Source organism: Hyla sarda, chromosome 8 (assembly GCF_029499605.1).
Source record: "Hyla sarda isolate aHylSar1 chromosome 8, aHylSar1.hap1, whole genome shotgun sequence".
NCBI lineage: Eukaryota > Metazoa > Chordata > Amphibia > Anura > Hylidae > Hyla > Hyla sarda.
In genome coordinates, this window is record NC_079196.1 from 214,570,119 (window position 1) to 214,714,297 (window position 144,179).

The 144,179-nt window shown below is 43.8% G+C and overlaps 1 protein-coding gene across 1 annotated transcript; it reads right to left on the minus strand.

Moving 5' to 3' along the window:
* Nucleotides 1-2,548: 2,548 nt before the first annotated feature.
* TEKT4 (tektin 4) lies at nucleotides 2,549-76,432 on the minus strand. The gene is made up of 6 exons (XM_056536842.1): nucleotides 75,781-76,432; nucleotides 73,931-74,001; nucleotides 56,694-56,837; nucleotides 39,521-39,743; nucleotides 31,189-31,343; nucleotides 2,549-2,822 (listed from the first exon to the last, which is right to left on the minus strand). Exons 1-6 carry the CDS (start codon nucleotides 76,309-76,311, stop codon nucleotides 2,606-2,608), a joined length of 1,341 nt encoding a protein of 446 aa, XP_056392817.1. The 5' UTR covers nucleotides 76,312-76,432; the 3' UTR covers nucleotides 2,549-2,605.
* Nucleotides 76,433-144,179: the final 67,747 nt, after the last annotated feature.

The window sequence follows — 144,179 nt, forward strand, 5'->3', positions numbered from 1 at the left end:
CAAGTGTTATTATCCTGTACCCCAAGTGTTATCATCCTGTACCCCAAGTGTCATCATCCTGTACCCCAAGTGTTATTATCCTGTACCCCAAGTGTCATCATCCTGTACCCCAAGTGTCATCATCCTGTACCCCAAGTGTTATCATCCTGTACCCCAAGTGTTATTATCCTGTACCCCAAGTGTTATCATCCTGTACCCCAAGTGTTATCATCCTGTACCCCAAGTGTCAGTGTCCTGTACCCCAAGTGTTATCATCCTGTACCCCAAGTGTCATTATCCTGTACCCCAAGTGTTATCATCCTGTACCCCAAGTGTTATCATCCTGTAGCCCAAGTGTTATTATCCTGTACCCCAAGTGTTATCCTGTACCCCAAGTGTTATCATCCTGTACCCCAAGTGTTATTATCCTGTACCCCAAGTGTTATCATCCTGTACCCCAAGTGTCATTATCCTGTACCCCAAGTGTTATCATCCTGTACCCCAAGTGTTATCATCCTGTACCCCAAGTGTTATCATCCTCGACCCCAAGTGTTATTATCCTGTACCCCAAGTATTATCATCCTGTACCCCAAGTGTTATCATCCTGTACCCCAAGTGTTATCATCATGTACCCCAAGTGTCATTATCCTGTACCCCAAGTGTTATCATCCTGTACCCCAAGTGTTATTATCCTGTACCCCAAGTGTTATCATCCTGTACCCCAAGTGTCATTATCCTGTACCCCAAGTGTTATCATCCTGTACCCCAAGTGTTATCATTCTGTACCCCAAGTGTTATCAACCTCGACCCCAAGTGTTATTATCCTGTACCCCAAGTGTCATTATCCTGTACCCCAAGTGTTATCATCCTGTACCCTGAGTGTTATCATCCTGTACCCGAGTGTTATTATCCTGTACCCCAAGTGTTATCCTGTACCCCAAGTGTTATTATCCTGTACCCCGAGTGTTATCATCCTCGACCCCAAATGTTATCATCCTGTACCCCAAGTGTTATCATCCTGTACCCCAAGTGTCATCATCCTGTACCCCAAGTGTTATTATCCTGTACCCCAAGTGTTATTATCCTGTACCAAGTGTTATCATCCTGTACCCCAAGTGTTATCATCCTGTACCCCAAGTGTCATCATCCTGTACCCCAAGTGTCATCATCCTTTACCCCAAGTGTCATCATCCTGTACCCCAAGTGTCATCATCCTTTACCCCAAGTGTTATCATCCTGTACCCCAAGTGTCATCATCCTGTACCCCAAGTGTTATCATCCTGTACCCCAAGTGTCATTATCCTGTACCCCAAGTGTCATTATCCTGTACCCCAAGTGTTATCATCCTGTACCCCAAGTGTCATCATCCTTTACCCCAAGTGTTATCATCCTGTACCCCAAGTGTCATCATCCTGTACCCCAAGTGTCATCATCCTGTACCCCAAGTGTTATCATCCTGTACCCCAAGTGTTATCATCCTGTACCCCTAATTTCATTGTGTAACCTACCCGGCCCAATAAAAGTGGAATGTCCTGCCCCCTACTGACTATAAGACAGATCAATATTCTACAATGTATTAGTAAGGTACAAACCGCAGCATGCATCCTAATATCACTAACGCTACAATTTCCTTTATTACCGACAATAAACATTTATAACTTCTCTAATCACACAGGACGGTACATTTTTAATTGGAGACTACATTGCTTTTCCTCCAGCCACAGAGAGTGACCTTCACTACGTTGTGGGGACCACGAGCCGGATACATTTTCACAAAGCTTCATCTATGGACCATTAATACCCTTAAGGATCAGACGCTGTCTCCCTTTTTGTCCATATTAATTTGGCTGCCATTCTCTGTTCTGTATACAGTAGTATTTCCTTACCAAGGTGCCTCCAGCTGTTGCAAAACTAAAACTCATCATGCCCGGACAGCCCTAGTGGTGACTGGTTGCTATGGGCAGCACTATCTCATAGTTTTCTTTTCCAACTGTTGCAAAACTACAACTCCCAGCATGCCCGGACAGCCACAGGCTGTCCGGGCATGCTGGGAGTTGTAGTTTTGCAACAGCTGGAGGCACACTGGTTGGGAAACACTGCCTTAAAGCGTACCTGTCATCTCACAGAAAACTATAATGCTTCTATATGTTACTTACCCGGTCATGCAGATGCCTGAGTCTAGTCTAGTTTCTGTATTTGGCTCACAAATCCCTCTATTCTGCTGCTCACTCATTCTGACATCCACTGCTCAGGAAGGGGCGTGTCCGAGGCAAGCACTGAGCCCGCCCTCACTCATCATGCATTCACTTCCTCCCTGAGTCTGCTGTGCTGGGTGTCTTCATCCAATCACTGCAGGCTGCTCTGTAACCCCCTCCTCTCTGTTTCCGTGCTGCAGTCTGATAGGACAGGAGTGAGCACAGAGGAGTTCTAGTCCCGCCCCCTCACTTCCTGGACTTTGTCCCTGCCTGTGCTTCAGCTTGGGACAAAGATAATGTTGCAGCCGGACAGGATTAAGTTCTGGATGGTATGGGGACCCCTAGTGGTCTTGATTAAGAGAACACCAACAGCATTACCGATTCCTCTTTATTCACGCAGATAACGCTGAGAAAATAATGATAAATTGACTTTACTGAAATCCAGTCAGCTTCAAGACCTCGGGGTACCGGGTGCGGTGGGTCATGCACTTTTCCCGGTCGATGAAGAGAGTGTTGGCCTTGTTGGCTATGTCTTTCTCCAGGGACATCCTGGTGTCCTCCAGGTTCCTGAGGGACTGCTCCGCCTCCTCCAGCTTCTGCTTCAGGAACTCCACCGATTCCGTCAGCTCTCCGACCTCGCTGATAAGCCTAAAGGGACAGAAGCGGTCAACGACATGAAGGGGAGGGGGCATACTGTTAATGGGGTTATCCAGGAAAAAAACAACATATATATATATATATATATATATATATATATATATATATAATCCACTGGCTCCAGAAAGTTAAAGAGATTTGTAAATTACTTCTATAAAAAAAAAAATAATAATAATCTTAATCCTTTCAGTACTTATAAGCTGCTGAAGTTGAGTTGTTCTTTTCCGTCTAAGTGCTCTCTGATGACACCTGTCTTGGGAACTGTCCAGAGTAGAAGCAAATCCCCATAGCAAACCTCTCCTACTCTGTGCAGTTCCCGAGATAAGCAGAGGTGTCAGCAGAGAGCACTGTTGCCAGACAGAAAAGAACAACTCAACTTCAGCAGCTGATAATTATTGGAAGGATTAAGATTTTTTAATAGAAGTCATTTACAAATCTGTTTGACTTTCTGGAGCCAGTTGATATATATATATATATATATATATATATATATATATATATATATATAAAAGTTTTTTCCTGGAATACCCCTTTAAATATTATAAGTAGGTGTACAATAACATGGAACATCCTACCCTGCTCTGGTGGTAGTAGACAACATGGCGCATTCCTCCCATTCGACGGATGAAGGTTTGCTGCTGTTGAGGAGCTCCTGCAGTGCATCAAATGGGAGTGTCCCCCCCAATCCCATAGTAGATGGGACCCCCATTCCCTAAAGGCCCTGCAGAAACAGTACGACCCGCCTCTATATAGTACACTGCTATACAGAAGCACCATACACTATCTACCAGGATAAATGGATCATCAGATCTAAAAGAGCTTTAAACAGTTGGTGTTTCCCAACCAGGTGCCTCCAGCCGTTGCAAAACTACAACCCCCAGCATGCCCGGACAGCCTTCGGCTGTCCGGGCATGCTGGGAGTTGTAGTTTTGCAATGGCTGGAGTAACCCCAGATGGGAAACACTGGTCTACACAAACCATCAGAAGGTGCTTGCAGGCCAGCTACAGGTCCCACTGACCTCAGACCACCAGGGCTATCATGGTGCAGAGCAATATGGCAACGGAGGTACATCCTCTTTGGCGAGTCCAACTATAATAGCTAAAGATGGGTCTGGAGACCACGTGGGCAATGCCACGAAGATGCCTTAATTAAAGGGGTACTTTTTTTTTTTTTTAAATCAACTGGTGCCAGAAAGTTAAACAGATTTGTAAATGACTTCTATTAAAAAAAAAATCTTAATCCTTCCAGTACTTATTAGCTGCTGAATACTAGAGAGGAAATTCTTTTCTTTTTGGCCCACAGAGCTCTCTGCTGACATCACGACCACAGTGCTCTCTGCTGACATCTCTGTCCATTTTAGAAACTGTCCAGAGTAGGAGAAAATCCCCATAGCAAACATACGCTGCTCTGGACAGTTCCTAAAATGGACAGAGATGTCAGCAGAGAGCACTGTGCTTGTGATGTCAGCAGAGAGCTCTGTGTTCCAAAAAGAAAATCATTTCCTCTGTAGTATTCAGCGGCTAATAAGTACTGGAAGGATTAAGATTTTTTTTTTAATAGAAGTGATTTACAAATCTGTTTAACTTTCTGGCACCAGTTGATTAAAGAAAGGAAAAATAAAAAATAAAACACAGAGTACCCCTTTAATGATGGAACGTCACACAGTTCCTACTCCCCGGTGTGGGGTGGTATAATGTACAGTAGTCTTCATTCCAGGTACACTAACAACTTGGCATTACACAGATTTGGTGGTGGATCCAGTGGTATGGCCATTTCTCCGACGTGTTTCGGAAGATGTTTTTACACCACCTCAATACCAGGCCACGTGTTGTTCGTATCACTGTGGGCAGCCAGCGTGGCCTAAAGGTACGACCGTGGCCTGCAGCATCTCCTATTCAGCACATGATTGGTCGGTAAGTGCCCAGGGAGCAGCCAGTAGTGGATCTTGATGATGTGTGTGTCCCAGTGCATTCAGCGTGGCAGAACATTCCTCAGACAACCATTAACCCCTTAACAACGCAGGACATAAATGTACGTCCTGGTGAGCTGGTACTTAACGCACCTGGACGTACATTTACGCCCTATGCATAACCGTAGGCATTGGAAGGGTGCTCACGTCATGCGCGGCAGGTCCCGGCTGCTGATAGCAGCCCGGGACCCGCCCGTAATGGCGGACATCCGCGATCGCGCGGATGTCCGCCATTAACCCCTCAGATGCCGTGATCAATACAGATGACGGCATCTGCAGCATTGCGGACACTAATATGTTTGATCGGATCGCCCACAGCGCTGCCGCGGCGATCCGATCTTCCAGAACGGCAGACGGAGGTCCCCTCACCTGCCTCCGCTGCCTTCCATGGGTCTTCTGCTCTGGTCTGCGATCGAGCAGACCAGAGCAGATGATGACCGATAACACTGATCAGTGCTATGTCCTATACATAACACTGAACAGTATTAGCAATCAAATGACTATTAAAGTGTAAAAATAAAAGTAAAAAAAAGTTTAAAAAAAAGTAAAAAAAAATGTGAAAAAAAAACCTCCACCAATAAAAATGTAAATTGTCCCATTTTCCCTATTTCACCCCCAAAAAGTGTAAAGAAAAATGTTTTATATACATATTAGGTATCACCGCGTGCGTAAAAATCCAAACTATAACTCCAAAATAGCTGCTTTTTTTTATAACATTTTATTCCCCCCAATTTTTTTTTAAAGTATTAAAAGTTTTGTATAAGCAAATATATTATCAATAAAAAGTACAGATCATGGCGCAAAAAATGAGCCCTCATACTAATACTCAAATTAAGGGGATTTTAAACGTACTAATTTGGTTAAACAGTTTGCGATTTTTTTTTAAGCACAACAGTAATAGAAAAGTAGGTTATCATTAGTATCATTTTAATCGTATTGACCCAAAGAATAAAGAACACACGTCATTTTTACCGTAAATTGTACGGCGTGAAAACGAAACCTTCCGAAATTAGCAAAATTGCGGTTTTCTTTTTAATTTTCCCACACAATTAGTATTTTTTGGGTTGCGCCATACATTTTATGGTAAAGTGAGTGATGGCATTACAACGGACAACTGGTCGCACAAAAAATAAGCCCTCATAGTAGTCTGTGGATGAAAATAGAAGAGAGTTATGATTTTTTGTAGGCGAAGAGGAAAAAACGAAAACGTAAAAATAAAATTGTCTGCGTCCTTAAGGCCCAAATGGGCTGCGTCCTTAAGGGGTTAATATCCTCACTGATAGCATGCCGAGGGGTGCAGGTGCGTATATTTCTGCGTGTGGTGCTCATACTCCATACTGAATTAATTAAGATATTTTTAATATTTTGTTCCTGTTTTTTATCATTTGCATATCATTAACATATCTATTAATACAGTGATTTCTAGAATACCGTGACTTATCTTGGTTCTTGGTGCTGTAATTTTAATGAGGAGGAGAGTATACAGAAGTATTATACACTGTCTGGGTGTTATTATATAGAGGTATCATACACTGTCTGGGTGTTGTTATATAGAGGTATTATACACTGTCTGGATGTTATTATATAGAGGTATCATACACTGTCTGGATGTTATTATATAGAGGTATTATACACTGTCTGGATGTTATATAGAGGTATTATACACTGTCTGAATGTTATTATATAGAGGTATTATACACTGCCTGGATGTTATTATATAGAGGTATTATACACTGCCTGGATGTTATTATATAGAGGTATTATACACTGCCTGGATGTTATTATATAGAGGTATCATACACTGTCTGGATGTTATTATATAGAGGTATTATACACTGCCTGGATGTTATTATATAGAGGTATTATACACTGTCTGGATGTTATTATATAGAGGTATCATACACTGTCTGGATGTTATTATATAGAGGTATCATACACTGTCTGGGTGTTGTTATATAGAGGTATTATACACTGTCTGGATGTTATTATATAGAGGTATTATACACTGTCTGGATGTTATTATATATAGGTATTATACACTGTCTGGATGTTATTATATAGAGGTATCATACACTGTCTGGATGTTATTATATAGAGGTATCATACACTGCCTGGGTGTTATTATATAGAGGTATCATACACTGTCTGGATGTTGTTATATAGAGGTATCATACACTGTCTGGATGTTATTATATAGAGGTATTATACACTGTCTGGATGTTATTATATAGAGGTATTATACACTGTCTGGATGTTATTATATAGAGGTATCATACACTGTCTGGATGTTATTATATAGAGGTATCATACACTGTCTGGGTGTTGTTATATAGAGGTATTATACACTGTCTGGATGTTATTATATAGAGGTATTATACACTGTCTGGATGTTATTATATATAGGTATTATACACTGGATGTTATTATATAGAGGTATCATACACTGTCTGGATGTTATTATATAGAGGTATCATACACTGTCTGGGTGTTGTTATATAGAGGTATTATACACTGTCTGGATGTTATTATATAGAGGTATCATACACTGTCTGGATGTTATTATATAGAGGTATTATACACTGTCTGGATGTTATATAGAGGTATTATACACTGTCTGAATGTTATTATATAGAGGTATTATACACTGTCTGGATGTTATTATATAGAGGTATCATACACTGTCTGGATGTTATTATATAGAGGTATTATACACTGCCTGGGTGTTATTATATAGAGGTATCATACACTGTCTGGATGTTGTTATATAGAGGTATCATACACTGTCTGGATGTTATTATATAGAGGTATTATACACTGTCTGGATGTTATTATATAGAGGTATTATACACTGTATGGATGTTATATAGAGGTATTATACACTGTATGGATGTTATATAGAGGTATTATACACTGTCTGGATGTTATTATATAGAGGTATTATACACTGTCTGGATGTTATTATATAGAGGTATTATACACTGTCTGGATGTTATTATATAGAGGTATTATACACTGTCTGGATATTATTATATAGAGGTATTATACACTGTCTGGATGTTATTATATAGAGGTATTATACACTGTCTGGATGTTATTATATAGAGGTATTATACACTGTCTGGATGTTATTATATAGAGGTATTATACACTGTCTGGATGTTATTATATAGAGGTATTATACACTGTCTGGATGTTATTATATAGAGGTATTATACACTGTCTGGATGTTATTATATAGAGGTATTATACACTGTCTGGATGTTATTATATAGAGGTATTATACACTGTCTGGATGTTATTATATAGAGGTATCATACACTGTCTGGATGTTATTATATAGAGGTATCATACACTGTCTGGATGTTATTATATAGAGGTATTATACACTGCCTGGATGTTATTATATAGAGGTATTATACACTGCCTGGATGTTATTATATAGAGGTATTATACACTGTCTGGGTGTTATTATATAGAGGTATTATACACTGTCTGGATGTTATTATATAGAGGTATCATACACTGTCTGGATGTTATTATATAGAGGTATTATACACTGTCTGGATGTTATTATATAGAGGTATTATACACTGCCTGGATGTTATTATATAGAGGTATTATACACTGTCTGGATGTTATTATATAGAGGTATTATACACTGTCTGGATGTTATTATATAGAGGTATTATACACTGCCTGGATGTTATTATATAGAGGTATTATACACTGTCTGGATGTTATTATATAGAAGTATTATACACTGGATGTTATTATATAGAGGTATCATACACTGTCTGGATGTTATTATATAGAGGTATTATACACTGTCTGGATGTTATTATATAGAGGTATTATACACTGTCTGGATGTTATTATATAGAGGTATTATACACTGTCTGGGTGTTATTATATAGAGGTATTATACACTGTCTGGATGTTATTATATAGAGGTATTATACACTGCCTGGATGTTAATATATAGAGGTATCATACACTGTCTGGATGTTATTATATAGAGGTATTATACACTGCCTGGATGTTATTATATAGAGGTATTATACACTGTCTGGGTGTTATTATATAGAGGTATTATACACTGTCTGGATGTTATTATATAGAAGTATTATACACTGGATGTTATTATATAGAGATATTATACACTGTCTGGATGTTATTATATAGAGGTATGAACTATTTTTCGATAGACATCACAGACAATGGGGGTGCAGGGTGATTCGGTTCCTGCTCCACCACAAATAACATCACCCTCCTATCTCTTCCCTTTAGACCTTTCTATACACCAGGACGATTCTTTGTAAAATCCTCAACAATGGAATCTATTCCTGAGAAATGAGGATTCTCCGCGCTCCTCACAGGAAAGATAAGATTACTATGGGATTTCTGAGGGGCTCACAAAGCCTGCGCTGTCTGCGCTAATGTGCCGCACTGTCTGCCCTAATGTGCCGCACTGTCTGCCCGAATGTGCCGCACTGTCTGCCCTAATGTGCCGCACTGTCTGCCCTAATGTGCCGCACTGTCTGCCCTAATGTGCCGCACTGTCTGCCCTAATGTGCCGCGCTGTCTGCCCTAATGTGCCACACTGTCTGCCCTAATGTGCCACACTGTCTGCCCTAATGTGCCGCACTGTCTGCCCTAATGTGCCGCACTGTCTGCCCTAATGTGCCGCACTGTCTGCCCTAATGTGCCGCACTGTCTACCCCAATGTGCCGCACTGTCTGCCCTAATGTGCCGCACTGTCTGCCCTAATGTGCCGCGCTGTCTGCCCTAATGTGCCGCGCTGTCTGCCCTAATGTGCCACCAATTCTGCCCTAATGTGCCGCGCTGTCTGCCCTAATGTGCCGCGCTGTCTGCCCTAATGTGTGGGCCCTGTCTGCCCTAATGTGCCGCGCTGTCTGCCCTAATGTGCCGCACTGTCTGCCCTAATGTGCCGCCCTGTCTGCCCTAATGTGCCGCCCTTTCTGCCACAGAGTCGCGTCATTCTTCTTTATAATTCATTGAGTTTTTCTGACCTTAAAGGGGTACTCCGCTGCTCAGCGAACAAACTGCTCCGAACGCTGGAGCCGGGAGCTTGTGACGTTATATCTCCGCTCCCTCGTGACATCACACCCCGCCCCCTCAATGCAAGTCTATGGGAGGGGGCGTGACGGATGTCACGCCCCCTCCCATAGACTTGCATTGAGGGGGCGGGGCGTGACATCATGAGGGGGCGGGGCTATGAGGTCCTGCGCTGCCGGTGGCGGCTCCAGTGTTCGTAACAGTTTGTTCCGTATGCTGAGCAGTGGAGTACCCCTTTAAGACTCTTGAATGTTAGATTATCCCCCTACTCCCCCATAGAGACCCCTATCCTATGCTCAGTCCTCTCAGTTATCTGTCCTGAACGCACACATAGACGAGCACTAGGGAAGGGAGTTATCTACTGGACTCCATGTATTAGTTCCCCCCTCAGCACCTCACATTATTAGGAAAGCTGGCATCAAGCCCTTCACTACCCTAGATCACCAGGGAAGCTGGTATAAAACCACTACTACCCAAGACCACCAGGGATGCTGGTATAAAACCACTACTACCCAAGACCACCAGGGATGCTGGTATAAAACCACTACTACCCAAGACCACCAGGGATGCTGGTATAAAACCACTACTACCCAAGACCACCAGGGATGCTGGTATAAAACCACTACTACCCAAGACCACCAGGGATGCTGGTATAAAACCACTACTACCCAAGACCACCAGGGATGCTGGTATAAAACCACTACTACCCAAGACCACCAGGGATGCTGGTATAAAACCACTACTACCCAAGACCACCAGGGATGCTGGTATAAAACCACTACTACCCAAGACCACCAGGGATGCTGGTATAAAACCACTACTACCCAAGACCACCAGGGATGCTGGTATAAAACCACTACTACCCAAGACCACCAGGGAAGCTGGTATAAAACCACTACTACCCAAGACCACCAGGGAAGCTGGTATAAAACCACTACTACCCAAGACCACCAAAGATGCTGGTATAAAAAAACTACTACCCAAGACCACCAGGGATTAAACCATCACTAACCTAGACCAAGAGAAATGCAGGCATTAAACCATTACTAACTTAGACCACCAGGGATGCTGGCATTAAACCATCACTACCCAAGACCAACAGAAATGCAGGCATTAAACCATCACTACCCAAGACCACCAGGGATGCTGGCATTAAACCATTACTAACTTAGACCAACAGGGATGTTGGTATTAAACCTTTCCCTACCCTAGACCACCAGGGATGCTGATATTAAACAATCACTACCTAAGGCTACCAGGGTTACTGGCATTAAATATTTCACTACCCTAGACCACCAGGGATGGTGGCATAAACCTTTCACCACCCTAGACCACCAGGAATGTTGGCAATAAACCTTTTAGTAACAGACTGACAGGCATGCTAACATAAGCCCTTTACTACCATAAGTCACCAGGGTTACTGGCATTAAATATTTCACTACCCTAGACCACCAGGGATGGTGGCATAAACCTTTCACCACCCTAGACCACCAGGAATGTTGGCAATAAACCTTTTAGTAACAGACTGACAGGCATGCTAACATAAGCCCTATACTACCATAAGTCACCAGGGTTGCTGGCATTAAATCTTTTAGTACCCTAGACCACCAGGGTTGCTGGCATTAAACCTTTTAGTAACCTAGACCACCAGATTTGGTGGCATTAAACCTTTTAGTACCCTAGACCACCAGGGATGGTGGCATTAAACCTTTTAGTACCCTAGACCAGCAGGGTTGCTGGCATTAAATCTTTTAGTACCCTAGACCACCCGGGATGGTGGCATAAACCTTTCACTACCCTAGACCACCAGGAATGTTGGCAATAAAACTTTTAGTAACAGACTGACTGGGATGCTAACATAAGCCCTTTACTACCCTAAGTCACCAGGGTTGCTGGCATTAAATCTTTTAGTACCCTAGACCACCAGGGATGGTGGCATTAAACCTTTTAGTACCCTAGACCACCAGGGATGCTGACATTAAACAATCACTACCTAAGGCTACCAGGGTTACTGGCAATAAATATTTCACTACCCTAGACCACCAGGAATGGTGGAATAAACCTTTCACTACCCTAGACCACAAGGAATGTTGGCAATAAACCTTTTAGTAACAGACTGACAGGGATGCTAACATAAGCCCTTTACTACCATAAGTCACCAGGGTTGCTGGCATTAAACCTTTTAGTACCCTAGACCACCAGGGATGCTGTAATAAACCACTTTTCTTTGCCCTTCAATGTATTGGACCACAAAAGAAACTGTCAATACACTAGATCAGTGATCTTCAACTTGCGGACCTCCAGATGTTGCAAAACTACAACTCCCAGCATGCCCGGACAGCCAGCGGCTGTCCGGGCATGCTGGGAGTTGTGGTTTTGCAACATCTGGAGGTCCGCAGGTTAAAGGGGTATTCCTGGAAAAAAACTTTTTTTTAAATATCAACTGGCTCCAGAAAGTTAATCAGATTTGTAAATTACTTCTATTAAACAATCTTAATCCTTCCAATAATCATCAGCTGCTGAAGTTGCGTTGTTCTTTTCTGTCTGACAACAGTGCTCTCTGCTGACACCTCTGCTTGTCTTGGGAACTGCACAGAGTAGAAGAGGTTTCCTATGGGGATTTGCTTCTACTCTGGACTCTGGACAGTTCCCGAGACAGGTGTCATCAGAGAGCACTTAGACAGAAAAGAACAACTCAACTTCAGCAGCTTATAAGTACTGAAAGGATTAAGATTTTTTAATAGAAGTAATTTACAAATCTGTTTAACTTTCTGGAGCCAGTTGATATATATATATATATATATATATATATATATATATATATATATATATATATATATATAAGTTTTTTCCTGGATAACCCCTTCATGACCCAGACCATTTTCACCTTCAGGACCTGGGCATTTTTTGAAAATCTGACCACTGTCACTTTAAACATTAATAACTTTGGAATGCTTTTACTTATCATTCTGATTCTGAGAATGTTTTTTCGTGACATATTCTACTTTATGTTATTGGTAAAATTTCACTGATATTTGTATCCTTTCTTGGTAAAAAATCTAAAAATTTCATGAAAATTTTGAAAATTTAGCATTTTTCTAACTTTGAAAGTCTCTGCTTGAAAGGAAAATGGATATTCCAAATAAATTACATATTGATTCACATATACAATATGTCTACTTTGTGTTTGCATAAAAAAATTGACAAGTTTTTACTTTTGGAAGACACCAGAGGGCTTCAAAGTTCCGCAGCAATTTTCCAATTTTTCTTAAGATTTTCAAAATCGTAATTTTTCAGGGCCCAGTTCAGGTTGGAAGTGGATTTTAAGGGTCTTCATATTAGAAATACCCCATAAATGACCCCATTATAAAAACTGCACCCCCCAAAGTATTCAAAATGATATTCAGTAAGTGTTTTTAACCCTTTAGGTGTTTCACAGGAATAGCAGCAAAGTGAAGGAGAAAATTCTAAATCTTCATTTTTTACACTCGCATGTTCTTGTAGACCCAATTTTTGAATTTTTACAAGGGGTAAAAGGAGAGAAATCACCCTAAAATTTGTAACCCAATTTCTCTCGAGTAAGCAAATAGCTCATATGCGTATGTGTATGTAAAGTGTTCGGCGGGCGCAGTAGAGGGCTCAGAAGGGAAGGAGCGACAATGGGATTTTGGAGAGTGAGTTTTTCTGAAAGGGTTTTTGGGGGGCATGTCCCATTTAGGAAGCCCCTATGGTGCCAGAACAGTGGACCCCCCCACATGTGACCCCATTTTGGAAACTACACCCCTCATGGAATTTAATAAGGGGTGCAGTGAGCATTTACACCCCACTGGTGTATGACAGATATTTGAAACAGTGGACTGTGCAAATCAAAAATTTTATTTTTCATTTTCACAGACCACTGTTCCAAAAATCTGTCATACACCAGTGGGGTGTAACTTCTCACTGCACCCCTTATTACATTCCGTGAGGGGTGTAGTTTCCAAAATGGGGTCACATATGGATATTTATTGTTTTGCGTTTGTCAGAACTGCTGTAACAATCAGCCACCCCTGTGCAAATCGCCTCAAATGTACATGGTGCATTCTCCCTTCTGGGCCTTGTTGTGCGCCCCCAGAGCACTTTGCGCCCACATATGGGGTATCTCCGTACTCGGGAGAAATTGCGTTACAAATTTAGAGGGTCTTTTTTCCCTTTTACCTCTTGTGAAAATGTAAAGTATAGGGCAACACCAGCATGTCAGTGTAAAAATTTTTTATTTTTACACTAACATGCTGGTGTAGACCCCAACTTCACCTTTTCATAAGGGGTTAAAGAAGAAAAAGCCCCCCAAAATTTGTAAGGCAATTTCTCCCGAGTACGGCGATACCCCATATGTGTCCCAAAACTGTTGCCTTGAAATACGACAGGGCTCCAAAGTGAGAGAGCGCCATGCGCATTTGAGGCCTGAATTAGGGATTTGCATAGGGGTGGACATAGGGGTATTCTACACCAATGATTCCCAAACAGGGTGCCTCCAGCTGTTGCAAAACTCCCAGCATGCCTGGACAGTCAATGGCTGTCCAGCAATACTGGGAGTTGTTATTTTGCAACAGCTGGAGGCTCCGTTTTGGAAACAGTAGCGTACCAGACGTTTTTCATTTTTTGGGGGGGAGGGGGGCTGTGTAGGGGTATGTGTATATGTAGTGTTTATTACTTTTTATTTTAGGTTAGTGTTAGTGTAGTGTAGTGTTTTTAGGGTACAGTCACATGGGCAGAGGTTCACAGCAAGTTTGCCGCTGGGAGTTTGAGCAGCAGCGCAAAATTTGCGCCATCTCAAACTTGCAGCACTCACTGTAAACCTCCGCCCATGTGAGTGTACCCTGTACATTCACATTGGGGGGAGGGGGCAAACATCCAGCTGTTGCAAACTCCGAGCATGCCCTTTGGCTGTCCGTGCATGCTGGGAGTTGTAGTTTTGCAACAGCTGGAGGAACACTGGTTTGGAAACACTAAGTTAAGTAATAAACTTTCAAGTGTTTTGCAACCAAACTTAGTGTTTCCAAACCAGTGTGCCTCCAGCTGTTGCAAAACTACAACTCCCAGCATGCATGGTCTGTCAGTGCATGCTGGGAGTTATAGTTTTGCAACAATTGCAACAGCTGGAGGCACTGAGGTAGGAAACGGACAATGTTTCCCAACTAGTGTGCCTCCAGTTGTTGCAAAACTACAACTCCCAGCATGCCCAGACTGCCCAGGCATGCTGGAAGTTGTAGTTCAGCAATATCTGAAGGATCAGATGTTGCCGAACTACAACTTCCAGCATGCTTGGGCAGTCTGGGCATACTGGGAGTTGTAGTTTTGCAACATCTGGAGGTCCACAGTTTGGAGACCACTGTATAATGGTCTCCAATCTGTGCTCTTCCAGATGTTAGAGAACTACAACTCCCAGCATGCCTGGACAGACTGGGCATGCTGGGAGTTGTAGTTTTGCAACATCTGGAAGAGCACAGATTGGAGACCATTATACAGTGGTCTCCAAACTGTGGACCTCCAGATGTTGCAAAACTACAACTCCCAGCATGCCCAGAAAGCCAAAGGCTGTCTGGGCATGCTGGGAGTTGCAGTTTTGAAACTCCCAGAGGCCGCAGTGAGATCGCTTTACGGCGATCTCACTGCTGCCAATGAAGATGCCGCACTGCTGTCGGAAACTCACCTCCGGGACGCAGCGCCGCCGGGACCGCCTGGAGGACGCCGCTCGCCGCCGGGACCACTCGGGACACCGCATGGCTGGGTAAGTGACGCCGGGGGACGGGTCAGGGACACTTAGCAGAGCGGTGTGTGTCCCGATCCCCGTGATCCGGACTCACACACCGTGCTGCTAAGTATTCTCATAGTGAAACGCTGCTATCAGCTAGTCAGATTTGACCAGCTGATAGCAGCGATCGCTGGGGGGGGTGGGGGATGAAACCCCCCGTGGTCGCATGGTAAGATGGCTGGCTATCAGTGATAGCCACCATCTTACCGGGCGCTGCGGGATGCCGCGAGTAGCGGCAAAAATGTTCATGACGTACCTGTATGTCATGGGTCGGGAAGGGGTTAAAGACCACTGCACTAGATCATAAAGAACACTGGGATTAAAGGAGAACTACGGGATTGAAAAATGTATCCCCTATCTTAAGGATAGGGGATAAGTTTCAGATCGCCGGGGTCCGACCGCTGGGGCTCCCCACGATCTCCCGTACGGGGCCCCGGCTCTCTGCCTAGAGAGCGCGTGTCGACCACCGTACAAAGCAGCGGCCGACACGCCCCCTCCATACACTGCTATGGGAGAGCCGAAAATTACCGAAGGCAGCGCTTCGGCTCTCCCATAGCAGTAAATGGAGGGGGCGTGTCAGCCGCTGCTTTGTACGGTGGTCGACACGCGCTCTCTATGCAGAGAGCCGGGGCCCCGTACGGGAGATCGTGGGGAGCCCCAGCGGTCGGACCCCGGCGATCTGAAACTTATCCCCTATCCTTAGGATAGGGGATAAAATGTTCAATCCTGTAGTTCTCCTTTAACCCCTTCAGTACTTCGATATACAGACCGTGAAGTATATTGGCATTAACCCTTTCAGTTCTCTAGATCACAAGGAATGCTGGTATTACCCCTATCAATCTGTTATTTGCTATTTTCATTATTCTGACTTTCTTATCCATTAAAGTCCAAATTTCTGTGCTTTTCTATGATATATTTCTGCTGTAGAACAATGGTTGCCTGAAGCCGCCACTGGGTGATGTTTACCTCCTACAGATTTATACAGCTCCATAAAAAAATCTCTTTTCAGAAAACTTCACCTCGGGGTCTGATGGATAAAATGGACTTATCGAAAGTAGACAATTCCTTTAAAGTTCTAAGATGGAAACCTATGCAGTCCGTATACATTAGTGATTAAAGGGGTTATCCAGGAAAAAAACTTATATATATATATCTCAATTGGCTTCAGAAAGTTAAACAGATTTGTAAATTACTTCTATTAAAAAATCTTAATCCTTCCAGTACTTATGAGCTTCTGAAGTTAAGGTTGTTCTTTTCTGTCTAAGTGCTCTCTGATGACACGTGTCTCGCGAACCGCCCAGTTTAGAAGCAAATCCCCATAGCAAACCTCTTCTAAACTGGGCGTTTCCCGAGACAGGTGTCATCAGAGAGCACTTAGACAGAAAAGAACAACCTAAACTTCAGAAGCTCATAATCCTTTCAGATTTTTTAATAGAAGTAATTTGCAAATCTGTTTAACTTTCTGGAGCCAGTTGATATATAAAAAAAAAAAGTTTTTTCCTGGATAACCCCTTTAAAGGGGTATGTTTTTAAACCAACTGGTGCCAGAAAGTTCTACAGATTTGTAAATTACTTCTATATAAAAATCTTATAGGGGTACCTATAAACTTTTTTATTTTTATTTTTTTTAAATCAATTGGTGCCAGAAAGTTAAACAGATTTGTAAATTACTTTTATTTAAAAATCTTTATCCTTCCAGTACTTATCAGCTGCTGTATACTACCCATGAAGTTCTTTTCTTTTCGAGTTTCCTGACATGGCCAGAAGTGTCAGCAGAGAGCACTGCTCTCAGACAGAAAAGAAATTCAAATAGAAAAGAACTACCTCCGTAGCATACAGCAGCTGATAAATACTGGAAGGATTACGATTGTTAAATAGAAGTAAATTACAAATCTGTTTAACTTTCTGGCACCAGTTGATTTAAAAATAAAAAATAAAATATTGTTTTTCACTGTAGTACCCCTTTAATCCTTCCAGTACTTATCAGCTGCTGTATGCTCCAGAGGAAGTTGTGTAGTTCTTTCCAGTCTGACCACAGTGCTCTCTGCTGACACCTCTGACCATGTCAGGAACTGAACAGAGCAGGAGAGGTTTGCTAGGAGGATTTGCTTCTACTCTGGACAGTTCCTGACATGGACAGAGATGGCAGCAGAGAGCACTGTGGTCAGACTGGAAAGGACTACACCTACTCCTGTGGAGCACACAGCAGCTGATAAGTACTGGAAGGATTAAAATCTTTATATAGAAGTAATTTACAAATCTGTAGAACTTTCTGGCACCACTTCACTTAAAAAATATTGTTTTCCTCCGGAGTACTCCTTTAAAGACATAATCTTTCCTCCTGATCGCTTGAATGTCACATAAAATCATTTTTCTTAAAGTGGTACTCCTCTGCTCAGCGTTTGGAAAATACTGTTCCGAATGCTGGAGCCATCGCCGTGAGCTCGTGATGTCATAGCCCTCCCCCCTCATGACGTCACGCCCCGCCCCCTCAATGCAAGTCTGTGGGAGGGGGCGTGACGTCATGAGGGGGTGGGGCTATGACATCACAAGTTGCAGGCTCCAGCGTTCGGAATGGTTGGTTCCAAACGCTGAGCAGCGGAGTACCCCTTTAAGCGTTATTTACAGGGTAAGACCATTTTCCCGGCTAATATCTTCCTCCCGTGTAGCATTACCCTCGTCCTACAGGTTCCCCCCCCCAGGTGAGTCATTTTACTTGTTGCTAAAATGGGAAAGGACTGACGATAATTCCCCTCTATGTTCGGTCTTTCAGGCTCCTTTCATGTCTACAGTCTCTTCATTAGGGTCACTCCGCACGCCGGATTATTCTGCATTCTGCCGGCACGCTGACACATTCTCAGCCCGATCTCATCACAATGGCGAGACATCATTTTTTTGCTCTGCATCCCTCTCCGTGATCAAAGAGAACGGGTTCATGAAGAGATCTCGGTGGACAATGCGCAGCGGCTGATACGTGACTCATTGCTTCTCGGATGCCTCAGAAGTGGAGTCTGATCTGAATAGACTGAGACGTATTATTAAGAGCGACCTCATCAATCTTTAAAGACTTTGGTAAAGAAAAATGAAATGGTCGAATATTACCCAGGGATCGAAGTCTTTCAATACAATGCGGAAAACCTGGAGCCTGCCTCCGGAACACAGAGTACCATAAGCAATGTAACAGTCAGATGGGTCACGTCTTCTCTGCGCCGGACCGCTTTAGCGTTATTGCTGTTGGTACCAGCGGGTGACAACCTCAATCTCCGGATTTACATACATTTATACGCAAGCTTACTCTTGGTGTGCCAAATAGGTCATCCATTCCGAGTGACATATCTATTGTGTCCCCTGTGGGGGATATGGTAGGTGTACCTACGTCCTTAGGTGGTGCACCTGCTGTGTCCCTTACTTTAGATTCTATAAACCCTGAGTCTATAACACTTGTCCCTGTTGAGGTTAATCCGGTTTCTTCATTTTATCCCCTACAACATAGGGGCTCACATGTTGAAACTTTTTACTCCTTAGTTTCAAAAGAATTACCGTATTTTTCGCCGTATAAGACGCCCTTTTTCTTCCCCAAAACTGGGGGGGGAAAAGTCGGTGTGTCTTATACGGCGAATACACCCCTATCGCGGCGGTCCCTGCGGCCATCAACGGCCGGGACCCGCGGCTAATACAGGACATCACCGATCGCGGTGATGCCCTGTATTAACCCTTCAGACGCGGCGATCAAAGCTGACCGCCGCGTCTGAAGGGAAAGTGACACTAACCCGGCTGTTCAGTCGGGCTGTTCGGGACCGCCGCGATTTCACTGCGATTTCACTGAATAGCCGGGTTAGTGCTTACAGGACACCGGGAGGGACCTTACCTGCCTCCACGGTGTCTTCTCCATTCAGGGATCCCCTGTATGGCCGGCGCTCTCCTTCCTCGTCGTCGCATACGTGCGTCGGTGTGCGTAACGACGTGATGGCGGTGACGGAGAGCGAGGATACCCGGCCGGCAGCAGAGACGTTCCGGAGCGACAGGGACACGGCGACAGCGATGGAGCGACATCCAGGGCAGCGGTGACGGGTCCGGAGCGGCGGGGACACGTGAGTATTACCTCCTATGCAGTGGTCTTCAATCTGTGGACCTCCAGATGTTGCAAAACTACAACTCCCAGCATGCCCGGACAGCCAACGGCTGGGAGTTGTAGTTTTGCAACATCTGGAGGTCCGCAGGTTGAAGACCACTATTGGGTTCAAAATCTTTATTTTTTTAGATTTTGCACCTATAAATTGGGTGCGTCTTATACGCCGGTGCGTCCTATAGGGCGAAAAATACGGTATAAAGCACTTTACATGAAACTGTCAGATTTACTGGATATCATGATAAACTTAGTAAGGAGGAACGTAGAGCTATTGAATCTTTACAAAATAATTCATCTATTGTAATCCGCCCTGCTGATAAGGTGGGGGGGGGGGGATGATAGCCATTCTGAATAAAGTTGATTATGTTCACTACGCTTTATCTATACTGTCGGATATAAATTATTATGAAATCCTGGAACAGGATCCCTCATCTAAATATGAGCTACAATATAATATATTAATTTAAAAAAGCCATTGATATGTCTCTTCTGAATAAAAAGGAAAAAGAATTTCTTTCTGTTAAACACTTTTCTTTACCTATTTTTTATTATCTTCCCACATTACACAAGTCCCTCACTCACCCCCCTGGTCGTCCTATTATTTCGGGTATTGGGTCTCTTACGAGTAATTTATCGCACTTCATTGATTTATTTCTACAACCATTTGTGTTACAGTTACCATCGTACCTAAAGGACTCTACCCAACTTATTAGAGAAATTCACAATTTACCGTATTTATCGGAATATAACACGCACTTTTTAGGCGAAAATTTTTAGCCTAAAGTCTACCTGCATGTTATACGCCGATAAGCCGCTGCAGTTCAATGATTTAAAGCGGGTGCTTTAAATCAATGAACTGCAGCGGCTTTGCAGGTGCAGAGACCGCCAGCGCTGCCGGCTTCTCTCCCCCTGCCTGTCCTGGGGTCTAGAGCCCTGCTGCCGCCGCTTCTCTCCCCCTGCTATCGGTGCCGCTGCCCGTTCTCTCCCCCTGGCTATCGGCGCCGCTGCCCCGTTGCCTCCCCCATACCAGGTTGTATAATTACCTGTTGCCGGGGTCGGGTCACTCGTCATTGCGCCGCGCCGTGCAGTGCATAGCAACGACGCAGGGGATGCACACCGGAGGCCTGAAGCAGCGCGGACCTGACCCCGGCAACAGGCAATTATACATCCGGGGATGGGGGAGGCAACGGGGCAGCGGCAGCGGCACCCATTGCCGGCGCCGCTGCCCCGTTGCCCCTTCTCTCCCCCTGGCTATCGGTGCCTCTGCCCGTTCTCTCGCCCTGACTATCGGTGCCGGCGCCCTATTGTCACGGCGTCACTCGTCGTTGCGTCGCGCCGTGCAGAGCAACGACGCAGGGGACGCACACCGGAGGCCTGAAGCAGCACGGACCCGACCTCGGCAACAGGTAATTATACAACCGGGGATGGGGGAGGCAACGGGGCAGCGGCGCCGGCAATGGGTGCCGCTGCCCCTTCTCTTCCCCTGGCTATCGGCGCCGGCAATGGGGCGCCGGCACCGATAGTCAGGGGGAGAGAACGGGCAGCGGCGCAGATAGCCAGCGGGAGAGAAGGGCCGACAGCAGGGCTCTAGACCCCAGGAAAGGCAGGGGGAGAGAAGCGGGCAGTGACGGCCTCTCTCCCCCTGCCTTTCCTGGGGGTGTATTGGGGTATACGCATGCACACACACGCACCCTCATTTTACCAAGGATATTTGGGTAAAAAACTTTTTTTACCCAAATATCCTTGGTAAAATGAGGGTGCGTGTTATAGGCCGGTGCGTGGTATACCCCGATAAATAAGGTAATTCTACCTTGACATTTTTTATTCATAAGACTTGATGTTTGTTCATTATATTCGAATATTTCCACATCAGTTGGGTTGAAAGCTGTTTTTGACACTTTATCTAGTGATTCCACTTTGGATCCTTTTTACAGATTTCTTTTTTTAATTGAAGCCATGCACTTTATTTTGGATCATAACGCATTTCAGTTCAATGATATTATTTACAGACAGACACGGGGCTGTGCTATGGGGACTCGTTTCGCCCCAAGTTATGCTAATTTGGTCATGGGGCGATTCGAGTCCCTGTACATCAAGCAGCCCACACATTTCAGTTCTCACATTATTTTTTTACAGACGCTTTATAGATGATTTGTTCTTTATTTGGTCAGGTTCTATTATTTTGGCTGAACAATTTGTTTCCCATTTAAATTCCAATGATTGGGGTTTTTCCTTTACATTCTAGTAAGGAAATAGAATTTCTAGATCTGTTAATCAGAAGAGACATCAATAATAAGATTATAACAGAAACCTTTTTTAAAAAGGTGGACGTCAATAGTCTTTTGGAATACAGTAGTTCACATTATCCCAAGTGGATAAAAAATGTGCCCTATGGGCAGTATTTGCGCATCCGCAAAAACTGTACCAACAAAAAATTTTTTTTTTAAACAATCGGGTATCCTCCGTGAGCGTTTCTTATCAAAGGGCTATCCCCCCTCCATTCTAACTGATGCATTTAATAGGGTGAAGGAGATATCACAAGAAACACTGGTTATGAAAAAAGATTTTGTCCAGACAGCATCTAAGGAATCTTTTAAATACAATTTTATTACAGATTTTAACTGTGGAGCAGGCAATATCCGCCGAATATTAAAGGGGTTATCCAGGAAAAAAATATTTTTTATATAACTGGCTCCAGAAAGTTAAACAGATTTGTAAATTACTTCTATTATAAAATCTTAATCCTTTCAGTACTTATGAGCTTCTGAAGTTAAGGTTGTTCTTTTCTGTCTAAGTGCTCTCTGATGACACCTGTCTCGGGAACCGCCCAGTTTAGAAGCAAATCCCCAAAGCAAACCTCTTCTAAACTGGGCGGTTCCCGAGACACGTGTCATCATAGAGCACTTAGACAGAAAAGAACAACCTTAACTTCAGAAGCTCATAGGTACTGAAAGGATTAAGATTTTTTAATAGAAGTAATTTACAAATCTGTTTAACTTTCTTGAGCCAGTTGATATATAAAAAAAAAGTTTTTTTCCTGGAATACCCCTTTAACCCCTTAACCCCTTAAGGACCGGAGGTTTTTCCGTTTTTGCATTTTCGTTTTTTGCTCCTTGCCTTTAAAAAATCATAACTCTTTCAAATTTACACCTAAAAATCCATATGATGGCTTATTTTTTGCGACACCAATTCTACTTTGTAATGACGTCAGTCATTTTGCCCAAAAATCTATGGTGAAGCGGGAAAAAAAATCATTGTGCGACAAAATTGAAAAAAAAACGCTGTTTTGTAACTTTTGGGGGCTTCCGTTTCTACGTAGTACATTTTTCGGTAAAAATGACATCTGATATGTATTCTGTAGGTCCATACGATTAAAATGATACCCTACTTATATAGGTTTGATTTTGTCGGACTTCTGGAAAAAATCACAACTACATGCAGGAAAATTAATACGTTTAAAATTGTCATCTTCTGACCCCTATAACTTTTTTATTTTTCTGTGTATGGGGCGGTATGAGAGCTCATTTTTTGCGCCGTGATCTGAAGTTTTTAACGGTACCATTTTTGCATTGATAGGACTTATTGATCACTTTTTATTCATTTTTAAATGATATAAAAAGTGACCAAAAATGCACTATTTTGGACTTTGGAATTTTTTTGCGCGCACGCCATTGACCGAGCGGTTTAATTAATGATATATTTTTATAATTCGGACATTTCCGCACGCGCTGATACCACATATGTTTATTTTTATTTTTATTTACACTGTGTTTTTTTTTTTATTGGAAAAGGGGGGTGATTCAAACTTTTAATAGGGGAGAAGTTAAATGACCTTTATTCACTTTTTTTTTCCACTTTTTTTTTGCAGTGTTATAGGTCCCATAGGGACCTATAACACTGCACACACTGATCTTCTATGTTGATCACTGGTTTCTCATAAGAAACCAGTGATCAACGATTCTGCCGGATGACTGCTCATGCCTGGATCTCAGGCACTGAGCAGTCATTCGGCGATCGGACAGCGAGGAGGCAGGAAGGGGCCCTCCCGCTGTCCTGTCAGCTGTTCGGGATGCCGCGATTAGCCGCGGCTATCCCGAACAGCCCGACTGAGCTAGCCGGGAACTTTCACTTTCACTTTTAGCCGCGCGGCTCAGCTTTGAGCGCGCGGCTAAAGGGTTAATAGCGCGCGGCGCCGCGATCGGCGCTGCGCGCTATTAGAGGCGGGTCCCGGCTTCACTATGACGCCGGGCCCGCCGTGATATGACGCGGGGTTACTGTGTAACCCCGCGTTATATCAGAAGAGCAGGACCAATGACGTACCGGTACGTCATTGGTCCTTAAGGGGTTAAGGACTCAGCCCATTTTGGCCTTAAGGACTCAGACAATTTAATTTTTACGTTTTCATTTTTTCCTCCTTCTAAAAATCATAACTCTTTTATATTTTCATCCACAGACTAGTATGAGGGCTTGTTTTTTGCGCGACCACTCATGACATCACTCATTATATCATAAAATGTATGGCGCAACCAAAAAACACTATTTTTGTGGGGAAATTAAAACGAAAAAAGCAATTTTGCTAATTTTGAGAGATTTCGTTTTCACGCCGTACAATTTATGGTAAAAATGACGTCTGTTCTTTATTCTGAGGGTCAATACGATTAAAATGATACCCATTATTACATACTTTTCTATTATTGTTGCGCTTAAAAAAAAATCACAAACTTTTTAACCAAATTAGTACGTTTATAATCCCTTTATTTTGATGACCTCTAACTTTTTTATTTTTCCGTAAAAAGCAGCGGTATGGGGGCTCATTTTTTGCGCCATGATCTGTACTTTTTTTTGATACCACATTTGCATATAAAAAACTTTTAATACATTTTTTATCATTTTTTTTTAAATAAAATGTATTAAAAAAGTAGCAATTTTGTACTTTTTTTTTTTTCGTTCACGCCGTTCACTGTACGGGATCATTAACATTTTATTTTAATAGTTCGGACATTTCCGCACGCGGCGATACCAAATATGTCTATAAAATAAATTTTTTACGCTTTTTGGGGGTAAAATAGGAAAAAAAAACGGACGTTTTACTTTTTTATTGGGGGAGGGGATTTTTCACTTTTTTTTTACTTTTTCTTTTACATTTTTTTACTTTTTTTTTTACACTTGAATAGTCCCCATAGGGGACTATTCATAGCAATACCATGATTGCTAATACTGATCTGTTCTATGTATAGGACATAGAACAGATCAGTGTTTTCGGTCATCTCCTGCTCTGGTCTGCTCGATCTCAGACCAGAGCAGGAGACGTCGGGAGCCGGACGGAGGAAGGAGAGGGGACCTCTGTGTGGCGTTCTGAATGATCGGATCCCCGCAGCAGCGCTGCAGGCGATCCGATCATTCATTCACATCGCGCACTGCCGCAGATGCCGGGATCTGTATTGATCCCGGCACCTGAGGGGTAAATGGCGGACGCCCGCGAGATCGCGGGCGTCGGCCATTGCCGGCGGGTCCCTGGCTGCGATCAGCAGCCGGGATCAGCCGCGCATGACACGGGCATCGCTCCGATGCCCGCGGTTATGCACAGGACGTAAATGTACGTCCTGGTGCGTTAAGTACCACCGCACCAGGACGTACATTTACGTCCTGCGTCCTTAAGGGGTTAAGTAGAAATTGGTCCATCCTATTGGATGACTCTATTTTAAAAAATTTGTTACCACCCCAACCAGGTATTACGTTTTGTCGATCCCCTAACCTGAGAAATATGGTGGCCCCAAGTAGGTTAAAATCTGAATCCCTCTTACAAAACCATTCCGTTGGTGCTAATGTCCCGGGCACTTTTCCATGTGGGCGACCTAGGTGTCTGTGTTGTGCTATGATAGGCACCCCCTCGGTTTCATTCAAATCTACAGTAAAAATTAAAGTTTTCAAATAAAAAACCACTATTCTCGTGATAGTTCGTTATCTATTTACTTACCTGTTCATGTGGGCTTCAATACATTGGCCGCTCCGTACAGACGGTGCGGTCACGTATGAATAAACACAGATCCAATATTAAAAATGGTTTTGCCCTGCATAGTGTCTCACGCCACCTACTTCTTAAGCATGATAGATGCACTGATGTTTTAAAACTGACCATACTGGAAACTGTCCCAGTTTTCTGTCATAATCGCATACAGCGATTAAATAATAGGGAATCTTTTGGGATTTTCTCTCTAGTCACTTTATTTCCAGATGGTCTTAATGAGACATTGGAAAATGCTCGCTAAAAAAATATTCTAAAGAGTATTGTGAGATATATATATATTTTTTATAAATATTTTTTATAATATAATTATTGTTCTTAATTTTGGTGTATTTGTTTTATTGGATATTATTTTTGTGATATTATTATGTTTTTTTTATATTGTTGTAAGGGGTTAAAAGAGCTTGACCCCTCAAGGGGTTAACTAAAATGTTTCCTCCTTGAAGGGGTTAAAGGGCTATTCCAGGCCAAAACTTTTTTTTATATATCAACTGGCTCTGGAAAGTTAAACAGATTTGTAAATTACTTTGATTAAAAAATCTTAATCCTTCCAATAGTTATTAGCTTCTGAAGTTGAGTTGTTGTTTTCTGTCTAACTGCTCTCAGATGACTAACATCCCGGGAGCTGTGCAGTTCCTATGGGGATATTTTCCCATCATGCACAGCTCCCAGGACGTGACTTCATCAATGAGCAGTTAGACAGAAAACTTCAGAAGCTAATAACTATTGGAAGGATTAAGATTTTTAAATATAAGTAATTTACAAATCTGTTTAACTTTCCGGAGTTTTTGCCTGGAATACCCCTTTAACCTCTTTTCCCTATATATACCTTGTAATATGCTGAACCCAATATGCCTGAGGAAGCGGGTAACCATGAAACGCGTTGCATGATGGGAAATAAACCATTTAAACTTCTACCTTGTCTCAGCGCTCCTATCCATCCCGCCTTGCTGTCTGGAGATTGTTTGCTTTTATCAATCTCCGGACGTCACAGGTGCAAACGTCCCAACTCGAAGAAATTGGAAATAGTGGGAACTATGTGTTCAACAATCTGCAGAGCCTAAGGGTAGGTTCACACTACGGAATTCCGTGAACTTAACATTAGTGTGAATGGGTCTCTGCGAGACCTGTTCACACTGCGGAATTTCAGCAGCGGACAATTCCGCAGTGTCCGCGAGCACTACATAGCCGTCAATGGTGACGCCGCATAGCCGCGAGCACTACATAGCCGTCAATGGTGAGGGCGCAGTGCCGCGCAGTATTCCGCCGCCGCCGGCTGCCAGAATTCAGCGAGCGGAGATTCCGTTCACACTCTGTAGTGTAAACATACCCTAAGGCTGGGTTCACACCACGTTTATGCAATACAGTTCCCGTATCAGGTTTTTGATGAAAAACTGATTCCTCCAAACCGGACTAAACTGTATCAAAACGGGTGTACAAATTTCAACCCGTAAACTGTTTCAAATTTGATGTCAGGTCACATCCTTTTGTTAAGTTAAAAAAAACATATATGTTTTTAACTTTTCACTTCATTATGAATAAAGTTTTACTTGTTTGATTGAAATTCCAAGAAAAAACTTTCGGTATCAAAAACCGTATGGTGCAAACCGGATGGAACCGTACGCACATACGGTTCTCTACGGTTCCCATTGACTCACATGTCAAAAAAAAAAAAAAACAACGTATACAGTTTCCATAGGTTTTTCACCAAAAACCGTGGTAGGCTACGGTTTTGAGTATTGGGAAAAAACTGACAGCGATGTTTCTTCCGTGCACCGGATGTCTGGGGTGTCGCAGCCGAGATGGCGGAGGTCCCCAGCGGTGGGACCCCCGCGATCAGACATCTTATCCCCTATCCCTTGGATAGGGGATAAGATGTCTAAGGGCGGAGTATCCCTTTAAAGGAGTAGTCCGGCGTGGACTTATCTTATTTTATCCGGTCCGGGCTGCAAAAAAAAAAAGAAAACGCACTTTCTCTTACCTGCCAACGAGCCCCCGGAGCTCCGGTACACTCCGGTACAGGTGTTCGGTCCCCGGGCTGTATTCTTCTTACTTCCTGTTAGCCCGGCACGTCACACGGAGCTTTAGCCTATCACCGGCCACAGCGATGTCCCGCCTCCTAGGCTTAAGCTCCGTGTGACGTGCCGGGCTACCAGGAAGTAAGAAGAATACAGCCCGGGGACCGAACACCTGTACCGGAGTGTACCGGAGCTCCGGGGGCTCGTTGGCAGGTAAGAGAAAGTGCGTTTTCTTTTTTTTTTTGCAGCCCGGACCGGATAAAACAAGAATTTAATGTCATGCCTGTGTTGGTGTATTGTGAAACTTCACTTACCTTAACCATGGTGAAGGTGTACAAAGCCTACATTAACCTATGAATCTTTCATAAAGTCCACTGCTGGGTCTGAGGCTTCTTGAGCCATAAGGAATTGCATTAGCGGTGAACTATGCCATGGGCGGTTTGACCAAGGAAGACAGAACTAAGCTATGAAGCCAGACTCAGCCTCCATTCACATCTCGTTTTTGCAATACGGTTCCTGTATCAGGTTTTTTGTAAAAAAAAAACGTATGTTTCAAAACTGGACCGAACCATATACAACCGTGTACATCCGTATATACCTCTGTACAGTTTTAAACCGTATACGGTTTGAAAAAGTATGTCCGGTTGCATACTGTTTAATACGTACGGGAGAAAAAAACGGATACGGTTTTAGGTTTGTCCTTAAAGGGGTATTCCAGGCAAAAACGTTTTTTATATATATCAACTGGCTCCGGAAAGTTAAACAGATTTGTAAATTACTTCTATTAAAAAATCTTAATCCTTCCAATAGTTATTAGCTTCTGAAGTTTTCTGTCTAACTGCTCAATGATGATGTCACGTCCCGGGAGCTGTGCATGATGGGAGAATATCCCCATAGGAGCTGGACAGCTCCCGGGACGTGAGTCATCAGAGAGCAGTTAGACAGAAAACAACAACTCAACTTCAGAAGCTAATAACTATTGGAAGGATTAATATTTTCTAATAGAAGTAATTTACAAATCTGTTTAACTTTCGCCAGTTGATATATAAAAAAAAGTTTTGGCCTGGAATACCCTTTTAAAGTGGTTATCCAGGAAACAACTTTTTTAAATTTTTTTATATCAACTGGCTCCGGAAAGTTAAACAGATTTGTAAATTCTTCTTCTTTCAGTACTTATGAGCTTCTGAAGTTGAGTTGTTCTTTTCTGTCTAAGTGTTCTCTGATGTCTCAGGAACCGCCCAGTTTAGAAGCAAATCCCCATAGCAAACCTCTTCTACTCTGTGCAGTTCCCGAGACAAGCAGAGATGTCAGCAGAGAGCACTGTTGCCAGACAGAAAACAACAAATCAACTTCAGCAGCTGATAATTATTGAAAGGATTAAGATTTTTTAATAGAAGTAATTTACAAATGTGTTTAACTTTCTGGAGCCAGTTGATATAAAGAAAAAAGTTTTTTCTTGGAATACCCCATTAATTAAATAAAGTTCTTCTTGTTCAATTTGTGGGAAGAACTTTCGGTGTGCACTGCGCATGTGAAAAAACTGCAAAACCGTATTGTGCAAACCAGATGGAACCGTACGCACATACGGTTCAGTACGGTTCCCATAGACCACCATTTTTTTTTTTTAAACGTCTATGGATTGAATCCGGTTTTTCACCCGGACATAAAACGGCAGTAGACTACGGTTTTGTGTACGAGGAAAAAAAACTGATAAAACCGTAAATGATGCAAAACGTACACAGCCGGATGCTACGGTTTGCATACGGTTTTCTATGAAATGTCTATACATACGGTTTACAATACGGTTCCATACGTTTTTTTCACTGAAACTGGATATGGAACGGTATTGCAAAAACGAGATCTGAATGCAGCCTAAGACCCGCTGTTCTGCTCAACTGTATAGCACAGTGTTTCCCAACCAGGGAGCCTCCAGCTGTTGCAAAACTACAACTCCCAGCATGCCCGGACAGCCGTTGGCTGTCCGGGCATGCTGGGATTTGTAGTTTTGCAACAGCTGGAGGCACCCTGGTTGGGAAACACTGGTATAGCAGCTGTTTCGGAAATTCTCAGAACCAGAACAGTAGAAGACGACTTAGGCTATGTTCACACAGCCCAAAATGTGCGGAATGTCCTCCCGAAAACCACGGGCAGCTATTCGGCACATTTCTTTGCTTTGGCAGCACTAGAACTGCTCGGAAATGCGCCATCTCTACAGACGTCAATGCAATTTTGAGCGGCATCCGCCGAAACATTGAATCAGTTCAATCTTTCTGCAGACACTGGAATCAGGATTCCCACAGCAGAAACATTAAAAGGGTACTCCGGTGGAAAACCTTTTTTTTTTTTTTTTTTTTAAATCAACTGGTGCCAGAAAGTTAAACAGATTTGTAAATTACTTGTATTAAAAAATCTTAATCCTTCCTGTACTTATTAGCTGCTGAATATTACAGTGGAAATTCTTTTCCGTTTGAAACACAGAGCTCTCTGCTGACATCATGAGCACAGTGCTCTCTGCTGACATGTCTGTCCATTTTAGGAACTGTTCAGAGCAGCATATGTTTGCTATGGGGATTTCCTTTTACCCTGGACAGTTCCTGCTGAATTCTGCTGTGTGAACATGGCCTTAGGGATTTCCCTTCCTACATTACTAGATTGGTCTTCTCCATTGACCAGCTTCACCACAGTAAATGATTAAAGGGGTACTCCGGTGGAAAACAAATTTTTTTTATTTTTTTATTATTCAAGTTAAACAGATTTGTAAATTACTTCTATTTCAAAATCTTAATCCTTCCAGTACTTATCAGGTGCTGTATACCACAGAGGAAGTTCTTTTCTTTTTGAATTTCTTTTCTGTCACGACCACAGTGCTCTCTGCTGACACCTCTGTCCATGTCAGGAACTGTCCAGAGCAGGAGAAGTTTGATGTGAGGATTTGTTCCCATTCTGGACAGTTCCTAAAATGGACAGAGGTGTCAGCAGAGAGCACCGTGGATAGACAGAAAATAAATTAAAAAAGGAAAGTACTTTCTCTGTATTATACAGCAGCTGATAAGTACAGGAAGGATTAAGATTTTTTAATAGAAGTAATTTACAAATCTGTTTAACATTCTGGCACCAGTTGATTAAAAAAAAATAATAATAAATAAAGTTTCCCTCGGAGTAGCCCTTTAAAACTAAAATTTTTAGTTCCCACCCAGCTAGGTACCATGATGGTCTTCATGATGGTCTCCAACATGGTGGTGAAGGCAGCTCCGCCTTTGGCAACTTGATCAATCCCAGAACATTTAGTCAGGATTGATCCAGAAAATAGAGGTTGGAGAAGTGATCCCGGTTGCCAGCACTTACCGGAACTGCACCGGATCCCTGCAGAGCTCAACATTGGGCCTGTACGATCTCTGATACAGCCGACTCTGAGCCACTTTCATGGGGGCCTCCTTATCTTTTATGGCCTGCTTGAGAGCCGCAATGTTATTCTCCTGATCTCCGATCTCCCTCAGGGTCTATGTAAAGAGAAAAAATATATATATGTATATAAAAGTATACAGCCACTACACTTTTCATGCAGAAAATGTTTTTATTTCATCAAATTAATCAATAATGGAGCTCGGGAGGCTTTGTGGTGCTCAAATATTTGCAAGGATATTAGGATGAGCTGGGTGAGCGGTGGATATGTGTATTTACACAGGGTGCATCTCAGTAGTCTCAGTCGGCTGCAAACACAGCAAAGCAAAATATCAACTCCTACAGTCCCACTATATAAAATGTTGTGTAAAAGGGAAGAATTTAAAGGGAAAGTTCACTTTGTAATCTGTAGAAGGATCCAGAGGAAGAGTAACATTTTCCTGCAGCACTCCCACAGGAGAGATGATGTATTACACAGTTGTCATATAAATCAATGGGCTGCCTGTGTAATGTATAGAGCAGTGTTTTCCAACCAGTGTGCCTCCAGCTGTTGCAAAACTACAACTCCGAGCTAAAGAGCCTGCGGCTGTGATGGCATGCTAAGAACTGTAGCTTTGCAACTGCTAAATAAGTGTTCCCAACCAGGGTGCCTCCAGCTGTTGCAAAACTACAACTCCCAGCATGCCCGGACAGCCAAAGGCTGTCCGGGCAGGCTGGGAGTTGTAGTTTTGCAACAGCTGGAGGCACCCTGGTTGGGAAACACTGTACTAAATAGTCATCAGGTGTCTGGGCATGCTGTGAGTTGTAGTGCTGCCACAGCTGGTGAGCATGCGGCTGTTAGAAAAGATATGAGATAGATAGATATGAGATAGATAGATATGAGATAGATAATAGATATGAGATAGATAGATATGAGATAGATAGATATGAGATAGATAGATAGATATGAGATAGATAGATAGATAAATAGATAGATATGAGATAGATAGATATGAGATAGATAGATATTAGATAGATATCAGATAGATCGATATATATGAGATAGATCGATAGATAGATATGAGATAGATCGATAAATAGAAAGATATGAGATAGATAGATAGATATGAGATAGATATGAGACAGATAGATAGATATTAGATAGATATCAGATAGATCGATATATATGAGATAGATAGATATGAGATCGATAGATATGAGATAGATCGATAAATAGATAGATATGAGATAGATAGATAGATATGAGATAGATAAATAGATAGATATAGAAAGATAGATAGATAGATAGATTTGAGATAGATATGAGATAGATATGAGACAGATAGATAGATAGATATTAGATAGATAGATATGAGATAGATCGATAGATAGATATGAGATAGATCGATAGATAGATATGAGATAGATAGATATTAGATAGATAGATAGATAGATATTAGATATATAGATAGATATGAGATAGATCGATATGAGATAGATAGATATGAGATAGATATGAGATAGATATGAGATAGATAGATATGAGATAGATGTGAGATAGATAGATATGAGATAGATAGATAGATAGATAGATAGATATGAGATAGATAGATAGATAGATAGATATGAGATAGATAGATAGATATGAGATAGATAGATATGAGATAGATAGAAAGATATTCTAGGAGTTGTAGCTTTGCAACAGCTATGGAGCCTTTAGTTGCAGATCAATGCATCAGGTTTTGTGCAAGCAGATTTCTGAATGCAGCTCTGGAAGTAACTGGAGTAAAAGACTTCATATACCTTAGGGGCAGCACAAGGTCAGTATAAAAGTTTTTGCTGAGTGACTTGACTCTGTATGAGCTACTTTGCAGACTGCATAGTGAGTCCCTAATATGGCCGCGCTGTAGTTGTTTGCTCTCGGCTCCTTGAGTTTATTCCTTGGCAGGACCTATAGAGAAGACTCCCATTAGTGGATAGCCCAGGCTGCCCTCCTATCCCCAGCCATCAGACAGGAGCTCCTCTCCTGGGCCCCTCCATGCATGGAATGATCGGATGAGGATGTAAATATTAGGGAGACACAATGCGAGGGCCACTTCACCGCTGTCTGCGCGGCACATTACATGGCCGGGTCCCTCTAATGAACAAGTGTCTGCGGCCGGATGAGCCGAGCCATCACAGTGCGCAAAACAAACAAGTCAGACAAACAGCCTAATGATCTGTCAGACGACCGAGGACGGCAGAGGTTGTTATGGAAACCAAAGGGAGACGCGGCGCGGGGCACAGAGGCCACACAAAATACCCCAGTACATTAATTGTGCCGACAATTGCTACATAACACGTACACAGATGGCGGAGAGATCGGATATAGAATACAGGGATGTGCTCCAGGAAATATTCATCAAAGAGATAGATAGATATGAGATAGATAGATATGAGATAGATAGATAGATAGATAGATAGATATGAGATAGATAGATATGAGATAGATAGATATGAGATAGATAGATATGAGATATATAGATAGATAGATATGAGATAGATAGATATGAGATAGATAGATATGAGATAGATAGATAGATAGATAGATATGAGATAGATAGATATGAGATAGATAGATAGATAGATAGATATGAGATAGATAGATAGATAGATATGAGATAGATAGATAGATATGAGATAGATAGATAGATAGATATGAGATAGATATGAGATAGATATGAGATAGATAGATATGAGATAAGTAAAGATGATGCAGCACTCCACAATTATGCATAAGGTGGTGTTTATTCCAGCATGTGCAAAGACAACGTTTCACCAGTCTCTCACTGGCTTTCTCAAGTAACTGATAGTGACATAGGTGGGTATAAATAGACCTCCCATTTGGTCATGTGACATAATTAACAAAACAATTTACATAGGTAAATCAGGTGCATACATAATTAAAAGTGAATAACTTGAACATTTCATAACGTATAGAACATCATAGTATATATGCATGTAATACATGTTATACCCACCTATGTCACTATCAGTTACTTGAGAAAGCCAGTGAGAGACTGGTGAAACGTTGTCTTTGCACATGCTAGAATAAATAACCACCTTATGCATAATTGTGGAGTGCTGCATCATCTTTACTTTTCTGGGTTGAGGAACCAGTGGACCCAGGTTCCAGGAATGCGGGCACCCCATCTTCTTTTTCATTTTCTTCTCCTACTCTGGACGACTGAGGTGCTGCCTTTATCTTTTTGCTAGATATGAGATAGATATGAGATAGATAGATAGATAGATAGATAGATAGATATGAGATAGATAGATAGATATGAGATAGATAGATATGAGATAGATAGATATGAGATAGATATGAGATAGATACTGTAGATAGATAGGTAGATAGATATGAGATAGATATGAGATAGATAGATAGATAGATATGAGATAGATAGATAGATATGAGATAGATAGATAGATATGAGATAGATAGATAGATATGAGATAGATAGATAGATAGATATGAGAGAGATAGATAGATAGATAGATAGATATGAGATAGATATGAGATAGATAGATAGATAGATATGAGATAGATAGATAGATAGATAGATATGAGATAGATAGATAGATAGATAGATATGAGATAGATAGATAGATAGATATGAGATAGATAGATAGATAGAAATGAGATAGATAGATAGATAGATAGATAGATAGATATGAGATAGATAGATAGATATGAGATAGATAGATAGATATGAGATAGATAGATAGATATGAGATAGATAGATGGATAGATAGATATGAGATAGATAGATATGAGATAGATAGATAGATATGAGATAGATAGATAGATATGAGATAGATAGATAGATATGAGATAGATAGATAGATAGATAGATATGAGATAGATAGATAGATAGATAGATATGAGATAGATAGATATGAGATAGATAGATAGATATGAGATAGATAGATAGATAGATAGATATGAGATAGATAGATGGATAGATAGATATGAGATAGATAGATGGATAGATAGATATGAGATAGATAGATATGAGATAGATAGATAGATATGAGATAGATAGATAGATATGAGATAGATAGATAGATAGATAGATGAGATATAGAGGAGACATCTCCAGCACATATACCAATCCCATATGATAATATAAATCCTCCTGTCGGGATCCTCTTCCCCTGTGGCCCCTGCCCTGACTGTTCTGTGTCTCCTCCTTATATGAATATATAGAATATGATTTTAGCAGAACCTGTTTGTGAAGTCTTTTTCCTAAATCCCCATCTCCCCTGTGATGTTCCCAGCAGCTGTTTCTGGTGTTTAGATAAGGAGGTGAGGAAGACGCTATAAGATCAGATAGAGCGGGATAGCAGCGCCCTCTGCTGTTCACACATCGTGGGCTCGCCTCTCTCAGCTCCCGTTTACACTGGGTATCGATTCCCCTGGTGACCGATGTTGTCACTAAATGGCAGATTTATCACTATAAGAGGAGAATGATGGACTCATTATAACACCATTCTATCTATACAATGTGCCCAGCTTTATTTACTGCTTCCTATCTGTGGACATCAACACTTCATAGGTCAAACCACTGGATTAAAGAGAAACACAACTAGACTGCCCCCATGAGGCAGGGCAAGGGTACTGCATGCAATTAAAGTGCCCAGTTTGGGGTTGTCCCATATATATCAGTAGTGTTATGCAGCTACACTTCTGCTTGTGTGTCAGTCTTTACTGCAATTCTGACATTCTATTTGTGCCTATTATATATATTTTTTGTATTTTATATCTTATATTTTTTAATGTATTTAATATTTTTATATTGTATATTATTACCTAGAATATATTTTTTTTATATCTTATATTTTTATATTTCATTTCATATTTTATTTTATGACCTGTAATATATTTTATATCTTATATTTTTATATTTCATTTAATATTTTATTTTATGACCTGTAATATATTTTATATTTTTATATTTTATTAAATTTTTTATATTTTATATTATTACCTATAATATATATTTTTATATTTTATATCTTATATTTTTAGATTTGATATTACCTATAATATATATTTTGTACTTATTTAATATTTTTATATTGTATATTATTATATCTTATATTTTTATATTTCATTTAATATTTTATTTTATGACCTGTAATATATTTTATATCTTATATTTTTATATTTTATAAAAAATGTTATATTATTACCTATAATATATATTTTTATATCTTATATTTTTATATTACCTATAATATATATTTTATATTTATTTAATATTTTTATATTGTATATTATTATATCTTATATCTTTATATTTCATTTAATATTGTTACATTTTATATTATGACCTATATATTTTATATGTTATATTTTAGTTAATATTTTTAGATTTTATATTACCAATAATATTTTTTTTGTATTTTATATCTTATATATTTATTTAATATTTTTATATTGTATATTATTATGTTACATTTTTATATTTCATTTAATATTGCTATATTTTATATTATGACCTATAATTCAACAATATTAAATGAAATAAAAATATAAGATATAATATACAATATAAAAATATTAAATATATAAGATATAAAAATATTATAGGCAATATAAAATATAAAAATATGAAATAAAATATAAAAATATACTACCTAGCGTATATACTCGAGTATAAGCCGAGTTTTTCAGCACGATTTTTCTTGCTGAAAACGTCCCCCTTGGCTTATACTCGAATGAAGAAAAAAAAAATTGCAGGCATACTGGTGGGGGTGGCGAGGGGGATGGGCCAGGCCATCCATCTCACCCAACTACGTTGCAGGGACTGTCCGAATTCCAGTGGGGAGGTCGAGCCAGCCATCTTGACCGGGAGCCTCTCTTCTCCGCTCCAGGCCATCCCCGGACTAGTAATGCTGCATTGACGCAGCCGCACAGGGACGTCCCTCCGCAGCGTCATCAATGCAGCATCACTAGTACGGGGCAGGCCCGGAGCGGAGAAGAGAACCTCCCGGTCAAGATGGACAGCCCAGACCGGCTCAACTGTCCCCTTGGAATTCGGACGGTCCCCGCAGCATAGATGTGTGACGATGGATGGCTGCTAGGGAAGGACCAACAGAGCTACAACTGGGGAAGTGAGTAGAGAACAAGAGAGGGGGATGACGAAGTATGACGATGTATGATGGATGACGAAGGTCTAGATGATGACAGGGGGGATGAGGGGGTCTGGATGATGACAGGGGGGATAATGGGGGTCTGGATGATAACAGGGGGTCGGGATAATGACAGAGGGGGTCGGGATGGTGACGGTGGGGGGGTGATATGATGGATGACAGGGGGGAGGGGGAGATGATGTATTTTCCACCCTAGGCTTATACTTGAGTCAATAAGTTTTTCCCAGGTTTTTGGTGTGAAATTTCAGGTCGGCTTATACTCGGGTCGGCTTATACTCGAGTATATATGGTATTTGATATCTTATATTTTATATTTATTTACTGTTTTTATATTTTATATTATTACCTATATTTTTGATATTTGATATCTTATTTTATGTTACCTATAATATATATTTTTTATTTTACATGTTATATTTCATTTTTCATTTTTATATTGTATATTATTACCTATAATATATTTTTACATTTTATATTATTCCTTATAATTTTTTGAAAATATTTTTCATTTTTTTTTTTTGCTGGGGGTTGTAGTTTTGCAACAGGTGAAGAGCAACATGTTAAAGAACCCTGGTCTAGTAAGTGATAGGACATGATCGGATGTTGTAGTTTTGCAACAGGTGAAGAGCCACATGTTGGAGAAATTAGTCTAGTCAGGTATAGTCATGTCTATGGCATAATGGGTGGTGTAGTCTTACGACAGCTGAAAAACCACATGTTGAAGAACACTAGTCAGATAGGGCACGATGGGAGTTGTAGTGTTGCAACGGGTGAGGAGAAACATCTTTGAGAACAATGGATAGCCAGATCTAGTCAGGTCTAATGCATGAAAGGAGCTGTAGTTTAGCAACAGCTGAACAGTCACATGTTAGAGAGCACTGGTCTAGTCAGGTCTAGTCATGTCTATGGCATAATGGGAGTTGTAGTTTTGTAACAGCTGAACAGTCACTTGTTAGAGAGCACTTGTCTAGTCAGGTCTAGTCATGTCTATGGCATAATGGGAGTTGTAGTCTTGCAACAGCTGAAGAACCACATGTTGGAGAACACTGGTCTAGTCAGAGTTAGGGCATGATGGGAGTTGTAGTTTTGCAACAGGTGGAGAGACACATTTTGGAGAACACTGGTCTAGTCAGATCAAGTCAGGTCTAATACATGATAGGAGTTTTAGTTTTGCAACAGCGGAACTACTACATGTTAGGCAACACTGGTCTAGTCAGAGTCAGGGCATGACAGGGGTTGTAGTCTTGCAACAGCTTGACCGCTTCAGGTTGGGGAACATTAGTCTAGTCAGGTCTAAGCCATGATAGGTGTTGTATCAATTGTTATGCAACAGCTAAACAATGTTAGAGAACACCGGTTTAGTCAGAGTTAGGGCATGATGGGAGTTGTAGTTTTGCAACAGGTGGAGAGACACATTTTGGAGAACACTGGTCTAGTCAGATCTAGTCAGGTCTAATGCATTATAGGAGTTTTAGCTTTGCAATAGACGAACCACTACATGTTAGAGAACACTGGTCTTATCAGGTCTATACTAGGATGGGTGCTGTAGTTTTGCAACAGCTGAAGAACCAGATGTTGAAAAACACAAGTCTAGTTTAATGCATGATGGGAGTTGTACTTCTGCAACAACCCAACAGCCACATGTTGGAGAACCCTGGTCTAGTCAGAGATAAGGCATGACGGGAGTTGTAGTTTTGCAACAGGAGAAGAGCCAAATTTTGCAGAACACTGGTCTAGTCATGTCTATGGCATAATGGGTGTTGTAGTCTTGCAATAGTTGAACAACCACATGTTAAAGAACACTAGTCAGAGATAGGGCATGATGGGAGATGTAGGTTGGGGAACCCTGGTCTAGTCAGGACTAGGGCATAATGGGTATTGTAGTTTTGCAACAAATGAAGAACAACATGTTGGAAATCACCGGCCTAGTCAGTTAGGGCATGATGGGGGTTGTACTTTTGCAACAGTTCTACAGCCACAGGTTGGGGAACACTGGACTAATCAGATCCCATCAGTTGTAGGGTATGATGGGAGTTGCAGTATTGGAAAAGCTGTAGAGCCAAAGGCTGCAGGAGAAGAACCGCTATCTTGGCCTTACCTTCTTCAGGTGGTCCTCCAGCTTACTTTTGACGTCCTCCACCTCCTCGCACCGACTGGCGAGGGCGCTGTTAACCGTGTCGCACTGGGATCGCAGGTCTTCCGATGTGTCCTGCAGGATGTTGTCGATCAGGGAGCGAAGATTGATGGAGGCCATGCGCTCTCTCTCAGCCTTGTATATGTTTTCGTGACTGTGCTGAGCCCACGTCTCCGGGGTAGATGTACTGAAAGCACAAAACACTAAATTACAGGGGCTGTTACTTCCTTTGCCAATGGACTTCCCCACTCTGCTGAAGTCCATAAAGTGGACACATCAACAGCTGTTCGCTTAAGGCAGTGTTTCCCAACCAGGGTGCCTCCAGCTGTTGCAAAACTACAACTCCCAGCATGTCCAGACAGCCAAAGCCATAGGCCAATATGTCAGCAGATCCATTATATCATTTAGTGCAGTGTTTCCCAACCAGGGTGCTTCCAGCTGTTGCAAAACTACAACTCCCATCATGCCCGGACAGCCAAAGGCTGTCCGGGCATGCCGGGAGTTGTAGTTCTGCAACAGCTGGAGGCACACTGGTTACGAAGTACTAAGTTTTCTGAGAATACTTCTCATTCTCTACATTGAGACCAGAGCTGAGCTGTTTGCCAGTAGCACACACATAGTTACTTCCTCCCTTAGTTGCCTGTCCACAGCACATGCACCACTCTGCTATGGCACTGGTGAAAGTATATTGCACAAGCTAGCACTCAGGGCTGATTCATACAGTACACTACTATAGATGGCATGTGGAGGGAGAAGGGGTTACAGGTGCACTGGGTTTGAAAAGGGGTATTCCACTATAACACTGTGTGTTATATATATATATATATATATATATATATATATATATATATATATATATATATATATATAAATAAACCTCTTCTTACCTCCAGCGATCCTGTGGTGCCTCTGGTGTTCTGCTACGGTCCCCAAATGTGATCGTTTTGCTGAGCTGCAGCGCCACGTGACAGGCCCGGGAAGCACCCAGGCCCAAAGGGTCATACTACAGCACAGTGAATTGCTGGCCACAGCGATGTGGTCAAGTAACATTTTTCATACAACACACTATGGGCATAGATGGGGGAAACAAATCTTTAACAGCAACATCACAGCAAGATGGGGTTACAATAAGCACTGAACTGCTGTACACTAAAGGGAGGGGCAGATCTAGGAGGCAGCACAGATACATACAACAGTGGACAAGCAAGCATCAAACACTAATACTGCTGTGATAAGTGGGAAGCCTTGATTTACCTTTGAGGGACAGGGCAGATCCTCTGTAGAAAGGACATAGCCTTTCTCTATGTCTCTGCTGCACATAGCACACAATAAGCCCCGCCCAAACTGTTTTTAGCTTTCTGTGTCATTTATTGGAGACAGAATTCCCCTAACAATTGGCAGCAAATTGCAGGAAAGGGAGAAACCTAGTGGCTAAGACCTAAAGGGGTACTCCGCGCCTAGACATCTTATCTCCTATCCAAAGGATAGGGGATAAGATGTCTGATCGCGGGGGCTCCCTCGATCTCAGCTGCAGCACCCCAGACATGTGATGCACGGAGCAAACTTCGCTCCATGTCGGATGACTGGCGATGCGGGGCAGGGGCTCTTGACATCACGGACACGCTTGCTTGTGGCGTCACGGCCACGCCCCCTCAATGCAAGTCTATGGGACTTGCATTGAGGGGGCGTGGCCGTGACATCACGAGCAGAGCGCAGCTGTGACATCACGAGCCTCCGGCGCTGAACTCGACGCTGTAAACGAACGCCGGGTGCAGCAGGGAGATCACGGGGGTCCCTTTGAATAGGGGATAAGATGTCTAGAGGCGGAGTACCCCTTTAAGAGCTATTTATTCTGTGGTAAGGGGTCATTTTTGATAAATGAAGTGATTTACAAATATGTTAGGAATCATACAGACTGTCAATCTGGTATCATAAATACTAATAATTATATGTAGAAGATTGAGGCTACTCCTGTATCCTTATCACCAGTGACCATCTAAAGGTGTGGCCATTTTGTTTTGTTTTTTCAAACAACAGTCCCACTCTTACCCACTCTTACCCAGCCCCACTCTTACCCACAGGCTTTCTCCCATATTGCAGCATACACATAAACAAGAGGGCCGCTGTGTGAAAGTTCTAAAGTAATAGACACAATGTAAGGCAGTGTTTCCCAAACTGTGCCTCCAGCTGTTGCAAAACTAGAACTCCCATCATAATAGGGACTGTAGTTTTGTAACAGCTTTAGGACCTCAGGTTGGGGGGCAACGATGTGAAGCTTCACGTTCCTGGTAATTCCCTAATAATTATGTGTCAGGCCGATGCGGGAGAAGTTTCTCATTCATCCAGCTTTGCAGATTAGGAAAATATGTTAAATAAGCCGATCAAAAATCAATTAGAATTAGAGACAGAGAAAAGCGGCGGAAATTATTCTCAGATTTAGAAATAAATTAAAAAAGAGGAGCTGCCGAGCTGGGAGATTGAACGCCTGGAAAATATCGTTTTTATGTCTTGTATGAGCGGAATTCAGGACTGTGATGAGAATGACGCATGGGGGGGGGGGGTGAAAAGCAATAGCATAACTGCGGTACGTGCCATCCGGTGTCTTATAGTCTGGAATGGATTACCAAAAAGTTTACCTGACCATTGGGCACCTCAGGTGTTTTATTATGGGTCTATGGGGCATCTTAACCAGCAGGGCCAACACCTCACCTTCAGATCATCTGCCTTAAAGGGGTACTCCGGTGGAAATTATTATTTTTTTTTAAATCAACTGGTGCCAGAAAGTTAAACAGATTTGTAAATTACTTAAATTTAAAAATCTTTAACCTTCCAGTACTTTTAAGCAGCTGTATGCTACAGAGGAAATTCTTTTCTTTTTGGATTTCTTTTTTTGTCTTGTCCACAGTGCTCTCTGCTGACACCTGATGCCCGTATCAGGAACTGTCCAGAGCAGGAGAAAATCCTCATAGCAAACCTATGCTGCTCTGGACAGTTCCTAACATGGACAGAGGTGTCAGCAGAGAGCACTGTGGACAAGACAAAAAAGAAATTCAAAAAGAAAAGAATTTCCTCTGTAGCATACAGCTGCTTAAAAGTACTGGAAGGGTAAAGACTTTTTTAATAGAAGTCATTTACAAATCTGTTTAACTTTCTGGCATCAGTTGATTTAAAACAAATATATGTTTTCCACCGGAGTACCCCTTTAAAGTTCAAACCATGACGTCTCACCCCTTAAAGACAGAGTTCTGAATATGTAAAAGAGTTGGGGGTCATGGTGGAGGTGGATTCTGCCAAGGGATTATTCAGAAATAGAAAAACAGAGCTATTTTTGTTTCCAAAAACAGCACTGAAATAGATCCCGGTTGTACCCAGTTAAGATCCTGCCCCCTTCCTTATTAGTTTTATCAGAAGCGGTGCACGGCGCCAGAAAGACCAAACCCTGACAAGCTGGCAGTTCGATAATACTTTCTTTTATTAAAGGGGTAGTCCAGTGGTGAAAAACTTATCCCTTATCCTAAGGATAGGGGATAAGTTTGAGATTGCGGGGGGGGTCCGACTGCTGGGGCCTCCTGCGATCTCTCTGTACGAGGGCCAAGCTTTCCGGCCAGATAGCGGGTGTCGACCACAGCACGAAGCGGCGGCCGACACGCCCCCTCAATACATCGCTATGGCAGAGCTAGAGATTGCCGAAGGGGTCCCGTACAGGAGATCCCGGGGGGCCCCAGCGGTCAGACTCCCCGCGATCTGCAACTTATCCCCTATCCTTAGGATAGGGGATAAGTTGTTCACCACTGGACTACCCCTTTAACCAGAAAAAAAACTGTACAAGGTTTATATAGATGATAGTGAAGTCTGCAAAAGGGGTTGTGTGAATTGGGTGTTAAGAGCACTTTATTGGTTAAATCTCCTTCTGTGTAATTTTCTAGAAAGTAGCATTTCTTATCTCTGCTACATTCCAGCGCCATCTTTGATGCTCGATGGGAGGGGGAAGGAGCAGTTTAGTTCAGTGAGGATCTCTATATGCAGTTTATGAAAAAATAGACATTTTAGTATAAGTATTTATATTAGTACATACCATTTTACTACAGCACCACCCCCTGTCCTCAGGAAGTGTGTGAAATTACAACTTAGCTCTATTCACTTTAACAGAACTGAGCTGCAATACCGCACACAACCTGAGGACAGGGGTGATGCTGTTTTTTGAATTTTGTATAAACCTTTTAAAGGAGTTATCCCAAGATTAAAAGTAATCACCTATCCACGTTACAGACGGTACGTTACAGATGGTACCTACAAATTGTTTAGGGTAGGAGATCAGACTGAAGGGACTCACTCCAAAAGGTCAAATGTCATATGAGTGAACGGAGCAACATTCATGGCCTCTGCACCATTCATTCCATTTTTGCCAGTTCTATAGAGTGAATGGAGGGGAAGCCAGTCATGCACGGCACGCTGCTGCACAATTTTCTCATGTTCTTAAAATCAGTTGGAGACCCTTTGGTCAGAACCTCTCCAATTAGCTAGTTATCCCAAATCCCATGAATAGGTGATAACGTTTGATTTTGGGATAGTGTTTCCCAAACAGGATTGCAAACCCAGTGCATCAGTAACCCCTTCTCCCTCCACATGCCAGCTATAGTAGTGTACTGTGTAAATCAGCCCACAGTGCCAGCTTGTTCAGTGCACTTTCACAAGAACTATGTTATGGCACAGCAGAGTGGTGTATGTCCTGTAATTGAACAGACAACTAAGGGAGGAAGTAACTGTGTGTGTACTACTGGCAAACAGCCCAGCTCCGGTCCTGCCCCATGAAATGTAGATAATAAGAAATACTCTCAGGAACTCAGTGTTTCCCTATCAGTGTGCCTCCAATTGTTGCAAAATTACAACTCCCAGCATGCCCGGACAGCCGATGGCTGTCCGGGCATGCTGGGATTTCTAATTTTGCAACAGCTGGAGGCACACTGATTGGGAAAAACTGAACTAGAATTCATTGGTGGAGGTCTGAATGATCCTGAAGACTGAAGGGAATGCAGAGTTTATTTCCCTATAAGCCAAGACTGGCTACACAGCCAACATGACAGGGGCATCGCTCTGCCGTGAGTGACTGTGAAAGGTCCACAACGCTGAATCTGTCACCTGTATGGCCTAGTTTTCCTCTTACAATATGCAGGAGACACTTCTTGCTACTCATCCTAAGCTTCCTGGTTCAGGAACAGAATGCCAAAATGACAATGATCACTGACACCTTCAAAAGCAGAGAAGGGTGAGTGATAAAGGAGTAGGACAAGAAAACAATATGAATTGTAATCGTATTGTAATGGCGGCCACTAGTGGTCAAATATATATTGCATTCTTTATTAATCTAATTTTCCTTATCTTTCCCATTCGATGTTCATTACTTTTATTAAATTACTATGTTGGGTATTTAAATTTATGGATGGGAAAGCATAATGAATTGACTGATTAAAACTAGGAGCGCGGGCATCGGTACGGCTCCAGGTGATGAATGAGCAGCTAATAAATCCCCCAAGATCTAAAGATTTTTCTTTCCTATTTCAACAACTTATGCTGCGCTCATCTACATGAGCCCAGGGTAGGTTGGGCCTCTGCTTATCATTTAATAGAGGTGAATGCGGCGTATTCATGTACCATAAAGAGACACGTTACTCACAATACATTAGCGCCAAACTACAAGAGTCGGCTCATTAATTCGTCAATGCCGTCGGCTAACAGACCGGTGATGGAAGGAGTCGTACGGAGACCATTGTAATTCCCACTAGCATCATATTTGGTTCTAAAAACACCCAATGAGTTAATTTTACGCTATGGTCGGTGAGGATATACCATGTCGAGCAGGATGATCTGTGTCCCAGAAGATCTCATTTAGTTCTTACTTAATGCGCGCTGCCCCGAATCCTAAATTACAATGAATTTTCGTATATCCCTAAGCAACATGCCAGCCCAAAACGATACAGTGGGTAAACAGTCCCCTTGTTTTTAAGAAAGGACTCTGCTGCCATCTAGTGGTCACTTTGCAGAAGACATATTTGCATAGAAGGACATGTACGACTGTACACAGGTTGGCTATAGAAATTTCAATGCAAATGTGTAAAAAGTAGAATAATACTGCTCCCATGTAAAAGAATATAACTACTATAATACTGCCTCCTATGGAAAATAATATAACTACTATAATACTGCCTCCTATATACAAGAATATAACTACTATAATACTGCTCCTATATACAAGAATATAACTACTATAATACTGCCTCCTATATACAAGAATATTACTACTATAATACTGCTCCTATATACAAGAATATAACTACTATAATACTGCCTCCTATATACAAGAATTTAACTACTATAATACTGCCTCCTATATACAAGAATATAACTACTATAATACTGCTCCTATATACAAGAATATAACTACTATAATACTGCTCCTATATACAAGAATATAACTACTATAATACTGCTGCTATATACAAGAATATAACTACTATAATACTGCTCCTATATACAAGAATATAACTACTATAATACTGCTCCTATATACAAGAATATAACTACTATAATACTGCTTCTATATACAAGAATATAACTACTATAATACTGCTCCTATGTACAAGAATATAACTACTATAATACTGCTCCTATATACAAGAATATAACTACTATAATACTGTTCCTATATACAAGAATATAACTACTATAATACTGCCTCCTATATACAAGAATATAACTATTATAATATGCTCCTATATACAAGAATATAACTACTATAATACTGCTCCTATATACAAGAATATAACTACTATAATACTGCCTCCTATATACAAGAATATATCTACTATAATACTGCTCCTATATACAAGAATATAACTACTATAATATGCTCCTATATACAAGAATATAACTACTATAATACTGCCCCCTATATACAAGAATATAACTACTATAATACTGCCCCTATATACAAGAATATAACTACTATAATACTGCCTCCTATATACAAGAATATATCTACTATAATACTGCTCCTATATACAAGAATATATCTACTATAATACTGCCTCCTATATACAAGAATATAACTACTATAATACTGCCTCCTATATACAAGAATATAACTACTATAATACTGCTCCTATATACAAGAATATAACTACTATAATACTGCTCCTATATACAAGACTATAACTACTATAATACTGCTCCTATATACAAGCATATAACTACTATAATACTGATCCTATATACAAGAATATTACTACTATAATACTGCTCCTATATACAAGAATATTACTACTATAATACTGCTCCTATATACAAGAATATAACTACTATAATACAATGGCAAGTAGAAATGAAGATAGACGGACGACTCACCCAGGTAGCAAAATTTTCTTCTTTATTCAAGGCTTGCAGCTTAAAATAACAGCAGGTTCAGGGGGGTCTGTCAGCAGGAACGCAGGGCTGTGGAGTGCAACGACCGTATCGCTTCGGACTGAAGCTTCTTCCGGCCTCCAACAGGTGTTCTACGTCCTGCTGTGATTTAAAACCAGGTATGTGCGGAAGGGGGGAGGGGCCTTCACCTAGACAAAAAATCACCTACGTGCTGACATAATGTTAAAAACATTCTTAGCGAATTTACAAAAATGGGCTGAATTCTGCCCTATCATTAAGTCCCGCTGGTCCGAGGGCTCCGGTTCTAAGTATCCAGCGAGTTTCCATTTGTATAAGAACATTTTCTCTATCTCCTCCTTCTTTCGCGGGAGGGATGCGCTGGATACCGAAGAACTTAAGAGCCCTGGGATCATTATCATGCTCTTCTTTCATATGTTTCATTAATTTTGGGACTCCTTTCCCTGATTTTAGAGAGTAAATGTGTTCTCTGTATCTGGTAGACAATTGCCTTTTCGTTTTTCCGATGTAGAATCGGGCACAGGGACACATTAACCCATACACTACATGTGTGCTTTTACATGTTATGACTTCTCTGACAGTGATGTCTCTTCCTCCTAGGTTTACAAAATTCACTTTCATATTCTGAGAACAGTGTGAACATTGACCACAGGCGTAATTGCCTGGGGGAAGGGAACTGGTCAACCAATCTTTTCTATCTTTCTGTGCGGTTTCCTTGCGTTTTTTTATTTTTTTAATATTATCACTAATCGTGCTGTTTTTTCTAAATGTTATTAAAGGTTTATTTTTGACTGTTTTCAGATCTTCATCTTGTTCTAATATTTTCCAATTGTTGTGTATAGCTTTGGTAATTATATTATTTATGGGTGTATTAACATCAGAGACAGTAGATGTTACCACTATAAGAGCTCTATCCAAGGGCCTTAATTTTGGCATCTTGGAAAATTTCCGAGAGGAAGATTTTGAAATTGATATACAGAAGGGCATCAGAAAAATTAATCTGCATAAGTTTTTCAGCAACAAACCTAATAAAAATGTCATAGAAGCACTAGAGGGAGAAAAGCAGTGTTATATAGGTCCTTTGGGATTTATTCCCAACCCACAATTCACTACACAAGACCTAACAAACATACAGATCTTGAGTAGTTTAGAATGTGAACAGGGACCTATAGACAGCTTATCTAATTCCATCTTCACAGGGGGTAATCCCTCATTATTCTCCCCCCCTATTAGCCCAGGGAGTCCCCTTGAGCTTTTTAGAAAAGCAGTTACACAAGAGGTCAAAAGTATCATATACCCCAAAGCAGAAATTAATATCTCTTCAGAAGAAAAAATAGCAATAGAAAAAATTGCATCAAGGGATGACATAACTATTACTAGAGCCGACAAAGGTGGCTCAATAGTAGTTATGTACACTGAAGATTACGAAAAAGAAGCTCTCAAACAGTTAAACAATACCATTACATATACCAAATTAAAAGGGGACCCCACATCTAAAATCATCAGTGCACTTAAAACATTCCTTAGAGTTCAAGTAGACAAAAATATTTTGAGCAAAAAAACTGCAGAAAAATTGCTTCCAACTGCCCCCAAACCAGCTAAGTGGTACATTATACCAAAAGTACACAAAACACTCTGCCAACCCCCAGGTCGCCCCATCATAGCGGGCATAGGGTCCAGTACCGAATACCTGTCCCAATACCTTGACTGGTTATTGCGTCCCATGCTGACCAGCACCAGGACATATTTAAAAGACACCACCCACCTGATAACCTCCATCCAGTCTTTTCACATTCTACCACAAGACACCTTAGGAAGTATCGATGTAGAAAGCCTGTATACCCGTATCCCGCTGGATACGGGTATACAGGCCATCTGATACTTCCTCACCAAAACAGGTAAAACCAACCATTTCATTAATTTTATATGTGAAGCTCTCCACTTCGTATTAACAAACAACACGTTTAAATACGACTCCCAGTGGTACCAACAATGTACAGGTACCGCGATGGGGACCCCGGTTTCCTGTACATTTGCAACCCTTTTTTTAGCTGCATTTGAAGACCAATATATTTTTTCTGATAATAACCCCTATCTACAATACGTGCGCTTATTTAAGCTTTACGTAGATGATATTATAATAGTGTGGAGTGACACAGAAGGAAAGTTTCATGAATTTGTGAAATACTTAAATGATGTTAATTCCTATAATATGTTTTTCACAGCAGTATATGGCAACAAAAGCTTAGAATTTCTAGATACAGAAATAAATATTGAAGGCAACATGATATCAGTGACCGGCTTTAGAAAGAAAATAGCAAGAAACACTTTACTCCATTTTAAAAGCTCCCACCCTCACCATGTAAAAAAGGGTCTGCCATACAGCCAATTTATTCGGCTAACACGTATTAATACACATGAATATAAATACGAAATACAGGCAGAAGAATTAAAAGAAAGGCTGAGAAAAAGAGGATATCCTGAAAAACTCATACAGCAAGCCTATGAGAAGGCAAATAAAAAGAAAAGAGAAGATCTGTTAGTCAACAAACAAAAAACATCGAATACTCAAGATATAGGAAATAAAAGATTTACCTTCTCATTCGCTAATACACCCATAAATAATGGTAACTGGTTTGAGTGGCATTGGGGCCGCTCTGCCGGTGGGTCGTTCCCCCCCTGTGGGCATTGGTGTCGCGGCGGTGGTGGTCGCCGCTCGGTGCTGCGCCATTTTATGCTAGGGACGTTAGGGACCCACTCTGGATAGGTGGCCTTGACGTGGCGAGTGGGCTTGTACTTTTTGATCAAAAATGTATACTAACAACCTGTTAGTTTTGATATTATGCTGAGAAGCAATCAGATCATTATACAAGATTGTAGATGTGCACCATGTCTGTTTTTCTACCCGAATTCACACCCATAAATAATATAATTACCAAAGCTATACACAACAATTGGAAAATATTAGAACAAGATGAAGACCTGAAAATAGTAGCCAAAAATAAACCTTAAATAACATTTAGAAAAAACAGCACGATTAGTGATAATATTAAAAAAATAAAAAAACGCAAAGAAACCGCACAGAAAGATAGAAAAGATTGGCTGACCAGTTCCCTTCCCCCAGGCAATTACGCCTGTGGTCAATGTTCACATTGTTCTCAGAATATGAAAGTGAATTTTGTAAACCTAGGAGGAAGAGATATCACTGTCAGAGAAGTCATAACATGTAAAAGCACACATGTAGTGTATGGGTTAATGTGTCCCTGTGCCCGATTCTACATCGGAAAAACGAAAAGGCAATTGTCTACTAGATACAGAGAACACATTTACTCTCTAAAATCAGGGAAAGGAGTCCCAAAATTAATGAAACATATGAGAGAAGAGCATGATAATGATCCCAGGGCTCTTAAGTTCTTCGGTATCCAGCGCATCCCTCCCGCGAAAGAAGGAGGAGATAGAGAAAATGTTCTTATACAAATGGAAACTCGCTGGATACTTAGAACTGGAGCCCTCGGACCAGCGGGACTCAACGATAGGGCAGAATTCAGCCCATTTTTGTAAATTCGCTAAGAATGTTTTTAACATTATGTCAGCACGTAGGTGATTTTTTGTCTAGGTGAAGGCCCCTCCCCCCTTCCGCACATACCTGGTTTTAAATCACAGCAGGACGTAGAACACCTGTTGGAGGCCGGAAGAAGCTTCAGTCCGAAGCGATACGGTCGTTGCACTCCACAGCCCTGCGTTCCTGCTGACAGACCCCCCTGAACCTGCTGTTATTTTAAGCTGCAAGCCTTGAATAAAGAAGAAAATTTTGCTACCTGGGTGAGTCGTCCGTCTATCTTCATTTCTACTTGCCATTGTATGAAAGACTTTGTCCTTTATAGACGTAGATGCTCCCCACAGCACCTAGTGCAGCAGGTTACACACCCCGGATAGTCCGGACAGGAATATCTGACTTACAGCTGAGTAGACAGTGCCTGGTGCTCTTCTCTTTATTACATAACTACTATAATACTGCTCCTTATATACAAGAATATAACTACTATAATACTGCTCCTATATACAAGAATATAACTACTATAATACTGCTCCTATATACAAGAATATAACTACTATAATACTGTCCTCCTATATACTAGAATATAACTACTATAATACTGCTCCTATATACAAGAATATAACTACTATAATACTGCCTCCTATATACAAGAATATAACTACTATAATACTGCCTCCTATATACAAGAATATAACTACTATAATACTGCTCCTATATACAAGAATATAACTACTATAATACTGCTCCTTATATACAAGAATATAACTACTATAATACTGCTCCTATATACAAGAATATAACTACTATAATACTGCTCCTATACACAAGAATATAACTACTATAATACTGCCTCCTATATACAAGAATATAACTACTATAATACTCCTCCTATATACAAGAATATAACTACTATAATACTGCCTCCTATATACAAGAATATAACTACTATAATACTGCCGCCTATATACAAGAATATAACTACTATAATACTGCCTCCTATATACAAGAATATAACTACTATAATACTGCTCCTATATACAACAATATATCTACTATAATACTGCTCCTATATACAAGAATATAACTACTATAATACTGCCTCCTATATACAAGAATATAACTACTATAATACTGCCTCCTATATACAAGAATATAACTACTATAATACTGCTCCTATATACAAGAATATAACTACTATAATACTGCCTCCTATATACAAGAATATAACTACTATAATACTGCCTCCTATATACAAGAATATAACTACTATAATACTGCTCCTATATACAAGAATATATCTACTATAATACTGCTCCTATATACAAGAATATAACTACTATAATACTGCTCCTATATACAAGAATATAACTACTATAATACTGCCTCCTATATACAAGAATATAACTACTATAATACTGCCCCCTATATACAAGAATATAACTACTATAATACTGCCTCCTATATACAAGAATATAACTACTATAATACTGCTCCTATATACAAGAATATATCTACTATAATACTGCTCCTATATACAAGAATATAACTACTATAATACTGCTCCTATATACAAGAATATAACTACTATAATACTGCCTCCTATATACAAGAATATACCGTATATACTCGAGTATAAGCCGACCCGAGTATAAGCCGAGACCCCTAATTTCAACCCAAAATCCCAGGAAAAGTTATTGACTCGAGTATAAGCCTAGGGTGGGAAATACCTCATCCCCCCCTGTCATCATCCAGACCCGTCATTAACATCCTCATCATCCCCTTGTCATCATCCCACACATCCCCCCTTCATCATCCCCTTGTCATCATCCCACACATCCCCCCTTCATCATCCCCTTGTCATCATCCCACACATCCCCTTATCCCACACATCCCCCCTTCATCATCCCCTTGTCATCATCCCACACATCCCCTTATCATCCCACACATCCCCCCTTCATCATCCCCTTGTCATCATCCCACACATCCCACACATCCCCCCTTCATCATCCCCTTGTAATCATCCCACACCCCCCCCCTTCATCATCCCCACCCCCCTTCATCATCCCCACACCCCCCCCCCCCCCCCTTTCATCATCCTCTTCTCATCATTCGCCCTCAGTGGTCTTCAACCTGCGGACCTCCAGAGGTTTCAAAACTACAACTCCCAGCAAGCCCGGGCAGCCATCGGCTGTCCGGGCTTGCTGGGAGTTGTAGTTTTGAAACCTCCGGAGGTCCGCAGGTTGAAGACCACTGCGGCCTTCAACATGCGGACCTCCAGAGGTTTCAAAACTACAACTCCCAGCAAGCCCGGGCAGCCATCGGCTGTCCGGGCTTGCTGGGAGTTGTAGTTTTGAAACCTCCGGAGGTCCGCAGGTTGAAGACCACTGCGGCCTTCAACATCATCCAGCCCCCTCTCACCCCCTTTAGTTCTGAGTACTCACCTCCGCTCGGCGCTGGTCCGGTCCTGCAGGGCTGTCCGGTAAGGAGGTGGTCCGGTGAGGAGGTGGTCCGGGCTGCTATCTTCACCGGGGGCGCCTCTTCTCCGCGCTTCCGGCCCGGAATAGAGCCGTTGCCTTAACAACGACGCATCTGCGTCGTTGTCAAGGCAACGTGACTATTCTGAGGCCGGGCCCGAAGCGCTTAGAAGAGGCCTCCCCGGTGAAGATAGCAGCCCGGACCACCTCCTCACCGGACCACCTCCTTACCGGACAGCCCTGCAGGACCGGACCAGCGCCGAGCGGAGGTGAGTACTCAGAACTAAAGGGGGGGAGAGGGGGCTGGATGATGTTGAAGGCCGCAGTGGTCTTCAACCTGCGGACCTCCGGAGGTTTCAAAACTACAACTCCCAGCAAGCCCGGACAGCCGATGGCTGCCCTGGCTTGCTGGGAGTTGTAGTTTTGAAACCTCTGGAAGTCCGCAGGTTGAAGACCACTGCGGGTGGGGGAGTTCACTCGAGTATAAGCCGAGGGGGGTGTTTTCAGCACGAAAAATCGTGCTGAAAAACTCGGCTTATACTCGAGTATATACGGTAACTACTATAATACTGCCTCCTATATACAAGAATATAACTACTATAATACTGCTCCTTTATACAAGAATATAACTACTATAATACTGCCTCCTATATACAAGAATATAACTACTATAATACTGCTCCTATATACAAGAATATAACTACTATAATACTGCCCCTATGTACAAAACTATTACTAATATAAAAAATGAATATGGATGTGTATTGATAGGACAAAGTAAAATTGCTCATTAAATCAGAGAGATGTCCTTTGTTAAAGGGGTACTCTGGTGCCAGAAAGTTAAACAGATTTGTACTTCTATTTAAAAATCTTAAAGGACATCTGCAGCGTGATTAACACTTATCCCCCAACCACAGAATAGGGGATAAGTGTTTGATCGTGGGGGGTCCGACCGCTGGGACCCCCTGTGATCTCCTGTACGGGGCCGCGGCTGTCCCGTGCAAGGGGCGTGCCAGCCGCAGCATGACGTTGCAGCCAGCACGCCTCCTCCATACATCTCTATGGGAGAAGCGGAGAGGCGGAGAGCGGAGAAGCGGGGCGTCACCGTCGACCTCTAGGTCGACGTTACGTCACCATGATCACCATGAGCGCTAATGACGGCGCCCCGTTAGGGAGATCGAGGGGGGTCCCAGCGGTTGGACCCCCCGCAATCAAACACTTATCCCCTATCCTGTGGATAGAGGATAAGTGTCATACCGCTGCAGTTGTCCTTCAATCCTTCCAGAACTGTATGCTGCTGTATGCTCCACAGGAAGTTGTGTAGTTCTTTCCAGTCTGACCACAGTGCTCTCTGCTGACAAAAAATTTTTTTCCAAAGCATTTGATACAGTGCCACATAAAAGATTGGTACATAAAATGAGAAGGATTGGGCTGGGGGAGAATGTGTGTAAGTGGGTAAGTAACTGGCTCAGTGATAGGAAACAGAGGGTGGTTATTAATGGTACTTATTCTGTTACTAGAGGGGACCACAGGGGTCAGTCTTGGGTCCTGTTCTATTTAATATATTTATTAATGACCTTGTAGAGGGGTTGAATAGTAAAGTAGCAATCTTTGCAGATGATACTAAACAAAATAGAGGACAGGGCACTGTTACAAGTTGATCTGGATAGGTTGGAGGTTTGTGCTGGGAAGTGGCAGATGAGGTTCAACACTGATAAATGTAAGGTAATGCACATGTGGAGGAAAAATCTGGGCTGGGATTATGTATTAAATGGGAGAACACTTGGGACGACTCATGTGGAAAAGGACTTGGGAGTTTTAGTTAATAGTACATTTAGCTGTAGTGACCAGTGTCGGGCAGCTGCTGCCAAGGGTAATAAAATGATGGGGTGCATCAATAGGGGCATAGATGCCCACGACATGGAAATAATTCTACCACTGTACAAATCACTAGTCAGACCACACATAGAATACTGTGTACAGTACTGGTCAGACCACACATGGAATACTGTGTACAGTACTGGTCAGACCACATATAGAATACTGTGTACAGTACTGGTCAGACCACACATAGAATACTGTGTACAGTACTGGTCAGACCACACATAGAATACTGTGTACAGTACTGGTCAGACCACACATGGAATACTGTGTACAGTACTGGTCAGACCACACATAGAATACTGTGTATAGTACTGGGCACCAGTGTACAAGAAAGATATAGTGGAGCTGGAGAGGGTTCAAAGACGGTAACCAGAGTAATACGGGGAATGGGAGGACTACAGTACCCAGAAAGATTATCAGAATTAGGGTTATTTAGTTTAGAAAAAAGAAGACTTAGGGGCGACCTAATAACTATGTATAAATATATCAGGGGACAGTACAGAGATCTCTCCATGATCTATTTATACCCAGGACTGTATCTATAACAAGGGGGCGTCCTCTACGTCTAGAGGAAAGAAGGTTTCTACACCAGCACAGACGGGGGTTCTTTACTGTAAGAGCAGTGAGACTGTGGAATTCTCTGCCTGAGGAGGTGGTCATGGGGAACTCTGTAATAGAATTTAAAAGGGGCTGGATGCATTTTTGGAGAATAATAACATTACAGGTTATGGATTCTAGATTTATAGGGACAGAAGGTTGATCCAGGGATTTATTCTGATGCCATATTTGGAGTCGGGAAGGATTTTTTACCTCTAGTATGAGGGTTTTTTTTGCCTTCCTCTGGATCAACTCAGTAGGGACCCATTAGGGTTAAAGGTTGAACTTGATGGACTCTGGTCTTTTTTCAACCTTATGAACTATGTTACTATGTTACCTCTTTCCTTGTTAGGAACTGTCCAGAGTAGGTGCAAATCCCCATAGCAAACCTCTCCTGCTCTGGACAGTTCCTAACAAGGAAAGAGGTGTCAGCAGAGAGCACTGTGGTCAGACAGAAAGAAAATTCAAAAAGAAAAGAACTTCCTGTGGAGGAATACAGCAGCTGATAAGTACTGTAAGGATTAAGATAGATAGTTAAATAGAAGTAATTTACTAATCTGTAACTTTATGGCACCAGTTTATTTGAAAAAAAAAAATAAAAAAAATAAAAAAAAATTGTTTTCCACCGGAGTACCCCTTTAAGTCTTTTCCAGATGAAAAAGCTCATGTAATAGAAAATGGAAGCCTCAACGCCGGAAAATAATTATTTCTTTATTGTCTTGCTCAGATGTGATATTTGTAGCGGCAAGACGCGGGCTGTAGACGGTGCAGCGATCGGGGGACCGCGGGGTCTCATTACAGATAAAAGGCATCGGTCGATCGACTGTGTCCATATTCAAAACAGCTTCGAGGCACGAAAAGCCGCCACTCGTGAACGTCTTTCCCTAAAATATAGCCGCTACATTGTAACGCTATTCGTCTCATGTCCCAGACAGCAGGAGTATGGCTACAGCTGCTCTTTAGCAGTGGTCTCCAAACTACGGCCCTCCAGATGTTGCAAAACCACAACTCCCAGCATGCCCGGACAGCCAACGGCTGTCCGGGCATGCTGGGATTTGTAGTTTTGCAACATCTGGAGGTCTGCAGTTTGCAGACTACTTCTATATACAGTGAGGGCCCATCAAACAGCTTCATATAACTCAGTTTTCTAGATCCCGTTGAGTGTAGGGTATCGGGGTTCACTTACTTGTCCTCAAATTTAGAAGAGTTGTGATGGAACTGGATCTCGGTGCTTTGGTTGCTGTATCTCCCGCTCTGGGTGTCAATGTCGTAGGCCTCCACCTTGTCTGAATAGTCCATCTCCAGCTTCTCCTTGGCGTCTCTGTTCTGCCTAAAATACAGGAAGAGGTTTAGTATTTATTATTAAAGGGGTACTCCACTGGAAAAAAATTTTTTAATCAACTTATCCCAGAAAATGTAACATATTTGTAAATGATTTCTATTTAAAAATCATAATCCTTCCAGTACTTATCAGCTGCTGTATGGTCCACAGGAAGTTCTTTTCTTATAGAACTTCCTTTCTGTCTGACCACAGTGCTCTCTGCTGACATCTCTGTCCATTTTAGGAACTGTCCAGAGTAGGAGCAAATCCCCATAGCAAACCTATCCTGCTCTGGACAGTTCCTAAAATGGACAGAGGTGTCAGCAGGGAGCACTGTGGACAGACAGAAAGGAAATTCCAAAATAAAAGAACTTCCTGTGGAGTAAATAGCAGCCGATAAGTACTGGAAAGATTACGTTTTTTTAAATAGAAGTCATTTACAAATCTGTTTAACTTTCTGGCATCAGTTGATTTAAAAAAAAAAAATGTTTTCCAGTGGATACCCCTTTTAAGGGGATGTCTATATGGAGATAATGGTGGGAGGGGGTGTGTCTATATCTACCTTAAGCCCCCTTCATAAAGTTTATGAACCCCTTGCGCAGTCTGAAGTACAGTGATGTCTCACATGTAAGCTCCTTCAACTCAGACAGATTTGTTCAAAAATAAGACTGATGAAATTTTAACTATGCTCCTCAGAGGCGGAGCTTTATTTAAATATCACAAAGAAAAAATGTATGAACCCCCTGCGCAGTCTAAAGTAATGCGTTGTCTCACAGGTAAACTCCTTCAACTCAGACTGTAGACTCATTTAAAATGACTGAAGAAAAAATAACTATGCTCCTCGGGGGCGGAGCTTTATTATTTTTGAAATGAATCAAAAGCTGCCTAGGAATAAATACCATAGTTAAAAATAGAAATAAAAACTGTAAAAATAAAGTAAAAAATAATGTAAAAATTTCAGTAAGACGTGGACTATGATTGGTTCTCCCATGGGGAGTGTTCACACTATGGAATCTCCACACAGAATTCTGATCAGGAATTATTCTCAGAGATGTAGCATTGGTGTGAAAGGGTTTTCTGTTGACCCATTCGCACTGTAGAATTTAAGCAGCAGAAATTCATATACTGAAAGTATGATGTTCATTCTTTTGGTGGAATTACGCGCTGACTGCATTGCCGTCAATGGTAACGGTACAGGTCCGCACTGTGATATCGCTGAAGGATTTTGGACTCAGATTAAATCTCAGACTGAATCTCCGACCAGGAATTACATCGGGCAGAGTTTCCGCAGTGTGCACATACCCTCAGGTGATTATATATATATATATATATGTAATTGAATATGCATTAATAATAGTAACCAAACACTAAACTGATCCTCTTTTGGCACATATCTGCCCACCATCTAACACAACTGTCGGCCATTTCTGCAATTGCCAAGCGGTATCTATTGAAGAGGGTAGTGCCCTTCAATATGGCACTGTCATAATGTCACCTTTCCAATAAGCAGCTAAGAACAGACGCACTTCATACTGATGGGTGCTCACCTGTACTTTGGCTTGTAGAGTATATTACATGGTCAACACATAGGGTACATTGCATGGCCACTGCATAGGGTATATTGTATGGCCACCGCATAGGGTATATTGCATGGCCACTGCATAGGGTATATTGTATGGCCACCGCATAGGGTACATTACATGGCCACCGCATAGGGTACATTACATGGCCACCACATAGGGTACATTACATGGTCAACACATAGGGTACATTACATGGCCAACACATAGGGTACATTACATGGCCACCTCAAATGGTATATTGCATGGCCACCGCATAGGGTACATTGCATGGCCACCGCATAGGGTATATTGCATGGCCACCGCATAGGTTATATTGCATGGCCACCGCATAGGGTACATTACATGGCCACCGCATAGGGTATATTGCATGGCCACCGCATAGGGTATATTGCATGGCCACCGCATAGGGTATATTGCATGGCCACCGCATAGGGTATATTGCATGGCCACCGCATAGGGTACACTGCATGGCCACCGCATAGGGTACACTACATGGCCACCGCATAGGATACATTACATGGTCACCACATAGGGTACATTGCATGGCCACCACATAGGGTACATTACATGGTCAACACATAAGGTACATTACATGGCCACCACATAGGGTACATTACATGGTCAACACATAAGGTACATTACATGGTCAACACATAGGGTACATTACATGGTCAACTCATAGGGTACATTACATGGTCAACACATAGGGTACATTACATGGTCAACACATAGGGTACATTGCATGGCCACCACATAGGGTACATTACATGGTCAACACATAAGGTACATTACATGGTCAACACATAGGGTACATTACATGGTCAACTCATAGGGTACATTACATGGTCAACACATAGGGTACATTACATGGTCAACACATAGGGTACATTACATGGTCAACACATAGGGTACATTGCATGGCCACCACATAGGTACATTGCATGGCCACCACATAGGTACATTGCATGGCCACCACATAGGTACATTACATGGCCACCACATAGGGTACATTACATGGCCACCACATAGGGTACATTATATGGCCACCACATAGGGTACATTACATGGTCAACACATAGGGTACATTACATGGCCACCACATAGTGCACATTACATGGCCACCACATAGTGCACATTACATGGCCACCACATAGGTACATTGCATGGCCACCACATAGGGTACCTATGGTGATTTTATATATATATATATATATATATATATATATATATATATATATATGTAATTGAATATGCATTAATAGTAGTAACCAAACAGTAAACTGATCCTCTTCTGGCACATATCTGCCCACCATCTAACACAACTGTCGGCCATTTCTGCAATTGCCAAGCGGTATCTATTGAAGAGGGTAGTGCCCTTCAATATGGCACTGTCATAATGTCACCTTTCCAATAAGCAGCTAAGAACAGACGCACTTCATACTGATGGGTGCTCACCTGTATTTTGGCTTGTAGGGTATATTAAATGGCCACCACATAGGGTACATTACATGGCCACCGCATAGGGTATATTGCATGGCCACCGCATAGGGTATATTGCATGGCCACCGCATAGAGTACATTACATGGCCACCACATAGGGTACATTACATGGCCACCACATAGGGTACATTACATGGCCACCACATAGGGTACATTGCAAGGTCAACACATAGGGTCCATTGCATGGTCAACACATAGGGTACATTGCATGGCCACCACATAGGGTACATTACATGGCCACCACATAGGGTACATTACATGGCCACCACATAGGGTACATTACATGGTCAACACATAGGGTACATTACATGGTCAACACATAGGGTACATTACATGGCCACCACATAGGGTACATTACATGGCCACCACATAGGGTACATTACATGGCCACCACAAAGGGTACATTACATGGCCACCACATAGGGTAAATTGCATGGCCACCACATAGGGTAAATTGCATGGCCACCACATAGGGTAAATTGCATGGCCACCACATAGGGTACATTACATGGCCACCACATAGGGTACATTGCATGGCCACCACATAGGGTAAATTGCATGGCCACCATAGGGTAAATTGCATGGCCACCACATATGGTAAATTACATGGCCACCACATAGGGTAAATTGCATGGCCACCACATAGGGTACATTGCATGGCCACCACATAGGGTACATTACATGGCCACCACATAGGGTACATTGCATGGCCACCACATAGGGTACATTACATGGCCACCACATAGGGTACATTACATGGTCAACATATAGGGTACATTGCATGGCCACCACATAGGGTACATTGCATGGCCACCGCATAGGGTACATTGCATGGTCAACACATAGGCTACATTGCATGGCCACCACATAGGGTACATTACATGGTCAACACATAGGGTACATTACATGGTCAACACATAGGGTACATTACATGGCTACCACATAGGTACCTTACATGGCCACCACATAGGGTACATTACATGGTCAACACATAGGGTACATTACATGGCCACCACATAGGGTACATTACATGGCCACCACATAGGGTACATTTCATAGTCAACACATAGGGTCCATTGCATGGCCACCACATAGGGTATATTACATGGCCACCACATAGGGTACATTGCATGGCCACCACATAGGGTACATTGCATAGTCAACACATAGGGTCCATTGCATGGCCACCACATAGGGTATATTGCATGGCCACCACATAGGGTACATTGCATGGCCACCACATAGGGTACATTACATGGTCAACACATAGGGTACATTACATGGTCAACACATAGGGTACATTACATGGTCAACACATAGGGTACATTACATGGCCACCACATAGGGTACATTACATGGCCAACACATAGGGTACATTACATGGTCAACACATAGGGTACATTACATGGTAAACACATAGGGTACATTACATGGCCACCACATAGGGTACATTACATGGCCATCACATAGGGTACATTACATGGCCACCACATAGGGTACATTACATGGCCACCACATGGGGTACATTACATGGCCACCACATAGGGTACATTACATGGTCAACTCATAGGGTACATTACATGGCCACCACATAGGGTACATTACATGGCCACCACATAGGGTACATTATAGGGTACATTGCATGGTCACCACATGACCGCGGTCGGCTCTCAATAGTGTTAGGCTGTCAGCCTGCTTTGTATTGACTCTAGGTATTTGGTTTCATTTCTCTGTGATCAATAGATTCTAGATCACTGTAATCCTGGATTTAGGATCCAATATTTAGAGTGTTGGGTTATGGATAGATTCCTAGCAGTCCACAAATTCTTACTGTCCAGAGCTCCTGGACTTCATGATGCTGGAGATTTTAGATTTTCTAGATGTTTAGCCATATCCAATATAAAATATGTGGGTAGTCAACTCTTCATCCGCATGCATGCTAGATTCAGCTGAGTATGCATGTGTTTTTAGGTTAGGAGAGGGGAATAAGACTCCTCTAGCAGTTTCTAGCGTATCTCATGCAGGAGTAAGATTTCTTGACCATGAGTACAGACAGCTCACAAGACAGGGCAAGGCTAAAAACTGGATAAACAGGTCAGAACTACAAAGCCATGGCAAAAAAAAGCCAGAACTAAAACAGACAAGACTAAAATCAGGACAAAGCTAAAATCAAGAGCAAGAAGGCTGAAGATGAATGAAATACCCCACCTCAGCTGCTGATTGGTCCGGGCCTGTAACTCCTAACTGACCAGAGCACAACATGCCATCTGGGATCGGTACAGTATTCAAGAGAATGTATTTTTCTAGGTGGCTCTGTTCTGTTCCCTGCCACAATTAATACAGTGAGTTTGGTCTCCTCCTGGCCTAGCAGGAGACCAAACTCAGGAAGTGTTTTTCTGCACTGAGCTTGATTGATTGACAGCTACACAGAGCCTCACTGAAAGCTGCAAAGAGCCTCATTAAAGGGGTACTCCACTGCTCAGCATTTGGAACAAACAGTTCCGAATGCTATAGCCGGCGCCGGGAGCTCGTGATGTCATAGCCACGCCCCCTCATGTTGTCACGCCCCGCCTCGTCAATGCCTCGACAGCTGTCACGCCCCTTCCCATAGATTTGCATTGAGGGGGCGGGGCGTGACATCATGAGGGGTGGGGCTATGACATCACGATCTCCCACCGCCGGCTCCAGCGTTCGGAACTGTTTGTTCCAAAAGCTAAGCAGTGGAGTATCCTTATAAAGGCTGCACAGAGCCTCACTGAAAGCTGCACAGAGCCTCACTGAAAGCTGCACAGAGCCTCACTGAAAGCTGCACAGAGCCTCACTGAAAGCTGCACAGAGCTTCACTGAAATCTGCACAGAGCTTCACTGAAAGCTGCACAGAGCTTGAGGTCTTCTATTCATCACAGCACTGCCACCATGTGAGGGCGGAAGTTGTCCCCCAGCAGGCTTCAGTGAGGTCATGCCTGCTGGGAAACACCCACTTTCTCCTGCTGGGAGATTGCACTATGTGAGTAAGAAGAAAGGTATGATACACAGCTTTTTAAAGCTCAGAATGTTTTTTAAGGGCTGGAGGGGTGCTAGGAGTAGTTAGGGAACATAGCCTGAGTTAGTTTAGAACAGTTTATTTAGTGACAGGTACTTTTGAAATAAAGTAACGAGTTGTTTCACGGAATCCTAACGTCAGAGTTCTCATTCCTGGGCTTTGCATGCATGAACAGTTTTATACAGTGGGGATCAAAAGTTTGGGCACCCCAGGTAAAAATGTGTATTAATGTGCATAAAGAAGCCAAGGAAAGATGGAAAAATCTCCAAAAGGCATCAAATTACAGATTAGACATTTTTATAATATGTCAACAGAAGTTAGTTTTTATTTCCATCATTTACACTTTCAAAATAACAGAAAACAAAAAAAATGGCGTCTGCAAAAGTTTGGGCACCCTGCAGAGTTAATAGCATGCACTGCCCCCTTTGCAAAGCTGAGACCTGCCAGTGTCATGGATTGTTCTCAATCATCATCTGGGAAGACCAGGTGATGTCAATCTCAAAGGTTTTAAATGCACAGACTCATCTGACCTTGCCCCAACAATCAGCACCATGGGTTCTTCTAAGCAGTTGTCTAGAAACCTGAAACTGAAAATAGTTGATGCTCACAAAGCTGGAGAAGGCTATAAGAAGATGGCAAAACGTTTTCAGATAGCAAAATCCTCTGTTCGGAATGTAATTAAGAAATGGCAGTCACCAGGAACAGTGGAAGTTAAAGCAAGATCTGGAAGACCAAGAAAAATATCAGACAGAACAGCTCGCAGGATTGTGAGAAAAACAATTCAAAACCCACGTTTGACTGCACAATCCCTCCAGAAAGATCTGGCAGAAACTGGAGTTGTGGTACACTATTCCACTATAAAGAGATACTTGTACAAATATGGTCTTCATGGAAGAGTCATCAGAAGAAAACCTCTTCTACGTCCTCACCACAAAAATCAGCGTTTGAACTTTGCAAATGAACATATAGACAAGCCTGATGCATTTTGGAAACAAGTTCTGTGGACCGATGAGGTTAAAATTGAACTTTTTGGCGGGAATGAGCAAAGGTACGTTTGGAGAAGAAGGGGTACAGAATTTAATGAAAAGAACCTCTGTCCAACTGTTAAGAATGGGGGTGGATCAATCATGCTTTGGGGTTGTATTGCAGCCAGTGGCACAGGGAACATCTCACGAGTAGAAGGAAAAATGGATTCAATAACATTTCAGCAAATTTTGGATGCTAACTTGATGCCATCTGTGAAAAAGCTGAAGTTAAAGAGAGGATGGCTTCTACAAATGGACAATGATCCTAAACACACCTCGAAATCCACGGGGGATTACAACAAGAGGTGTAAACTGAAGGTTTTGCCATGGTCTTCACAATCTCCTCACCTCAACATAATAGAAAATCTATGGATAGACCTTAAAAGAGCAGTGTGTGACAGACAGCCCAGAAATCTCAAAGAACTGGAAGACTTTTGTAAGGAAGAATGGGCAAAGATACCTCAAACAAGAATTGAAGACTCTTGGCTGGCTACAAAAAGTGTTTACAAGCTGTGATACTTGCCAAAGGGAGCAGTACAAGATATTAACTCTAACAGGGTGCCCAAACGTTTGCAGGCACCATTTGTTTTCTGTTATTTTGAAAGTGTAAATGATGGAAATAAAATCTAACTTTTGTTGACATAATATAAGAATGTCTAATCTGTAATTTGATGTCTTTTGGAGATTTTTCCATCTTTCCTTGGCTTCTTTATGCACATTAATACAAATTTTTACCTGGGGTGCCCAAACTTTTGATCCCTACTGTACAGGAAAATGGTTGTGGTTCACAGTAGAACATCGAGTTAGCACCACTCAACTATAGGATTTATTCATCAGGGTCTACTACACCCAGCATAACCCTCATCATCTCCTCTGTGCACATCACATAATCACTTGCTGTCATTAGTTATTTCCCCTAAATATTCTATATATTCCCTAAACCGGCTTCCTTCGTGACCAAGAAGACAACGTACAGAAGTGTTGTCAAGCTTCAAAGTTGTCTTAGATGTTCTTCTCCTTTCTACCTTCTCAGTCACCTCAAGGAGCAGTGAGCTGTCATCCTATCCATCAGTCACATCTTCCTCTCCTGTAACCTCCGATCTCTCGCTCTTCTCTAAGACGTCTTCCATCTCAGAAACTTCTCGTCACACAAGATCAATCCAGCGCTGACTATTCTTCTCTAGATGCTCTTAGTCAACAATGACTGAAAGGAAACCCAAGCCCGGTTCTGCATTTAAAGTGCACCCATCAGTGTTCTGCGTAGATCAGCCGTATGGACGACTCAGAGAAAAGCTTTGTCAGGAAAAAGCGTCATATTCTTCACCTTTCCCTGTCTGTAACTGTTCATAAACCTCCTCCATAAGCAAGATAACTATCTAGTCTAATATAATAGAACAGTGATCTTCAAACGTTGGACCTCCAGATGTTGCAAACCTCCAGATGTTGCAGAACTACAACTCCCAGCATGCCCAGACAGCCTTTGGCTGTCTGGGCATACTGGGAGTTGTAGTTTTGCAACAGCTAAAGGCACACTGGTTAGGAAATTTCCTCTGTTAACAAAAAACAAAAACAATTTAGTGTAACAAAGTTAAGAAGAGATAAGGAGAAGGGGGATGCAGGTGCAGTTTTTCTCAGTCTAAAAGGGTGAATGCTGTCAGAAAGGAAGGGGGTAGATTGGGAGACGTGATGTGCAGTGTCCCAGTACCATCTCCCAGCTACCACCCTCCAACACGTAGCTGAGGATTACTTTCCTTAAGAGGGGGAGTTTGCAGTGTCCCGGAGCCATCTGCCAGCTATTGAAGTCTATAGTTGTCATATGGCTGAAGTGTTCTCTCTTTCCAAGTGTAAAAATGTGGTTTTGTGTATGACCTGCTATTTTCTGTGTAACATTTTGCTACCTCTGCATACGCTGTAGTGTTAGGACTGTGTCTGTAAAAATGCATGGAATATTGGTCACATGACTAAGTAGATACAGCTAGAAGGTCTGAGAGAGGGGTCTCCTAAGTAAAACCTTTTCTACCCTAGAGGGCTGGAACCAGTTAGTCTGACCCTAGCCAGAGTAGTGTGCATACGTGCTTGTCTGCCTCTAGCTTGGTCACGAGAAGGAGGATCAGAGGCAATCATAATGACTATGGCCTTGTGTCGCATTCAGACTCTTTACACACAACTGTCTTCAGTCCACACCTAGAAGGAAAATTTGTCTCAAGAATCCTGTTAGTGCTATAAAAAGGAAATAGCTGAGCAAGTACTCTTCTGTATTCACTTAACTAATTTGTGGCTTCCAGTTAGTGTCACAAGGATTACACATCCATATGTACCTCTGCAACCCTGTGTTGTAAACAGAATAACGTATATTGGGTTGTGCACAGAGGACTTCAATTAGTAGTCCAGTCCTAAAAAACTTATCCCCTATCCTAAGGATAGGGGATCAGTTTCAGATCGCGAGTGGCCGACCGCTGGGGCCCCCCGCGTTCTCCTGTACGGGGCCCCTGCAGTCCGCGGAAAGGGGGGGGTGTTGACCACTGCATGAAGCGGCGGCTGACACTCCCCCTCAATAAAACTGTATGGCACAGCCGGAGCGCTGCCTTGGGCAATCTCCGGCTGTATCATAGCGCTGTATTGAGGGGATGTGTTGGATGCCGCGGGCTGCCGGGGACCCATACAGGGGATCGCAGGGGGGCCCCGGCGGTCGGACCCCCCACGATCTGAAACTTATCCCCTAATCTTAGGATAGGTGATACGTTTTTCAGGACTGGACTACCCCTTTCAATATGTTAAATCCGGTTTGCCAGTTACAGTGCATCAGTGTGTGGAATACTCATATTTCACATATCACCACGGGTACACCACCCTACCCCCAGACAAGGGCAAGGGCTCACAGGGGGGACTAAGAAGGTTGGCCAGCCACAAAGCCATCTGTGACCACAACGAGACTTTGCCTGACCACAGATTCCCGTTTAGCAGTGTTCCCCAACCTGTCACTTTCCAGCTGTTGAATAACTAAAACTACATATCCAAGAAAGGGGGAGGATGGGGGAGGAGGATGCAGATTCAGCTTCTATCTCTCCTTAAAGGGGTACTCTGGTGGAAAACAATTTTATTCTAATCAAGTGGTGCCAGAAAGTTAAACAGATTTGTAAATTACTTCTATTTAAAAATCTTAAAACTTGAATTACTTATCAGCTGCTGTATGCTCCACAGGAAGTTGTGTAGTTCTTTTCTGTCTAACCACAGTGCTCTCTGATGACACCTCTGTCCATGTCAGGAACTGTCCAGAGCAGAAGAGGTTTGCTATGGGGATTTGTTCCTGCTCTGGACAGTTCCTGCCACAGACAGATGTGTCAGCAGAGAGCACTGTGGTCAGACAGAAAAGGGTACCCCTTTAAGAGACTGCAAACTGTGGGAGGGAACGGGGAGGAAAAGTGGAGGAATACGTGATATAAATGTTCAGAAACCTCGTCTATAACCAAGAAAGCTATCTAACATGATACAGCCAACAAGGAGGAAGGAGATGCAGCTGCAGGCTTTCTTTCTCATACTGTCAGAACATGATGGGAGTTGTAGTTTTTCAACAGCTGGGGAGCCACAGGTTGGAGAAGACTTACTTGAGTGTTGCAGAGAAAACACAATTTTCATTATAATTACAAATTATACTGTTCTTGCAGTACAATCCATGACCCAGGGCTGGTGCAAGGATTTTTGCCCCCCTAGGCAAAAGCTAATGTTGTCTCCCCCTTGACTCCACCCTTTGGCTCCTCCCTTTGACACACCCCACCTTACTACTGGGGTGACACACTGTAACAAGCCCCCTCCTCATGTAATCACCTTACTACTGGGGTGACACACTGTAACAAGCCCCCTCCTCATGTAATCACCTTACTACTGGGGTGACACACTGTAACAAACCTCCTCCTCATGTAATCTCCTTACTACTGGGGTGACACACTGTAACAAACCTCCTCCTCATGTAATCACCTTACTAATGGGGTGACACACTGTAACAAACCTCCTCCTCATTTAATCACCTTACTACTGGGGTGACACCCTGTAACAAACCTCCTCTTCATGTAATCTCCTTACTACAGAGGTGACACACTGTAACAAACCCCCTCCTCATGTAATCACCTTACTACTGGGGTGACACACTGCAACAAACCTCCTCCTCATGTAATCTCCTTACTACTGGGGTGACACCCTGTAACAAACCTCCTCAGGTCATCTCCTTACTACTGGGGTGACACACTGCAACAAACCTCCTCCTCCTGTAATCTCCTTACTACTGGGGGGACACACTGTAACAAACCTCCTCAGGTCATCTCCTTACTACTGGGGTGACACACTGTAACAAACCTCCTCAGGTCATCTCCTTACTACTGGGGTGACACACTGCAACAAACCTCCTCCTCCTGTAATCTCCTTACTACTGGGGGGACACACTGTAACAAACCTCCTCAGGTCATCTCCTTACTACTGGGGTGACACACTGTAACAAACCTCCTCCTTATGTAGTCTCCTTACTACTGGGGTGACACACTGTTACAAATCCCCTCCTCATGTAATCTCCTTACTACTGGGGTGACACACTGTTACAAATCCCCTCCTCATGTAATCTCCTTACTACTGGGGTGACACACTGTAACAAACCTCCTCCTCATGTAATCACCTTACTACTGGGTTGACACACTGTAACAAGCCCCCTCCTCATGTAATCACCTTACTACTGGGGTGACACACTGTAACAAACCTCTTCCTCATGTAATCACCTTACTACTGGGGTGACACACTGTAACAAGCCCCCTCCTCATGTAATCACCTTACTACTGGGGTGACACACTGTAACAATCCTCCTCCTCATGTAATCTCCTTACTACTGGGGTGACACACTAACAGTACAGACCCCCTCCTCGTGTAATCATCTTACTTCTGGGGTGACACACTGTAACAAACCTCCTCCTCTTCTCTGCTGCTGGCTGAGCGAGTGGTTTGGATGCTGGTTGTCTAATTTTTTTGCATCAGGCAGAGTGGCGCCCCCCATCAAGAGGGCGCTCTAGGCAGCTGCCTATTTTGCTTATAGGCAGTGCCGGCCCTGCCATGACCAGTAAGTGGTCTATAAAAATGCAGCATATCATTTCTATGTCTTTATATTGCCATTTGTTATAGATCAGGGGTCTCAAACCGGTGGCCCTCCAGATGTTGCAAAACTTCAACACCCAGCATGCCCGGACAGCCGTTGGCTGTCCGGGCATGCTGGGAGTTGAAGTTTTGCAACATCTAGATGGCCACCAGTTTGAGACTCCTGTTATAGATGATAGGTTGCACTGCATTTTTTTTTTTATTAACCCTTTTGTCATCCACAGATCTACCACCCTTAAAGAGGTCACCCAACAGCTCTGTTTTTCTAATGCTGGGTGACCTCATTAAGGATGGCAGATCTGTGGATGACAAAAGGGTTAATTTAAAAAAAAAAATGCCGTGTAACCTATCATCTATAACGGGGGTCTCAAACTGGTTTTTCGAATGCTGGGTGACCTCTGCAGGTTGTGAGCGGTTTTTCAGCTCAGTTCCATTGAAGTAAATGGAGTCAAGTTGTAATACCACACAACCTTAAAGGGGTACTCCGGTGAAAAACATTTTGTTTATTTTTTTTTAAATCAACTATCGGCAAAAAGTTAAATAGATTTGTAAATTACTTCTAATAAAAAATCTTAATCCTTCCAGTACTTATCAGCTGCTGTATGCTCCAGAGGAAGTTCTTTTCTTTTTGAATCTTTTAGTCTGACCACAGTGCTCTCTGCTGACACCTCAGTCTATGTCAGGAACTGTCCAGAGAAGAAACAAATCCCCGTAGCAGTATTTATCAGCTGCTGTATGCTCCAGAGGAAGTTCTTTTCTTTTTGAATCTTTTAGTCTGACCACAATGCTCTCTACTGGCACCTCTGTCTATGTCAGGAACTGTCCAGAGCAGAAATAAATCCCCGTAGCAAACCTCTCCTGCTTTGGACAGTTCCTGATACTGACAGTATGGTGTCAGCAGAGAGCACTGTGGTCAGACAGAAAAGGAATAAAAAAAATTTAAAAAGAACTTCCTCTCAGCTATACAGCAGCTGATAAGTACTGGAAGGATTAAAGGGGTATACCAGGAAAAACTTTCTTTTTATATATCAACTGGCTTCAGAAAGTTAAACAGATTTGAAAAAAAAACTGATTTGAAAAAAAAAAAATCTTAATCCTTCCAATAATTATCAGCTGCTGAAGATGAGTTGTTCTTTTCTGTATAACAACAGTGCTCTCTGCTGACACCTCTGTCTGTCTCGGGAACTGCACAGAGCAGAAAAGGTTTGCTATGGAGATTTGCTTCTACTCTGGAAAGTTCCCGACACAGGTGTCAGAAAAGGACAACTCAAGGACAACTCAACTTCAGCAGCTCATAAGTACTGAAAGGATTACGATGTTTTAATAGAAGTAATTTACAAATCTGGAGCCAGTTGATTTAAAAAAAAAAAAAAAAAAAAAAATGTGTTTTCCACCAAAGTACCCTTTAAGACAAGTGTGGTGCTGTTTTGGGAAGAATTTAGCTCTGTTTTGTTATTGCTGAATAACCCCTTTTACTGAACATAGGGCTCTGCCGGATATAAAGCTGGGAGCTACAAATCCTCAATGGAACATTCCCCTATCAATTAATCTCACCTATTAAACTATTGAGGGTTAATGATTAAGCCGAGTCTTAAGGGACCGGATGGTGACACAGACAGAGGAGATGAACTGTGACGCTTATCTCTCCCCAGATCCTGTGTTTTTACATCTAAGCTGTATAGATAACACTCAGGGCTGTAAACCCTATCAGGGCAATTCATTTTAATGCAGGATACTGTAAAACCACTCTGCGGCTTTATTATGTACTTACAGGCTGCTTAAAGGGATAGCGTGCTGCTGATCTGCCTATTAGGAGGGCTGTGGATGGTGTGACCTCCGGATCACAGCTAGTCTAATATTATTTATTTTATTAAAGGGGTACGCCGGTGGAAAACTTTTTTTTTTTTTTTATCAACTGGTGCCAGAAAGTTAAACAGATTTGTAAATTACTTCTATTAAAAAATCTTAATCCTTCCAGTACTTATTAGCTGCTGAATACTACAGAGGAAGTTCTTTCCTTTTTGGAACACAGAGCTCTCTGCTGACATCACGAGCACAGTGCTCTCTGCTGACCTCTCTGTCCATTTTAGGAACTGTCCAGAGCAGCATATGTTTGCTATGGGGATTTTCTCCTACTCTGGGCAGTTCTTAAAATGGACAGAGGTGTCAGCAGAGAGCACTGTGGTCATGATGTCAGCAGAGAGCACTGTGCTCGTGATGTCAGCAGAGAACACTGTGCTCGTGATGTCAGGATTAAAGGAGTTCTCCGCTGCCCTGCTTCTGGAGCTCCGCTCCCCAGGGTTCCGGAAGTTTATTCTTCCGAACGGCTGTATGCGGGTTACCGTGTTCAGGGCCGCCCCTCGTGACGTCACGCTCTCCCCCTCAACGAAAGTCTATGAGAAGGGGGCGCGACGGCCATCAAGCTGTTACTGCGATGGGGGGCACTTGCACTGTGCAGGCACTAAACCAGTGTTTTCCAACCAGGGTGCCTCCAGCTGTTGCAAAACTACAACTCCCAGCATGCCCGGACAGCGTCCGGGCATGTTGGGAGTTGTAGTTTTGCAACAGCTGGAGGCACCCTGGTTGGAAAACAGTGCACTAGACAATGAAACTTCCTATAAGCGCCATCAACAGGGGCACTGGCAGCACTGAATCTCTAGACAGTACTATTACAGATAACTCTGACTGGCACTGATAGGAGGAATGCCAGTTCTCGCTGTTATGGGGCAACCGAAGTTGCAATGTGTACTGGGTAATGGGGTTTACATGCTGCCCATATAACTCATATGAATTGAGAAGGGGAGAAGAAGTTAGCTGCAGAGTGAGACAGAAGCGGAGAGAGACACAGAAAAGCTGTTTAACGCTCTGGTAAGTATTGTATTTCACCATAGTGTAGGAGTCATAGTTGACACTTCTCAGTACTGCTCTATAATGTCCTCAATGCTGCTTCTAAAGGTTAGCTATAGAGATATAGGGAGCATGATCTTATACTCTGTGTGTGCTATAGATACATGGGAATCAGGATCTTCTGTGTGTGATACAGAGATATAGGGAAGTAGAATCCCTTCTTCTGTGTGCACTATAGAGCTACAGAGGGAGATTTATCAAAACCTGTCCAGAGGAAAAATTGCTGAATTGCCCATAGCAGCCAATCAGATCGCTGCTTTCATTTTCCAGAGGCCTTTTCAATAATGAAAGAAGCGATCTGATTGGTTGCTATGGGCAACTTAGCAACTTTTCCTCTGGACAGGTTTTGATAAATCTCCCCCATAGAGAAGTAGGATCTCATCTTCTGTGTGTGTGTAGTGTATTAAGACACCAAAGCATCTGGTCTACAGCTGAGGAATAACTGAAAATGAGACAAAGAGCCTTAAAGGGGTACTCTGCCCCTAGACATCGTATCCCCTATCCAAAGGATAGGGGATAAGATGTATGATCGCGGTGGTCCCCAAGAATCTCCCTGCTGCACCCGGCGTTCGTTTAGACAACTGCCACGCCCCCCCCCCCCCATAGACTTGCATTGAGGGGGCGTGACTGTGATGTCACTATCAGGGCGTGGCTGTGATGTCACGAGCCTCCACCCCGCATCGCCAGTCATCTGGCATAGTTTGCTCCGTCCACCGGATGTCTGGGTGCCATAGCCAAGATCGCGGGGGTCCCCAGTGGCGGGACCCCCGCGATCAGACATCTTATCCCCTATCCTTTGGACAGGGGATAAGATGTCTAGGGGCAGAGTACCCTTTTAAAAGGGAAAACTGGTGATAAATTTGGTAAACAAGTCCTATAATAGCCATACATAGTGCTAATCCTTATGTACACACACAACAGCTTATCCTGAAAGGATTGTAGAAAGATTAGTGATCATAAAATGTGTTCATAGACACTATTCCTAATGGTGACGTTACTTCTAGAAGGCACCAGTGCAGAGGTTGTCCATTGGGATGTGTGCGAGCTATACGGTAACACAAACCTCATCTTCCCTCCTCCCGATATAAGAAAACCATAATCTGTTGCTGCTCATTTTTGCGCCGTATGCGCTTTTGCAACTGGGCCTAAAACCGTGGTTGACCACGATTTTAGGTCCGGGGAACAAGTGCATACAGCACAAAAATGAGCCGACCGGACCGAACGTTTCACTCCGGACGGCTCATTGAAATGAATTACATAAGGGAGCGCAAGGTTTTAGCTCCCCCCTGCCGTATGCTCTCCCGTATGGGAGAAAACGTGATGTGAACCAGCCTAAGCCAGGCCCTGGTTACCAATCAGATTATCAAACTGAAAAGGAAAAAATATTTACTCAAGATTTGGACACCAGATCTCAGGAGAGGAAACCACTGCACCCGATACCAGATCTCAGGAGAGGAAACCACTGCACCCGACACCAGATCTCAGGAGAGGAAACCACTGCACCCGACACCAGATCTCAGGAGAGGAAACCACTGCACCCGACACCAGATCTCAGGAGAGGAAACCACTGCACCCGATACCAGATCTCAGGAGAGGAAACCACTGCACCCGACACCAGATCTCAGGAGAGGAAACCACTGCACCCGATACCAGATCTCAGGAGAGGAAACCACTGCACCCGATACCAGATCTAAGGAGAGGAAACCACTGCACCCGATACCAGATCTCAGGAGAGGAAACCACTGCACCCGATACCAGATCTCAGGAGAGGAAACCACTGCACCCGACACCAGATCTCAGGAGAGGAAACCACTGCACCCGACACCAGATCTCAGGAGAGGAAACCACTGCACCCGATACCAGATCTCAGGAGAGGAAACCACTGCACCCGACACCAGATCTCCCCATTACCTGATCTGCTGGATGGTCTGATCAAGGGTCCTCTTCAGAAGATCCTGCACATTTCTAATAAGTTCAACCTCCTGCATAACGAAAAACATACAAATAAATTTAAATTTTTTGACTCTGGTTTAAAAACCGTACTGCAACCGCATACGTTTTTTTTAAACATGGACGTCAATGGGAAACGCACATGTATACAGTTCCATACGGGAAACCGTATACGGTTTTTACTTTGCACATGCGCATTTGCATCCTAAAGTCCCCACCTAACACCCCTCCTATTAAAAATGGACAAAATTATCAAAAACTTATGTTTTTTTTTTTATATAAAAACGGATGGAACTGTATGAACTTTTAAAAACAGTATACAGTTTAAAAACGCATACGGTTGTCCCATACTGTTCCATCCGTTTTTTTGCCATATGGTTTTCGTTAGAAAAACGGATTGAAAACAGTATGGCAAAAACGTGATGTGAACCCAGCTTAGGCTGGGTTCACACTACGTTTTTCAACTACGATTCCCGCATACGTTTTCTATCAAAAATCGTATGAAAAAAAACGGATGGAACAGTATGGGAAAAAGTAAACCGTATGCGTTTTTGAACAGTATACTGTTTTTAAAAGTGCATACAGTTCCGTCAGTTTTTATAGAAAAAAAACCCATACGTTTTTGATAATTTTGTCCATTTTTAATGGGAGGGGTCTTGGGTGGGGACTTTAGGATTCAAATGCGCATGTGCAAAGTAAAAACGTATACATTTTTCCCGTATGGAACCGTATACATGTGCGTTTCCCATTGACGTCCATGTTAAAAAAAACGTATGCGGTTGCAGTACGGTTTTTAAACCGGAGTCAAAACCGTGGTTGATCACAATTTTGTCTCCGGTTTAAAAACCGTACTGCAACCGCATACGTTTTTTTTAACATGGACGTCAATGGGAAACGCACATGTATACGGTTCCATACGAGAAAAACGTATACGTTTTTACTTTGCACATGCGCATTTGAATCCTAAAGTCCCCACCCAAGACCCCTCCCATTAAAAATGGACAAAATTTTCAAAAACGTATGGGTTTTTTTTCTATAAAAACTGACGGAACTGTATGCACTTTTAAAAACAGTATACGGTTTAAAAACGCATACGGTTTACTTTTTCCCATACTGTTCCATCCTTTTTTTTTCCCATACGGTTTTTGATAGAAAAAGTATGCGGGAACTGTAGTTGAAAAACGTAGTGTGAACCCAGCCTTGGGCTGGGTTCACAACCCGTTTTTCAAATATGGTTACCGTATACGGTTTTCCGCTAAAAAAACGTATGCAACCGTATGACTCTAAATTAGAACGTATACGTTTTTTTTCCCTGTACGGTTCTATCCGTTTGCATCAGTTTTTGCCAACGGTTTTGCTATTTTGTTGGAATTAGTTTTCCAGCAATTTAATAAAGTTACTATTGTTCTATTGAAATTCCAATCTGCGCATGTGTCAACTCCAAAAACGGATTAGAAAAACCGTGTGCAACCGTATTCTGAAATTCTGTGTACGGTTCTCATAGACAACAATGTTAAAAGAACCGCATACGGTTTTCCAACCGGAGGCAAAAACGTGGTCGACAGCGTTTTTGCCTACGGTTGAAAAATCGGCAAAACCGTATCCGAGGCAAAACGGATGCAACCGTACACAACATTTGGAATACGGCTTACGATGCATTCTCTATGCATACGGTTTCGGATACGGTCGTATACGTTTTTTTGCAGAAAACCGTATACGGTTACCGTATTTGAAAAACGTGATGTGAACCCAGCCTTAACAGCTATGATCCAGCCCTGACGGCAGGGGGCGCTGTGGTGCTCGGTGATTACCCGCAGTAGCTCCTCCTCCGCCCCGTCCCGCACCAGCTCGGCCCCGACCCTCCGCTCCCGGCACTGCAGGTTGTCTCGGGCGATGCTGTACGGGATCTCGGTGGCGTCCAGCGCCCTCTCCAGGCGGCTCTTCTGCTGCAGTAGTAGCCGGGTCTCGGCCGTCACGTCCCGGATCTCCCGCTCCAGCTCTGACCGCCAGTAGTGGATGTCCAGCAGCCGCTCCCCCAGCTTCTTGGTGGTGTCCGCCTGGCTGCGCTGGGCCCGGGCCTCACACTCCGCCGCCAGCTGCTTGGCCTCATGCCGCCCCTTCTCCGAGCAGTCCCGGTCAGAGAACGCCTGGTAGAAAGACGTGTACCCGCCCTGCTGCCATTCCTCCAGGAGATACTTAGCGGTGCGGAACCCGGAGGTGGCCAGACCGGAGGACGAGTGCTCCCCGGTGTTATAGGCTGGCTCCACCGTGTGTACCGGAAGGCTCTCCGCCGGGATACCCTGTGGGGCAGGCGGGCGGGACACGAGCACCTGAGCGGACATGGTGAACAGCTACACACCGAGGATGGAAGCGTCTTCCTAGGCCTCGGTTGCTATGGTAGCGATGTACACTATCGGGTAGCACGGCGTCTCGTTGCCAAGGAGATCGTTGTCCAGAAAGAGGCTGCGTCACGTGACCAGAAGCTAAACAACCAATCACGGTAAAGCAAGGCGTTCCTTCTCCACGGTCACTATGGTAACCGTATAAACTATCTGGAAGGTCTGCATCCCGTTGCTAAGATACAGTTTCTCAGATACCTACGGTGTCACGTGTTTAAGTAACAACCAATAATAGACTGGAAACTGTCCTTATGAATATTTAATAGGAGAGTAGGCGACGGCTCATGAATATGTAAATATTTAATGCTGTACAGTATATCAGTGTTTCCCAACTAAAGGGCCTCCAGCTGTTGCAGCCGAAGGCTGTCCAGGCATGCTGGGTGTTGTAGTTTTGCAATGCATGGAGGCACACTATTTGGGAAACACCAGTGTAGACACAGGTTTATGGATAGAATACAAGACAACACTATTCATCCTGAGCCTTCTGGTTCATGGGTAGAATACAGGACAACACTGTTCATCCTGAGCCTTCTGGTTCATGGATAGAATACAGAACAACACTGTTCATCCTGAGCCTCCTGGTTCATGGAGAGAATACAGGACAACACTGTTCATCCTGAGCCTCCTGGTTCATGGGTAGAATACAGGACAACACTGTTCATCCTGAGCCTTCTGGTTCATGGATAGAATACAGAACAACACTGTTCATCCTGAGCCGCCTGCTACATGAATAGAATACAAGGCTACACTGTTCATCCTGAGCCTCCTGGTACATGGATAGAATACAGAACGACAGTGAAGTGTGATATAATAATTGCCATTGTATCTCTTTCCCTGGACATACATAGGAATTAAAGGATTATCCCATATTGATAAATCCCTCCGGACCTGTAATCTTCTTATATTCAGAATATTTAATGTATATTGTGTAATCACTGATTATATAATCCGGGATAGATGGCAGCGCTGACCCCCCCCCAGCCGATATCCCGAGGGGCTCTATCCTTCCATACAACAATCCCCAGAACGCCCTAAAAGCCAATGCTTTTTAGGCCATGCTGGGACTTGTAGTTTTGTAACAGTTGGGGGGGACACAGGTTGGGGAGCACTGATCTAATGTATAAAGTGTTTTGTCCTCTATCATTACATACTACACCATAGCTTTCCATGTTATATATCATATCCATAGAATGATTGCTGAAGTGCCCCCTTAATAGCAGAACTAATGCCCCAGAGGGTCCCCATAGTGACAGCTATAGACAGGAAGCATTCAGAGTGCCCCCACAGTCATCACTAGTCAGAGAGCCCTAATAATGTCCGAGTGCTCCCATAGATAGTGTGACCCACAGACTCATAGCCACCACTGCCTCATTGATAGCAAGAATGCTACCACAGACAGTAGTAGACAGTGCCCCCACAATTATAGCAAGAGTGTGCCCAGAGTGATAGTGCCCCACAATGATAGTCAGTGTGCCCACAGTGATAGTGCCCCACAATGATAGTCAGTGTACCCACAGTGATAGTGCCCCACAATGATAGTGTGCCCACAATTATAGCAAGAGTGTACCCACAGTGATAGTGCCCCACAATGATAGTCAGTGTACCCACAGTGATAGTGCCCCACAATGATAGTGTGCCCACAATTATAGCAAGAGTGTACCCACAGTGATAGTGCCCCACAATGATAGTCAGTGTACCCACAGTGATAGATAGTGCCCCACAATGATAGTCAGTGTACCCACAGTGATAGATAGTGCCCCACAATGATAGCCAGAGTGTATCCACAGTGATAGTGCCCCACAATGATAGTCAGTGTGCCCACAATTATAGCAAGAGTGTACCCACAGTGATAGATAGTGCCCCACAATGATGGTCAGTGTACCCACAGTGATAGACAGTGCCCCACAATGATAGTCAGTGTACCCACAGTGATAGATAGTGCCCCACAATGATAGTCAGTGTACCCACAGTGATAGATAGTGCCCCACAATGATAGTTAGTGTACCCACAGTGATAGATAGTGCCCCTACAATGATAGTCAGTGTACCCACAATGATAGATAGTGCCCCACAATGATAGCCAGAGTGTATCCACAGTGATAGATAGTGCCCCACAATGATGGTCAGTGTACCCACAGTGATAGACAGTGCCCCACAATGATGGTCAGTGTACCCACAGTGATAGATAGTGCCCCACAATGATAGTCAGTGTACCCACAGTGATAGACAGTGCCCCACAATGATAGTCAGTGTACCCACAGTGATAGATAGTGCCCCACAATGATAGCCAGAGTGTATCCACAGTGATAGTGCCCCACAATGATAGTCAGTGTGCCCACAATTATAGCAAGAGTGTGCCCACAGTGATAGTGCCCCACAATGATAGTCAGTGTACCCACAGTGATAGATAGTGCCCCACAATGATAGTCAGTGTACCCACAGTGATAGATAGTGCCCCACAATGATAGCCAGAGTGTATCCACAGTGATAGTGCCCCACAATGATAGTCAGTGTGCCCACAATTATAGCAAGAGTGTACCCACAGTGATAGATAGTGCCCCTACAATTATAGCAAGAGTTTACCCACAGTGATAGTGCCCCCACAATGATAGATAGTGCCCCCACAATTATAGCAAGAGTGTACCCACAGTGATAGATAGTGCCCCCACAATGATAGATAGTGCCCCCACAATTATAGCAAGAGTGTACCCACAGTGATAGATAGTGCCCCCACAATGATAGATAGTGCCCCCACAATGATAGTCAGTGTACCCACAGTGATAGTGCCCCACAATGATAGTCAGTGTACCCACAGTGATAGTGCCCCACAATGATAGTCAGTGTACCCAGAGGGATAGTGCCCCACAATGATAGTCAGTGTACCCACAGTGATAGATAGTGCCCCACAATGATAGTCAGTGTACCCACAGTGATAGATAGTGCCCCACAATGATAGTTAGTGTACCCACAGTGATAGATAGTGCCCCTACAATGATAGTCAGTGTACCCACAATGATAGATAGTGCCCCACAATGATAGCCAGAGTGTATCCACAGTGATAGATAGTGCCCCACAATGATGGTCAGTGTACCCACAGTGATAGATAGTGCCCCACAATGATAGTCAGTGTACCCACAGTGATAGACAGTGCCCCACAATGATAGTCAGTGTACCCACAGTGATAGATAGTGCCCCACAATGATAGTCAGTGTACCCACAGTGATAGATAGTGCCCCACAATGATAGTTAGTGTACCCACAGTGATAGATAGTGCCCCTACAATGATAGTCAGTGTACCCACAATGATAGATAGTGCCCCACAATGATAGCCAGAGTGTATCCACAGTGATAGATAGTGCCCCACAATGATGGTCAGTGTACCCACAGTGATAGACAGTGCCCCACAATGATGGTCAGTGTACCCACAGTGATAGATAGTGCCCCACAATGATAGTCAGTGTACCCACAGTGATAGACAGTGCCCCACAATGATAGTCAGTGTACCCACAGTGATAGATAGTGCCCCACAATGATAGTTAGTGTACCCACAGTGATATATAGTGCCCCACAATGATAGTCAGTGTACCCACAGTGATAGTCAGTGTACCCACAGTGATAGACAGTGCCCCACAATGATAGTCAGTGTACCCACAGTGATAGTGCCCCACAATGATAGTCAGTGTACCCACAGTGATAGACAGTGCCCCACAATGATAGTCAGTGTACCCAGAGTGATGGACTGTGTCCCCACAATGATAGTCAGTGTACCCACAGTGATAGTGCCCCACAATGATAGTCAGTGTACCCACAGTGATAGATAGTGCCCCACAATGATAGTCAGTGTACCCACAGTGATAGATAGTGCCCCCACAATGATAGCCAGAGTGTATCCACAGGGATAGGTAGTGCCCCCACAATGATAGTTAGTGTACCCACAGTGATAGATAGTGCCCCCACAATGATAGTCAGTGTACCCACAGTGATAGATAGTGCCCCACAATGATAGTCAGTGTACCCACAATGATAGATAGTGCCCCACAATGATAGCCAGAGTGTATCCACAGTGATAGACAGTGCCCCACAATGAAAGTCAGTGTACCCACAGTGATAGATAGTGCCCCACAATGATAGTTAGTGTACCCACAGTGATATATAGTGCCCCACAATGATAGTCAGTGTACCCACAGTGATAGTCAGTGTACCCACAGTGATAGACAGTGCCCCACAATGATAGTCAGTGTACCCACAGTGATAGTGCCCCACAATGATAGTCAGTGTACCCACAATGATAGATAGTGCCCCACAATGATAGCCAGAGTGTATCCACAGGGATAGATAGTGCCCCCACAATGATAGTCAGTGTACCCACAGTGATAGTGCCCCCACAATGATAGTCAGTGTACCCACAGTGATAGATAGTGCCCCCACAATGATAGTCAGTGTACCCACAGTGATAGATAGTGCCCCACAATGATAGTTAGTGTACCCACAGTGATATATAGTGCCCCACAATGATAGTCAGTGTACCCACAGTGATAGTCAGTGTACCCACAGTGATAGACAGTGCCCCACAATGATAGTCAGTGTACCCACAGTGATAGTGCCCCACAATGATAGTCAGTGTACCCACAATGATAGATAGTGCCCCACAATGATAGCCAGAGTGTATCCACAGGGATAGATAGTGCCCCCACAATGATAGTCAGTGTACCCACAGTGATAGATAGTGCCCCCACAATGATAGTCAGTGTACCCACAGTGATAGATAGTGCCCCCACAATGATAGTCAGTGTACCCACAGTGATAGATAGTGCCCCCACAATGATAGCCAGAGTGTACCCACAGTGATAGATAGTGCCCCCACAATGATAGTCAGTGTACCCACAGTGATAGATAGTGCCCCCACAATGATAGTCAGTGTACCCACAGTGATAGATAGTGCCCCCACAATGATAGCCAGAGTGTATCCACAGTGATAGTGCCCCACGATGATAGCCAGAGTGTACCCACAGTGATAGTGCCCCACAATGATAACCAGAGTGTACCCATAGTGTACCCACAGTGATTGACAGTATTCCCACAATGATTTTTCACCCTTCGTGCCTTTTTTTTTTCAGGGAGTGTTGCAGACTGTATTAGGTTGAGTTAGAGCTGGGCGGTCTGACCAAAAATGTGTATCACGGTACTTTTATAAGTTATGGCGGTTCCACTGTATTTAACGGTATTTTCCACCCCCCCCCCACCCCCAATCATGTGACCCTTGGGCGCTGCTTCCCTCGCCCCAAACTCCCCCCCCCCCCCCCCGCCTCGGTCGGTGATAGGCTGAGCGCACTGTCATGTAAAGAGCCGGATGGCTTCATAGGCTGTCGGCTCTGTGACGTTCCCATCCCCAGGACCGCAGCGGAGGGATCGTGAGGCCGGTAGCGGGAATGTCAGAAGGTGAGTTGAAGTTTATTTTGTTTATTTTTGCAGCCCGGGCACAGGATAGTACAGTACAGCGCAGCGGCTGATAATTATTTGGGGGGGGAGAGAAGCAGCGCTCGTGGGTCACATACGATTAGTTCCCCGATGGGGGGACAGCACGCTGCGGCTGATAATTCATTCATTCGAGGGGGGGAGGGGCCCAACCGGTATTACGGTATGTGGAAAAATTTATATCGTGCAGGAAACAAATTTCAGTATTCGGTATGAACCGGTATACCGCCCAGCATGTTGAGTATTGTATCTTTATTGTGCCGTGACATGTTACAACATGGCCGTGAGAAAGTTCACCCCGGAGTGCCATGGGGCTATACGCAGCTGGTTGCAGGGGCTAGCATGGGAAGCCCGCTATGTGACTATCCCCTATGACTGACTGGTGTGACTGCCCCATGTTCCTACCAAACAGGTGGTTGTTGGGGGGTGTATAGTGTTGTGTTTTATAGACGGTGAGACTGCTGATTGATCCATGTACCAAGAAATTGTTCACAATGGCAGATAGGGTCGCCACCTTTCTTGCAAAAAAAAAAAAAAATACCGGCCATGCCAATTTGCATAATAAATTATATATGCGTGACATCACAGGATACTCATATGCAGGGAAAACTTTGTCCTATTCTGACCCCTATAACCTTTTTATTTTTCCTTATATGGGCCTGTATGAGGGTTCATTTGTTGCGTCACGATCTGTAGTTTTTAACAGTACCATTTTTGTTTTGATGTAACTACAACTCCCAGCATTCCCTGATACAGCCTGTGGCTCAGCAGCTGCCCCAAACGAAAACTACAACTCCCAGCATATTGTACTATTTAGTAGTATATAGTATAGGTCAGTGTTTCCCAACCAGTGTGCCTCCAGCTGATGTAAAACTACAACTCCCAGCATGTTGGACTACAGTATATACAGTCAGGTCCATAAATATTGAGACATCAACACAATTCTAACATTTTTGGCTCTATACACCACCACAATGGATTTGAAATAAAAGGTGTGCTTTAACTCCAGACTGTCAGCTTTAATTTGAGGGTATTTACATCCAAATCAGGTGAACGGTGTAGGAATTCCAACAGTTTGCATATGTGCCTCCCACTTTCTAAGGGACCAAAAGTAATGGGACAATTGGCTTCTCAGCTGTTTCATGGCCAGGTATGTATTATTCCCTCATTATCCCAAATGCAATGAATAGATAAAAGGTCCAGAGTTCATTTCAAGTGTGCTTTTTGCATTTGGAATCTGTTGCTGTCAACTCTCAAGATGAGATCCGAAGAGCTGTCACTATCAGTGAAGCAAGCCATCATTAGACTGACAAAAACAAAACAAACCCAAAACATTTGGTGTGGCCAAAACAGCTGTTTGGAACATTCTTAAAAAGACAGAACTCACCGTTGAGCTCAGCAACACCAAAAGACCCGGAAGACCAAGGAAAACAACTGTTTATGGATGAGCGGATAATTCTTTACCTGGTGAAGAAAACCCCTTCACAACAGTTGTCCAGATAAAGAACACTCTCCAGGAGGTAAGTGTATGTGTGTCAGAGTCATCAACAGAAGATGTCACCAGAGGGAATAGAGAGGGTTCACCACAAGATGGAAACCATTGGGGAGCCATCAGGAGTACAGTACATCAGGAGACGTGGAGGAGGCCGTAGGAGGTCAACAACCCAGCAGCAGGACCGCTACCTCTGCCTTTGTGCAAGGAGGAGCAGGAGGAGCACTGCCAGAGCCCTGCAAAATGACCTCCAGCAGACCACAAATGTGCATGTGTCCACTCAAACAGTCAGAAACAGACTCCATGAGGGTGGTATGAGGGCCCGACGTCCACAGGTGGGGGTTGTGCTTACAGCCCAACACCGTGCAGGACGTTTGGCATTTGCCAGAGAACACCAAGATTGGCAAATTCACCACTGGTGCCCTGTGCTCTTCACAGATGAAAGCAGGTTCACACTGAGCACATGTGACAGAGTCTGGAGACGCCGTGGAGAACGTTCTGCTGCCTGCAACATCCTCCAGCATGACCCGTTTGGCGGTGGGTCAGTAATGGTGTGGGGTGGCATTTCTTTGGGGGGGCCGCACAGCCCTCCATGTGCTTGCCAGCGGTAGCCTGACTGCCATTAGGTACCGAGATGAGATCCTCAGACCCCTTGTGAGACCATATGCTGGTGCGGTTGGCCCTGTGTTCCTCCTAATACAAGACAATGCTAGACCTCATGTGGCTGGAGTGTGTCAGCAGTTCCTACAAGAGGAAGGCATTGATGCTATGGACTGGCCGCCCGTTCCCCAGACATGAATCCGATTGAGCACATCTGGGACGTCTTGCTCCATCCACCACAGACTGTCCAGGAGTTGGCGGATGCTTTAGTCCAGGTCTGGGAGGACATCCCTCAGGAGACCATCCTCCACCTCATCAGGATCATGCCCAGGCATTGTAGGGAGGTCATACGGGCACGTGGAGGCCACACACACTACTGAGCCTCATTGGGACTTGTATTAAGGACATTACATAAAGTTGGATCAGCCTGTAGTGGGGGTTTCCACTGTGATTTTGAGTGTGACTCCATATCCAGACCTCCATGGGTTCATACATTTGATTTCCATTGATAATTTTTGTGTGATTTTGTTGTCAGCGCATTCAACTATGTAAAGACGAAAGTATTTCATATGATTAGTTCATTCATATAGGTCTAGGATGTGTTATCTGAGTGTTCACTTTAGTTTTGTTGAGCAGTGTAGTATAGGTCAGGGTATCCTAACCAGGGTGCCTCAAGCTGTTTCAAACTACAACTCCCGGCATGCCTGGACAGCCGTTGGCTGTCCGGGCATGCTGGGAGTTGTAGTTTTGCAACAGCTGGCGTTGCTCTGGTTGGGAAACACTGTATAGTATATGGTGCAACATTCTGGGAGTTGTAGGATTGGTTGGATAAATAGCGGCCATTGCATTTCCGGTATTTTTAGTATAATAATACCGGCAGTGTAGCCAAAATACCGGCTGTGCACAGTGCTGGTAAAATACCAGCCAGGTGGATACCCTAATGGCAGCGGTTGTGACCGGCCACCACTAGGGTGTGCAGAGGGGGAGACATCTAGGCCAGAAGCCCCATGGTACGAGGTATGTCATCAGTGGTGTCCATAAGAGGGCCAACGGGGCCTGCGCCTGTGTGTGACACTCCGCTGCCCGCATCCATCTCTCTTCTCGCTCCACACTGGGAAATCACAGACGTCTTCATGCAGATGATCTACATGTTCCGTCTTGCGCAAAAAAAAATCCAATCCACAGCCAAAAAAGCATAAACAGAAATAATTTCACACTTGGTAACCCAACACCCACACAAGTCCCACACCGGCGGGTACACGGCGTAGAGACGAGATGTAGATACGACAGGCGGCTCGGACACGGGGGGGGGGGGGGGGGGGGGGGAACGCTCTGTAAGTGTCATCTTATATTTACACCCAAGAGGCATCTTCTTAAAGGGATTTTACAGTTTTAGAACAAAGTTTAAAAAAAATTTGTAAATATGTAAAAAATTTTGCTGAAAATTTGCATAAGGACTTACTACCATTTTTGAAGAGGGTGAGGTGTCGGAGATGCTCAGAACGGTTGCTACTATCTTTCCCCACTCATTTTGGCAGCGCATACAGTATGTTACCATCAGGGGGCAACAGTGAGCAGAGAAGAAAGCTCCTCCCACTTTCTATTCAGCCATGTTAAGGGTGATGACTATAGTAGTCCCCACTAAAGGAAGTGCAGGGTCTGTGTATATGTATGGGCAGGTGGGTGACTAGGTGACTAGAGACAGCTCGGATGGCAAATGCTGGGGGAGAAAGGTATTGGACATGTTGGGTTTAAACTGCCCGATCCTCTCCTTGGAGATCAGTCAGAGATATCTGGCAAAAGGATACTCCCCAACTCATATCGTAAACACATGTATGCTCAAATGAACTGAGCATACATGTGTATAGAGGGGGATCAGGCAAAATAGCTGGTGGATTGGCAAGCATTGTGCTGACTGCTATTGAAGGTGTACAGGAGTCTGGCAGCAGCTCTCTCACCATTTAAAACACATGCACGCTTGACTGAGCTGAGCATGCATGTGTACTGGAGGATAGTTATCGGCTAAAGCTGGACATATACACATTACATATGTGATAGCCAAACCTGCCAACTTTAGCCTCCAGACTCTCACCATGGCAGGTGTAGGAGGAGAGAAGTACTGGACATGTTGGATTTTAACTGCCTGATCCTTAAAGGGGTACTCGGATGAGAACAAGTTTTTTTTTAAATCAACTGGTGCTAGAAAGTTAAACAGATTTGTAAATTACTTCTATTTAAAAATCTTAATCCTTCCAGTACTTATCAGCTGCTGTATGCTCCACAGGAAGCTGTGTAGTTCTTTTCAGTCTGACCACAGTTCTCTCTGCTGACACCTCTGTCCATGTCAGGAACTGTCCAGAGTAGGAGCAAATCCCCACAGCAAACCTCTCCTGCTCTGGACAGTTCCTGACATGGACAGAGGTGTCAGCAGAGAGCACTGTGGTCAGACTGGAAATAACTACACAACTTCCTGTGGAGCATACAGCAGCTGATAAGTACTGGAAGGATTTTAAGATTTTTTTATAGAAGTAATTTCCAAATTTGTTTAACTTTCTGGCATCAGTTGATATGAAAAAACAAATGCTTTCCATCGGAGTACCACTTTAAAGAGTACCTCGCATTAACTTGATACATTTTATTATGCTCCCAGGTCACTGCCCCATCATGATAATCCACCCCCTGACTTTATTTTTATTATTTGTTAGTTTTCTACCTTGATATCTGCTCAGTCTCAGTCAGATTCACAGACTGGAAAGGGGCGTTCCCCAGCAGGAGTGACATCATCTGAAGCCACACAGGGGAGAACTTCCTCCCTCACTCTGCTACACACAGCCCAGAGCAGTTCAGTGTGAGATGAGCTATGATTGGATAAGGCTGGACCCCCCCCCCCCCCCAGCACTCCAGACTGCACTTCCTGTGTTTGGACATTTTCCAGGCCAGCAGGAGTCCAAATTCTGTGCAAAAGATGGGGGGGGAAATGTGCTCTGGACAAGTAGGGAGATACCTAGTTTTTTTTTAACACAAATAAAACATAAAAAAAGATTTTTTTTGTTTACCATAAGGAGTGCAATGGCAAAAAATTGTTTTAATGAGAGTGTCAATTTAAGTCCTCCCTGGAGATCAGCCAGAAATATCTGGGGGCAGCTTACTCCCCCAACACATGTGTGCTCAGATGAACTGAGCATGCATGTGTATGGGGGGGGGGGTTAAGAGAAAGCACTGGCAGATGAGTGAGCAAGCAGATGACTGCTATTGAAGGTGTGGAGAAGTCTGGCAGCGGCAGTCTCTCCTCCCTCCATTCAAAACACATGTACGCTCGGCCGAAATGAGTGTGCATGTGTATGAATCAGGCAGCAAGTTTTAAAGGGGTACTCCGGTGAAAACCTTTTTTTTCTTTAAAATCAACTGGTGGCAGAAGTTAAACATATTTGTAAATTACTTCTATTAAAAAATCTTAATCCTTTCAGTACTTATTAGCTGCTGAATGCTACAGAGGATGACATCACGAGCACAGTGCTCTCTGCTGACATCTCTGTCTTGCAGTGCTGGGGACTTGGGTTCAAATCCCACTAAGGACAACAATAAATAAAGCATTATTATTATTATAATAATAACATCAGCAGAGAGAACTGTGCTTGTGATGTCATCAGAGAGCTCTGTGTTCCAAAAAGAAAATAATTTCCTCTGTAGTATTCAGCAGCTAATAAGTACAGGAAGGATTAAGATTTTTTAATAGAAGTAATTTACAAATATGTTTAACTTTCTGCCACCAGTTGATTTAAAAGAAAAAAGGTTTTCACTGGAGTACCCCTTTAACCCTGTATCGCCACCACAGGGGAAATAAAGCATTACAAGGTGCCCATTAAAAAGAGAGATGGTGTAATGCAGTGGTCTTCAAACTGTGGACCACTAGTTATTGCAAAACTACAACTCCCAGCATGCCCAAACAGCCGACGGCTGGCCGGGCATGCTGGGAGTATTAGTTTTGCAACATCTAGAGATCCGCAGTTTGGAGACCAGTTTAATAGGGAATTTACTAATTGGTTCTTACAGAACATGTATTGCTCTCCTCTGCCACTAGGTGGCACTGCCATCCCGTGCAATAGTTCACTATCAGTTTTTTTTTTCTTTATAATGTCACCACTGGTCAGCGAGTGAATCCCGAGCTTATTGTAATTCTCCACTTTGATAATTGTGTCGGCTTTTATAGTACAATAGACTCAGCGGGGGCCCCTTTCTTCATCCGTATCACTTGATTCCTTGTGGCGCTGTATTATATTTTCCGGTATAGATAATCTTTTTTTTTTCTATGCTTTTAACTTTACATTTTCCCCGTATATAAATCAGCAAGCAGGGAAATTATCTTAAAGGGACGCTCCTCTTATACTGGGAATACTGGATTCCGGCAAAAGTTGTTGCGTCTGACTGTGGATCTATCGATCGGAGCTCTATTTTTCTAATGCAGAGTATCAAATCCCTTGCTATTCTTCATGCAGCCAAAAAAACAAAAGGCTAGGGAAAAGTTATTTTTTATAGTTTTTTTTATATGTTGCTCGGACTGCAGGGAAAATAATAGAGACTGTGGTGCCCGAGAGCAGTGTCACCTGTTGCTACTCTGAACACTGTTGGGGTGGTTGCAGTTACAAAGGTTACTGTTCAGTCTCAAAGAGGCATAGTCAACCTTCGGCACTGCAGATGTTTTGGACTACATCTCCCATCATGCTTTGGGTAGCAGTTTGGCTGTAAAAGCATCATGGGGGTAGTAGTCCAAAACACCTGCAGTGCCAAAAGTTACCTATGTCTGGTCTAAAGTCTCGGCATCTTGCGTATTACCAGGGCGAATTCAGACCCTATATCAGGGTTCGAAGAAGTAACAAATGCCTCTTCAAGATGGCTGCTGACCTCATAGGAATGGTATGTGCGCCTATCACCCCAAAGGATAATGGGTACCAAATTTATAGCTGTTCAGCCCAAATGCCTCAAAAGTGGGGGCAACCTTGTCCTGTAGTGAAATAAAATCACATTATAGGGTAAGACTTTTATTAATAGAAAAATATAAAAAAAAAATACGTGTTTCAGGGTAGCTGTCTTGTTCATCAGGTTGCTAACTGCAGTCTGATGAAGAGGGAGGCTACCCTCAAAACACGTAAATTATTTTGTATTTTAATTTAAAAAAAAGTTCTGAATTTAAAAATTGTTGAAGAAGATCTGTTGAAGAGGGAGGCTACCCTTGAAACAGGTAATTTTTTTGTTGTGTATTTTTTTTATTATTAAAAGTCTGGATTTAAAGATTATCCACAACTTGCTACTCTCATTCTATTGGACATACCAGCACCTGGCTACTACTGACTGCAATATGATGAAGAGGGAGGCTACCCTCCAAAATGCGTAATTGTTTTGTTTTTTTTGTATTATAATAATAAAAGGCTGGATTTTAAGATTATTCACGACCTGCTAATCTGATTCTACTGGACCTAGCAGCCTAGGAGGCTACACTCAAAACGCATATTTTTAGAATTTTTTATTTTTTTTACATTTTTTTTTTATTAATAGAATTCAAGTCATTTTCTAGAACTCCTGGCTTTACAGGTGTTATTTCCTGGGGCCTTGTGAACAGAAGACAGCTTATTTGAAGTAGTTGTTTGTGGGTAACTATATTTTGATAAAGGGTTGCACCACTCCTGCCACGTGATACTACAACCCTCATCAAACACTTCAGTCTACATACACAGCCCTATTTTCGGCATAACAAACTTGACATTTGCGCAACCTGGCCAGGAACATACAAGCCTGTCAGATTCCCATGCACACTATTCAGTCTGTTCTATCTCAACACACCACACATATATAACACAGAACAGCCAGTGTAAACTGCCCTTCCTGAAGACTTGGATGCTTTCTTCTCTATCCACACTCTGATCTGCCCTATACCTCTTTCTTCCCCTTTCTGCTGCCCTCTCTAACATTAAAAAGGGGGGCTGTTTTCACAATGTTATAAATAGCATCAGGGAGGGGTGGATTATGTAAATGGCTGACAAAAGCAACAGGACAACCAACTATATATAGGGGTAGCACAGACTCTACAGCAGCATTGTGTGATTGGTGGGTGTTATGTGGTGGCCCAGTACAGGAGTTGCACCCCTGTACCATTGCTGCCCTTTCAGGCAGCCTCCATGCAGTGACCCCTGGGCCCCCCTGCACCTGTACCCTATGTATATTCCTAAGTGCCTGTGTTATATAGTATATTGCATATAAAATGTGTTATGCCTTTAAGACCTGTTGTCATGTGATTAACCTGTTGTCATGTAATTGTAACCCAGTGAGGTACCAGTGACCATGTGACCTACTGGGTGACCTATGGGACCCCTCTTAGTCTCCCCCATATAAGCCCTGAGTGGAGCTAGCTGACTCTCTTAGTTCCTGCTTAGTGGAGTTGCAGTAAGGTCAAGTCCTAGGTGAGTGTCTGGAGTCCAGAAGAGGCCCAAAGTCTACCACACAGCCACGGATCCACAAGTCCACTACCCCCCAGGTCCAAGTCAAAACCTGGTAAGCTACAAACGGGGTATAGTCAGTCTCAGTGAAGTCAGTCCAAGTCAACCTGTCTCAAGTCAGCGTGGCCTGCACCAAATTTTCCAAGTCCACTATAAGTCCCAGCAAGCCCTAAGGTCTCTGAAGTCACTGGTCACCTCTTTGGGCCTAGCCAAGCTGTATAGACTGTTACACCTGTCTGACTCAGTAAAGCTGTTCCGTCATTATTTTCCCCCATGTGCCTAGCCCAGGATCCATCGGGTGGTGTAAAGGATAAACCACACCCTGGCGTCACAAACACAAGGGGTTGATGCCATCTGCCCCTAGGGTAATTCCATCAGCCCTCATCACACCCTCACCACAGTTATATCTGACAGTGTAATCTTCCCTTCCTAAGGACTTGGATGCCTTTTTCTCTATCCTTACTTTGATCTTGAATGTTTCTGTGCCTTCCCCTTTTTTTCTCTAACATTGAAAAAAGGGGAACTGTTTCTTAATGATGGAAAAAGCAGCAGGGGTCATGAGGAGGATCTAAATGGAGAAGAAGCAGCAGGAAAGGCAGTGAAATACAGAGATAGCACAGACTCTACAGCAGCATTGTGTGATTGGTGGGTGTTTTATCTGGCTGGTCACTGTCATTTCACACAATTTATCTCTATGTGAGAGCTTTTTCGATCAGGTTAAGAGTACCTGTCATTATTAAAAACTCTTGACATGTCCGAGTGACATGGTAAAAGTTTTGATCGGCAGGTTTGGGAGTTCAGACCTCCACCGTTTAGGAGAATGAGCTGTGGGAAGTCTGCGTCGCCCCGCGCTCCCCTCCCTGCCTTGCCTTTGCCCCCCACCCCACCCCGCCTGTGTCACGGGACAGAGACAAGCTCATAGACTTACATGGCAAGTTTGTCTCAATCATGTGACACAGAGCCAGGAGAAGAATGCGCTGAGCACAAACTTCTGACTTATTCTCCTAAGCAGCAGAGGTCTGAACACTCAGACCCTGGCGATCCAAACATTTGACATGTTGCTAAGACATGTCAAAAGTTTTTCATAATCTCCCCCTTAGTGTTTCCCAAACAGGGCGCCTCCAGATGTTGCAAAACTACAACTCCATATGTCATCTGTAGGAGTGTATTATGTAAATCAGACCACAGTGCCATATTTTTATGTGCACTTCTACCAGTACTATGTGATAGCCTGGGGGATGTAGGGTATGGCGAGTGTAGCTGTGCGGTTATTAAAGGGTGCCTGGTAACCCTTGCTATTTGTGACACCAGGGTGAGGGCTCCTCAGTAACGCTTGTCCTACCGCCACCCTTCCCAAGAGCGATAGGGAGGTAGATAATAATAGATTGTCCACAACCGGATAGTTTCTGAAACAGTATTATCTTTTACTAAAGGTTTTCTGCAAGCTTCAATAACATAACAGTCTCTGAGCATAACAACCGCTTCCGTTGGAGATTGACAAAGGTTGGGACTTTAGCATTTAGAGTCTTTTAGTACTGTGCGTTGTTCCACTGGATTTAGGGTTTAGTTGCGGTCCAGTAGTCACGCTAGCATTAGCAGGGATTTAGCTGAAGCCGGCAGGTTTTTTAGGCCTAGCGCTTCTTTGAAAGTTGCGCAGCACCGTCCTGTTAGTCCGGCATCCACGAGAGCAGCAACCCAAGAGAGCGATAATTGGACGCAGCTCCCTTATATGGGCAGGGGCTGGACTAATGCTAATTGGTCAATACTGATGTCAATCACCATTACAAAGATTTGTGGGTAACACGTGACCCAAGGACCTCCAAAGGTCCTCCAACATACCATAGAGGATATTTAACATGGTCACATGACCGAAGGTCCTGCGACGCTAAACAAGGTAAGTACTATACATTCCTATGAAATATATATAATTATTAAATATATACATATATATTATCACTAGAGATAGACTTGAGGAGAGGCGACTAGGGGCTGTCCCACCTGAGGAACCCTACCTGAACGTAGTTACTCTGACTTTGGGGACCTCTACACTAGGTACGGTATGCAATACGGTACCGGGATACCACAACTATGTTATGGCATATGATTGGACAGGCAACTAAGGGAGAGCGTAACTATGTGTGCACTACTGGAAAACAATCCAGCTCCGGTCCTGCCCCCTGAAATGTAGAGAATGAAAAATAATCTCAGGAACTCAGTGTTTTCCAACCAGGGTGCCCTCCAGCTGTGCAAAATTACATCTTCACATGCCATCTATAGTAGTGTACTATGTAAATCAGTGCAGAGTGCCAGATTGTTTAGTGCACCTTCTCCATTACTAGCTTATGGCATATGATTGGACAGGCAACTAAGGGAGGAAGTAACTATCTTTGCACTATTGGTAAACAACCCAAAGAAACCCAAATACTCTCAGGAACTGCAAATCCCAGCATGCCTGGACAACTAAAGGCTGTCCAGGCGTGCTGGGAGTTGCAGTTTTGCAAAAGCTGGAAGCGCCATGGTTGGGGAACACTGAGTTTCTAAGAGTATTTCTTATTCTCTACTTTTCAAGGGGCAGGGCAGGACCTGTTTACAGGTTTACACACACACACATTCACTTCCTTAGTTGCCTGTCCAATCACAGCACATACACCACTCTGCTGTGCCATAACATAGAACTAAAGCAGAATGATGGAAGTACAGTGCAAATGTCAGTGCAATAAGATCTTCTTTATTAGAAACATCACAGCGATACAACAGGACAAATGTGACGCGTTTCAGCCGACTATACCAGCCTTACTCATACATGTGAATGAGTGGTGGCTGGTATACACGGTTGAAACGCATCACATTTGTCCTGTTGTATCGCTGTGATGTTTCTAATAAAGAAGATCTTATTGCACTGACATCTGCGCTGGACTTCCATCATTCTGTTTTCGTGGATATCGTGGTGCTGGTTCACACCAGTCCAGGCCCGGTTTCTGGTTTAAGGGATGAGCTGAAGTTGACTGAGTATTTATAATACAGTGACCCCACGATGGCCCCGACATATGATCATTTCAGCATACAATCACTCTCAGAGGCCATCGCATGTTGAAGGCAGCATTAACATACAATGTGTTACGCCTAGCGCTCCGGGTCCCCGCTCCTCCCCGGAGCGCTCACGGCGTCTTTCTCCCTGCAGCGCCCCGGTCAGTCCCGCTGACCGGGAGCGCTGCACTGTCATGGCCGTCGGGGATGCGATTCGCACAGCGGGACGCGCCCGCTCGCGAATCGCATCCCAGGTCACTTACCCGTCCCGGTCCCCTGCTGTCATGTGCTGGCGCGCGCGGCTCCGCTCTCTAGGGCGCGCGCGCGCCAGCTCTCTGCGACTTAAAGAGCCAGCGCACCAATGATTGGTGCCTGGCCCAATTAGCTTAATTGGCTCCCATCTGCTCCCTGCCTTTATCTGACCTCCTCCCATGCACTCCCTCGCCGGATCTTGTTGCCTTGTGCCAGTGAAAGCGTTTAGTGTGTCCAAAGCCTGTGTACCTGAACTTCTGCTACCCATCCTGACTACGAACCTTGCCGCCTGCCCCCGACCTTCTGCTACGTCTGACCTTGCCTCTGCCTAGTCCTTCTGTCCCACGCCTTCTCAGCAGTCAGCGAGGTAGAGCCGTTGCTAGTGGATACGACCTGGTTGCTACTGCCGCAGCAAGACCATCCCGCTTTGCGGCGGGCTCTGGTGAAAACCAGTAGCCTCTTAGAACCGGTCCACTAGCACGGTCCACGCCAATCCCTCGCTGACACAGAGGATCCACTACCTGGAAGCCGAATCGTGACAGTAGATCCGGCCATGGATCCCGCTGAGGTGCCGCTGCCAAGTCTCGCTGATCTTCCCACGGTGGTCGCTCAGCAATCGCAGCAGATTGCCCAACAAGGACAGCAGCTGTCGCAGTTGACCGCCATGTTACAGCAACTTCTGCCTCTGCTACAGCAGCAACCATCTCCTCCGCCAGCTCCTGCACCTCCTCCGCAGCGAGTGGCCGCTCCTAACCTCCGCTTGTCCCTGCCGGACAAATTTGATGGGGACTCTAAACTCTGCCGTGGATTTTTGTCTCAGTGTTCCCTGCATATGGAGATGTTGTCGGACTTGTTTCCTTCAGAACGGTCTAAGGTGGCGTTCGTAGTAAGCCTTCTTTCAGGAAAGGCCTTGTCTTGGGCCACACTGCTCTGGGACCGCAATGATCCTGCCACAGCCACAGTCCAGGCCTTCTTCGCTGAACTCCGGAGTGTCTTCGAGGAGCCAGCCCGAGCTTCTTCTGCCGAGACTGCCCTGTTGAACCTGGTCCAGGGTAATTCTTCCGTTGGCGAGTACGCCATACAATTCCGTACTTTTGCTTCTGAACTATCCTGGAATAATGAGGCTCTCTGCGCGACCTTTAAAAAAGGCCTATCCAGTCGCATCAAGGATGTGCTGGCCGCACGAGAGATTCCTGCCAACCTCCAAGAACTCATCCATTTGGCTACCCGCATTGACATGCGTTTTTCTGAGCGACACCAAGAGCTCCGCCAGGAAAAAGACTTAGATCTCTGGGCACCTCTCCCACAGCATCCTTTGCAGTCTATGCCTGGGCCTCCCGCCGAGGAGGCCATGCAAGTGGATCGGTCTCGCCTGACCCAGGAAGAGAGGAATCGCCGTAGAGAAGAAAATCTCTGTCTGTACTGTGCCAGTACCGAGCATTTCTTGGTGGATTGCCCTATCCGTCCTCCACGCCTGGGAAACGCACGTACGCACCCAGCTCACGTGGGTGTGGCATCTCTTGGTTCTAAGTCTTCTTCTCCACATCTCACGGTGCCCGTGCGGATTTCTCCTACAGCCAACTCCTCCCTCTCAGCCGTGGCCTGCTTGGACTCTGGTGCCTCCGGGAATTTTATTTTGGAGTCCTTTGTTAATAAATTCAGCATCCCGGTGACCCGTCTCGTCAAACCGCTCTACATTTCCGCGGTCAACGGAGCCAGATTGGACTGCACCGTGCGTTACCGCACAGAACCCCTCCTGATGTCTATCGGACCCCACCACGAAAGGATTGAGTTCTTCATTCTCCCCAACTGTACCTCTGAGGTCCTCCTCGGTCTGCCATGGCTCCGGCTTCATTCCCCCACCCTTGATTGGACCACCGGGGAGATAAAGAACTGGGACTCTGCCTGCCACAGGAAGTGCCTCTCCCCCCCTCCCAGTCCCGTCAGGCAAGCCTCTGTGCCTCCCCATGGCCCCCGTCCTGGTGTCACACTGCCCCGTGCCAGGCCTCGCCCTCTGCCCTCCCTCCCCATTCCCACTCCTGCTGTACTGCCTGCCGTTGAGGAAACCCTCCATTCTTTCCCGGTGTCCTCATCCCAGGGGAGGCAGTTACCGGACAAAGAGAAGGGGAGACCTAAGGGGGGGGGTACTGTTACGCCTAGCGCTCCGGGTCCCCGCTCCTCCCCGGAGCGCTCACGGCGTCTTTCTCCCTGCAGCGCCCCGGTCAGTCCCGCTGACCGGGAGCGCTGCACTGTCATGGCCGTCGGGGATGCGATTCGCACAGCGGGACGCGCCCGCTCGCGAATCGCATCCCAGGTCACTTACCCGTCCCGGTCCCCTGCTGTCATGTGCTGGCGCGCGCGGCTCCGCTCTCTAGGGCGCGCGCGCGCCAGCTCTCTGCGACTTAAAGGGCCAGCGCACCAATGATTGGTGCCTGGCCCAATTAGCTTAATTGGCTCCCATCTGCTCCCTGCCTTTATCTGACCTCCTCCCATGCACTCCCTCGCCGGATCTTGTTGCCTTGTGCCAGTGAAAGCGTTTAGTGTGTCCAAAGCCTGTGTACCTGAACTTCTGCTACCCATCCTGACTACGAACCTTGCCGCCTGCCCCCGACCTTCTGCTACGTCTGACCTTGCCTCTGCCTAGTCCTTCTGTCCCACGCCTTCTCAGCAGTCAGCGAGGTTGAGCCGTTGCTAGTGGATACGACCTGGTTGCTACTGCCGCAGCAAGACCATCCCGCTTTGCGGCGGGCTCTGGTGAAAACCAGTAGCCTCTTAGAACCGGTCCACTAGCACGGTCCACGCCAATCCCTCGCTGACACAGAGGATCCACTACCTGGAAGCCGAATCGTGACACAATGCTTTTGTATGTCGGGGCCATCGCATAAAACGCTATCCGGCAGCGCAGACTGCTTCACCTGCCACCGGATAGCCGTTTACAGTGCCCCGTGTGGCTGTCCGGGCATGCGGGGTGTTGTAGTTTTGCAACATCTGGAGGTCCGCAGGTTGTAGACCACTGTCCTATACTTTACATTGCACAGATCCCTCAACATACGATGGTTTCAACAAACGATGGTCCATTTGGAACGGATTACCATCGTATGTTGGGGGACCACTGTATAGTACTGGTGAAAGTGCAAAGAACAAGCTGGCACTGTGGGCTGGTTTACAGAGTACACTACTATAGTTGACACATGGAGTCGTAGTTTTGCAACAGCTGGAGGCACCCTGGTTGAGAAACACTGTGATAGAGACACTATGAACACGTAATTTATTGGCGACATTTCAATGGTGTCCTCCTCCGCCTAAGTTTGGGATATTCTTTCGTATCCCCCCCCCCACCCCACCCCCCCCCCCCCACCCCAACGCTGTCTTCTAAAAGACACTGACAGCAAAGGGAAGTCACTTTGAAAAGCGGAGTCTGTGTGATTTCACAAATGAATTATTAATGGTTTTCTTCTCAAGGCAATGCGTGATTGCAATTAGGTGCGCACTTCACTGCCGGCTGTGGGGAAATGCATAATCCTCATGTAAAAGGAACATTTTCACATCAAAGGCCCCATAATGGAACTTGTTGAAAGTTGCTCAGAGACTTGGCTGCCTGGATCTTTGCTCAGCGATTTTATTATTTTCACAGGGCTGCTGGTTCTGATAAAGGTAGACCAGGTAGACTCTCTGCATAGGGGAACATCCTGAATTGAAGGGGTTTTCCAAATTTCAACGTCAACCCACTCTTGTCCCCAGAGGACAGTGCCCCTTGCTATTGGAGGTAATATAAAAGGGAAAGAAAAGAAACAAGGGGTGCCCCTAGTGAATCGGAGTGAAAACAAAGAGGGGTCCTTACCCTTAGGTGTTGCGCTCAGGGCACAACACCTACAGTGGCGTCTGGAGAGAGAAATAGCCGGACCGCTGCCATGAGGAACTTCCCGGAGTGACGTCAGTCTGTCCGGTGGGAGTACAATATGGAAATATAAAAGCAAGTTCCTCTGAATGAAGGTGCTGGTCCCCAGGTAGCTTAATGAGGTTTTATTTGCAACGCATTTCAATCCCGGATAGGGATCTTCATCAGGCGGGGAAGCAGATGCCTGAGGAAGATTTCTGTCCAGGATTGAAACACATTGCAAATAAAATCTCATTAAAATACCTGGGGACCAGCACCTTCATTCAGAAGAACTTGCTTTTATATCTCCATATTGCTATTGGAGGTGACAAACAGCTGTACCCTATAGCAAAGAGAAGAAATGTAGATAATATAACTACTATAATACTGCCTCTTATGTACAAGAATATAACTACTATAATACTGCTCCTATATACAAGAATATAACTACTATAATACTGCCTCCTATATACAAGAATATAACTACTATAATACTGCCTCCTATATACAAGAAGATAACTACTATAATACTGTTCCTATATACAAGAATATAACTACTATAATACTGCCTCCTATATACAAGAATATAACTACTATAATACTGCTCCTATATACAAGAATATAACTACTATAATACTGCCTCCTATATACAAGAATACAACTACTATAATACAGTCCCTATATACAAGAATATAACTGCTATAATACTGCTCCTATATACAAGAATATAACTACTATAATACTGCTCCTATGTACAAGAATATAACTACTATAATACTGCTCCTATATACAAGAATATAACTACTATAATGCTGCTACTATATACAAGAATATAACTGCTATAATACTGCTCCTATATACAAGAATATAACTGCTATAATACTGCTTCTATATACAAGAATATATCTACTATAATACTGCCTCCTATATACAAGAATATAACTACTATAATACTGCTCCTATATACAAGAATATAACTACTATAATACTGCTCCTATATACAAGAATATAACTACTATAATACTGCCCCTATATACAAGAATATAACTACTATAATACTGCCCCTATATACAAGAATATAACTACTATAATACTGCTCCTATATACAAGAATATAACTACTATAATACTGCTTCTATATACAAGAATATAACTACTATAATACTGCTCCTATATACAAGAATATAACTACTATAATACTGCTCCTATATACAAGAATATAACTACTATAATACTGCTTCTATATACAAGAATATAACTACTATAATACTGCTTCTATACACAAGAATATACCTACTATAATACTGTCCCCTATATACTAGAATATAACTACAATAATACTGCTCCTATATACAAGAATATAACTACTATAATACTGCTCCTAAATACAAGAATATAACTACTATAATACTGCCCCCTATATACAAGAATATAACTACTATAATACTGCCCCTATATACAAGAATATAACTACTATAATACTGCCCCTATATACAAGAATATAACTACTATAATACTGCTCCTATATACAAGAATATAACTACTATAATACTGCTTCTATATACAAGAATATAACTACTATAATACTTCTTCTATATACAAGAATATAACTACTATAATACTGCTTCTATACACAAGAATATACCTACTATAACACTGTCCCCTATATACTAGAATATAACTACTATAATACTGCTCCTATATACAAGAATATAACTACTATAATACTGCTCCTAAATACAAGAATATAACTACTATAATACTGCTCCTATATACAAGAATATAACTACTATAATACTGCCCCCTATATACAAGAATATAACTACTATAATACTGCTCCTATATACAAGAATATAACTACCATAATATTAATCACTGAGGACAAGATCCTCCTGATCCCTTATGTTGTTTCCGCGTCTCCTCCATTTTCCGATAGTCACCTTGTTTGCAAACTTTCCTTCACGCCGGATTTGCCGCTCTCCATCCTTCGCTCTTCTTGTATGTTTTCCTTCAGCAAACAAAATCTGCATAATTTATTTCAGGAGATTAAGTTAGGAAACAAACAGGAATTAGCAAGCGTCGTTTAAATGGAGAAGAAAGTCGAATTATGTTTTGCGACAGGCCCTCGCCGGTGATGTCGCCCTAACATGGCGCCATCTTCAGAAGAACGAGCCGTCTCCGTCCTTTGTGTGCAGATGACACTCGAGCGTCCTGGTTTCAAGAGACCATGAGAGGCTGAGGCCCACCAGTCCCTTTAGAAACATTATTAAAATTGCATTTGGTCTCATTGTCACTAAAGTGGCGCCATCGAGAAAACTTAATTGTTTTGCTGAACACCCATCACACTCTATTATCCGGAGCCTTATTAGCAGAGCTGAGTGTTTCCTGTTGAGGTTTAAGGTGGAGTTTGCTGAATAAACCTGTTAGGAAAAGCAAATAAGTGCTGAGTATATAAAGACCTGGCGGAGTTCATTAGTAGTGAGCAAACACTGTAGTTTAAGGGCAAGTGACTGGTAATACACCGCATGACCACTTTATTAGAGACCATCATCTGGTATTACGTGGGATCAATTCTTCATGCCATAGATCAGTGTTTCCCAACCAGGGTGCCTCCTGCTGTCCATCTCACAATGCCAGCTTGTTCAGTGCACCTTCACCAGTACCATGTTATGGCTGTGTATGCTGTAATTACACAGACAACTAAGGGAGGAAGCAACTGTGTGTACTCCTGGCAAACAGCCCAGCTCTGGTCCTGCCCCCTGAAAGGAAGAGAATGAGAAATACTTCTAGGAACTCAGTGATTCCCAACCAGGGTACCTCCAGTTGTAGCAAAACTACAACTCCCAGCTTGCACGGACAGCCTTTGGCTGTCCGGGCATGATGGGAGTTGTAGTTTTGCGACAGCTGGAGACACCCTGGTTGGGAAACACTGCACTATGTGATGAAATGGTTCTGCAAAAATATCGGCCCATGCAGACAAGAGCGTTCCCGAAGTTGCCGAATATTAGATTAAGGCCCTGACATCGTAGAACAGATCAGGGGCCTAACTTGAAGATTTTGGGCCACAATGCAAAAATTGCTACTGATGCTGTTTCATACCAGCCTGCCTAGCCAGACTTCAGAAGCAGAACGGCGAACGGATGGCACAGAGGCAGGTAGGGACCCTTCGGACATCATATCAACTGATCGGTACCAATGCGATTTTGCCACATCAGTCCCAAGAACCGATCAACAATGAAATGTTGTCCCTTTTAGATGCTGCAATCAACTTTGATTGCGGCATCTAAAGGGTTAATGCCGGCCGTCAGCCTGATTGGTGATTTCCAGCATAAGCCGGGGGTCCCAGCTGCTGATTGACCCCACTCCTAACTTAAAGTTTAAATTATTCTTAACTTAAAATAATATAAAAATAAATAAATAAAACATGTGTGGTCTTCGACAATATTAAAATAAACTATTCATGATCCCACACCATGATCGGCATAAACGTAAAAAAAAAAAAAACTTCCTAACGCCAGAATTAGTGATTTTTTGGTTACTTCAGGTTTCAGGAAAAAAAATTATAAAAAGCGACTGAAAAGTCCCGTCAGAACAAAAATGATGACATCTACAGATCACGGCGCCAAAAAAATTTGCCTTCATAAATCCTCGTATACGGAAAAGTAAGAAAAAGTTATAGATGTCAGAATTTTTTCTACAAAAAGTTAAAGGGGGAGATTTATTAAAACCTGTGTAGAGGGAGAGTGGTGCAGTTGCCCATAGCAATCAATCAGATTGCTTCTTTCATTTTTTATAGGCCTTTTTAACCCCTTAAGGACCAGGGGTTTTTCCGTTTTTGCACTATCATTTTTTCCTCTTTACCTTTAGAAAATCACAATTCTTTCAATTTTGCACCTAAAAATCCATATGAGGGCTTATTTTTTGTGCCACCAATTCTACTTTGTAATAAGATCAGTCATTTTGCCAAAAAACCTACAGCGAAACAGAAAAAAAAATCATTCTGAGACAAAATTGAAAAAACAAAACAAAAAAAAAAGGTCATTTTGTAGCTTTTGGGGGCTTCTGTATCTACACCGTACAATTTTAGGTAAAAATTATACCTTATTTTTATTCTGTAGGTCCATACGATTTAAATGATCCCCTACTTTTATAGGTTTGATTTTGTCGTTCTTCTGAAAAAAATCATAACTACATGCAGGAAAATGTATACGTTTAAAATTGTCATCTTCTGACCCCTATAAGTTTTTTATTTTTCCGCATATGGGGTGGTGTCGTGATCTGAAGTTTTTAGCGGTACCATTTTTGTGTTGATCGGACTTTTTGATCGCTTTTTATTAATTTTTTCATGATATAAAAAGTGACCAAGAATACGCTATCTTGGACTTTTGAATTTTTTTGCACGTACGCCATTGACCATGTGGTTTAATTAACAATATATTTTAATAATTCGGACATTTCCGCACGCGACGATATCACATATGTTTATTTTTATTTTTATTTACACAGTTTTTTTTTTTAAATGGGAAAAGGGGGTGATTCAAACTTTTATTAGGGGAGGGGTTAAATGATCTTTATTCCCTTTTTTTTCTCTCACTTTTTTAATGCAATGTTATAGCTCCCATAGGGGGCTATAACACTGCACACTCTGATCTTTTACATTGTTCAATGGTTTCTCATAGGAAACCATTGATCATTGATTCTGCCACTTGGCTGCTCATGTCTGGATCTCAGGCACTGAGCAGTCATTCGGCGATCGGACACCAGGAGGCAGGTAAGGGACCCTCCTGCTGTGTCTCTAGCTGTTCGGGATGCCGCGATTTCGCTGCGGCGGTCCCGAACAGCCCCCAGAGCTAGCCGGCAACGTTTTAGTTTCACTTTAGACGCGGCGTTCAACTTTGAACACCGCGTTTAAAGGGTTAATAGCTCGCGGCACCGCATTCAGTGCCGCGCGCTACTAGCCACGGGTCCCGGCCGTTGTTAGAGGCCGTGGCCCCGCGTTATAGAACGGGAGAGGACTCAGGACGTACCGGTACGTCATTGGTCCTTAAGAGGTTGAAAATGAAAGAAGCGATCTGACTGGTTGCTAGGGGCAACCCCACCACTTTTCCTCTACACAAATTTTGATAAATCTCCCTCAAAGAGGAAGATTTAATAAAACATGTGTAGAGGAAGAATGGTGCAATTGCCTCCAGCAACCAATCAGATCGCTTCTTTCATTTCTAATGAGATCTGTGAAAAATGAAAGAAGCCATCTGATTGGTTGCCATGGGCAACTGCACTACTCCCCCTCTACACAAGTTTTGATAAATCTCCCCTAAAATGTTTTAAAAGCAGCAAAATGAATGAAAACCTATATTGTTGTAATCGTATGGACCTACAGTATAAGGAGAATCATTTTTACCGAAAAAAGTTTCCGTCTACGGCGCTCCCTTCAGCCAGGACGCCAGCCCTACAAGCGCCAATCCAAATTGATTGAGCCGCTGGACGTTTCAGAAAACGTTCAGTAAAGTCTGTCTTTTTTAAAAATATGAATGGAAAATCCAATACAAAAAGAGGAGCGAGAGGGAAAGGTCACGGGGAGGGGGGAATAACCTTTTGCTATAATTATTGTTAGACACATCCATAATTCACACATTAATGCCCTATCTACACAATGAGAGGTTTATTCACTCTCCTCATTTGGGAAATAACTTGCTCCAGTCTTTTATTTTGCCGCCTTCTAATTTCCTGTGTGTCTTAGATAATGATAAAATGCCCGGCTTCTGCTCCAATGTTCATTAGAATTCATCCACCACCCCAACAGGAGAATCAGCTATGTTGGCACCGTGCCCTAGTGGTGGGGGTAAGTGTGAATAGAATGGGCCAGGGCTAGATACAAGGCACTAGAGCAAGGGTCTTCAATCTGACGCTCTCCAGCTGCTGCAAAGCTACAACTCCCAGCATTCAATGACAGCAGCTTAATATTAGCGGGAAATTAACAACAGCTGGAAAGCCACAGATGGGAGACCACTGGAATACCAAGCTGACCTGCTGGATAGGGGTGTTCCAGACTACACAGCCAGACTAATGTTATAGGGGGAGCTCCAGACTACACAGACAGACTAATGTTATAGGGGGAGCACCAGGCTACACAGCCAGACTGTTGTTATAGGGGGAGCTCCAGACCACAGAGCCAGACTGTTGTTATAGGGGGAGCTCCAGACTACACAGCCAGACTGTTGTTTAAGGGGGAGCTCCAGACTACACAGCCAGACTGTTGTTATAGGGGGAGCTCCAGACTACACAGCCAGAATACTGTTATAGGGAGAGCTCCAGACTACACAGTCAGACTACTATTATAGGGGGAGTTCCAGACTACACAGCCAAACTACTGCTATAGGGGGAGCTCCAGACTACACAACCAGACTGCTGTTATAGGGGGAGCTTCAGACTACAACCCAGACTGCTGTTATAGGGGAAGCTCCAGACTACACAGCTAAACTGGTGTTATATGGGGCTCTCCAGACTACACAGCCAGACTGCGGCTATAGAGGGAGCTCCTGACTGCACAGCCAGACTGCTGTTATATGGGGCTCCCAAGACTACATCCAGACTGTTGTTATAGGGGACACTCCAGACTACACACTAGACTTTTTGTTAATAGGGGATGCTCCAAATTACCGTATTTCCCTGAAAATAAGACACTGTCTTATATTTATTTTTCCTCAAGAAGACACATTATGGCTTATTTTTAGGGGATGTCTTATTTTTTATTATGTATGGTACAACAATACAGAGACCCACAGACTGTTGCTGGTTGGTGCTGGGTGAGAGAGACCCACAGCGCTGAGTAAAACGGAAGCCACAGCTTTATTCTCCCCCCTGAGGACTCACAAAGCAGAACTTCAGGGCTCAAGTCCTGCAGGAACGTATGGGAACTGAGTTCCTGCACTTTCTGTTCTGCAGGGGCTTTCTGTTCACTTCTGTCTCCCTCTATGCCGCGGCTGGCAGCACGAACAGAAAGACTGGGACCTGACAGGGGGAGCCAACCTTGTTGATGGGACTGCCGTACCTCTCCGGTCACCTCGGACATAGCAGCTGTCACGATGGGGCAGATGAAAAGGGCTGCTCGTCTTCTTTACCGCTCCGTGCCGGTACGCTTAGCCACGCCTACCGCTATGTCTTATTTTTGAGGTATGGCTTATATTACGCCAATGCATAGAAATTCTGCTACAGCTTATTTTATGGGTATGTCTTATTTTCAGGGAAACAGGGTACTACACATCAAGACTGTTGTTAATAGGGGGCACTCCAGACTACACATTCCGGCTACTGTTATAGGGGGCACTCCAGACTACACATCCAGGCTACTGTTATAGAGGGCACACCAGACTACACATCCAGACTGCTGTTATGGGGGAGCTCCAGACTACACATCCTGACAGGCAGTATAGGGGCACTCCAGACTACACATCCAGACTGCTATTATAGGGGGCACTCCAGACTACACATCCATACTACTGTTATAGGGGCAGCTCCAGACAACACAGCCAGACTGTTATAGGGGGAGCTCCAGACTACACATCCTGACAGGCAGTATATGGGCACTCCAGACTACACATCCAGACTGTTGTTATAGGGGGAGCTCCGGACTACACATCCTGACAGGCAGTATATGGGCACTCCAGACTACACATCCAGACTGTTGTTATAGGGGGAGCTCCAGACAACACATCCATACTACTGTTATAGGGGGAGCTCCAGACTACACATCCTGACAGGCAGTATATGGGCACTCCAGACTACACATCCTGACAGGCAGTATATGGGCACTCTAGACTACACATCCAGACTGTTGTTATAGGGGGAGCTCCAGACTACACATCCATACTACTGTTATAGGGGGAGCTCCGGACTACACATCCTGACAGGCAGTATATGGGCACTCCAGACTACACATCCAGACTGTTGTTATAGGGGGAGCTCCAGACTACACATCCATACTACTGTTATAGGGGGAGCTCCAGACTACACATCCTGACAGGCAGTATATGGGCACTCCAGACTACACATCCTGACAGGAAGTATATGGGCACTCCAGACTACACATCCAGACTGTTGTTATAGGGGGAGCTCCGGACTACACATCCTGACAGGCAGTATATGGGCACTCCAGACTACACATCCTGACAGGCAGTATATGGGCACTCCAGACTACACATCAAGACTGTTGTTATGGGGAGCTCCAGACTACACATCCTGACAGGCAGTATACGGGCACTCCAGACTACAGAGCCAGATTGTTGTTATAGGGGGGCTCCAAACTAAATGTTTGCAGGGTCCCCCCCCCCACTTCAACCCTTGTTAGTATTGCCCTACACTGTGTGTTAGTTAAATGAAAGTTAACGATGGCGTAACAGGATAATTAAAGCCAGATCTCGGGCTGTTCCCGGTCTGTTTGTTACCCGAGGATTAAGCGCAATCCTAAAGCAGAGAAATTCAATTACAGAGCAGGATTCCATCTCGTCGGTTCCCCGTTGCTTCACACTTGTTTTCATTCATCTTCCATAGTTAAACTATTAACACGGTAAATATTTCCCCCTTCCCTCCATATAATTAATAAGTCCTATGTTGTGACTCACTGGCTTCGTACCAACATGGGAGAAAAGACGCTATTTGTGTCACTTTTATTCTTTCTTACTTTCAGCGCCGCTTCCTTCCCGGAGACGCCTTTCATTGCTTAACCTGTCGTTTGCAACACGTTTAATTATATTTTGCCGTCCAGCTGCGCCATTACTTTCCGTCTTTTATGGAGCCTTACACATTAGATTATGATCCACTGAGTATTATTAACCCCCTACTTACTGATTGATGGGAAGATACCATGCAGTATGGGATCAGCCTGATCGGGTGTGCATGCCCCTACTCCACTGAGAGCCAAACCAAATGTCATGGTCACTGTTCAATTTGAAAGGCTACCTATCATTTTGAAATTGGTAGCCTTTGTTCTCATATTCACTAAATTGGGCACGCTGCACCCGGCCTAGTGAACATTAACTGAGGGGTGAGGCATACAGTCTACAGAAGCAGGGACTCCTGCCTTCGAGAGGTATCCCTGGTCCTGCACTACAATCTAATCTAAATCAAATTTCGAATCCAATTCCAGTGAATTTACCCCAAACTAATTTCGGGAGATTTGGTCATCTCTCAAATGAGCAGGGACTCCTGCCTTTGAAAGGAATCCCTGCCTTCAAGAGGTGTCTCTGCTCCTGCATTACAATCCACTATGAATCTGATTCAAAATTACATTTCAGTAAATCGACCCAAAACAAATTTTGAGATATTTTGTCATCTCTAAAAGGAGCAGGGACTCCTGCCTTTGAAAGGAGTCCCTGCCTTCAATAGATGACACTGCTCCTGAACTAAAATCCAATCCTGAAACAAAGTTGGTCATCTCTATAAGGTCTATAGTTCTATAATTTATTTGAAGGAGAGTTCAGTTTTTCTCAAAAACTATACAGTATAATTCTTATTACAGGAAGTCACCAGTAGATGACGCTAACTGTATACAAATTTCGTGGTAGCTGAATAAATCTGTATGCAGTAGACAGCTAGGGAGATACTAGGACAGTGTCACAGATGGCTGGGACCTTTCCACCATAGACCTCAGCAGTGTTTCCCAACCAGAATGCCTCCAGCTGTTGCAAAACTACATCTCCCAGCATGGTATTACGTGGGATCAGTTCTTCATGCAATAGATCAGTGTTTCCCAACCAGGGTGCCTCCTGCTGTCTATCTCAAAGTGCCAGCTTGTTCAGTGCACTTTCACCAGTACCATGTTATGGCTGTGTATGCTGTAATTACACAGACAACTAAGGGAGAAGGTAACTGTGTGTGTACTTCTGGCAAAACAGCCCAGCTCTGGTCCTGCCCCCTGAAATGAAGAGAATTAGAAATACTCCTAGAAACTCAGTGATTCCCAACCAGGGTACCTCCTGCTTTTGCAAAACTACAACTCCCAGCATGCCCGGACAGCCAAAGGCTGTCCGGGCATGCTGGGAGTTATAGTTTTGCAACAGCTGGAGGCGCCCTGGTTGGGAAACATTGGACCTCAGTCTTGTTCCTAGGGTCTACTGGGTGCAACACGCCTTCCACTAAACTTCCATTTTAGGTAGAAGAAAAAGAGCCCAATATAAGTACAATTATCGCCTAAAGCTCTGGTTTGTACACTGTTGGGTAACTACAACTCTCAGCATGCTTTCAGCCAGGGCTATCCCACCTGAAGCTGTTCTGAAGCTCGATTCCACCTTGTATTCAGCTGCACAGCCAGCCGAGGGAAGCCGATGATATATGGGCATAAGAAATATTCCTTAATGGATGACACCATGAAATACGAGCTCGACCACATTACTTAAGTGAACGTATTAATTTCTTCCTCTTTCCATGATCACATTCCTTGATTCCTTCCAGAGCGGAATAATTTGCTTTTGTGTTCCAGTTCCTGTCTGTAAATGAGCAGAACTAATGATTGACAGCGGCTTTTATCTCCAGCTGCCTGCGCGAATCAATCCCTCCGTCCCGCGCCCGCTAATAGATTGGCAGATTACATCACCAGCATGAAAGTCAATAAAACACGACATAACAAGCCGCGCTTGTACAATGCGCCGGCGCTGATTGGGGATCTTCAAATATTTATGACCGTTAATTGTCTCGCCTTGGATGCGCTGTTATTATTTTTGAATGAATGATAAAACGCTCGCGGTACTGGGTAAGTGTCAGCGGAGGGCACTGTATTAGAAAATCCACGGCTTCTTAGCGGTATGGTTGGAGGCTCCGGTAGATAAGAAGAGAGAAAACAGGGCTAGGTTCTAAACTAGTATAGAAAAGGAGAAAAAAAAGCAACAGGAGGTGCTAGTGAGGACTGTTTGGTAGGTAAATCAGGATGAAAAGAGAGATGGGTCCTTACCCTTAGGTGTTGCGCTCAGAGCACAACACCTACAGTAGCGTTTGGAACAAGGGAGGGATCGGACCGCTGCCACGAGGAACTTCCCGGGGTGACGTCAGTCTATCCGGTGGAAGTGCAATGCAGAAATATTGGAAAAGAATTCCTCTCAATGAAGGCGCTGGTCCCCAAGTATGGTGTATTTTTTTTAGCAACGCGTTTCGATCCTGGAGGGGGATCTTCATCAGGCATACAGTTTGCTTGGAAAAAGTCATGAACAATTTTCCACATAAATGTATGCATTTTTCCAAGCAAACTGTATGCCTGACAAAGATCCCCGTCCGGGATCGAAACGCGTTGCTAAAAATAAAACTTTTCATTGAGAGGAATTATTTTCCAATATTTCAGGTTATAAACGAGGGTTGGGGCTAAAGTTAGGGCTAAGACTGTGCCTGGGCTTAGGGTTAGGTTCTAGACTGGGTTGGATCTAAGGATAAGGCTATGAGTTTGCTTATAGTGGAAGTCAGGTTCTAGGATAGAGTTGGGACATAAATCATGTTATTATTGGGACTAAACTAGGGTTGGGGCAGGTGTTAGGGTTATGACTGTGCCTAGGCTTTGGGTAAGGTTCAAAACTAGGGCAGGACCTAAGCATAAGGCTATGACTATAATTGAAGCCAGATTTTAAACAGCTGGGGCTAGAAATGAGGTTATGATTGGGACTACAGTTGGAGTTAGGTTCTAAACTAGGACTGGACTTCAGGATAAGGCTATGGCTAGGCTATAGTTTGAACCTAAGGATAGGGCTATGACTTTGGCTATAGGGGAAACCAGGTTCTAGATAGCTGGGGCTAGAAATGAGGTTATGATTAGGACTACAGTTGGAGTTAGGTTCTAGAGTAGGACTGGACCTAAGAATAAGGCTATGACTTGGGCTATAATAGAAACCAGGTTCTAGAGAACAGAGGCTAGAAATGAGGTTATGATTGGGACTACAGTTGGAGTTAGGTTCTGAACTAGGACTGGACTTAAGGATAAGGCTATGGCTAGGCTATAGTTTGAACCTAAGGATAGGGCCATGACTTTGGCTATAGTGGAAACCAGGTTCTAGATAGCTGGGGCTAGAAATGAGGTTATGATTAGGACTACAGTTGGAGTTAGGTTCTAGAGTAGGACTGGACCTAAGAATAAGGCTATGACTTGGGCTATAATAGAAACCAGGTTCTAGAGAACAGAGGCTAGAAATGAGGTTATGATTGGGACTACAGTTGGAGTTAGGTTCTAGACTAAGTCTGGACCTAAGGAGAAGGCTATGACTTTGGCTATAGTATAAACCAGGTTCTAGGATAGAGCTGAGGCATACACCATGTTATGATTATGACTGCAGTCGGAGTTAAGTTCTAGACTAGATCTGTGGTTAGGTTCTAGACTAGGGTTAGAATGTAAGGAATCTATAGTGCACTGATTACTTCATAAGCAAAATAGAGAAGCATTAGACCAACCTTACGCGAAAGTGAACTATGTGATATTGTTTTTTTCAGTATGTTGTTTTTTATTTGCCTACTATTATACCAAATCTGTTTAGGGTATAGACCCACTTTACTATAGCCCTTTTTTTTTTAAACTTATATATCTTATTCATATACATTTAAAATATATACCAGTTCCCTAAAGTAATGTTTTAAGCATGCAGATCAGTGAGCCTTAAAGCCCCTGATGAAGTGGCTGGTGCCATGAAACACGTAGGGGAGGCTAACATCTAGTGTGTTTTAAGATCAGGTCCTATAATCTTTACATTGTGCGCATTGGCAGACGCATTGCTACAATATCTCAGACTGAGTAATACATTTGAATACGCAATCCTATAGGACCTGAATGTTTTAAACATTACTTCAGAGAACTTCTATAAATGCTACTTTAAATGGATATGAAAAATATATATGAAAACCTGTACAGAGGAAAAGTTGCAGAGTTGCCCATAGCAACCAATCAGATCACTTCTTTCATTTTTCAGAGGCCTTTTCAGAAATGAAAGTAACGATCTGATTGGTTGCTATGGGCAACTCAGCAACTTTTCCTCTGGATGGGTTTTGATAAATCTCCCCCATATATGTTTTAAAAGAAAGGGGGTTACAGTAAACGGGGTCTATACTCCACGGTCCTCTTTAGGATCCACAGGATATGGTATAATAGTAATTATTTACCCCATTTCCCAACTTTTTGGGCAATTTTGTGTGTGCTATAGTGCACTGATCATGTATACTAGGTGTTACTAGAGCGCCACCTTGTGTAAGTGGAGTGTAGCCTCGTGCATTATGAGGCAGCTCACAAATTAATTGGAATAATAATGTGTGTAATCTAAATAGACAATTTGGAGTTATTAACAATTTATTAGTGTAAGATGAATATAGTGTGGTTTCAGTATTGTTTTATTTGTTAACAATTGTGTAGTAAGTGCCTAAAACTAAATGCAGTAAAATCTCCTGTTATAGCCTAAGTTTAGGAGGGGAGTGCTTTGTTTCATGACTTTATGGCGTTCTATAGGGTTATGACAAGAGTTGAGACTATGAGGTTGGGGTTAGGTGCTTGCCTAGTGCTAAGGCTAGGTTCTATACTAATAGGGTTGGTTTAGGTGCTAGACTAGGGCTGTGGTTAGCTTCTTGTCTAGGGACGTGGTTAGCTTTTAGTCTAGGGCTAGGGTTGAGGCTATAACTGAGGTAAGGTTTTAGTTTTAGTGCTGGGGCTAGGTTCTAGACTACAGTTAGGGGTAGGATTGAGGTAAGGTTTTAGATTAGGGTTGTAGTTAGCTTCTAGACTTGGACTAGGGTTAAGGCTTTGACTGTGGCTGGGGTTGTGGTTAGCTTCTAGACTACAGCTGGGACTAACTAGTCTAGAAGCTTTGAGGTTTAAGGCTATGAAGGACTAGGGATAGATTCTATACTAATGGTGGGGCTAAATTCTCGGCTGGGGCTAGGATTATGGGTACTACTGCTGCTAAAGTGAGGTTCTAACTGGGACTGAGTTTTAGACTAGGGCTGTGGTTAACATGTAGACTAGAGCTGGGACTAGGGTTAACACAATGATAGAGGCTAGGCTAGGCTAAGGTTAGCTTCTGGACTAGGACTAGGTTTTAGACTAGCACTGAAGCTAGGTTGTAACCAGGTTCTGGGATTAGGGTTGTGGCTATGAACAGGGCTAGGATAGGATTGAGGTTAGATTCTAGACTAGGGCTAGAGGTAAAACTATGACTGGGGCTGGGGTGGAGAGTTAAGGCTAGTGTTAGGGCTAAATAGCGTTTTTTTTTTTTAATTCTTATCTAGTGGTAGGAGTGCAAATGTTGGGTTTGCCAGTGATCCCTAGCATTCAGTAAACACAACTCCCCTTTTATATTCTGTTTCTCTGCTTAGCACCATTTGGGTTCCTCTGCCTGACAACATGGATCTTGCATCTATCGTGGCGTTCAAGTCCCAGCAGTTGGCCCAGCAGGCACAGCAGCTTAACCAGCTATCCGCCATGATGCAGCAGTTGCTATCTGCCCAGCAGTACCCGCCACAGCCTCCTCCTCCAGCTCCAGTATAGCCTCCCGCTGCTGCAGTCTCCTCTGGAGCCAACCTCCGTTTGTGGCTTCCTGAGAAGTTTGAGGGGGATCCCAAGTCCTGTCGGGGTTTCGTGATGCAGTGCTCCATGCACATAGAACTCATGGCGGACCAGTTCTCCACAGAACGAGCAAAGGTGGCCTTCGTCATCAGTCTCCTGTCTGGTAGGGCCTTGGCCTGAGCTACTCCACTATGGGATCGCAGTGATGCTATCACTACCAACCTCCAGGCATTCCTGATGGCATTTTGCACAGTCTTTGAAGAACCTGCCCGAGCTTCCTCCGCTGAGACGGCTTTGCTGAGTCTTTCCCAGGGCAACTCCACTGTGGGCGAATATGCCATCCGGTTCCGGAGTTGTCTTGGAATAACGAATCTCTCTGCGCTACTTTCAAGAGGGGATTATCAAGCCAAATTAAGGATGTCCTCGCTGCCCGGTAATTGACATCTAACCTGAATGAATTTATACAATTGGCATCCCGGATTGATATTAATTTCTCCGAGCGACGTGAGGAACTACACCAAGAAAGGGAATCTGCACGACCTCGGCGCTTTCCCCGTCTGGCACCTGTCTTTGAGCAACCACCGCAACCTTCTACGTTGCCTCCCGCAGTGGAGGCTATGCAGGTGGATCGGTCTTGCCTGACCCCGCAGGAAAGGACCCGCCGACGAACCGAGACTCTCTGCCTATACAGCGCCAGTGCGGATCACTTCCTAAAAGACTGTCCTCTGCGTCCCAAGTCACAGGGAAACGCCCGCACCTAGGGTTTGTGAGAGAGGCCTCCCTAGGTTTAAATACCACCTCTCCACGCTTAAATATGACAGTACAGCTTTTCCTACCTTCCAAAGAGATCATTTCCGTTTTTGCCTTTTTGGACTCTGGCTCTGCGGGAAATTTTATTGATGCTCCCCTAGTACATAGGCATTGTCTGCCGGTGTCCTGCCTGTTAAAGCCTCTGTACATTTCTACGGTGAATGGTGAAAGACTGGACTGTACAGTGGTACATCGCACAGAACCATTGTCTATGCAGGTCGAGTCTCACATAGGGAGAACTTGACCTTCTATGTTCTCCCACATTCTTACTTCTCCTCTCTTGCTTGGCCTACCATGGTTGCAACTCCATGCCCCTCAGGTGGATTGGAAAACTGAAGAAGTTCTTCGCTGGGGTCCGCATTGCAACAACCACTGTATCCACGTATGGGTCTCAAAATTGGAACCATCTTCTCGTCCTATGTCCGGTTTGCCATCCTTTCTTCAGGACTATGCTGATGTCTTCTGTGAAAAGCAAGCCGAAGTGTTACCACCGCATTGTCCCTACAATTGTCCAATTGACTTGCTACCCGGCACCACACATCCCAGGGGCAGAATTTATCCATTGTCCATTCCTGAAACTTTGGCCATGTCTAATTACATCAAGGAGAACCTCCAGAAGGGGTTTATCAGGAAGTCTTCTTCCCCTGCCGGAGCCGGCTTCGTGTAAAAAAAAAAGACGGGTCATTGCGACCATGCATAGACTACCGAGGTTTGAATAAAATTAATGTAAAGAACCGTTACCCACTTCCTTTAAACTTGGAATTATTTGATCGTCTGCGAGGAGCCAAGATTTTCTCTAAACTGGACCTTCGTGGGGCTTATAATCTGATCCGTATACGTGAAGGGAACGAATGGAAGACTGCGTTAAATACTCGTGACGGACATTTTGAATATCTTGTGATGCCTTTTGGACTCTGTAATGCTCCAGCAGTCTTTCAGGAATTCGTCAACGATATTTTCCGTGACCTTCTGTACTTCTGTGTTGTTGTCTATCTGGATGACATACTCATTTACTCGCCCAATATCCAGTCTCATCGCTCTCACCTCCCCCAAGTGCTACAGCATCTCAGTGAAAACCATCTCTACACTAAACTAGAGAAGTGTACCTTTGAAAAGACCTGCCTCCCTTTTCTGGGCTACATTGTTACCAGTCAAGGTCTTCAAATGGATCCCAACAAGTTATCCGCAGTTCTGGACTGGCCACAACCTACTGGTCTGAATGCGATTCAGCGCTTCCTCGGCTTTGCCAATTACTATCGGCAATTCATTCCTCACTACTCTACTCTGGTAGCCCCCATCGTTGCACCCACCATGAAGACTGCTAATTTTAAAGTCTGGACTCCTGAGGAGGCAGGAAAGGCACCCTCCTGTGGCGTCCCAGCTGCCAGCTGATCGGGACATCGCGATTTTATTGCGATGTCCCTATTAGCTCGACTGAGCTGCCGGGATGATTTTACTTTCACTTTTAGAGTTAATGCCGGACATCTGCTGGAAATGCCGGACATCTAATGCCAGACATGTGCTGGAACGGTGATGTCCAGCATTAGATACGGGTCCTGGCTGCTGATAGCAGCCAGGACCATGCGGGTATGATGCGAGCTCAGCTCCTGAACTCGCTTCATAACCCTCCTGTGCCGCAGCGCCGTAAAAATCCGGCATTTTGCGGCAAGGGGTTAAAATGGGATGTCGTTGACTTTGTCCGGTCCTGCTCAGTCTGTGCTCGGGATAAGACACCTCGTTCCAAGCCAGCGGGACTTCTTCAGCCCTTGCCGGTTCCTGAGCTTCCCTGGACCAATATTTCCATGGACTTCATTACCGACCTTCCACCTTCCCGAGGCAATACAGTTATCTGGGTGGTAGTAGATCGATTTTCTAAAATGGCTAATTTTGTACCGTTAACCGGACTTCCTTCAGCACCACAGCTTGCTAAGCTTTTTCTTCAGCATATCTTTCGCTTACACAGACTTCCTTCCCATATAGTCTCTGACCGTGGTGTCCAATTCGTGTCTAAGTTCTGGCGGGCCCTCTGCTCACGCCTACAATTTAAGCTGGATTTTTCCTCGGCCTACCACCCTCAATCTAATGGACAGGTTGAGAGGGTGAATCAGATCTTGGGAGACTATCTACGCCATTTCATTTCTGCACATCAAGACGACTGGGTTGATCTGCTTCCCTGGGCAGAGTTCTCCTACAATCATAAAGATTCAGATTCCTCTGGTACTTCACCCTTCTATGTGGTCTATGGACTTCACCCTCGTCCTCCTCACCCCTTATCTTCTTCTTCTGGAGTTCCTGCTGTTGATGAACAACTGCAGAATTTTTCGTCCATCTGGCAGAAGACACGTCGCTCTCTTCTTCATGCTACTTCTCGCATGAAATTCCAAGCGAACAAGACGTCCTCCTCCTGAATTATCTCCAGGTGACAAAGTCTGGTTATCTACTAAATATATCAGGTTCAAGATACCCAGTTATAAACTTGGTCCTCGCTATTTGGGTCCCTATAAAGTCAAGAAGAGACTTAATCGTGTGGCCTATTCTCTCCATCTGCCCTCCTCCCTCTGGATTCCGAATTCCTTCCATGTTTCCCTCCTGAAACCAGTCATCTACAACTGTTTTTCTAAAAAGGACATCTCACCTCCTCCTATCTCTGGCACCTCTGATGTTTTTGTTGTTAAGGAGACCTTGGACTCCAAATTTGTCAGAAGACAGCGTTTTTTCCTGGTAGATTGGGAAGGATTCGGTCCGGAGGAGAGGACTTGGGAGCTGCAGAACAACATTCTGGACCAGGACCTTCTCAGGAAATTCCTGAACCGCAAAAGGAGGGGGAGACCAAGGGGGGTACTGTTACACTCCGCACTCCGGCCATATGCACCGGCCGGGAACGCAGAGTCCCTGTGTCCCTGCCTGGCGGCGGGGCCTGGATTTGCATCGCGGGACACGCTCGCATGTGAATCCCGGCCCGTCACTTACCACATCCTGCTGCCGTATCCTCTCCTGTATCTCAGCTCCGGTGCGCGCGTAAAGTCTAAACATGGGGGGGTATTTATCAAAGGATTTATGTCTTTTTTTAACGTAACTTTGGCGCAATACTTTGGCGCAGTGTCTTTTTGCGCCAAAGTTTGGCGCATCTTCTCCACTGTCATTTTTAGAACTTTCTCAAAATCACACAGTCCTGTGTGTGATCTTAACTTTAGTTAAACTTTAGTTTAACTTTAATCGATCTTTGGCGCAAATCACGTTTTTTTGGCGCAAATCGCCGCCAAGACATTTTGAACATGGAAAACACACTAAGCAATGTCAGAAAATGTAAAGGTGTCAAAATACATTAAAAACATTTTTATTGTGAAAGCAGCGACGCCTCCAGGGCTGCGCAATACTATCCTGTGACATAGTTGTCTCTGAGGGACCTTCACCCTCCGTTGAGCCAGCATTGGACATGGCCACACAGGTTCAGGAAAGGTAAGCACTAAAGCAGTGGTCTCCAACCTGCGGACCTCCAGATGTTGCAAAACTACAACTCCCAGCATGTCCGGACAGCCAACGGCTGTCCGGGCATGCTGGGAATTGTATTTTTGCAACATCTGAAGGTCCGCAGGTTGAAGACCACTGCACTAAAGTAACAAAAAAAAAAAAAAAAACTACCCAAGTTGAAAATAAAATCCATTTCACATGGTGGCTATAAACCCCACAAAAGAAAATAACTCACGTCGCTTGCAGAAATACTGCAGGAGGGACTCCGAAATGGCTGCTCTACAGGGTAAAATACGTTGTCCTCTGTGGTGGTAAGTTCTGTGTAAAAGGCGCTGTGAGCAGCTGATTTCAACATTTGAGCCAAAATTACTAACAACTTGCACCAAATGATAAATTTGGTGCATGTCCACGAAAACCGAAGGGAAAAAAAAAAGGGTAAAAAGAAACTGTCAACAGGCAAAATTGATAAATACCCCCCATGAAGTGTAAAGTCTACACGAGAAGAGTAAAGTCTATATAAGAGGAGTAAAGTGTAAACAAGAGGAGTACAGTCTACACAAGAGGAGTAAAGTCCAAACATGAAGTGTAAAGTCTACACAAGAGGAGTAAAGTGTAAACAAGAGGAGAAAAGTCTACCCAAAACAGTAAAGTCTACACAAAAGGGAGTACAGAATACACAAGAGGAGTAAAGTCTACACAAGAGAAGTAAAGTCTACACAAGAGGAGTAAAGTCTACACAAGAGGAGTAAAGTCTACACAAGAGGAGTAAAGTCTACACGAGAAGAGTAAAGTCTACATAAGAGGAGTAAAGTGTAAACAAGAGGAGTACAGTCTACACAAGAGGAGTAAAGTCCAAACATGAAGTGTAAAGTCTACACAAGAGGAGTAAAGTGTAAACAAGAGGAGTACAGTCTACACAAGAAGAGTAAAGTCCAAACATGAAGTGAAAAGTCTACACAAGAAGAGTAAAGTCTACATAAGAGGAGTAAAGTGTAAACAAGAGGAGTACAGTCTACACAAGAGGAGTAAAGTCCAAACATGAAGTGTGAAGTCTACACAAGAGGAGTAAAGTGTAAACATGAAGTGTAAAGTCTACACAAGAGGAGTAAAGTGTAAACAAGAGGAGAAAAGTCTACCCAAAACAGTAAAGTCTACACAAAAGGGAGTATAGTATACACAAGAGGAGTAAAGTCTACACAAGAGGAGTAAAGTCTACACAAGAGGAGTAAAGTCTACACGAGAAGAGTAAAGTCTACATAAGAGGAGCAAAGTGTAAACAAGAGGAGTACAGTCTACACAAGAGGAGTAAAGTCCAAACATGAACTGTAAAGTCTACACAAGAGGAGTAAAGTGTAAACAAGAGGAGTACAGTCTACACAAGAAGAGTAAAGTCCAAACATGAAGTGAAAAGTCTACACAAGAAGAGTAAAGTCTACATAAGAGGAGTAAAGTGTAAACAAGAGGAGTACAGTCTACACAAGAGGAGTAAAGTCCAAACATGAAGTGTAAAGTCTACACAAGAGGAGTAAAGTGTAAACATGAAGTGTAAAGTCTACACAAGAGGAGTAAAGTGTAAACAAGAGGAGAAAAGTCTACTCAAAACAGTAAAGTCTACACAAAAGGGAGTACAGTATACACAAGAGGAGTAAAGTGTAAACAAGAGGAGAAAAGTCTACCCAAAACAGTAAAGTCTACACAAAAGGGAGTACAGTATACACAAGAGGAGTAAAGTCTACACAAGAGAAGTAAAGTCTACACAAGAGGAGTAAAGTGTAAACAAGAGGAGTAAAGTCAAAACAATAGGAGTAAAGTCTACTCAAGATCTACATCTAAGATCTCATTCCCTGTCCTCCATCTCTTTAGGAACGAATCAGGTCACCTAAATGTTCACAACCATGATCAGATCATGGGAATGATAACAGCAGAATATGAGTTGTGAAGTGGGAAGCGATTCTGTGACCAATCCATTGACCAGAATGACAGAAGAGGAGTGTGTTGACCTTGTTGGAGGCAGTGACCTATCCACTCTTGTAATGCTGTTAGGTCTTGGTAATAGAGGGAGAGATGATACACTGAGAATTAGCGGGTACCCAACCAGTACTGAATGAGTAGGTACCCAGTCAGTCGTACATTCTCTATATCGCTATATAACCAATAGACAAATAGAAGATAAGGGTATTCCATATCTATACATGTATTCATTTTTTATTCTCGATTGATACCGCTGAGCTCATTGGTTCCCGCGGCGGCACAAGGAATGTGTGTAAGCCTTTAAATCAAAGTCGGCAGGGGGGATTTTTGCACTTGTAAAGAGCAAGTAAATTTCCAGTTATATTCATATATGTGCGGAGGGATTGCATATATGAAAGTCTAAGTGAAATGGAGCCCGATAAAGAAATTCACCTCTCCATTCGGAGGTTCCCGGGTTTTGGCTAACAAGCCAAACAACTGTAACACTAAATCCCTTCATAGTATAATACAAATATATACCCCGACTCTCCCCCTCCTCGCTCTCCCTCCCAGGAAATACATTAGTGTTACTTATTCTGAAGAAAGACAAGGAACCAAACGTCTTCTCAGATTCCTGCCAAACTCCTTTTGTAATAGGGTTACGGTACTTTATTCTGGAGCAGCGGTGTCGGGGGATTTGACATGGTGTACAACGTGTAACAGAAAAATTGGGAGGGGGGGGGGGGGGGCGCAGATAAAAAATATTAAGAGAGTGTTTTTACAAAAAAAACTCCCCAATTAGCTAAGTAGCGTGTAGTCATGTTTTTAATCGTCTCTCCCCAAAAAAAAAAAAAAACACACGAAGCGAAGCGAGATGTTTTAAGCACCCTCCATTTCACGCATAATTTATGCAAATCAAATATTAATTTATGTAGATTAAAATGACATTCTCACCACATTTCTCAGCGCCCGTACAGACTATGAATAGCAGAGGATGCTCAGTCTTTTAAAGCCGATGGAGTGAATTTGTCTTCCTGTGTCTGTCTGCACAATTGAATTATCGACTCCCAAGGCTAGGATACCATACCAGGCTATTAAAGCGACTCGTATCGCAGTTAGCTAATATGATTACTAAGGATTTATATTTCATTTTGACTATATATCTAATTCGCCTGGAACAGAGATACTAGGACATAGAGGAAATGGGGCTTTTTTTTTTTTTACCAGCCCAGAGACTGAGAGACATCCTGCTGGGTAAGACTGGAAGGATAATTAAAGGGTTAAAAAAGAAAAAACATAGAGAAGATAAGAGAGTCTTTAGGATAGCATGGTAAGGGGAGGGGCAGACTACCAGAATCCATACTTTTTAATCAAGATCAGGTCCCTCCTATAAGCCTGATATAGCAGTCACCCAGATGACTGACATCGGTAATTGTAGAAGCCAACACAAATTATGATGTTCTAGCATTGAGCTCAATCAGTAAACAGATTATATACCAGAACAGGTTGGCCCCATTCCTTAAGGTAATGAACCTGCCCAGAGTTACCCAACACAGTGATGGCAATTAAGCAAAAGAGGTGCTGGCAAAAATAAAGTCTATAGAAGAGTAAAGTGAAAGGAAGGGACGTCAACTCTAAACAAAGCTTAAAGTCGAAACAAGAGGAGATAAGTGTAAAACCTTGAAAAAAAAGTGCAAACAAGAGGTGTAAAGTCTAAACAAGGCTTCTAAACAAGGCTTGAAGTCGAAGCACATGGGGTAAAGTCTAAACAAGAGGAATAGGGTACAACTAAGAGGTGTAAAGTGTAAACAAAAGGCGTAAAGTGTTTCATGTGGCGTAAAGTCAAAACAAGGCTAGAAAGTGAAACACATGGGGTAAAGTCTTAACAGTAGGAGTAAAGAAGAGGATCAAAGTGCAACTAAGAGGCGTAAAGTTTAAACATGCAGAGGCAAGTGTTAACAGGTATAAAGGCTCAACAAGGCTTTAAGTTAAAACAAATGGAGTAAAGTCTAAACAAAAAGAGTAAAGTGAAAAGAAGAGGAATAAAAGTGCATCTACGGGGCATAAAATTTAAACATGAGGAGTAAAGTCTAAACTCAAGTAGAAAGGTGTAAGCAAAGGTGTCAATTGTGAACAAGAGCTTGAAAGAAGAGATAAAAAACAGGAGAGAACGGAGGTGGTAGCGAACGGAGATGGAGAGAACGGTGGTGGTAGCGGTTGCTGGCTGCTGTACTCTTACCAGTATCGGACCCAAATAATGGTGACCGATAGAGGATAGCGAAAGGAAAATACGTTAAAAAAACGGTTAAAGGAGGCGCTGCACAGACTGCAGTCAAGAAGGAAAGACTCAAGCAGCACATAAAATGTTATTGTTGTTTTGGGGACAATGTGTTTCGGCATACACTAATGCCTTCCTCAGGTCCACTTACAGTTCCCAGATGCTGGATATGCTCGGTGCTGGGGTGCTGGCAATAGGAGTCCTGCTTGTGTCTGTTACAGACCATGGCAGCACAGACACAAGCAGGACCCCTATTGCCAGTACCCCAGCAACGAGCATATCCAGCATCTGGGAACTGTAAGTGGACCTGAGGAAGGCATTAGTGTATGCCGAAACGCGTTGTCCCCTAAAACACCAATAAAATTTTCATTGTCCTGTGCGGCTTGAGCCTTTCCTTCTTGACCGCAGTCTATGCAGCACCTCCTTTAACTGTTTTTTTTAACCATATTTTCCTTTTGCTAATTGAAAACAAGAGGAGTAAAGTCTAAACAGGAGGCGTAAAGTGTAAACAAGGCTTGAAGTAAAAACCCAGGGGGTACAGTGTAAACAAGAGTAATAAACTCTAAAGAGCAATAGGCATAAAGTCTAAACAAGTGTAGTGATGTCTAAACCTGGGAACAAAAGGTATAAATTGTAAACAAGAGGAGAATTTGTAAACAAAGAGAGTGAAGTGTAAACAAGGCTAAACGCCTAAATGAACGGGGGGGAAAAGTCTAATCAGGAGTAAAGTGTAAAAAGGGGCATAAAGTGTAAACGAAATGTGTAAATTGTAAACAAAAGAATGTTAATGTGTAAACAAAAGGCGTAAAGTAAAAAGAAAAAGAGGATTTCATTGTGGACATAAAGTCTAAAATGTAAACCAGAGGAGGAAAGTCCGTAATTGTACATGTGGCGTCCACACCGTCAGCTGTACTATAAAGCCAGGATCTGAGATAACGGTGCTATACATACCGTATTTTTTGCCGTATAAGACGCACTTTTTCTTCCCCAAAACTGGGGGGGGGAAGTTGGTGCGTCTTATAAGGCAAATACACACCTATGGCCGGGACCCGCGGCTAATACAGGACATTACCGATCGCGGTGATGCCCTGTATTAACCCTTCAGATGCGGCGATCAAAGCTGACCGCCGCGTCTGAAGGGAAAGTGACACTAACCCGGCTGTTCAGTCAGGCTGTTCGGGACCGCCGCGGTGAAATTGCGGCGTCCCGAACAGCTTACAGGACACCGGGAGGGACCTTACCTGCCTCCCCGGTGTCTGCTCCATGCCGGGATCCCCTGCATGGCGGCGCTCTCCTTCGACGTCATCACGTCGTTGCGTACGCCGTCCCGTCATCCAATAGGAGCGGCGTGCGTAGCGACGTGATGACGGCGACAGAGAGCGTGGATCCCGGGAAAGAAGACGTCCGGAGCGACGGGGGACACCCCGGGGACGCGGCGACAGCGATGGAGGGCGACATCCAGGGCAGCGGTGACGGGTCCGGAGCGGCGGGGACGCGTGAGTATTACCTCCTATCCAGTGGTCTTCAACCTGCGGACCTCCAGATGTTGCAAAACTACAACTCCCAGCATGCCCGGACAGCCAACGGCTGTAGTTTTGCAACATCTGGAGGTCCGCAGGTTGAAGATCACTGTTGGGTTCAGAATCTTTTTTTTCTAGGTTTTGCAACTTTAAAATTGGGTGCGTCTTATATGCCGGTGCGTCCTATAGGGCGAAAAATACGGTATGTGGTATGGCCAGAAATGTCCGCACACTTATAGTTGGGTGTTTTTTTTCTTTTAATTCAGTAGCACAAAAAAATTCAAAACATTCTATCGTCTTTGAGGCCAAAATAGTCCTGGTCCCAAAAGATCTGCTGCTTTCTGTAGTGATGGCTTCAGGCAGCGAGATTGGTATAACTGATCATTTTGGCAAACATGAGGCGTCATTTTAGGAAATGTTAGAGCTGGGTAATTTACTGACCGCTGTTGTGACAGATTTATGTCGCCTCCTTTGATGAATCCGTCACAACAGATGTCATTGCCATTAACCTTCTCTACGAGTAAAATGACAACGCTTTTCTTATGCCAGGGTCTGTATGAATTAGAGACACAACTTTTTTTTTCCTCGTTTGCAACTTTTTTTTATATACTTGATACAGTTTTTTTTTTTATTATACTTGATCATTCCTTTAATAGTCATTTTTGGTCGTCATACAATGTTTATCTCTACAGGATCCTCAAAATGTAACCTACCCGCCACAATCTATAAGAGAACAGGGACGAAGCAATTCAGAACCAGGGCCAAGCCGTAGGGTAGAGATGAGCGTACTTACAGTAAATTCGATTCGTCACGAACTTCTCGGCTCGGCAGTTGATGACTTTTCCTGCATAAATTAGTTCAGCTTTCCGGTGCTCCGGTCGGCTGGAAAAGGTGGATACAGTCCTAGGAGACTCTTTCCTAGGACTGTATCCACCTTTTCCAGCCCACCGGAGCACCTGAAGGCTGAACTAATTTACGCAGGAAAAGTCATCAACTGCCGAGCCGAGAAGTTCGTGACGAATCGAATTTACTGTAAGTTCGCTCATCTCTACCGTAGGGCTATAGGATATTTGGACCTTTGGGGGCAAAGTCTTAAAGTTGGCCAAACACACAAAAAAATACATTAGCTAGAGCATGTATGTTTATATTAATGGTGAGAGTGAAGTGATTTAGTCAAAATCGGTGGTTTTGAATGAGTTTCATTTTAAACATGAAATAGTTGTCAACAAAAAATGATTGATCCCTATTGCCTTTCCTCTTTGTTGGCCATTAACCCCTTTCTAACCCATGATTTATCATTGTGCCATGGGTCAGCTGAGGGACTATGATGTGGTTTAAGGCGCTTAACCTGCACCTTATCTGGTGGGTGCTGGCTGCTATCTGCAGCTGTCACCCACCGGTAATTACCAAAATTGGAGCTCACTCCGATTCTGGTCATTTTATTGTTTAAATGCCCGAGTCAATAGCAATAGAATGGTGGACCGATCAGCACCCCCATGATGTAATCACAAGGTGCCAACCAGTTGTCATGGCAACCTGAGTGTTTGACGTGAGTGATCTGCTGATACAGAATACCCATGGCAGGCTGTACCAGCAGGGCACCGATATCCAACTTTGGTATGGTTAAAATGGTACTGACCATTTGGCGTGTCAGTTTTACCATTTGGGGAACTCTAAAAAAATATATATATATTTGTGTTCGGGGCTTCACGCTCATGCTCGTGGTTACAGCAATACATACGTACCTGTATGGAAAATAATATACTAAACCTAACGGTCAGAATTGTGCCCAATGACCGCGACGGAGGGCACGCCTATAGTGGGCATGCCCTGTAATGGATAATTGAAAAAAGGGAGGGTTGGGAGGGTTCCGCAAAATGTGACGTACGCCCCTCCCGTAGGAGCAGGGGCGTTATATACCCCCGCCCCTAACCACAACTACTTGACACCCCGCCTGAACACGTGTGGGGCGGAGCTCCCGCCCCTCACACAAATTCAGCCAATAGGCTTCCCACTTGTGTTCGGGGCTTCACGCTCATGCTCGTGGTTACAGCAATACATACGTACCTGTATGGAAAATAATATACTAAACCTAACGGTCAGAATTGTGCCCAATGACCGCGACGGAGGGCACGCCTATAGTGGGCAAAAATGAACCTGGTAGGAATAGAAAAAGGGTTAATAAACATGGATCAAACACCAACAACCTTAACACATACTCCAAATTCAACCTCTAAATTGAGATCAAAATAAAGAATCTGCAAATTACTTAGCCTAGTAATTGATGCCTGGAACCAATGAGCTGATGAAGACTTACTATTCTGTAATCAACGAGTCGGCATTGAAACCAGATCAAACTGACATACAAGCAGATAAATGCCTCTTCAACATGCTTGCCTGTGAAATTGTGGTAAGAGGGAAACCCATAGATACCTGTCAGGCACCCTGTGAAACTATCAAGTACCCGCTATTAGTTGGCAAAAATAAACTGTTAGCAAGTGACCCACAGCACGCTGACAGACCTTTCCTGAGTGACATAAATTATTTCCATGAAAATGTGTCTGTGACAACAATTTCACAGTGAATGCTCCTGCAGACGTGGCAGGTAAGAAGTTTACAACCGCCTACTTGTCGTGATGTAATTGCTCGGTAGACGTGCCAGTAAAACAATTACGCAGTGCCTTCCCCTGCAGAAGTTGCAGGTAGCATGGGTATACAACAGTCTGTGAAGTGTGATATTATCGCTCTGAAGCTGTGTCCCTAGCAGCAATTGCTTGGTGCATCCCCGTAGCCGTTATCACAGGTATACAACGGCCTGTGAATCGAGATGTTATTGCTCTGAAGACGTGTCAGTACCAATAACCTGCTTGGTGCCTCCCCCTGCAGACATGGCAGGCGTAACTGGTAAACAAGCCACCTATATGTCATAATAATAATTGCTGTACAGCCGTGTCAGTACAATAACCTGCGTGGCATATTTTTCCCTTTTTTTTTTTTTGCAAAAGTGGCAGGCATAACAGGTAAACCACCACCTATGTGTCATAATGTTATTGCTCTGAAGATGTGTACGTAGCCATAATTACATGGTGCATCCCTTTGCAGACGTGCAGGTATAATGGGTGTGCAACAGCCTATGAATCGAGATGTTATTGCTCTGAACACGTGACAGATAACAATAACCTGCATGGTGCCTCCCCCTGCAGACGTGGCAGGCCTATCAGGAAACTAACCACCTATGTGCCATAATGTTATTTCTCTGAAGATGTGTCAGTAGCAAGAATTTCGTGGTTCATCCCCTGCAGATGTGGCAGGTATGATGGGTATACAACACCCTGTGAATCGAGATGTTATTGCTCTGAATACGTGTCAGTAACAATAACCTGCATGGTGCCTCCCCCTGCAGACGTGGCAGGCATAACAGGTAAACAACCACCTATGTGACGTGATGTTATTGCGCTGAAGATGTGTCAGTAGCAACAATTCCGTGGTGCAGACCTGCAGACGTGGCAGGTATAACGGGTATACAATAGCCTATGGATCGAGATGTTATTGCTCTGAATACGTGTCAGTAACAATAACCTGCATGGTGCCTCCCCCCTGCAGACGTGGCAGGCATAACAGGTAAACAACCACCTATGTGTCGTGATGTTATTGCGCTGAAGATGTGTCAGTGCAACAATTCCGTGGTGCATCCCCTGCAGACGTGGCAGGTATGACGGGTGTACAACAGCCTGTGAATCGAGATGATATTGCTCTGAATACGTGTCAGTAACAATAACCTGCGTGGTGCCTCCCCCTGCAGACGTGGCAGGCATAACAGGTAAACAACCACGTATGTGTATCATGACGTTATTTCTCTGAAGGAATGTCAATAACAAGAACCAGCATAATGCCTCTCCCTGCAATGTGGCAGGTATAACGGGTGAACCACCACCTGTGTGTAATACTATCGTTGTTCTGAAGCAGTGTCGGACAATAGTCTGTGTGTGCCTCCCCCCTGTGGTTGTGGCAGTCACAACAGGTAAACCACCCCCTGCGTATCATAATGTTGTTGTTCTGAAGGCGTGTCAGTAATAATGACCTGTGTGGGGCCTCCCCCCTGCAGAAGTGGCTGGCATGACAGGTACTGACAACCTGTCAGTGTGAAGTAACTTTTGGCAATAACTGGACACTATAACGTAAGCCCCCAAGCGTGAGCACAGTGTAGTTAATATCGTATGAGCTGTACGATGGTATGTGCATCCTAGAACTGCATGCACTGTATCGAAGTACTCACTACGTACCGTGAATACTATAAGCATATACAGCACAGCGACACCACCACCTCGCCGATGCCGTACCCCATCATATGGCAACAATGCCACGAACGTCCAAACAACCCGAATGCCGGTCGCATGGAACCCAAAGAACCAATCCCCACCCACGCACAACCAGTCCCGTGTCAAGAGTGCATGTGTGGCACAAAAGCAATGAGAGTGCATGAAAACAGTAAGAGCTAAGGACGAATGAACAGCATGGTATGGATGCTATGAGCGCGTGGACCGTATGAATGTCATAGGTGAAATGTCAATGCCACGGGCCATTTGGCCTGTGTAACTGCCGTGAGCGGATGATCGGTATAAATATCCTTAGCTTGTGATCCGAATAAAGCTATTGCATATGGACAGTATGACTATGTGTGTATGAACCACGAGCAAGCCAAAAAGCGGAAGACCAGAATGCCAATAACGTATGAAACCGTATGCTTTAACAACCCAGTGATGATGCCATGGACGTATGTAAACACCATGAGCATATGACCACTATAGAACCAAGAGCTTATGAACAGTATAACAGCCATGGGTGTCTGCAACAGTATCAGTGCCGTGAGAGTATGACCAGAATGTATGTTGTGATCATGTAAATGGTAAACACCATGTGCATAAAACAGCAACTCATGGGTGTGAACAGTATAAGATTGTGAACAAGCGGTCAGTGTAAATACCATGAGCGGTATACATGCCACGGGTGTCTGCAGTGTATGACTGGCCCGAGCAAACCGACAGAACAACTACTATGGCTTGACCAGCATGAATGCCACAAACATATCGTCAGTATGTTCCATGAGCGAATGGATACCATGAGCACCTAAGAACGTATAGCCATAACATGTAGACTGTCAATGCCATGCGCAAAACGCCCCGAGTGTGCGCACAGCATGACGCCATGAACAAGTGAGCGATACCAGTGGCATGAGCTCTAAACAGCATGAACACTGTGCGCTCGCCCAGAGTATGCCCCACCAGCATGTACATGGAATGTCATGAATGGAAGAACAGTGTAAATGCCCCGTGATCAGCATGCAACAGTATAGATGTCCTGACCATATTAACAGTATAGACGTCCTGAGCATATCAACAGAATAAATGCCATGAGCATAACAAAACAATAACTGCCAAGGCGCATGAACGGCGCAAAAGCCGCAGCAAACGCCCAGTGTCAATGCCACGGCATATGCACAGTGCAAACGCGATTGGCGTATGAACAAATGCGTATGGGATAGATTCCTTGAGCGTACGGACAGCTTAGTGCTAAAAGCGTATGAATAGTGTGAATGTTATGAGAGTGAATACAGTAAGCCAAGAGCGTGCATACAGTATTAGTGCCATGAGCGGGTGGACGGAGAGAAACAATGAGCGTGTGAACCGAGTGAAATGCTATGAGCACCTGAACAGTATACAAGGCCATGAGTAAAGGAAAACCATGAGCATATGAACAGTGTAAATGCTGAGAGCGCATGGACAGTATAATGCCGTGACAACGAACGCATGAACAGAATAAATGTCATGCGCGTATATGTATATATACACATATATATACACATATATACACATATATACATATATATATATATATATATATATATATATATATATATATTTATTTATTTATTTTTTATACCATTTTACCGAGGTTGGTATTTGACCATTGATAATTTATATTGGGGATCTTGGCAGACTATTGCACTGTGTTCATTTCAACCTAATGCAGTAATAATATAGTATATAATCTTATAACTACAATGACAGAAAAACTATTACCTAACCATGTGCTTGGACTTAAAAACGACCTTCATGTTATGATGAACTAAGCTTGCAACACCCTTCCAAATAAGCATGTATATATATGTACACATACATGCATGCACCCCTATACATATACACATATGAACCCATACACTTTTTTTTTTTTTTTTTATATATACCTCTTTATCTGTAACCAGAATAACTGACCGCACACGTGCGCACGCAGTGCCACATGGCGGCGGCGTTCGTGTACTGCAGCGAGCCGGAGCTGGAACTGAACTGCCGGAACTTGCCTCCTAGAACACCGGACCCGTGTCGGCGTTGCAGAGGCGAGTCCCCGAGAGGGTTTATGATAACTAACAACTACGTGCCGTATGAACACTTAACCTCCGTGGCCCCCCGGGAACCATACAGCAGTGTTCGGCAGCTCTGCAGCCCCACATGTCTGCCAGCTACTTGTTACAGTGACCCGCAGTACGGCTATGTAAGTTACTTAATATAGGAGTGAATAAAATAAAACAGCAATTCAAATGGCCGGGGTACCGGCCCATACCCGATAGGTACACCTGCAAAGGTCCGAAACTTGCCACCGACGCCAACGAACTCCAAAGACTGACGACCCAAGGGGTGTGGGGTGGGGGCGCCCGAGCTAGCGGCGGTACCCCGCAACTGAACCACTGCCAAACACAAGCACGTCCGCAAAATGTGACGTACGCCCCTCCCGTAGGAGCAGGGGCGTTATATACCCCCGCCCCTAACCACAACTACTTGACACCCCGCCTGAACACGTGTGGGGCGGAGCTCCCGCCCCTCACACAAATTCAGCCAATAGGCTTCCCACATATTGCCCCATAGTTTTTTTTCACTTTTGTCTGACAAATATATATATATTTTTTTCTGGCTTCTTAAAGGGGTACTCCGCTGCTCAGCGTTTGGAACAGTTTGTTCCAAACGCTGAGCAGTGGAGTGCCCCTTTAATGCATTTTATGACAAAATAAAGATGGCTAGTAAAAAGTTCAACTTGTCCAGCAAAACACAAGCCCTATACAACTGAGTGGAGAAATAAAAATAAAAAGTAATGGGTGAGGGGGAGGAAAACGTACCGTATATACTCGAGTATAAGCCGAGTTTTTCAGCACGATTTTTCCTGCTGGAAACGCCCCTTTTGGCTTATACTCGAGTGAACTCTCCGCCTGTCAATCCCTTTTCAGTGGTCTTCAACCTGCAGACCTCCAGATGTTGCAAAACTACAACTCCCAGCATGCCCGGACAGTCATCGGCTGTCCGGGCATGCTGGGAGTTGTAGTTTTGAAACATCTGGAGGTCTGCAGGTTGAAGACCACTGCGGCCTTCGTCATCATCCAGACCCCCCTTTAGTTTTCTACTCACCTCCTCTCGGTCGGAAGGATGCGTAAGCTGTTCCGGGCCATCTATGCTGCAGGGACCATCCGGTGGGGAAGGTTAGTCGTTCCGGGCTGTCCATCTTCACCGGGAAAACCTCTTCTCCACTCCGGGCCGGCCCCGGACTAGTGACGTTGCCTTGACGATGACGCACAGCGACGTCCGTCCCTGCGCATGAACGTCCCTGTGCGTCGTCGTCAAGGCAACGTCACTAGTCCGGGGCCGGCCCGGAGCTGAGAAGAGGGCCTCCCGGTGAAGATGGACAGCCCGGAAAGACTAACCCTCCCCACCGGACGGTCCCTGCAGCATAGATGGCCCGGACCAGCTCACCCTTCCTTCCCACCGAGGGGAGGTGAGTAGAAAACTAAAGAGGGGTCTGGATGATGACGAAGGCCACAGTGGTCTTCAACCTGCGGACCTCCAGATGTTTCAAAACTAGTTGTAGTTTTGCAACATCTGGAGGTCGGCAGGTTGAAGACCACAGGGATTGACAGGCGGTGATGATGAAGGGGGGGGATGATGACTGGATGATGATGACAGGCGGTGATGATGAAGGGGGGGGATGATGACTGGATGATGATGACAGGCGGTGATGATGAAGGGGGGATGATGACAGGCGGTGATGATGAAGGGGGGATGATGACAGGCGGTGATGATGAAGGGGGGATGATGACAGGCGGTGATGATGACTGGGGTGTTAATGACTGGGGTCTGGATGATGACAGGCAGTGATGATGAAGGGGGGATGATGACAGGGTGATGATGACGGGGGTGTTAATGACAGGGGGGGATGATGACATGGCGGGATGATGTATTTCCCACCCTAGGCTTATAGTCGAGTCAATACATTTTCCTGGGTTTTTGGGGTGAGATTAGAGGCCTCGGCTTATGTTCGGGTCGGCTTATACTCGAGTATATACAGTAAGTGAAAAATTTTAATGAGGGGGTCAGGAAGGGGTTAAGGTAGCCATCCAAATAAGATAGCTGTCCTCTGGAGGCTTGTTTAGCGACAGCTACATTTCCCAATTCCCTCTATTCACATGAAAGCTCATCTCAGCCAGGCGCTCATGTGTTCAGAATAGAGAGAAGGAGGTGGTAAGCTGCTGCCAAGAACAAGAGTATTGGGCAGTTGACATTCACATGCCGAACCTTCGCGTTCCTGTCATCATCTGTGGGATTTAGTCAGGAGGTCACAAGTCACATTAGATGGTTCGCTGGTCCCGACAAAATCTGCACATGTGAAATGTTGTATGGGGGACTTGTCGCTGTCTCATTCAGCAGCCCGACTTCTAGTTCTCACCACCAGTTGTAGTTCGAGTTGGTCCTATATACTTTCTAGATGTAAACTGAGAACCTGCCCATGACCTCCTTCCTGTACAGCAAGGGTACTCAATCTATTTTTAGTAGGGGTCCGCTTATCCAGGTAAGGTCCGAGCTGAACTCTAAGTCCTGGTTCGCACCCAGCAGCAGTAGTGCCATACAAGAAATAGGCGCTGCCAGTGTTCCCTTGCTACAGACTGTACTCGACTATTCATTTATATCAGTGTCTTAAAGGGGTACTCTGGTGAAAAACTTTTTTTTTTTATCAACTGGTGCCAGAAAGTTAAACAGATTTGTAAATTACTTCTATTAAAAAAAATCTTAATCCTTCCGGTAATTATAAGCTGCTGTATGCTCCACAGGAAGTTCTTTTCTTTTTTAATTTCTTTCCAGTCTGACCACAGTGCTCTCTGCTGACACCTCTGTCCATGTCAGGAACTGTCCAGAGTAGGAGCAAATCCCCATAGCAAACCTCTCCTGCTCTGGATAGTTCCTGACATGGACAGAGGTGTCAGTAGAGAGCACTGTGGTCAGACAGAAAAGAAATTCAAAAAGAAAAGAACTTCCTCTGTAGTATACAGCAGCTGATAAGTACTGGAAGGATTAAGATTTTTTAATAGAATTAATTTACAAATCTGTTTAACTTTCTGGCATCAGTTGATTTAAAATACAATGTTTTCCACAGGAGTTCCCCTTTAAAGACACCGATACCAATAAACCCAGGCAGGGGGGATATCTCCTCCTCTGGCAGGTTCCTTGAATCGGCTGGAAGTCCAGATGATTGGCAGCCGCAGTCCGGATTGAGACCACGGTTCGCCAGTTGAGTATTGGTGCTGTATTGGAACCATGACATTGGCCACCAAGCGGAGAGGGTAAAATCGGTTGGTGTCCTAGAGTAGCTATACTCTTCGAAAGGGTGGGATACCAGGTGATCAAGCAATAAAACCTTCATGGAAGGACAAGACGTGGACCCAGTACCATAATGTGGTCGTGCAACTCCCCCCCCCCCCCCCCCCCCCCCCGCAATGTTTCCATAGGTTGAGGATTTGGGGGTTGGCGGAGGAGAGTTATTGAGCCGTACATCCTTCTAACTATACGCAGTTTGGAGAATACAATTTCATTGTTTACCAAGCAGAAGCAGCAGACACCATCATGCAGGCAGGAAATAATAGCCTCTCTAGTGTTATTGGCAAAGAGCAATGACTTCCCTAATTGGATTCTCGTGTGTGTACAATGGAAAGATGACGTGAGTTAAATACTTTGCAGGAATGGAGGTTTGTTAAGCTGTGTACTCTTCAAGTGCGGCCCCTCTGGGAGCTCCAGGCCATCCACTCAATGACTGGCGAGTGTAGACGATGCATCCATTTCTGCCTTCTCCCACCGGAGAGGCTGGTGATTAATATTGAGGTAATTGTGCTGCCATTGTTCACAAACACGGGCGATGCCAGTTCTACCAGAATTAGATTCACTCCGGATAATCAGATTAGGTTGTGATTGATACACTACCAGACCGTCACAAGATGTTATTATCTGCTGTAGTCTACAGGAAAGGCACTGGCACAACTCATATACCCCAGTGGCTACTATGGGAGGACCTACGAATTATGGATCCACCAACCTTCAACAATGATCAGGACGAGGGAATGGACTGTAGGTTGCACCACCCTGTTCAGTTAGTAGAGAGAGAACAAGTAGCATTGTCCTAGATGACAGTGGCCAGTGTCTCAAACTGTGGCCCTCCAGATGCTGCAAAAATTCAACTCCCAGCATTGACATGCCCCACCTTACTACTGGGGTGACACACTGTAACAAACCTCCTCCTCATGTAATCATCTTACTACTGGGGTGACACACTGTAACAAACCACCTCCTCATGTAATCTCCTTACTACTGGGGTGGCACACTGTAACAACCCTCCTCCTCATGTAATCATCTTACTACTGGGGTGACACACTGTAACAAACCTCCTCCTCATGTAATCAGTTCTAATCACCTTACTACTGGGGTGACACACTGTAACAAACCTCCTCCTCATGTAATCATCTTACTACTGGGGTGACACACTGTAACAAACCACCTCCTCATGTAATCTCCTTACTACTGGGGTGACACACTGTAACAAACCTCCTCCTCATGTAATCTCCTTACTACTGGGGTGACACACTGTAACAAACCTCCTCCTCATGTAATCATCTTACTACTGGGGTGACACACTGTAACAAACCTCCTCCTCATGTAATCTCCATACTACTGGGGTGACACACTGTAACAACCCTCCTCCTCATGTAATCATCTTACTACTGGGGTGACACACTGTAACAAACCTCCTCCTCATGTAATCTCCTTACTACTGGGGTGACACACTGTAACAAACCTCCTCCTCATGTTATCTCCTTACTACTGGGGTGACAAACTGTAACAAACCCCCTCCTCATGTAATCTCCTTACTACTGGGGTGACACATTCTAACAAACCTCCTCCTCATGTAATCAGTTCTAATCACCTTACTACTGGGGTGACACACTGTAACAACCCTCCTCCTCATATAATCATCTTACTACTGGGGTGACACACTGTAACAAACCACCTCCTCATGTAATCTCCTTACTACTGGGGTGACACACTGTAACAACCCTCCTCCTCATGTAATCATCTTACTACTGGGGTGACACACTGTAACAAACCTCCTCCTCATGTAATCAGTTCTAATCACCTTACTACTGGGGTGACACACTGTAACAAACCTCCTCCTCATGTAATCATCATACTACTGGGGTGACACACTGTAACAAACCACCTCCTCATGTAATCTCCTTACTACTGGGGTGACACACTGTAACAAACCTCCTCCTCATGTAATCTCCTTACTACTGGGGTGACACACTGTAACAAACCTCCTCCTCATGTAATCATCTTACTACTGGGGTGACACACTGTAACAAACCTCCTCCTCATGTAATCTCCATACTACTGGGGTGACACACTGTAACAACCCTCCTCCTCATGTAATCATCTTACTACTGGGGTGACACACTGTAACAAACCTCCTCCTCATGTAATCTCCTTACTACTGGGGTGACACACTGTAACAAACCTCCTCCTCATGTTATCTCCTTACTACTGGGGTGACACACTGTAACAAACCCCCTCCTCATGTAATCTCCTTACTACTGGGGTGACACATTCTAACAAACCTCCTCCTCATGTAATCAGTTCTAATCACCTTACTACTGGGGTGACACACTGTAACAACCCTCCTCCTCATATAATCATCTTACTACTGGGGTGACACACTGTAACAAACCACCTCCTCATGTAATCTCCTTACTACTGGGGTGACACACTGTAACAAACCTCCTCTTCATGTAATCACCTTACTACTGGGGTGACACACTGTAATAAACCTCATATAATCACCTTACTACTGGGGTGACACACTGTAACAAACCTCCTCCTCATGTAATCACCTTACTACTGGGGTGACACACTGTAACAACCCTCCTCCTCATGTAATCATCTTACTACTGGGGTGACACACTGTAACAAACCTCCTCCTCATGTAATCTTCTTACTACTGGGGTGACACACTGTAACAAACCCCCTCCTCATGTAATCACCTTACTACTGGGGTGACACACTGTAGCAAACCTCCTTCTCATGTAATCACCTTACTACTGGGGTGACACACTGTAACAAACCTCCTCCTCATGTAATCTCCTTACTACTGGGGTGACACACTGTAACAAACCCCCTCCTCATGTAATCACCTTACTACTGGGGTGACACACTGTAACAAACCCCTTCCTCATGTAATCACCTTACTGCAGGGGTGACACACTGTAACAAACCCCCTCCTCATGTAATCACCTTACTACTTGGGTGACACACTGTAACAAACCTCCTCCTCATGTAATCACCTTACTACTGGGGTGACACACTGTAACAAACCTCCTCCTCATGTAATCTCCTTACTACTGGGGTGACACGCTGTAACAAACCGCAGTCTGGAGTGCTGAGGGGGGGTGTGCAGCCTTATCCAATCATAGCTCATCTCACACTGAACAGCTCTGGGCTGTGTGTAGCAGAGTGAGGGAGGAAGTTCTCCCCTGTATGGCTTCAGATGATGTCACGCCTGCTGGGGAACGCCCCTTCCCAGTCTGTGAATCTGAATGAGACTGAGCAGAAAATACAGAGCAATATCAAGGTAGAAAACCAACAAATAATAAAAATAAAGGCGGGGGGGGGGGGGGGGGTTATCATGATGGGGGCAGTGACCTGGGAGGATTATAACTTTTAACAAGCTCATGAGAGGTACTCTTTAAAGAATGTGAGGGTGTCTTAGACTTCACACCCTACTCGGTTAGTGCCAAATTGGTTGTGGCACTACAGGCTCCTCTACCTTGGTGTGGTCTGTAATATTGCTTCTGGTTTATGCCCCTCTTCCCCTAAGGAAGTAGAATTTGGAAGGTGAGATTATTAAACTAGGCCGACTATGGACTGGCCCACTAGAATATCAAAGGATCCACCAGTGCATCCAGGCTCTGACACAATAATGGGCCTAAAGGTCCAGCACAAGACATTCCTGTCTTGTATTCTGTATAGTTAAAGGGTGGTCCCTCGGAATCATCTTTTTTGGTGGACCCAAGGAATTTTAGTTTAACACTGGATACGAGAGGTGCCACTCGAAGCTCATGGGTCCCAGTGAAAAATCTGTTACAGGGCCTCCAAGCTATCATATACAGTGGTCCCTCAACATACGATGGTAATCCGTTCCAAATGGACCATCGTTTGTTGAAACCATCGTATGTTGAGGGATCCGTGCAATGTAAAGAATAGGAAGTTGTACTCACCTGTCCCCGCCGCTTTGGACCGTCACCGCTGGTCACCGCTGCCCTGGATGTCGCCCTCCATCACTGTCGCCGTGTCCCTGGGGTGTCCCCGACGCTCCGGCAAGGCCTCTGCTTCCCTGGCATCCTCGCTCTCTGTCGCCGCCATCACATCGCTACGCACGCTGCTCCTATTGGATGACGGGACGGCGTGCGCAGGGGCGTGATGACGACGATGGAGAGCGCCGACGATACAGGGGATCCCGAAGAGGACGCGCCGGAGCCCCGAGGACAGGTAAGTGATCGTCAGCGGACCACACAGGGCACTGTAAACGGCTATCCGGTGGCAGCTGAAGCAGTCTGCGCTGCCGGATAGCCGTTTATGCGATGGCCCCGACATACAAAAGCATCGTATGTTGATGCTGCCATCGTCTGTTGAAACGATCGTATGTCGGGGCCATCGTAGGTTGGGGGGTCACTGTACCATCTATAATACTGGTGTCTTTGTATGTGGCAGGGGGGGGGGGGGCATTGGAACCACTTAGGCATCAGGGTCTGGGTGTACTGGTGGCCGTACACCTTCAATAGGTCTATGATGAATGTTCATTTGGCTGACAGCTATCACTCCTGATCTCTCTGTGGCAGCCACTGGATGTTGGTAGACGTACCTTGTTCACTTTGTGACGCCAGGGCACCGTTTATCCAATTAAAGGGTCCAAAGGTGGGAAGCAGCCTACTGGGCCAGACACGATGAGTCAATAAACCCACAACGTCAGGTTACGGTTAACTGCTTTTACTGAGCTTGTGAAGTTGGTATAACACAAACAGCTGGCCTGAGTGTGACAGTGCAGCGTACCCCTTGCCAGCCTTGCTGCCGTTCTGAGACTTGTGGTGCTTTTCACGAGACGGATTTGTTGAACTTGTGATTCTGGTGGCTAGGGTCCTTCCAAGGCACTGTAGACTATTCTGAAGGGACATACAGTGACTCCCCCGACCTACGATGGCCCCGATCTACGATCATTTCAGCATACGATCACTCTCAGAGGCCATCGCATGTTGAAGGCAGCATCAACATACGATGCTTTTGTATGTCGGGGCCATCGCATAAACGGCTATCCTCCAGCGCAGACTGCTTCAGCTGCCACCGGATAGCCGTTTACGATGCCCCGTGTGGTCCGCTGACGATCACTTACCTGTCCTCGGGGCTCCGGCGCGTCCTCTTCGGGTTCCCCTGCATTGTCGGCGCTCTCCATCGTCGTCATCACGTCGCTGCGCACGCCGTCCCGTCATCCAATAGGAGCGGCGTGCGTAGCGACGTGATGGCGGCGACGGAGAGCGAGGATGCCGGGGAAGCAGAGGCCTTGCCGGAGCGTCGGGGACACCCCAGGGACGTGGCGACAGCGATGGAAGGCGACATCCAGGGCAGCGGTGACGGTCCGGAGCGGCGGGGACAGGTGAGTACTGTATAACCTCCAATACCAGTGGTCTTCAACCTGCGGACCTCCAGATGTTGCAAAACTACAACTCCCAGCATGCCCGGACAGCCAACGGCTGTCCGGGCATGCTGCGTGTTGTAGTTTTGCAACATCTGGAGGTCCGCAGGTTGTAGACCACTGTCCTATACTTTACATTGCAAGGATCCCTCAACATATGATGGTTTCAACAAACGATGGTCCATTTGGAACGGATTACCATCGTATGTTGAGGGAGTTATAGTTCTCCCGCGAGTGACACTTGTAGGACGACCAGTAGTAAACTGAAGTAGGGATCTGGAACTGTTGGATATTTCTAATATTATGCATACGACCGATTCACTACTGGTTTTAAGTCGGCCATTTTTGTTATGATTTGGTTGTGGTCATTTGTGCACTGGATACTTCACTATACAGAGGGGACTTTGGCGCGCATGGTCACATGGGGTCTGCTGCTCACAATTTTAAAGGCACAGTAATACATTAAACTTACATACATGGAATAATAACCAATTTAATTTAAGAAGAATATATTATTTTATATTACACTATACACATTATTTATATGACAAAGGAACACCAGTGGGCCCAACACTCTGTGCTGCCAGGCTGCCCGGGACAGCCACTTGTGCTGGGACACCACACCTCCATGTACTTGAACTCTCAGCTCAGCTAAACATTTATGTATTGTGAGTGGAGAGAGGAGGGTAAGTGGCCGCCAGATTCTTCTGGTGGTAGCTTATCTCTCTGAGGCTGCATTCACACCACGTTTTTGCAGTACAGTTCCCGTATACCTCTTCAATGTGAAAACCGTACGGAAACGTATTGAAAACCGTATGCATTGACTCTCCATTGAAAACCGTATGCCAAAAGATGCATCAGGTTGTGTCCGTTTTGCATCCTGTACAGTTTTGTCAGTTTTTTTACGTTTTTTTTTTAACATGGGAGTCAATGGGAACCGTACAGAACTGTATGTGCGTTCGGTTCCATACGGTTTTCACCATACGTTTTTTGACTTTGCACAGTGTTTTTTTCTTGGAATTTCAATCAAACAAGTGAAACTTTATTCAAAATGGAGTGAAAAGTTAAAAACATATACGTTTTTTTCTTAAAAAACGGATGCAACCGGACATAATTTTTCAAACCGTATACGGTTGTTAACTGTATACGGGTTGAAATTTGTACACACGTTTTGATACAGTTTAGTCCGGTTTTGAGGAATCCGTTTTTCATCAAAAACCTGATACGGGAACTGTATTGAAAAAACGTGGTGTTAATGCAGCCTGAGAACAATAGGGTTGGGCAGTCGGAATCCAATGTGGCCGACCCTTCTTTCCCCGACATCATCTGTTTTGGGAGAGAGGCCCCAGTACACATTAGTCAGTCGTCTGATCTCACTAAACTTTTCACTAATGTGTACGGCACCTAAACTGCTTTGCCTGCACCATTATCTCCATTGTGTCCCGTTATCTAGAAGGGGCCTCAGAAACACCTTACAAGACAAACTAAATCTCTATGTTGAACAATGTCTATTCCTCGGATCATCTTTATTTTCCCTGATAGGAATTCCAGGAAACCAAACAGTTTCTTTCTTTCCTTCCCATCCGTGTCAGGTGACAGTGACAACATCTACATTCAATTGTCACGTTCTAATTATGTCACTATGGGGGATAACACGTATAGATCTGTCTCACAGGAGACTGTTCAATGATGCTATAATGTTCCGCTAAGTCATGACATTTTCTGAATGAGAAGGATTTTTACAAGGGTTTCCTTGAGAGAGGAAATTGAAACATTACACACCCCATCTCTTCATTACACACCCCATCTCTTCATTACACACCCCATCTCTTCATTACACACCCCATCTCTTCATTACACACCCCATCTCTTCATTACACCCCCTATCTCTTCATTACACACCCCATCTCTTCATTACACCCCCTATCTCTTCTTTACACCCCCTATCTCTTCATTACACCCCCTATCTCTTCATTACACCCCCTATCTCTTCATTACACCCCCTATCTCTTCATTACACACCCCATCTCTTCATCACACACCCCATCTCTTCATTACACACCCCATCTCTTCATTACACACCCCAACTCTTCATTACACCCCTATCTCTTCATTACACACCCCATCTCTTCATTACACACCCCATCTCTTCATTACACACCCCAACTCTTCATTACACACCCCATCTCTTCATTACACACCCCTATCTCTTCATTACACCCCCTATCTCTTCTTTACACCCCCTATCTCTTCATTACACCCCCTATCTCTTCATTACACCCCCTATCTCTTCATTACACACCCCATCTCTTCATCACACACCCCATCTCTTCATTACACACCCCATCTCTTCATTACACACCCCTATCTCTTCATTACACCCCCTATCTCTTCAATACACACCCCATCTCTTCATTACACCCCCTATCTCTTCATTACATGCCCCCATCTCTTCATTACACACTCCTCTTCTTTGTTACACCCTCCATCTCTTCATTACACACCCCATCTCTTCATTACATGCCCCATCTCTTCATTACACACTCCTCTTCTTTATTACACCCCCAATCTCTTCATTACACACTCGCCCCTTTTTACACCACCCTGTCTCCTCATTATACACCCCTGTTTATTACACATCCCTGTCTCTTTATTACACCACCCTGTATCACCATTACACACCCCTGTCTCTTCATTACACCCCTTGTCTCTTCATTACACCCCTGTCCTTTCATTATACCCACCTGTCTCTTCAATACACCCCCTGTTCCTTCAATACACCCCTTTATCTCTTCATTACCCTCCCCTCTATTGCACCCCCTGTCTCCTTGGCTGTCCAGGGATGTTGGAAGTTGTAATTTTGCAACAGCTGGAGGCACACTGGTTGGGAAATACTGATCTGTGCATAACACAGACAATCCATTGATTTCAATTGCAACTGTGTAGTACTTCATCTCTCCTGTGGGAGTGCTGCAGGAAAATTAAACACTTGCTCCTGGATCCCTTTTAGGATTATAGATGATCACTGGGGATCTCAGCAGAAGGTCATTCTGACATAAAAGCCACTGTCCAGAGTGAACTATCCCTTTAACCCCTTAAGGACTCAGCCCATTTGGGCCTTAAGGACTCAGACAATTTTATTTTTACGTTTTCATTTTTTCTTCATTGCCTTCTAAAAATCATAACTCTTTTATATTTTCATCCACAGACTAGTATCAGGGCTTGTTTTTGTGTGACCAGTTTCCCTTTATTATGACATCACTCATTTTACCATAAAATGTATGGCGCAACCAAAAAAATACTATTTATGTGTGGAAATTGATAAGAAAACCGCAATTTTGCTAATTTTGGAAGGTTTTGTTTTCATGCTGTACACTTTACGGTAAAATAGACCTGTTTTCTTTATTCTATGGGTCAATACAATTAAAATGATACCCATGGTTACATACTTTTCTTTTATTATACAGATTAAAACAAATCGCAAACTTTTAAACCAAATGAGTGCGTTTAAAATCCCTCTATTTTGCTGACCTATAACTTTTTAATTTTTCCGTATATGGGCTAATTTTTTGCGCCATGATCTGTACAATTTTTTATACCACATTTGCATATATAAAACTTTTAATAATTTTTTTAATCAATTTTATTTGGAATAAAATGTTATAAAAAAGCAGCAATTTTGGACTTTTTTTTTTACGTTCACCGTACGGGATAATTAACATTATATTTTAATAGTTCGGATATTTACGCACGCGGTGATACCATATATGTTTATTAAAAAATATATTTTACACTTTTTGGGGGTAAAATGGGGAAAACTGACAATTAACATTTTTATCGGGGGAGGGGATTTTTCAAATTTTTTTTACTTTTATTTTTTAATTTTATTTTTACACTTTAATAGTCCCAATAGGGGACTATTTATAGCAATCATTCGATTGCTAATACTGTTCAGTACTATGCATAGGGCATAGCACTGATCAGTGTTATCGGTCATCTTCTGCTCTGATCTGCTCGATCTCAGACCAGCTGCAGATGCCGTGATCTGTATTGATCACGGCATCTGAGGGGTAAATGGCGGACATCCGTGCGATCGCGGATGTCGGCCATTTCTAGCGTGTCCCTGGCTTCTATCAGCAGCCAGGAACTGCCGCGCATGACCCGAGCATCGCATTAAATACCACCTCACCAGGACGTACATTTACGTCCTGCATCATTAAGGGGTACTCCGGTGGAAATTTTATTTAATTTTTTAAAATGAACTGGTGCCAGAAAGTTAAACAGATTTGTAAATTACTTCTATTGAAAAATCTTGATCTTTCCAGTACTTATTAGCTGCTGTATGCTACAGAGGAAATTATTTTCTTTTTGAATTTTTTTTTCTCTTGTCCACAGTGCTCTATGCTGACACCTCTGTCTGTGTCAGGAACTGTCCAGAGCAGCATAGGTTTGCTATGGGGATTTTCTCCTGCTCTGGACAGTTCCTGATGCGGGCATCAGGTGTCAGCAGAGAGCACTGTGGACAAGACAAAAACAAAATTCAAAAAGGAAAGAATTTCCTCTGTAGCATACAGCTGCTAATAAGTACTGGAAGGACAAATATTTTTTAGTAGAAGTAATGTACAAATCTGGCAAAAAACAGAGATATCAATGTCCGGCACAGCTGCTGACCACCGATAGGACCTGGATCTAGGATGAATAGGAGTAGTTCCCGAAGCTAAGGTAGTGCTCTGACTTGTAAGACGAGTCAAATACAATGGAGTACCCCTTTAAGTCCATCCCTTTTACCCAAAATGTTATATAGTATGACTGTAGAACGGAAAAGACTTGATATTTGTCCTTGCTGTATTTGAAGCTGGTTAAGACTACTGACATGTACCCTGTGTAAATACACCGCCATATCCACCGCTCACCCAGCTCATCCGAATATCCCTGCATGTTTTCCTGCAGCACTCCCAGAGGAGAGATGAGGTATTACACCATTGCCACGTGTATTGCATAGATCCGTGTTTCCCAACCAGAGAGCCTCCAGCCGTTGCAAAACTACAACTCCCAGCATGCACGGACAGCCAAAGGCTGTCCGTGCATGCTGGGAGTTGTAGTTTTGCAACAGCCAGAGGCACCCTGCCACACACAATGACCTCATTACCAGTATGGCTGCCAGGGACATCCTGTACTTTCCCGCTAATTCTTGTGAATTCATAAGATGGTTTTAGGGCCCAAAAAACAGCGACATCACCGGTGTGTACTTGGGAAGACGTGAAGGTCTCGGGAGTTTGTCATTTCGCGGCCGTTCCCTGCTTCCTCTAAAAGCCGCGCGATCGGAATAAATAAAACATCATATTAATATTCTTAAAAGCTTTCCGGGCCGCCATGTCTGACACGTCCGCATTAGTCGACGAGTCTCCTGAATTCACAGTCCCCGGCCCTTTTAATAAATTAGTTTTTTTTTCCCAAAATGACCTCATTTGCATTTTTTTTTTTTTTTAGGATGGAAGGAAAGACAAAGCAGGGCTGAGCCATAGAATTGTAATTTTGATCAAAATTTATTTATGAACGTTAAGTACCAGCCCGCGCCCGTCATCGCCGCCTCCAGCGTTCTTAATCATTTTGATGATAATGCTCTTCGGCCTCAGCAAATTGTCAATGAAACCTTCCCAATCTGTAACACTGTGTTCATATGGGGCGTTTAATTAGCGGCACCGCCACAATTTTACCACTATATTCCGAAATTGCACAATTTTTACTTACTCTGTTAAAATTGGGCAATTTTTTCTAATAAAATTGGGCAATTTTTATTTTCTCTATTAAAATTGAGCAATTTTTATTCACTATGTTAAAATTGCACAATTTTTATTTACCGTACTGTGTGTTTTTCTTTTTCATTACTTTGTTTTTAATAATACTACGATAAATTTTTTTCAATAAATAAATAATTCATTAATTAAATACATTGCACAATTTTATTGACTTAATGTTTGTTTTTCTTTACATTTATTATATAATTTTTTAATATTGTTCTTTATATTAATCTTTCAATTCAGAAAAAGTCAAATAAATTGTGCAATCTTTCTTTACTTTGTTTTGTGTCTCTGTTTCTTTACTTTATGTTTATTATATTATTATAAAAATAATAATTAAAAATAAATAAATAATTGCACAATTTTTATTAATTTTGTTATATTTCTCTTTTTCCTTATGTTTATTATATTATTATAACATCTGTCAATAAAAATAAATAAATAAATTGCAAAAACGTTATTTACCGTAATTTTTCGCCGTATAAGACGCACTTTTTCTTCCCCAAAACTGGGGGGAAAAAGTCGGTGCGTCTTATACGGCGAATACACCCCTATCGCGGCGGTCCCTGCGGCCATCAACGGCCGGGACCCGCGGCTAATACAGGACATCACCGATAGCGGTGATGCCCTGTATTAACCCTTCAGACGCGGCGATCAAAGCTGACCGCCGCGTCTGAAGGGAAAGTGACACTAACCCGGCTGTTCAGTCGGGCTGTTCGGGACCGCCGCGATTTCACCGACTGAATAGCCGGGTTAGTGCTTACAGGACACCGGGAGAGACCTTACCTGCCTCCTCGGTGTCTTCTCCGTTCAGGGATCCCCTGTATGGCCGGCGCTTTCCTTCCTCGTCATCACGTCATCGCGTACGTGCGTCGGCGTGCGTAACGACGTGATGGCGGTGACAGAGAGCGAGGATACCCGGCCGGCAGCAGAGATGTTCCGGAGCGACGGGGACGCGGCGACAGCGATGGAGCGACATCCAGGGCAGCGGTGACGGGTCCGGAGCGGCGGGGACACGTGAGTATTACCTCCTATGCAGTGGTCTTCAACCTGCGGACCTCCAGATGTTGCAAAACTACAACTCCCAGCATGCTGGGAGTTGTAGTTTTGCAACATCTGGAGGTCCACAGGTTGAAGACCACCATT

Excerpts from the sequence above, each read along its gene's own strand:
- TEKT4 (XM_056536842.1), bottom strand. The coding sequence starts at position 76,311 with ATGTCCGCTCAGGTGCTCGTGTCCCGCCCGCCTGCCCCACAGGGTATC. Across the intron at positions 56,838-73,930 it reads CAGACCATCCAGCAGATCAG|GCAGAACAGAGACGCCAAGG; the intron begins GTAATGGGGAGA and ends CCTGTATTTTAG. Across the intron at positions 2,823-31,188 it reads AGGGATCCGGTGCAGTTCCG|GCTTATCAGCGAGGTCGGAG; the intron begins GTAAGTGCTGGC and ends CTGTCCCTTTAG.